General features: G+C 44.1%; 1 protein-coding gene across 5 annotated transcripts; it reads right to left on the bottom strand.

Annotated features, from left to right (window-relative positions):
- Positions 1–29953: 29953 nt before the first annotated feature.
- Positions 29954–142509, bottom strand: dpp9 (dipeptidyl-peptidase 9). Of its 5 annotated transcripts, XM_070859958.1 has the most exons (22): positions 142352–142509; positions 112875–112987; positions 109660–109749; positions 96534–96778; positions 94003–94115; positions 86336–86509; positions 79702–79870; positions 77386–77496; positions 74303–74431; positions 73071–73132; positions 70900–71000; positions 66495–66672; positions 62270–62429; positions 57460–57539; positions 55510–55662; positions 53189–53324; positions 47896–48041; positions 39516–39662; positions 37084–37236; positions 36036–36178; positions 32582–32693; positions 29954–30793 (listed from the first exon to the last, which is right to left on the bottom strand). In XM_070859958.1, the coding sequence occupies exons 3-22, from the start codon at positions 109713–109715 to the stop codon at positions 30701–30703; spliced, it is 2661 nt and encodes an 886-aa protein (XP_070716059.1). In that variant the 5' UTR covers positions 109716–109749; positions 112875–112987; positions 142352–142509; the 3' UTR covers positions 29954–30700. The 5 variants fall into 5 exon arrangements, with proteins under 5 accessions (XP_070716059.1, XP_070716060.1, XP_070716061.1 ...); XM_070859959.1 differs by lacking the exon at positions 112875–112987; XM_070859960.1 differs by lacking the exons at positions 112875–112987; positions 142352–142509 and adding an exon at positions 108645–108871 and having other exon boundaries at positions 109660–109743.
- Positions 142510–144179: the final 1670 nt, after the last annotated feature.

The following is a 144179-nucleotide window of genomic DNA, read 5'->3' as shown; positions in this document are numbered from 1 at the left end:
TTAATTTTTTTCTTTTTCTTTTTCTTTCCTTAGCACTAAGAAACCTTGTCATTGTTGCCAAATTAAATTAATTTAAGGCTTAAGTCATGGCAGGAGAGCCCAGACCCGTGTCATGCTCCTGCTGTGCTTTGTGGGAAATCAGGGACGCTTCCAGTGTCCCTGACTACTATGTGTGCAGGAAGTGTGTCCAGCTGCAGCTCCTGGCAGACCGCATTGCAGCACTGGAGCTGTGCATGGACTCAATCTGGAGCATCCACGATGCTGAGGATATCGTGAATAGCAAGTTTAGTGAGTTGGTCACACCGCAGGTAACCGTTACTTAGGCAGATAGGGAATGGGTGACCATCAGGCAGAGCAGTGGAAGGCAGGTAGTGCAGGGGTTCCCTGCGGTCATCTCCCTCCAAAACAGATACACCGTTTTGGGTACTGTTGGGGAGATGACTCATCAGGGGAGGGCAGCAGCAGCCAAGTTCATGGCACCATGGGTGGCTCTGCTGCACAGGAGGGCAGGAAAAAGAGTGGGAGAGCTATAGTGGTAAGGGATTCTATTGTAAGGGGAATAGATAAGTGTTTCTACGGCCGCAATTGAGACTCCAGAATGGTATGTTGCCTCCCTGGTGCAAGGGTCAAGGATATCTCGGAGCGGGGCATTTTGGAGGGGGAGGGTGAACAGCCAGTTGTCGTGGTGCATATAGGTACCAACAATATAGATAAAAATCAGGACAAGATCCTACAAGCTGAATTTAAGGAGATAAGAGTTAAATTAGAAAGTAGGACCTCAAAGGTAGTAATCTCAGCATTGCTACCAGTGCCACGTGCTAGTCAGAGTAGAAATAGCAGGAGAGTTAAGATGAATACGTGGCTTGAGGAATGGTGCAAGAGGGAGGGATTCAAATTCCTGCGACCGGTTCTGGGGGAGGTAGGACCAGTACAAACCGGACGGTCTGCACCAGGGGAGGACCGGAACCAATGTCCTCCGGGAGTGTTTGCTAGTGCTATTGGGGAGGGGTTAAACTAATATGACAGGGAGATGGGAATCTATGCAGGGAGACAGATGGAAGTAAAATGGGGGCAGAAGCAAAAGGTAGAAAGGAGATAAGGAAAGGTGGAGGGGAGGGAAACCAAAGGCAAAAATCAAAGAGGGCCACATTACGACATAATTCTAAAAGGAACAAAGATTGTTAAAAAGAACAAGCCTGAAGGCTGTGTCTCAATGCGAGGAGCATTCGTAATAAGGTGGATGAATTAGAAACATAGAAACATAGAAAATAGGTGCAGGAGTAGGCCATTCGGCCCTTCGAGCCTGCACCGCATTCAATGAGTTCATGGCTAATCAAGCAACTTCAGTACCCCATTCCTGCTTTCTCGCAGAATTAACTGCGCAGATAGCTGTTAACGGATATGATGTCATTGGGATTACGGAGACATGGCTCCAGGGTAACCAAGGCTGGTAACTCAACATCCAGGGGTATTCAATATTCAGGAAGGATAGACAGAAAGGAAAGGGAGGTGGGGTAGCGTTGCTGGTTAAAGAGGAGATTAATGCAATAGTAAGGAAGGACATTAGCTCGGATAATGTTGAATCTGTATGGGTAGAGCTGCGGAATACCAAAGGGCAGAAAACGCTAGTGGGAGTTGTGTACAGACCACCAAACAGTAGTAGTGAGTTTGGGGATGGCACCAAACAGGAAATTAGGGATGCGTGCAATAAAGGTACAGCAGTTATCATGGGTGACTTTAATCTACATATAGATTGGGCTAGCCAAACTGGTAGCAACATGTTGGAGGAGGATTTCCTGGAGTGTATAAGGGATGGTTTTCGAGACCAATATGTCGAGGAACCAACTAGAGAGCAGGCCATCCTAGACTGGGTCTTGTGTAATGAGAGAGGATTAATTAGCAATCTTGTGGTGCAAGACCCCTTGGGGAAGAGTGACCATAATATGGGAGAATTCTTCAGTAAGATGGAGAGTGACACAGTTAATACAGAGACTAGGGTCCTGAACTAAAAGAAAGATAACTTCGATAGTATGCGACGTGAATTGGCTAGGATAGACTGGCGAATGATACATAAAGGGTTTTCGGTGAATAGGCAATGGCAGACATTTAAAGATCACATGGATGAACTTCAACAATTGTACACCTCTGACTGGCGTAAAAATAAAACGGGGAAGGTGGCTCAACCGTGGCTAAAAAGGGAAATTAGGGATAGTGTTAAATCCAAGGAAGAGGCATATAAATTGGCCAGAAAAAGCAGCAAACCTGAGGACTTTGAGAAATTTAGAATTCAGCAGAGGAAGACAAAGGGTCTAATTGGAGGGGGAAAATAGAGTATGAGAGTAAAGCTTGCAGGGAACATAAAAACCGACTGCAAAAGCTTCTATAGATATGTGAAGAGAAAATGATTAATGAAGACAAATGGCGGTCCCTTGCAGTCAGAATCAGGTGAATTTATAATGGGGAACAAAGAAATGGCAGACCAATTGAACAAATACTTTGGTTCGGTCTTCATTAAGGTAGACACAAATAACCTTCCAGAAAAGCTAGGGGACCGAGGATCTAGCGAGAAGGAGGAACTGAAGAAAATCCTTATTAGTCAGGAAATTGTGTTAGGGAAATTGATGGGATTAAAGGACGATAAATCCCCAGGGCCTGATAGTCTGCATCCCAGAGTACTTAAGGAAGTGGCCCTAGAAATAGTGGATGCGTTGGTAGTCATTTTTCAACATTCTATAGACTCTGGATCAGTTCCTATGGAGTGGAGGGTAGCCAATGTAACCCCACTTTTTAAAAAAGGAGAGAGAAAACTGGGAATTATAGACCGGTTAGCCTGACATTAGTGGGAAAAATGTTGGAATCAATTATTAAAGACATAATAGCAGCGCATTTGGAAAGCAGTGACAGGATCGGTCCAAGTCAGCATGGATTTGTGAAAGGGAAATCATGCTTGACAAATCTTCTAGAATTTTTTGAGGATGTAACTCGTAGAGTGGATAAGGGAGAACCAGTGGATGTGGTGTATTTGGACTTTCAAATGGTTTTTGACAAGGTCCCACAGAAGAGATTGGTGTGCAAAATTAAAGCATATGGTATTGGGGGTAATGTATTGATGTGGATAGAGAACTGGTTGGCAAACAGGAAGCAAAGAGTAGGAATAAACAGGTCCTTTTCAGAATGGCAGGCAGTGACTAGTGGGGTACCGCAAGGTCCTGTGCTGGGCCCCCAGCTATTTACAATATACATTAATGATTTGGACGAAGGAATTGAATGTAATAGCTCCAAGTTTGCAGATGACACAAAGCTGGGTGGTAGTGTGAGCTGTGAGGAGGATGCTAAGAGGCTGCAGGGTGACTTGGACAGGTTAGGTGAGTGGGAAAATGCATGACAGATGCAGTATACTATAGATCAATGTGAGGTTATCGACTTTGGTGGCAAAAGCAGGGAGATAGAATATAATCTGAATGGTGACAGATTAGAAAAGGGGAGGTGCAACGAGACCTGGGTGTCATGGTACATCAGTCATTGAAAGTTGGCATGCAGGTACAGCAGGCAGTGAAGAAGGCAAATGGTATGTTGGCCTTCATAGGAGAAGGTTTGATTATAGGAGCAGGGAGGTCATACTGCATTGAATTATTGTGTACAATCTTGATCTCCTAATCTGAGGAAGGACATTCTCGCTATTGAGGGAGTGCAGCGAATGTTCACCAGACTGATTCCCGGAATGGCAGGACTGACATATGAAGAAAGACTGGATCCACTAGGCTTATATTCACTGGAATTTAGATGAATGAGAGGGGATCTCAAACAAACATAAAATTCTGACGGGATTGGACAGGTTTGATGCAGGAAGAATGTTCCCGATGTTGGGGTCACAGTCTAAGGGTAAGGGATAAGCCATTTAGGACCAAGACGAGGAGAAACTTCTTCACTCAGAGAATTGTGAACCTGTGGCATTCTATACCACAGAAAGTTGTTGAGGCCAATTCATTAGATATATTCAAAAGGAAGTTAGATGTGGCCCTTACGGCTAAAGGGATCAAGGGGTATGGAGAGAAAGCAGGGATGGGATACTGAAGTTGCATGATCAGTCATGATCATGTTGAATGGTGGTGCAGGCTTGAAGGGCCGATTGGCCTACTCCTGCATCTATTTTCTATACTTATGTGAGCGTACATGGTCTTAACCACAAGATAAATTATGCACATTGTAATAAAACCACTGAAAGTACTAAAAATATTTTTGACAGATTATTTTGAAGACAAGCACTAAGCAATGGCTACCACCAACAAACCACCACCCTTTGTTCACATGTACAGAGTGCAGATACTTTGTCCAAGCAGCAAAGAGGCAGCTGTAAAACTGTGATAAACCATGGCTCTTTTATTCCCCATCATCTTCAATTGTAAGGCATCCTTTGGATCAAAACTGCAATCATTTGGATTTAACCAATTCATCCCAGCTTATACCCTCACTGAGGAAAGGATAGTCATGGCCTGGGAACATAGAACCATAGATGCATTCAGCACAGAAAGAGGCCGTTCGCCCATCATATCTGTGCTAGCTTTATGCGAGAGAAATCCAAAAACTAATCCCACAACGTAGTGCTCCCCCTGTATCTTCCTCTGCTTCCAATATTTACTTATTAAACAATGCAATGGGCTGTTTCAACTACTTCTTGAGGCAAAACATTCATATTGTAACAACTCCCTGCATAAAAATATTTCCACTAATCAGTCTCGTCTTCTCAGTCACAATTTATAACTGATGAATCTGGTACTGACTCCCTAACTAGAGGAAGTAGTCATTCTCTACTCTCCCGAGCAAAACACCTTAGAGTTATAAAAACCATGACCAAATCTCCTCTTAGCCTTCTTTGCTCCAGTGGAAATAATCCCAATATCTCAAATCCGTCCTCAAAACTGTAGTTTTGCATTTAAGGCTATTAATTTGGTCAATCTAGAAAGTACACTTTATGACTTTAATCTCCTTTCTGCAATGCACAGTACTCTAACTTCGACCTAACCATCTCCTCCTACAAATTCATGAGCACCACTTTACTCTCGTACTCGATGAACCAATTTATAAAACCAGAGCTGCTCCTGCTCTTTGTTATACATTCATTTAGCTGTATTTGTGCTTTCAGGGAATTATATATTTTAAATCCCTAGGCCCCACTGTTCATCCACACATTTCAATGTCTTTTTATTGGATTTATAGGAACAGGAGCAGGCCATTCAACCCCTCAAGCCTGAGCTGCCAGGTACTTATCCAATAAGTTTACAATTCTCCAGTCCTCCGGCACCACTCATGTATGTAAGGAGGATTGGAAGATTATGGACGTACCTCCACAATTTCCACCTTTACTTCCCTCAGCATCCTATCCGATCCTGGTGACTTATCTAATTTAAGTACAGCCAGCCTTTCTACTACCTCCTCTTTATCAATTTTTATCCCATCCTGCATCTCAACTACCTCCTCTTTCACTATGACTTTGACAGCATCTTCTTCCTTGATAAAGACAGATGCAAAGTATTCATTTAGCACCTTCACCATGCCCTCTGCCGCCATGTCTCCCTTTTGGTCTCTAGTCAGCTCCACCGCTCCTCTTACTACTCGTTTACTATTTATACGCTTGAGAAGATTTTTGGATTCTCTTTTATGTTTGCTTCCAATCTATTCTCATACTCTCTCTTTGCCCCTCTTATTTCCTTTTTCATTTCCCCTCTGAACTTTCTATATTTAACCTGGTTCTCGCTTGTATTCTCAACCTGACATCTGTCATACGCCCCCTTTTTCTGCTTCAACTCGCTCTCATCCAGAGAGTTCTGACTTTGGTTGCCCTACCTTTCCCCGACGTGGGAATATATTTCAACTGTACCCAAACCATCTCCTCTTTAAAGGCAGCCCACTGTTTGATTACAGTTTTGCTTGCCAATCTTTGATTTCAATTTACCCAGGCCAGATCGATGGTCAACCCATTGAAATTTGCTTTCCTCCTATTAAGTATTTTTACCCTAGATTACTCGCTGTCTTTTTCCATAGCTAATCTAAACCATATGGTACTATGATCACTGTTCCCTAAATGTTCCCCTACTGACACTCTGCTCCACTTGACCCTGGAACCAGATCCAGCAATGCCTCCTGCCTCATTGGGTTGGAAACATACTATTCAAGAAAGTTCTCCGGAGCACACTTCAGAAATTCTTCCCCCTCTCTGTCCTTTACACTATTACGATCCCAGTCTATATTAGAATAGTTGAAGTCCTCCATCATCACTATTCTATAGTTCTTTTATCTCTCTGTACTTTCCCTGCAAATTTGCTCCTCTATATCCGTCCCATGAGTTAGTGGCCTAAAGAATACACCTAGTAGTGTAATGGCACTTCTATTGTTTCCTAACTCTTATCACATAGATTCTGTCCTTGAGCCCTCCAGGACATCTGCTCTCTCCAACACTGTAATATTCTCCTTAATCAATACTCCCACCCCACCTCCTTTCTTTCCTTCCCTATCTTTATTGAACACCTTACATCTAGGAATATTTAGTATTCATTATCGCCATAACATCACATTCCAATGTGGCTATTTATGCCTGCAGCTCACCAACCATATTTACCACGTTTCTTGCGTTTACACACATGGGCCGCAATTTCGCCACATGCGCGGGATCAATGCAGCCGGGGTTTGTGGCGTGTGATAAGCGAGCTCCCGGCTCTCGGTCACGAATCTTCCGATGATGGGATCAATTAAGAGAAAGCTGATCTGATGACATCATTTGATGACGTGACATCAACTGGTTCCCTTAAAAGGACTATGCCCACATAGTGCAGCAACAGGTGATTGCGGAGAAGGTTGGTGTTGTTGGTGGTGATGCTGGTGTTGTGGCTGATCGTGGTGGGACGCTAAGGACCGAGGTGAGATTTTTTTCAAGGGCATTGATGCTGCTGGAATAAATGGCAGGTGAGTTTGAGATGACAGAAGCGCCCTGTCAATGGTGAGAGAGATTGCTCCAAGGAGGTGACAGTGAATAGAGAGTTCACTGTAAACACTTCCAAAGTGCATACATCTCAAAAGTCTCTTCCAAACCCTGAAAGTTTCAGCTTCTGACATTGGAAAGTGAACAGCTGTGAAATGGTAGCTTTATACCATTTCTGCAGCTGTCAAATAGCCAAAGCAATAGAGAGTCACTGAGAACCCGACTCCACTTACCTGCTGTGTTTTCTGAGGCATGGCAAACCCATCAAAAAGTTGGTAAAATTGTAAGTGAATGCTTTTAAGCCTCTTAATTTGCATTTAAGTGCCTTTTTATGATGTTAATTACCTGTCCCGCTGCTTGCTGTTGGGTCTGCTATCCAAACGCAGATCTGACAGGTCAGAAACTCACACGGAGGTGGGTTCAGAGCGGGATCCGGACCCGCTGTCAGTCTGGGCCATTTTGACAATGGGCCCGCCTCCAAACCCGCACTCGCAGGGCTGGTAATATTCCGGCCGCACACTGTAAACCAACTTAGACCTTGCATTCTTTCTTAGTCTGATCCCACCTAATACCGTACTATTTACTACTCTAATGTTATGTCTCTCCCAATCCTTTGTGCACCTTGTTTCTCCTTTCGAATGTACATCCAGATAACAATCACCCTGCCAAATTAGTTTAAAACCTTGCCAACAGCACTAGCAAACCCCCGCACGAGGATATTGAATCCAGCTCTGTTGAGGTGCAAGCCATCCAGCCTGTACAGGTCCCACCTCCCCCAGAAACGGTCCAACATCTCAGGAATCTAAAGCCCTCCCTCCCGAGCCACACATTCATCTGCTCTATCCTCCTATTTCTATATTCACTAGCTCGTGGCACTGCGAGTAATCTGGGATTACTACCTTTGAGGTCCTGCTTTTTAATTTCTTTCCTAGCTCCCTAAAATCTTCCTGCAGGACCTCATCCCTCTTTCTACCTCTGTTGTTGATACATATGGACCACCCTCCCACTTCAGCATGATCTGCAGCCGCTCAGTGACATCCTTGACCCAGGCACCTGGGAGACAACATACCATCCTGGAAACACGTCTGCGGCGCAGAAACGCCTGTCTGTTCCACGAACTATTGAATCCCCTATCACTATTACTTTGCTGATCTTCCTCCTCTCCCTCCCATAGCCCCCTATAAAGCTGAGCCACCCGTGGTGCTGTGGATGTATAACCCACAGGAACCATCGCTCTCACCATCGGTTAGAGAGTAAGATACACTCGGGCGACTCCTGCACGACCTGTCTTGTCCTCCTTGTCTGTGTGGTGGTCACCCATTCCCTCTCTGCCTGTACACTGTTGGACCACCTCATTAAACGTGCTATAAATATAGCTCTCAGCCACATGGATGCTCCTCAGTGACGCCAGCTGCTGCTCAAGCTCAGAAACCCGGAACTTGAACTCCTCCAGCTGACGACACTACCTGCACACGTGGTTCTCCAGGACACGGGAAGCATCCTGGAGTTTCCACATGGCACAAAATGTGAATTCCACAGGACTGACGTGCTCTGCCATGCCTCTATTTAATAGACGATTAATTCACTTAACAGAAACAAGTTCAAGACTTTAAAAAAAAAAATCACCAGTTGCTCATCAATCAGTTCCAACTCTTGTGCTGATGTCACTTTAGCTCCCTGATGCTCCGCTCGCTCCACACTCTCGGGCCTAACTTTATCTCCGGCTGATCCTCTCACGCTCCCGTAGGTCCCCTCTCGGGCCTATTAACTTAGAGTCCTTGGGTTCTGTGGCTCCACTCCTCCTTTTCAGTTAGACGTCTCAACTGCCTTCCTCCTCTCCACCAAATTCCTGCTCTCACTAAATTCTTCCACTCTGCTTGTGATCCAATTTCCGATTAGTGTTCACCCAGCTCTGTCTCTGAACTCTGTGTTCAAGCCCCAGATGTCCTGATAACCTTACCATCAAAAATCTATCCATCACGGTCCAATTGACCCAGCATCCTTCGTGTGAAAAATGCTAACTGATTTCCCTCCTAAATGGCCAAGCTCTGATTTTGACCCCTCATTCTTGATTTCCCCACCAGAGGAAAGAGTTTCTCTGTATCTGCCCTATTGAATCCTTTTAACATTTTAAACACCTCAATCAGATCATCCATCAATCTTCTATACTCCAAATAATAACAGCCCAGTTTATGCAATCTGTCCTCATAATTTAACAGTCAGCCCCGGTATCATTCTGGTGAATCTGCACTGTACCCACATCAAGGCCAATAGATGCGGTTCCCAAGATTGAACACAGTATCCCAGATGTGTTCTAACCAAATCTCGAGGGGTCCGATTTTCAGCAAGGCCTCCGCGTGTTCAAGTGCCGCCGATGTACCGGACGGCACTTTGGGCGGGATATTCATGAAGAAGGCCCCTCGAAGATCGGTGGGCAGCAAATGGACGATGTACGCCGCCAATTTGGGCTGCAGCGGGCGGGAGGTTTGCATTCTCGGCGGCAGAGGCGCTTGTCGTCCAAGTGCCGCCGAGGATGGAGTCAGGCCCAAGGAGGATCGAAGACCTGAAAAGAAAACAGCAGCAAAAAATGTTTTAAGTATCCGAAGGCCTTCAGGGACCACATCCAGCTGTTGAAAAAACGTATTAAAATGTTCACTTACCTTTTTTTCAGGGTCTTCATACTCACCGTCGGGGACAGACCAGCCTCCAGCCAACAGTCCATCCCCGTTCTGCCGCCGACTCCCGCCCACAGGAATCTTTGAGCTCGGCGGACGGGAGCTCAGTTGCATTACTCGGCCACCCTCTGATGTGAGGTGCTGAAAATCGGCCCCTAAGGATTAAAGAGGTAGTTGGTAGTAGAGAAAAGGGGCCTGGCATTATCCTTGCCTTCCAGGATGTGTGGTAGAGGCAGAAAAGTGTAAACCGAGACAGAGCTCGTGTCCATTCTGGCAGTAATGCGCCAGGTATGCTTAGTTTGCACTCCTTGGACTTGAGGCAGTGAAGATGGGGCCATTCCAGGGGGAATGACAGGCATGGGAGGCAGTGAAGGTTTTGCTGAGGATGAGGACATCAATGGTGGAGGTGAGGGAATAGTTTTTGCAAATCAACAACTGTAAATGTATCATGGCGAATAGCGGAGCAAAGGCTACAAAGTTGGTAAGGTAGACTGCAATTAGGGGAGAATGTTTTTCGAGGGTCGAATACAGATGGAAGTGGTCAGACACGGCCTTATCAGTGATCAAGACCAGAGGCCTAGAGAAGCCATGTAAGCCAGTAAGATAAAGGTAGTAGTTGTGAATCGTGGTATTGAAGTTAGCGTGGATAAGAAGGCAGAATATCTTGAGAAACTCAAAGTGGGGCTGGGGTTGGTGGTAGACAAGAAGATTTTAAAAGACAGGCAGAGGGTTGAAACACGATGAACTGCTTGAAGAAAGAATAGGTGTCAGAAAAATGATTTGATGAAAATTTATAAAAATAATGAAGTAATTAGACTGTGTTTATGTGGATTACTATTTTCAATTGTATATATTATGGAGGAACAGTGGTCACGCTTACAAGGACAGAACTAGTTTGGATGTTAGGAAGTGGTTCTTTTCCCATGGAATAGTGGACCAGAACAGGTTGCCAGCTCCTTCAGTAAATGCTGATGCTCTGTATTCCTTTGGGAGAGAGCTGGACTTGTTTCTGGCTGGGGTGGGGGTGTAGGGTTGCAAAATTCGTGGGAAAACCCCCCAGTGTTTGGACTCATTGGAAAGGAAATTTAATTTGGAACTATCAACCAGAAAGTTTGAGATCCTGAAGTGCACATGGAAGAAACTACGAGTTTTAATCGAATTTGGGATTTTACAAGGCAGATTGGGTCTGTGTGGGAAAGGCTAAGAACTAAAGGATAACTATCCTTCAAAAGAAACCAGTTTTGAGTATTGAAACTGTCTGGGGTGTTGAAGCTAAAACAAATTGTCTGGGGAATTGTGTAAACTCAAAAACCCTTCTCCCCAGGAGATATTAACATAGCATCAATCAACCCAGAGGTAGCCAGCCATCACCCTGAGTAAGAAACCAATTCAGCATATACATAATGACAATGGCACATCCAGCCCGCATGGAAAACCCAGGCCAAGGCAGACATTGCAAATACCAAAGCTAATTTTCCCGATCAAGAAACAAATTTAAAAGATCGACACAGCCGAGACAGGCTAACATTAATGGACCCGCCAAAATATGACAGAGATATCAAGCCCGCCAAAAATTAAACAAAGAATCAGGGCTGATTTGGCACGAAGATTAGAACAGCTCTCTAAGTATAACATGGCCCTGTTCTAACGAATGTCTGGCAATGCATCAGAGGGAGAAAGGAGAGAGACAACCGCAGCCGTTTTAACAAGCCTCGCCAGCCTCGATGACACTCCTGAGGACAGGCTGCCCTGCTATCAAAGGAGGAAGATCGATCACCACGGCAGAGAAAGCAGCCCCAGTGACTCCGGACATCGCCATCGCGGCAGCAACCGACCACAGCCAACGTGGTACCATCGAAACCACCGCGATCGACCAACTTCGAAATAAAACTCCTCAAAGAAGAAACCAAAGATTCGAAAGTTTCCACTCTACAATCTGGTCCTGACTACCAACAGGTGAAGCATTAACTAGAGACTTTTGAAACCTATTTCTAACAAAAGAAAGTGGGTACTCACCCCATAAGTCCAATACACGCCCTACTGCATCAGCGGACACCACCCAACTGAAGACTATGCAGTGAGAAGTCCTCTACGACGTTCAGGGTACGGCAAGCAGAACCTGGAGTCCGAAATCGCGAACCACCGCCAACTGACAATAAAGGATTGGTGAGCATAGTCTCTATTTGCCCTGGAGTTTAACCTAGTCAGAGTTAGGCATTGGGAGGTGGGAGGTGTATTATTTCTGTAACCCCTTTGAATGTGTGATAGTGTTCTTTATTTGAATGATTACAAGTTTGACATTGATTTTATTAAGGACAAGCAAATACAAAGTTCTTTGCACCAAACCAGTTGTCTCTTGCACTTTATCACATCCCCCAAATAAATCCAAAGTCTAGAACCCAGGGAGTGGGAGCGATTCAAACTGCTCAGAAGGTCAGAGGTGAACCTCACCCCACACACCATCCCCTACAGAATGGCGACCGTGGCAGGACTTTGGTATAAAGGATGTGATGCAGAGAGTGCTGTGTTGAAGGAAAGAACTAAGATGGGAGAGAGGAACGTGAATATCACTAAAGAATGGGTGCTTGGTCTGTTGCGCGCTGAATGTCTGGGAGACACTGCGGCCCAGTGGACAGCAAGCAAGGACCAGAAAGAATCGGTAGAAAAGGCAATTTGGTTGGTCTGTCTACAGCGACAGGTACAACTCCTAGATAAAACCATCGAGTCACTGCAGGCAGAACTATGGGAATGTGCAGAGACTTCACATGAAAGGGCTATGGCAGGAGAAAGGTTAAGGGGAGAACTCCGCAAGCTGAAGCATGGAACGGCATAGCTAATGGAGAGGTTCAAGAACAGCCAGGACTATTTTCAGTGTCAGGTTACCGAGGTTAGGAATATACCTGCGAGAGGAAAATACTCGCCTTACCCTTCAAGTAAAAGAGCTGGAGGAGAAGTTAAGAGACATACAGGCAGCTTATAAAGTAGCCAGCACTAATGGGTTTGAGTCGGGAGACCACAGTCTCTGCCAGCAACAAATCAAGAGTTTAACCCTTGGTAAACCTGGAAGAGAAGGAAGAAACTATTCGACCACCACCTGTGGCGCTGGGAACTATACCGGTTTGGCAGCAGGAAGAGTGAACGGGTTGCGGGGCGGACAGGGATAGCGGACCACCACCACCTGTGGCGCCGAGGTTCAGCTCGGTTTGGCAACAGGGAGAGGTGGGCGAGCCAGAGCAGGAAGAGCCAGAGCCGGGGCCGATGTGCCTGGTCCGGCAACAGAAGTTTGGCCCACCCAACGGCACTGGAAAGTCAATTTGTGGTTCCCCACACTAGCCAACAGCTTATGGCTATGATAAGTCACCTGGGAAAGCTCACTCCAAAGGGAGACCCCTCGGTCCACTTTATGGAAGTGGAAGAGGCAGGGAATATCAACGGGTGCGATGATGCAGAGATAGCAAAGATGCTCCTCCTCTCACTGGACGACAAGCTGTACCAGTCCCTCTCTGCCAAGAGCAAAAGGGGGCAGAGCACCTGTGCCGCCGTCCAGGAAGACATTCTAGAAGCCGTGGGCTGTAATGACGGGTGTCCCTTCTCCCGAGTGGAGAAGACAGTGCAGCTCACAGGGGAAAACCCGCAGGCTTTCGCAGACAGACTGACCTGTGTACCAGAGCGCCTGTGGTGGGGATCTTGACCGGGGTCACCTAACCGAGGACAAGAGAGCCCGCTGGCTCCGAAGCCTGGTGGCAAACAGTTCACCACGGATCAGAACAAAGGCTGAGGCCTGGTTTGACCCGAGAGATCCCCAGGCCACCGAGCAGGGAGTGGTCAGGCAACTGACCCTAGCCTACCGGAACGGCAGGGGGGCGGAAGAGCACCCACCGAAGGGAAGGGTCCACGAGATCAGACCTAGTCAGGATCAGAGGGAATGGCGCCAGGAGCGGGGTAACCCCCCCGATACAAACGTACCTGTTTTGGGTGCGGAAAGAGTGGGCACTGGAGAAAGGATTGTAGGAATCCATGGAAGAGTAGCGCAGGGAAGAATTCTCCAGCCCCTGCCCAAAAGACCGAGACCGAGACACCAGTCTCTCCCCACACGTTTGATACATTTATGACTGCGCTCCGAACAATGCTAGATGGCCCTGGGAGGGTAGCTGCCGCCACCGGTACCGAAATCCCACCTGCCCCATCCCAGCCAAAACAGTGAACAGGACAAGCACGGCCTGTTCATCTGTGTTCCCTCGAGTACGATGCGTGGGGGAGACCGACTGTTCAGATGGAAGTGGAAAAGGTGAAAGGGACTTATCTGCTGGATACCAGTGCATCAAGCACCCTCGTCTACGCAGCTAACCCCGCTGCCTCACTTCTGTCTAGCGGGGTCCCCTACAGCTTGGTGGGTTTCACAGGTGCCAAGCAGGCTGGCTCATTCTCTGTTCCACTCTCTATTCGTTTGTGAACATTCCACACCAAGTGGACTTGTATCCTGATGAAGTGGGAACAGGAAGGGAGGGGCATCCTGGGGGCTGACTTCATTCTAGGCCACAGGATCCTAGTGGATTAAAGAAACCACTGTCTTTGGGGAGCAGTATGTGCGGGACAGGAGAGTGAGATGGTGGTTATCCCAGAAAAACGGGGAAAAGGATCGGTGTGCAGCATGAAGCCAAAGGAGGGTAACGACCTTAAATCACTGGTCAGTAACACTCCGATGGAGTACCAAGAGTATGTGAGGGCACAACCTTGCAGCTTTTGCCACTCACAAATACGACTGTGGAAGGATAAACAGGGTCGAGGTTCGCATAGATGGGGACCCCATGACCCGACTGCACAAGCAGTATAACTTTCCCAGGGAGGCGGAGGCGGACATGGAAACAGCCTTGGGTTCCTTGGTTAAACAAGGGGTATTGACATCAATAGCTACCCATGTGAACTATCCCTTGTGGCCGGTGAAGAAACCGGACAACTCCTAGAGAGCCACGGTGGACAATCGAGTACTCAACCGTAACCTGTGCACCCACGGTTGCCGCCGTCGCCGACCTCACTGGAAGTATTCCAGCCTCCGCAACCACCTTCACGGTGCCGGATATTTCCAACGGGTTTTGGTTTATCCCTTTACAAAAAGAAGACCAGTACAAGTTTGCTTTTACCTTTTAAGGCCAGAAATACACTTGGAACTGTCTCCCTCAGGGCTTCCACAACAGCCCCAGTATTTTCCATCAATGTATGGCCAACTGTTTAAAGAGCTTCAGCAGATCCCATCAGCTGGTACAGTATGTGAACGACCTGCTCCTATTCACTACTCCAGCCAGGAAGGGTTTACCTATGGGGAAGCGTCCGTTCCATGCCCCAGGATACGGGTCGTTGCTGCGGAGGGAAGCGTGTGTGTTTGACTTGTAAAGGACAGATTCCCCTGGGTAGATGGTGGTGGCTCAGGAAGCTGAGCAAGGATGCAGGGGACCAGGAATCTGACTGGGAAAGACTCGGTAATGACACGTACCGTACCATCACGGGGACAAGGTGTGTTGGAACAAGTGGTGGGAGTCTGAACAGGGAATTTACGTCTGCATGTGGGGGTCAGAGGAGATCTGTCCCGCAGGCATATCAATCGCCTTCGCCAGGCAATGGCAAGATGACGGGGAAGGGATGGGGTGGGATTCCACACTCCCCACTCCTTATTAACGCCACCGAACTTATAGTACGCATTAAGAAACCCCTACCCATGACCCCGCCAATGCAAACAATAACAGAGAGGTGTCCTACCACCACCACCAAGCGACTAGGGAACAGATTAGTATTGGTACTGACCGAAAAGGTGTTATACCAGGGGGTATAATATGCAGTAGCTTCAATTATTTTAAACCTTACCGAGGTGCACTTACCTGCATGGTGCCTGAAGGAAACAGAACAGCTATACCAGGCCTTACTCATAGAAATGTCCAAGAAATTTTATGAGTTAGACTTTAGTCATGTAGACGAAGCAGATCCAAACACCCTATACGCTAGGGACACCATGGGCACGGGGAGACCTAGAAGGGGAACCTTGAATGACATTTTTACTGCATATAATACAGGATCCTCTGTGATAAATAGCCGAGACGATATAGAACTGCAAACTCTAGGGAAATCAGGGATAGTATTAAAGCCAAGGAAGTGGCATACAAATTGGCCAGAAATAGCAGCGAACCCGGGGACTGGGAGAAATTTAGAACTCAGCAGAGGAGGACAAAGGGTTTGATTAGGGCAGGGAAAATGGAGTATGAGAAGAAGCTTGCAGGGAACATTAAGGCGGATTGCAAAAGTTTCTATAGGTATGTAAAGAGAAAAAGGTTAGTAAAGACAAACGTAGGTCCCCTGCAGTCAGAATCAGGGGAAGTCATAACGGGGAACAAAGAAATGGCAGACCAATTGAACAAGTACTTTGGTTCGGTATTCACTAAGGAGGATACAAACAACCTTCCGGATATAAAAGGGGTCAGAGGGTCTAGTAAGGAGGGGGAACTGAGGGAAATCTTTATTAGTCGGGAAATTGTGTTGGGGAAATTGATGGGATTGAAGGCCGATAAATCCCTAGGGCCTGATGGACTGCATCCCAGAGTACTTAAGGAGGTGGCCTTGGAAATAGCGGATGCATTGACAGTCATTTTCCAACATTCCATTGACTCTGGATCAGTTCCTATCGAGTGGAGGGTAGCCAATGTAACCCCACTTTTTAAAAAAGGAGGGAAGAGAGAAAACAGGGAATTATAGACCGGTCAGCCTGACCTCAGTAGTGGGTAAAATGATGGAATCAATTATTAAGGATGTCATAGCAGCGCATTTGGAAAATGGTGACATGATAGGTCCAAGTCAGCATGGATTTGTGAAAGGGAAATCATGCTTGACAAATCTTCTGGAATTTTTTGAGGATGTTTCCAGTAAAGTGGACAAAGGAGAACCAGTTGATGTGGTATATTTGGACTTTCAGAAGGCTTTCGACAAGGTCCCACACAAGAGATTAATGTGCAAAGTTAAAGCACATGGGATTGGGGGTAGTGTGCTGACGTGGATTGAGAACTGGTTGTCAGACAGGAAGCAAAGAGTAGGAGTAAACGGGTACTTTTCAGAATGGCAGGCAGTGACTAGTGGGGTGCCGCAAGGTTCTGTGCTGGGGCCCCAGCTGTTTACATTGTACATTAATGATTTAGACGAGGGGATTAAATGCAGTATCTCCAAATTTGCGGATGACACTAAGTTGGGTGGCAGTGTGAGCTGCGAGGAGGATGCTATTAGGCTGCAGAATGACTTGGATAGGTTAGGTGAGTGGGCAAATGCATGGCAGATGAAGTATAATGTGGATAAATGTGAGGTTATCCACTTTGGTGGTAAAAACAGAGACAGACTATTATCTGAATGGTGACAGATTAGGAAAAGGGAAGGTGCAACGAGACCTGGGTGTCATGGTACATCAGTCATTGAAGGTTGGCATGCAGGTACAGCAGGCGGTTAAGAAAGCAAATGGCATGTTGGCCTTCATAGCGAGGGGATTTGAGTATAGGGGCAGGGAGGTGTTGCTACAGTTGTAGAGGGCCTTGGTGAGGCCACACCTGGAGTATTGTGTACAGTTTTGGTCTCCTAACTTGAGGAAGGACATTCTTGCTATTGAGGGAGTGCAGCGAAGATTCACCAGACTGATTCCCGGGATGGTGGGACTGACCTATCAAGAAAGACTGGATCAACTGGGCTTGTATTCACTGGAGTTCAGAAGAATGAGAGGGGACCTCATAGAAACGTTTAAAATTCTGACGGGTTTAGACATGTTAGATGCAGGAAGAATGTTCCCAATGTTGGGGAAGTCCAGAACCAGGGGTCACAGTCTGAGGATAAGGGGTAAGCCATTTAGGACCGAGATGAGGAGAAACTTCTTCACCCAGAGTGGTGAACCTGTGGAATTCTCTACCACAGAAAGTAGTTGAGGCCAATTCACTAAATATATTCAAAAGGGAGTTAGATGAAGTCCTTACTACTCGGGGGATCAAGGGTTATGGCGAGAAAGCAGGAAGTGGGTACTGAAGTTTCATGTTCAGCCATGAACTCATTGAATGGCGGTGCAGGCTAGAAGGGCTGAATGGCCTGCTCCTGCACCTATTTTCTATGTTTCTATGTTTCTAAACTCAGATAAATGGTCTAAAGAACCAACTGAGAAAGATCCCAAAAGAGGAAAAAACAGTCGTGGGCTCAGAGCTACATGAGGGGCGCACTGGTGGTGACACCATATGTCCCACCCCCTATGTAGGCTACCTGTGGGGGAACATTGTCTTGTGCCATTACCTCCATGGTACAGTTGATCAATTGATAGGCTGTGCGCCAGCAGCTTTAAACCTGCACTGTGGTTTAGAATAGGCGTTCAAGTGCTGGGGACACAGTATTATGTGCGCACCCCAGCTCTGCCACCTTGAGAGGTCAGTACCCGTCATAGCACGCTTCTACTTTGACATATGGTGGGACCACTGTGAAACGAACGTGTGCACCTCCTTGAATGACTCCAATGTTTTCCACCCGGTATACCGGTGCGGGTCGGACTGTCCCACCCATGACCGGCATCCTTAGTACTATCCCCATGATGGTGTGATTTGACCACCATCACGGGGACAGGGTAGGCTTCAGAAGCTAGACGGAGCTGGCACGGGCTTAGTGAATTACTATACCAGTCGAGGGCTGCGAGGTGCTTGTTGCTGATCCAGGAGGGGACAAAACCTTGTTTTAAATCCTCCAGGTTGTTGCGGTCCTCGCCCAAAACCATGCCCCATACAGCACACACACCTCATTCTGTGCAGCCTGGTCTGAAGCATTCCTCTCCTCCCGTATGAGTGCATTCACTATCTGTGCATGTTTTTCCAGCTCAACCATGATTTCTTTTAAATGGACCACACTTCTGGTGTCCGGTCAGTGACAGCAGTTTTTGCTTTAAACCCGAGGCAGTAGTTCAAGTGGCCCAAGAACGGATTGTCCCCATTCCCGAACCCTCCACTGTTCACCTCACTGTGAGAGAAAACATCACAAACCTGCAAGATTATGTTGCACATTTTAGCTATGAAATTCCCCCTCTACCCAAACATCTTACTGCTCTGCTGGAAGCTGTGGTAATCTCACAAAAACATTTCTATACTCTAGAACAGAAAACAATTGAGAAAGGGAGAAAAAATCTAGAGATCACAATTCCACCTTGGTGGGACATTTTCAGGAATATAAAAGTTCCTGCTGGGATCAGAATAGCTTCCGACGTTTTGGTTGTCTGTCAACTCGCGATTATTCTTTACTTATGGTGTCTCAATTGTCGAGTGAAACACAGAGGCCGTCAGGACAGGCACCAAAGGGTGCTGTACACTCCCTGGCCAAACTTGGGGATTGCACAGGGAGGGGTAACACCATATTACCATGTTTGATTTGTTTTAATTTTCACCTGCTGTAAAAATGCAGAGGTCGAGTATTGTAAGAATGTTACTTAAAAATGTGTTTGACTATGTACCTTTATTTTCTGTAAAACGGGTAATGGACCCCCTCTATGCTGTAACATAATTGAAATGACTGTATCCGCCTGTAAACTGCATCACATTTCAAAGGGGGATGCACATTTAAGTTTTAGCTAGGTAAATACAGGGAAGGTTGACTCTCGGGAAATCAAGAATTTTACTCACCTAGCATGACACTTTAGCATGTAAAGTATCACAGAGGGAACTGTAGGGTTGCAAAATTCGTGGGAAAACCCCCCAGTGTTTGGACGCATTGGAAAGGAAATTTAATTTGGAACTATCAAATAGAAAGTTTGAGATCCTGAAGTGCACATGGAAGAAACTACGAGTTTTAATTGAATTTGGGATTTTACCAGGCAGATTGGGTCTGTGTGGGAGGGGCTAAGAACAAAAGGATAACTACCCTTCAAAAGAAACCAGCTTTGAGTATTGAAACTGTCTGGGGTATTGAAGCTAAAACAAATTGTCTGGGGAATTGTGTAAACTCGAAAACCCTTCTCCCCAGGAGATATTAACATAGCAACAATCAACCCAGAGGTAGCCAGCCATTACCCTGAGCAAGAAACCAATTCAGCATATACATAATGACAATGGCACATCCAGCCCGCATGGAAAACCCAGGTCTAGGCAGACATTGCAAATACCAAAGCTAATTTTCTCGATCAAGAAACAAATTTAAAAGATTGACACAGCCGAGACAGGCTAACATTAATGGACCCGCCAAAATAAGAAAGATATCAAGCACGCCAAAAATTAAAGAATTCGGGCTGATTTGGCGTGAAGATTAGAACAGCTCCCAAAGTATAATTGGGGCCCTGTTCTAACGAATGTCTGGCAATGCATCAGAGGGAGAAAGGAGAGAGACCACCGCAGCAGTTTTAACAAGCCTCTCCAGCCTCAACGAAACTTCCGAGGCCAGGCTGCCCTGCTATCGAAGGAGGAAGATCGATCACCATGGCAGAGAAAGCAGCCCCAGTGACTCCGGACATCGCCATCGCGGCATCAACTGACCACAGCCAACATGGTACCATCGAAAATACTGCGATCGACCAACTCCGAAACAAAACTCCTCAAAGAAGAAACCGAAGATTCGAAAGTTTCCACTCTACAATCTGGTCCTGACTACCAACAGGTGAAGCATTAACTAAAGAGACTTTTGAAACCTATTTCTAACAAAAGAAAGTGGGTACTCACCCCATAAGTCCAATACACGCCCTACCGCATCAGCGGACACCACCCAACTGAAGACGATGCAGTGAGAAGTCCTCTACGACGTTCAGGGTACGACAAGCAGAACCTAGAGTCCAGCGAACACCGAAATCGCGAACCACCGCCAACTGACAATAAAGGATTGGTGAGCATAGTCCCTGTTTGCCCTGGAGTTTAACCTAGTCAGAGTTAGGCATTGGGAGGTGGGGAGGTGTATTATTTCTGTAACCCCTTTGAATGCGTGATATAATGTTCTTTATTTGAATGATTACAAGTTTGACATCGATTTTATTAAGGACAAGAAAATCCAAAGTTCTTTGTACCAAACCAGTTGTCTCTTGCACTTTGTCACATCCCCCAAATAAATCCAAAGTCTAGAACCCAGGGAGTGGGAGCGATTTGAACTGCTCAGAAGGTCAGAGATGAACCTGACCCCACACACTATCCCCTGCAGGGGTGGGAATGGAGAGGGCGGCAGGGAGGTAGGAGAGATCACCTTGTACAAGAGGTAGGCACGCTATAACATAAATCAGGAACAATGTGGTCTCCTGGATAAGTTTTAATGGCCTAAAAGGGGAGGAAATCTCAGATTTTGTTCCGCAATTGTCCTCAGTTTTTACTTGGTTTTTCGCCTCTCCCGGGAGATTACAAGGCACCGAGTGGGTAGGGAGTGTCTGTATTATGATGCACAAAGCCTTACAACTATATGAGACAGGCTGGATGGACCTAATGGTCTTTTCCTGTCCACCAATTTGTATGTTCATATGAATAAAAGGAGTATAACTTAGTGATAAAGGCCATGTTGCCACTGTGGCACTTTGGGTGATGCAGCTGGTAGAAGGTATAACCAAGCAGGGAGGCTTCATTAAGAGTCAAGGTGTCACCACTCTTAAGCCAAGTTTCAATGAAAGTAATCATCCACAAAGAGGACATGGATGCAAGGATTTTGTTTGCGAGTTAATGGACGCTGTTGCGGAGAGGAGTGATGATTGCTGATTCGCTGGCAAAGTTTATGGACTACAAGCCATCAACACTTGACAACTTAACCATCATCAGTTCTTCTAATATTTTCAAAATTGATTCCTTTTCTATAGTTTTCTCCAAAAATTGTTATGTCACTCACTAGCAAACCTAAACATCATTGGTAAAAACTAATGCAAAAAAATGTAATACCTTCATCTTCCACGACTAGATTCCATCTTTAACCCTGAGCAGTCGTACCCTCTTAATATGCTTATAAAAGCTCATACTATCTACTTTATTATCTCATAGCCTTTTTTCATATTCCCTTTTAATCTCCCTTTTCACCTCCGGACTACTCTTTCTATATTCATGACTTTCCTCAGTATTTTTTAAAAATTCATTCTTGGTACATGGGCGTTGCTAGTTTTGTGGAGTATTAAAAATATAACACTTGACACAAAGGTCCTTATATAGAGAAGAGAATTGTTTATTAAAACCTGATTAATCAAGGGAATACCGGTTGCATCAGTACCCCTATTGGATGCTCTAATCTCGTGGGACAGCTTGTGCTGTTACAATTTATACATTCAGAATACACTCAAAAATAATGAACCTACACGGGGAAGTGTACCACTGGTTATTTGCCACCAGTCCCCAGCCAGCTACTACTAATACATTGGTTAATACAGTTTACAGCAATTTCATTGGTTACTACAGTGACAGTAATTTCTAATGATTTCATTGGTACATTCAGTTATGGCCACTGTTGCTGGGGAAAAGCCCCTTATTGGTTACGTGTTCATTTCCTGTCTATATCAAATCCCCTATGGTCACTGCATTTCTACACTTTGCTGTGTCCCCCATGCACTCATTTGTCCATGGTGCCATTGATGTGCTCTAGACTGCCCTCCCCGAGGTGTCATCACATTCACGGTCGGTATTCAGCGCTGAAAACCGGCTTGAGAGTGCCACATTCCTGGAGGATTCCTGCACTGCCCATCTCTTCCTACCCTGCCAGATGGCCACCCACTTACTATTCTCCTAAACTCTGATTGCAGTTGTAGGAACATGCGCTCCAGCAAATTCTCAGTTTTCTGTATACCCTACAGTGACTCCAGCTGTTCAAGCTCAGAAACCCCGAGCATGTGCTCAAGCAACTGGCAGGAATTCCTGCACACGCTGTTATAAAGGACACACGAAGCATCCAGGAGTTCCGACTTGGCACAGGAATTGGGTCTCAGCTGTCCCATTTTTTCCAGGGCCTATGACGGTGTACACACAGTGTACACGGTTGCAAGTTCTGGGTTTCCGCATGTGCTGATACTTAGCACCTCCTTCGCCTCTGCACCGAATTCCCAATCACACCAAATTCTCGTCGTCTCTGTTTATCAGATTCTCCCAATTCTGTGCACGCAGCTCTGTGCGGTAACAGATATCTATCTAATATATACATACCATTTTCTTCCCTCACTTTGCCATACCTCCTAATTTGGTATCAGCAAGCTTCATTCCAAAGAACCGCAGAACTGGACAGCACGGAAGGAGGGCATTCAGCCCAAGTACTTGTGCAGATATCCAAGTTATTTACATAAATGGAAAACAAGAAGTCTCATTACTGATCCCAGCGGCATTCCACTTCTCACAAATTCAGATAGATCCATTTACCCCTTCTTTGCTTTCTGTCCCCTAGCCACCACTCCAGGGGGCTATTCGCCCTTTAATACTATGTGTCTTAATTTTGACAAGCCACTTCTTTGACACTTTATCAAATGCCTTGAAAGTCCATGTATAAACATCCACCATATTCTCTTTAGCTACACACAGTGATTTCCTCAAAAAATCTAATTAGTCAAGCATTACCTACCCTATACAGATTCATGCTGGCTGTCTTCAATAAGACTATGCCTTTCTAATCGTTCCGCAATTTCATCCCATATTATGAACTGTAAAAGTCTACTCACAATCGATGCCAGACTAACTGGCCTCTAACCCTTTTCCTGAACAGAAATGTAACATTTTCAAACAGTTTGATACCAAAGATTCTTGGAAAATGGAGAGGAAATAGAGGTAGTACTAACAATAATATTTCTTCACTACTTTGGGATGCATACCATCTGAACCGGATAACTCATCACTTTTAGTCCCTATTAACCGTTTTGATATCCTCTCAGCTATCAATCTCCAGTATGGACTTCAACATATTCTTCTCACTCAGTCTCACTATCACCATTTCTAGTAAACACAGAGGTCAAATACTCATTAAGCATCGAGACCATTCCTTAATTCCCAGTACAAGTGGTTTCACTCCTCCTTTGACTATCCTTTTATTTATTTATTTATTTATTAAAAAAGTCCCTATTTCTCAAGTTTTCTGGCTACCTTCTTCCATACTCCGTTTTATCCCCCTTTGCTTCTCTGCTGCATGTTTTTCATATCCCTCATTTTAAACTTCATTTTTGCTCTCATCGCTATCCATGGAACCCCAGCCATTGATATTTGTAATCACAATATGATTTAACCTGTACTTTATCCATCTCACATTTAAATGACTCTCATTGCAAGTCTGCTGTTTGACCCACTTTTTCCAACCAATGTGTTATGTCCCCTACCAGATCACTGAAATTAGCTAACTTCCTATTCTAGACTTAACTTTGAACACCAATTTGAATTAAAAACCACCTTTTCTATGGCTGTAATAATGTCCTTTAGCGATAAGCGACCCCTATCTATATCTTTTTTTTTTGATCTGTATATTTCCTGAAGTTGCTAGCTAAGTATATTTAGTTGTCCTTCTTACCCTGGCTGAGGGTAAGATTCCATTAAGGCTGCAACATCATGACCTCCCATGTTCATTAGCGCCTCTAGTTTCCCAACTTCATTTTTAATTCTCACATTGGCATATAAAAACTAGAATCCTGAACTACTTATACTTCTCGGTACATTTTTTAAAAATTACTTCCTTCTCTAACTTTCGTCTTAACCTTCTTCCCATCTGCCCTAAAGATTGTCTTCACCTCCCTACTTGAGCTTACTATTTTAGATAGTTTTTCAGAATCACTATTTATTCATAACCCCTGACTAATTTAGATCCTCAACTTCTCCCGAGGAGAACATTGATACAATCTAGTTTTCCCTATGCACCATAAATTGCCACAATGTCAGAGGAATCTGACACTCCCTTTCACATCTGATCTGTTTCTCCAACAGATGGCACCAAGAGGAATAGCAAGATTACTTGTTTTGCACTTTAATGCAAAACCAAGCGACTCAACCTCTGCAAGAACACCATCCTACTCTTTCCCATGTCATCATGAATCACCACTTGATGGATTGCCTTTTTCAGATCTTTGCACATGATCAGTTTCTCCCTTACCCTGCCACCTGGAAGGCAAAACACCATTTGGGTTCACGACTAAGAAACAGGCTGCTGCTGCTCCCCATAATTATGGTATCCCATCACAACTATCACTCTCCTGTTATGGAGTGTTGTTCTTTCCCTCATAGGCAATCCATTGCTCCATGGAGTGGCACTTGATTACATCCCCTTCTGCCTCCACTATTGTTCTTAGATGTAAAATGTATATATATTTATAGGACAAGTTCAGACCCACGGAGGTTTTCTTGTAATTATTCTTCCCATCTGCTCATCTACCCAAATCCACAGGATATCACCCACTTCCCTTCATCTGCTTCAGTATTCTTATCTGTCGGGTGACCAACCGCCACAACGTGTCTGGGAAATCTTTCCTCCCCCTGTAATGAACAGAAGAGAGTAGGGATAAATGGTTCATTCTCGGGTTGGCAATCAGCAACTAGTGGGGTGTCGCAGGGATCAGTGCTGGGACCTCAACTATTTACAATCTATATTAGCAACTTGGAGGAAGGGAATGAGTGCAACGTAGCCAAGTTTGTTGACGATACAAAGATGGGAGGAAAAGCAATGTGTGAGGACAAAAATTTGGCAGATGGAGTATAATGTTGGAAAGTGTGAGGTCATGCACTTTGGCAGAAAAGAATCAAATTAAATGTAGAAAGATTGCGAAGTGCTGCAGTACAGCAGGACCTGGGGGTACTTGTGCATGAAACAAAAGGTTAGTATGCAGGTACAGCAAGTGATTAAGGCAGCCAATTAAATCTTGGCTTTTATTGCAAAGGGGATGGAGTATAAAAGCAGGGAAGTCTTGCTACAGTTGTACAGGGTATTGGTGAGGCCACATCTGGAATGTTGCATGCAGTTTTGGTTTCCATATTTACGAAAGGATATACTTGTTTTGGAGGCAATTCCGAGAAGGTTCACAAGGTTGATTCTGGAGATGAGGGGGTTGACTTACGAAGAAAGGTTGAGTAGGTTGGGCCTCTACTCATTGGAATTCAGAAGAAGAGGTGATTTTATTTTAATGTATAAGATTATGAGGGGGCTTGACAAGGTGGATGCAGAGAGGATGTTTTCACTGATAGGGGAGACTAGAACTAGAGGGCATAATCTTAGAATAAGGGGCCACCCATTTAAAACTGAGATGAGAAATTTCTTCTGAAGGTTGTGGATCTGTGGAATTCATTGGCTCAGAGCTGTGGAAGCTGAGACATTGAATAAATTTAAGACAGTGATAGACAGTTTCTTAAACGATAAAGGAATAAGGGATTATGGAGAGTGGACAGGGAAGTGGACCAGAGTCCATGATTGGATCAGCCATGATCGTATTAAATAATGGAACAGGCTCGAGGGACCGTATGACCTACTCCAACTCCTAGTTCTTATGTTGCAGAATGCATGCAGCTGGTCCTTGTGTAACACACCTCAACACTCCATGTATATACATTCCTGGATACTTTGCAGAGTTAGAATATGACATTATTCTACACACGTGACTAGTGTGATTCCTAATCAGCATTGTACTCTTATGGTAATTAATTCATTTGAGGTTATTCTCAGTTACCTGCCTGATCTTGCAGTTCAGGTCTATTCTGCATGTGTCGAACTCCACTTTAGGCCAAACTCGCTTCCGTACCTTCGTTCTGGAAAAATATACTTAGAAAGTTGGCCTCTTGTAATTTAAGAACTTCCAGTTTTACTTCACACTTGTTAGGTTTAAACCTATGCTCATAACCGAAATAACCTGTTTACATCTTGGCATTTCAAAAATCTGGATCACTTCCGTCCCTTTCCATCTTCTTTCTCCTGTTATAGCTAAATATTCTTGAGATGCATAAGGCAAACCAAATTATTCTAACCTCAAATCTCCAATGAGTCTACATGTGGAAATACTGTGCAAAATTTTGGGCATCCTTCTTTAAAAAGGAAGTAGATACATTCGAGTGGGTTCAGAGATGATGTACAAAACAGGATTTGGAACCAAGGCTCAAGTTTTAAGAGGAGAATCAGAACAGAAAAAGATTGAAGGGGTGGGTGGGGGGAAGGAGATATGAATTTCAACAGCTCCCCAAAAGGTAATAACAGGGTCGAAGCCATTACACTGCTCTGTCCCTCTTGAAAGTGATTCTTTAAAAAAAATTATGAGCAAACTGCTGCAAAACTAGAAGCTTTCAGACTGAATTATATGCATCACTGCCAAACCAAAACACTGGAAAATAAGACAGACTAACCAGAAAGGAATCGACTGTGGCAGGAAACCAAAGCTGACATGTGACCAAGTAATTATCAGATTGGACAATTTGTATTATGGCTCAAAACAAGTAGATTTAATAAGCAACCCTCAGCTATTAGTGAACATTTGCTTTTTAAAAAATTTAAGACTCCATCCCAAATAATTAATATAAATAATTTATATCCGGACAAAATGTAACAGCGGGACTTCAAAAATACCACAAAAGATGTTGTTGAAATATGGGTTATTTCATGCCTTTACTTAACTATCCGCACGTCCTTTTGATCTTTTAATGTCCTTCCATTGCCTCGCGAAGGATCTAAGAGTTTACTACTAAGTAATTTGTAAGTTATTCAAGCCATCAACACTCACTCTGTAACTGAAGTTTCTGTTGACTATCTGTAGCATTGTGTTCTCATTAAACTCAAGTATTTCAGAGAAAAATAGTGCAATACCTGGTGAAGAAAGATAGATTTACATTTATGCATCATCTTTCACAGCCTTGGGAGAGCCCAAAGCATTTCACATCCAATTAATTATTTTTTGGAATGTAGTCTCAGTTGCTTGTAGGTAAACACAGTGGGGGTGGGGGGAGGGTTCAGGGGAGAAAGAGTGTGGTTGCACTGCCACCAATAGTGGGATAAAGAGGGAAATATAGACACCAGTAGTGGGTTAATGACATGTGTGTGTGTGTGTGGGGGGGGGGGGGGGGGGGGGGGGAGGAGGAAGGAGGTGTTATCAAATGGGAGTGGAGGTTCACTGATACCAATAATGGGACAAGGGAAGGAGGGGGTAGAATTTACTGCCAGCAATGGCAGAGTGAAGGCAGGTCACAGAAGGTTAGAATTGGAAGACCAACAGGTGGGGGAAGAGTTGTAATGCTCCAACCAGTAGCGTGGAAAGGTAATGGAGCAGTTTGATGAATTTAAACTTAACGCATTAGAGGGTACAGGGAGCCAGTGTAGGTCAGTCATGGGGGCTGACGGATGAGGAGGTAGTGAAAGATACAAAACAGGTGACAGAGGTTTGAACGAGTTAAGAGTTTTGGAGGGAGCAGGATGAGAGGACAGGAAGGATGATATTGGAGAAATTAATTCCGGAGGTGACGGAAGTGTGGATCATGGGTTTTGGCAGCAATGGGCTGAAGTCGGTGCGAAGGTTAACGATGCGACAGGAGTGAAATTTAGCAGTTGAAGAAATGTGGAGTTTGAAACAACTCTGGATCGAACAGGACACAATGGTTTTTATGTCCTTATTCAGCCCAAAGCAAATACCAGGAATGGAAACATTGGCAAGGTAGCAAAGTTCATGTCAGGAGCCAAAAATGGTGGTTCCAGACTTTCTAATTGGAGAGAATTTTGGCACATCCATGACATGTCAGGTGGCAGACTAACAGCACTGAGGTGGGTGTATGGGTGAGGGAAGTGCTGATGAGGTGGAGCTGAGTTTCAACAGCAGACATATGGAGCGCCATGCCTGCAGATTCCATCACTAAAGGGGCAGTATGCAGATGAGGAAGAGAAAGGAATAAATCCTATGGGCTTGGGGGAATTCTAGTGGTGACAAGTGTGTGAGCAGGAAGAGAAGTTATTGCTGGAGTTATGCTGGCTGCATTGGGATAGGAGTGAAATCTAGTCGTTTATCTTACTCTTTAATCTTGCTGGTGTGTTACACATGATCAGTTTGGTTATTTTCCCCATAAAACGATACCAACTAAATGTTCAATATACAAAAATGCTCAAATCCCATTGCAGCATAAGTGACCATCAATTGGTTAAAGTACTTGCCAGTCATAGTTGTTTTATCAGCAGCTTGTCACCTATTCCAGTACTCTTCTCATAACATACTCAAGTCAACCAAGCAGGCAGCTCTCCCTGAAGGCATTCCATTGGAGTGCGCGCATGCACATAGAAAGGGAGCCAACTTGCACTGCCGTCCACTAAATTATCATATAGATCTATCACAATTTCAAATTAGTAAATCTTGACTTAACACCCAACTCCAGAATGACATTCAGCACATACCTGAAGCACAGGAAGAGCAACAATCAATCCAATTGGGGGAAAATGTCACAAGTTTCATGTCAAATTAAAGTTTAATGTCCACTCATACTCTTATAGTCTGTGCTCATATTGAGCCTTTAGTTTCCTGCTCTACTTTATCCTTTCCCATGATCTCAAATCTGTAGCACTCCTTCCTCCTTCAGTCTCCTTCCTCCTGTAAAGCAAGCCAGTTTTATGACTGAAGTTAAGATTTTAGGGTCTAGTTATCAAATGAACCTGCCCGTTCTACCACATTGAAAATATGAACAATTATGTCAAAGCACTAAAATTAGTCAACGGTTGTTTAGTTGCAAGACTTTCAATAGGGCTGCTGTGTAAGAGATCGTACTATACAAAATGCATTGATATTCAATGCATCCATTTTAACAGAAACATATAACGTAGATTTACTGGTGAAAGGCTTTGCTTACTGAGGTACTAAGCCACTCAGATCTCACAGTCCCAGCTCCCAGACTTGGTCTCTGCTGAGTTAGCCGCTTTCAGTTGCGGTATTACAACTGAATGCAGTGATGTTGGACTTCTGTGTAGAAAGAAAACTCGCTCAGTCACTATCCATTGACTCCTCGTTCCCTTGTACCTCCGCAATGCCATTAGATATCGTAATATGTAAAGGCACTATAAAAATGCAAGTAAAGAAATATAGCGCCTTTCACGACTACCAGATGTCTCAAAGGGCTTTACAGCCAATGAAGTACTTTTGGAGTGTAGTCGCTGTTGTAATGTGGGGAAACGCGACAGTAATGTGATAACGACCAGATAATCTGGTTTTATTATTATTGCTATTGGACAAGGACAGGACTGCACTCGTGTGTGATTCCCTCCACAGAAGAACAGCCACTTGGGCGAGGTACCAGAGGACAACCAGCATCTGTGCAACTGCAGCCCAGCAGGGTTGACGTCTTCAGGAGAGAAAGGCAGAAAACTGGCAAAGATAGTTTGAGAAATAACACACACTGAATTAAGCGTTACAATTATTTTAATGAGTTACAATGCCATACACTCATTATAAAAGAATAAGAATCCATAAAAATATTTTCTTTTAATAATACGCACTTTGAATACTCAGCAAAGTTGTAGTTGGCTCCTGCCCTGAAACACACTCCTTGGGTGGTGCAGCTTGCAGAGATTAAAACTCAAGTCTTTTACTGAATGATGATGAGAAACCAAGTTCCTATGGGGATGCATTTCAGAAACACGGCTGCTAACCGAAACAACTGAAGCGTTTTTTTTGCAACGTGGTACGTCAAATTCACAGCAGCACGTTTGGACACGTCTTTTGAAGCAGAGATCATTTGGCTTTAATCTGCTCTTTTTCTCCCTACCATCGTGCAATTTTCAAGGCATGTACAAAAGCTGAAATCAATGCCAGTGTACAGTGTAGGTGAATTAACTTCGATTCCACACTGTACCGTTAACATTTATGTAAATTAAACCAAAGTATGAGAATGTTAGGTTTGAGTCTTTTCAAATCACAGTTTAAAACCAAATTTAGTGGGATCAGTGTAGTACCCCCTCTTTGCTCAGGTAAAGTTGCAAAGAAAATGCTAAACTGGTGTAGTTAGGACCAAGTATTTATTGGGGGAAGGGGTTGGGCATGGGGGGAGGTGAAATACGTTGTTTGACAAAAAGCAAGTCACCAGGGACCGAATATCAGCACCGTTTTAAAAACATTTCTTTCGTTTCTTAATTGTCGCTCATTCTTTTCTCAGAGGTATTCCTGAAGGAAGTGTAGCAGCATTATCTCATAGTGCTCTCCAGACTCAGGGCAGCGAATACTGTGTCTTTCATTGGGATAAATCTGCAGCAACAGACAACATTCGGTTATTTGCAAAGCATGGTAACATTGGAACACTACTTGCAGCTGGCGAGATCAGAATTAAGTTCACAGGTATAGGACCCCTCAAAGGCAGCTTTGAAATTCCCAATCCTTGGAGGGAAGTCAAAATTCCAAGCTCAGCCAAGATTAAAATCATTTTCCTAGCTTCCCTGATGGCTTAGTGGATGAAGACAGGGCCCGATGTAGCAACAAGCCAGAAGGTCCCAGGTTTGATTAGCAGTTCCAGTACAGCAGCCAGGGCACCAAAGTTTTCCTCCTGGATTCGGGAGGTAAAAATCTGTCAAGGATCCCATTCAAGTACTAGAAAGGAACTCTGGTTAGAAGGTGCAAGTAGACATCAGACAAAAGCTGGGATCAGGCTTGGCTGTGATGCATACCATGGCCAAAAAGTCTGTGAATATGGTTCACACAGGAAGGTAGCAAATGCCAGTATCTATAGACCAATCCGCCACTAAAAGTAGTCACTTTCAATCCCAAACTGTCACTTGCCTTTATTGGGTGTCTTTTGCTAACAATTAGTTGGGATGGTACATTTGGCGGGGGTGTGGGGGAGAAAATGCTAAAATAATGAGGTATACAGATACAATTCAAGCACTTCCTTTGGTTTCCTAACAGGCTTTCAAACATTTATACAGAGGAAAAGAATGCAAAGGCAATCCAATAATAATCTTCCACAGATCTGCACTACTGACAGAAAAGCAAATGGAGTTGGTGTCGCCAGTCAAACTGGGAACAAAGCCACACCTGGACTTCTGCCAATACACCAGCTGGCTCGAGTAACAAGTCACACAGAACACCAAGATCCCAGATTTGATCCCCAGTTTATGTTACGTTAGCTGATCTCAGCCAAGGGACATTATATTTGGTTTCTGCACCGCTAGGTATGGGGAAAATCATAGAAATATAGAAAATAGGAGCAGTAGGCGGCCATTCGGCCCTTCGAGTCTGCACTGCCATTCAATATGATCATGGCTGATCCTCTATCTCAACACCATATTCCCGCTTTTTCCCCATAACTCTTGATGTCTTGTTTCTAGAAATCTATCTCCCTCTTAAATATATTCAGTGACTCGGCCTCCACAACCTTCTGTGGTAGAGAATTCCACAGGTTCACCACCCTCGGAGTGAAAAAGTTTCTCTCATCTTGGTCCTAAATTTCCTACCCGGTATCCTGAGACTGTGACCCGATTACTATCCAGCAACCACTACTGGAAACTCGTGTGTGTGTATAAACATCATAGACTGGGCACAGCTGGGATAGCCATCCAAGATCGAACGGCTCACACTTGAAGAGTAGCCACTTGGGCGAGTAACTGAAAGGTGACCAGCACCTGGGGAACGTCAACATCTTCAGGACAGATTCAGGGGCAATAGCATGTTCTGGAGCAGCTATTTTCACACTTGTTTGGATTCAAATTCTGCCTGTGTTTACACTCCAGAATGAATGCTTTCATTGGACTGGAACTAACAAGATTACAGGGGCAAGGGCTTCTATCTCATGCCGGTTATTAGATAGCTTCAATGCGCATTGTGGCATGCACATTTCTAGGGTGCTGGGCTGGTTTGCTGCTTTGAAAAATCTTACTGGACACTCGGATCTCAACTGTTTGATTTGAAATAATTAGTCATATTTTAGAGATCTAGAAATTGGATCTGCAAAAAACAAACTGCTGGTATTATATAATCATTGAATGAAGTGATATTCATGTTAAAGTAACCAAGTTAGTTGGTCACAAAATGTTAGCTTACCTGAAGCTGATATGGCTTTCCGGCTCTGATTAGTTGCGATACTAAGAAATTTGTGTGGAAAAAGTGCACATTTTCATCTAAAAATCCATGCAGAATCAGCAAACGGTTGGGCCTGGATGGATGAAGAAAGCAAGCAAGCATCACAACGATGAACAAAAGGCAAAATGAACCCAAAACGACTGTTCTTTGCCTTCTAAATTTGGCTCCTTGTTGGGCGCTGTTCATCAGCAAACATCCTCCTGTGGCCAGGGTGGCCCAGGCTACAAGGTTTTTCCACAACCAACTATTAATGCTATTCTGTAGACAATCAGCAGGAGGCAGTGCAAGTACAGTATCATCTTTTCAATCTCTCCATGGAGACAAAGTACTGCGTGGAGCCATGTTGAGCAACCCAGCTAACGGTGGTTAAGACTCATTCAGCCAGAGGTTAGCTGGGTCACCAGGTAATACCAGGGCCCAAAGCAAAGGTTGAGTTTGGGTAATTACTCTGCTGTCAAATCGATCTTCTCTTGCTATTATACATTGATTTGTTGTCTGGTATCCACAGACAATTCAAAGTACTCATTTACAATATAGTCACATTAGCTTTGTCTAATCAGAACAAATCCATATTGTACCTCTGCCTCCCTCAAAAACTCATTTACTCTTAAAAGCTCTTATGTGAATTTGCTCTATGAATGTGACCAAATATACAGATGTACAGAATGAGACAGTCTCAATCAATCTAAAAGACTGAGCTTGGGGATTGCAGTGATTATTAACAAATCTTCAGCAGTAAAGATTTAATTCCATGAATCCTTTATAAATTGTAAACACAACTCCGATCAAGTTCCATTAAATATCACCCCTAACACACTAAAGGTCCAGATATCAGGTAGCTTGTGATCTGAATGATTGATATCAAATTCCAATTACTTTAGACTTGAAATAAAAACCTTATTTCACTAAGTTAGAAAAATGGCTCAAACTTGGAACTAAGATCCTCACTCTTCTGTATTTCAGATGGTACTTGCTCTCCACAAATGAGTCAAGGACGACAGGTAGTGCAGAGCCTGGTACCCTGTTGGGCATCATGACACCATGGAAAGCCGAGTGTGCTGTAACATTCGTGTATTCCATCCCCTCTCCTACATACCATGCACGATAACACTTTTCTCAGTTCGAGGAATTGCTAACCAACTAATTGATAAGGCAACTCAGATGATGTATGGATTTATTGTGGCCATAATCCAATTAACATTGGGCTTTATATTGCCATAAGGGATATGAAAAGCAATGACAGGATCGGTTCAAGTCAGCATGGATTTATGAAAGGGAAATCATGCTTGACAAATCTTCTAGAATTTTGAGGATGTAACTAGCAGAGTGGATAAGGGAGAACCAGTGAATGTGATGTATTTAGACTTTCAAAAGGCTTTTCACAAAGTCCTACACAAGAGATTAGTGTGCAAAATTAAGGCAGACAGGAAGAGTAGGAATAAACGGGTCCTTTTCAGAATGGCAGGCAGTGACTAGTGGGATACCGCAAGGTTCAGTGCTGCCCCCAGCTATTTACAATATTCATTAATGATTTCGACGAAGGAATTGAAAATAATATCTCCAAGTTTGCAGATGACACTAAGCTGGGTGGCAGTGAGAGCTGTGAGGAGGATGCTAAGAGACTGCAGGGTGACTTGGACAGGTTAGGTGAGTGGGCAAATGCATGGCAGATGCAGTATAATGTGGTTAAGTGTGAGGGTATCCACTTTGGTGGCAAAAACAGGGAGGCAGATTATCTGAATGGTGACAGATTAGGAAAAGGGGAGGTGCAACGAGACCTGGGTGTCGGTGCATGCAGGTACAGCAGGCGGTGAAGGCAGCAAATAGCATGTTGGCCTTCATAGCGAGAGGAGTTGAGTATAGGAGCAGGGAGGTCTTACTGCAATTGTACAGGGCCTTGGTGAGGCCACACCTTGAATATTGTGTACAGTTTTGGTCTCCTAATCTGAGGAAGGACATTCTTGCTAGTGAGTGCAGCGAAGGTTCACCAGACTGATTCCCAGGAGGGCAGGACTGACATATGAAGAAAGACTGGATCGACTAGGCTTATATTCACTGGAATTTAGAAGAATGAAGGGGGATCTCATAGAAACATAAAATTCTGACGGGATTGGATAGGTCAGATGCAGGAAGAATGTTCCCTATGTTGGGGAAGTCCAGAACCAGGGGTCGCAGTCTAAGGATAAGGGGTAAGCCATATAGGACCGAGATGAGGAGAAACTTCTTCACTCAGAGTTGTGAACCTGTGGAATTCTCTACCGCAGAAAGTTATTGAGGCCAGTTCATTAGATATATTCAAAAGGGAGTTAGATGTGGCCCTTATGGCTAAAGGGATCAAGGGGGATGGAGAGAAAGCAGGAATGGGGTACTGAAGTTGCATGATCAGTCATGATCATATTGAATGGTGGTGCAGGCTCGAAGGCCCGAATGGCCTACTCCTGCACTATTTTCTATGTTTCTATGAAAAGGTGGAAGCTAAATACCTTAGAATTACCTTAAGCTTATTGGAGTCACAGCTGCTGTGGGCATTGGGAGAATGTGGGCTGTACCACTAACATTCAACCTACATTGTCTGAATGAGGACAGGGTGAGGCTGGATGTTACTCAACAGTCAATAAAAACTCCTAATCTAATAATTTTATTCAATTCCACTCATATTCCTTCCACTTTGGGGTCATTTTTAATTCATCTTTAAATGCACTCAGTCTAAGTGAGACATCCTCTATGCATCATCAGCACTTTTCACCTCTAACTTAAACAATGTTCACTGTATTAAACCTTTTAGTTATAGTGCTTGTATATTTGCTTCACCAGTTGGTCTCCCCCCACCCCCCCTTTTTATTTTTAAAGCCAGTCTGTCTGCTTTTCTTTCACCTCCCCCCCACTTTGAATGAAAGGTTGTTTAATGGACACCAATCTTTTTAGATGCCGACAGGCTTCCGACATTTTGTCTTTGTCGGATTTCTTGTATTTGTGGGTATTTTTTAAAATCTAAACAAATACTTCCTGTAGGGGAGCAGAGATAATGTGTCTGAAATCGGAATCGAAGTCACTTCTTGCAATCTACAATTCAAAGTTACCACAAGTGCGTCAACATGATGGAATGAATCATCCCACAGCATTAGAAACAGTACTAGTCATAAATATTAAACTGAACACACTCCTACCAATTGTTAGCATTTACATGCCCCATGTAATGGGGAACAACTTGTGATGCATTTAAGGGGAGGCTTGATAAACACATGACAGAGAAAAGAATACAAAGTTATGCTGATAGAGTTAGATGTTGAGGGGTAGGAGGAGGCTTGTATGGGGTGTAAACACCTGCATAGGCCTGTTGGGCGAATGGCCTGTTTCTGTGCTGTAATTCTATGTAACGTAGCTTGCTGCTTTGAGAAACAACTATATTACTCACTCATTTGGTAGTTTATCAACATGTAGCGCCACTGAACCGGCTTCATAACCCTGTTGATTACTCTCTGGGACGTCCATATAACGCTCAGTGTAACCAGTGTCGTAGGCCATCCAGACTGTGACTGGTGCACCAGCTACAGCAACCTGCAAGATATCAAGATATCCTTTTATATATTTGGGTACTATCAGCAGCATATAGATAGAAGTTACCTTTGTGACTATGGATGTAATCACCAAATGGCAGTATGCAGTTGAGGCTCCATGAATATCCCCACCCCCAATGATGGCGTAGCCCAGCAGGCGAGTGCAAAAGACAAGACTGAAGTGTTTGCAACCATCTTCAGCCAGAAGTGCCAAGTGGGTGATCCATATCGGCCTCCTCCCCACCATCACAGAAGCCAGTCTTCAGCCAATTCGATTCACTCCATGTGATATCAAGAAACGGCTGAGCGCAGTGGATACAGCAAACGCTATGGGCCCCAACTGTCATGCTGAAGACTTGTGGTCCAGAACTAGCCAAGCTGTTCCAGTACAGTGCTGTTCCTTCATCGTCGCTGGGTCAAAATCCTGGAACTCCCTCCATAACATCACTGGGACAACCTTCACCACATGGATGGCAGCGGTTCAAGAAGGTGGCTCACCACTACCTTCTCAGGACAATTAGGGATGGGCAATAAATGCTAGCCTTGCCAGCAACACCCACATCCCATGAACGAATATTTAAAAAAATGTATTCTCTTTCCTTATTAATGGACACAATAAGGTTTCAACTTTCTAAACAGTAAAATTACACTAAAATAGGAGGTTGAAATCAATGCTGACAAAAGGGATCCATCACCATGTGATAATCTATGCATGCAAATTTGGAAGAGTGATGAAAAGGAATTTCATCTAGGATTCCATGGCCAAGTTTAGTTGCACCAATCCATGAACATGAGCAATCTACTCCGCAACTGGTCCCAGATGTCATTTTATCCTGCTTTTAAATAAAAAGGTTGAAAGTTTTTAAACATCATTCATCCAATCAATTTCACTGATGCTTTCATTACCTTGAAGATTTTGGGCTTGTGGATCAAACCCATGAGGGAGAGGAAACCTCCATATGACCAGCCATGGATGGCAACTCGGTTTAGATCAACAAAGCCATATTTCTCCGCGACCCACTGCAGCCCCTCCACCTGATCTTCAATCTCTACCTGGCCCTGTGGAGGAGGGGAGAAAATGGAGATGAAAGGATTGCGTAATTACAGAGTTCCACACCTAGGAGAAGACGACCTTAGAGTAAAAACGTAACACGGTCACTTCTATATGACTTAATGAGCATTAGCACCGAGATGGGAGCAGATGACCTGCTTGTCCTCTTAGGTGGAAAATGGTATCAGGGCTTAGGTAGGGACACTGAGGAGCAGGGATTCATTTTATGTTCTAAGAATAATGGGGACACTGAAGAGGAGTTTTGTTTGGTTTAATTGAACAAGATTTATCTCCCCAAAATATTTATTTAGCAGGATTAGTGTATTTACAATGCAATAGTAGCAGTCACAGGGAAATTGAAAATACAAGATTAGCGAATGTTAATTTATAGTGAGTCAGCCATGTGGAACTAGAGCCATAAACCTAAATAAGTGAAAAGTTAATTCAAAGCAAACTTCGGGAGGGTGATGAATGCTTAGAATTACCTACCCGGTGAGGTTAGGATTTAGAATTCTATGAAAGGTTGCACTAGATGGGCCGAATGGCCTCGCTCATCTCTATTTATCTTTGTGATTAGGCGAGTTCAAAATGTTCATTGGATGCCAGGCTAGGTGAGTTTGATTACTAGAGGTACAAGCTTGGTGGGGCAAATATTACTCTTCCTTGACCCTTTCAGCCCCAAGCTGATGTCATGGTTTCTGATTTGGGCAAACTAAAAGAACAGCATCTTGGATTACCCATTGCAAAATCCAGCAAAACAAGGCTAGCACATACATTGCTGGGAACTTGATACTTATTTATGTGATAAGCTGTCCCAATCATGCCTTCATGCAATAATGCTTGCCAGCAAGCAGTGGATAGACACCCCAAGTCCACTCTCACACATCCCTTGATGGTGGTAGTTATAATGCTGCCGAGACCTCAGAGCAGACCATATCCTTGCCTTATTAGGTGCTGGGAGACACAAATCGATGAAGTAGAAAAATTAGGACAAGAGTTGAAATCCACCCTAGTCAGATCAGATGAAAGTCATCTGTGTCCTGGCTTTAAGTCGCAAGTATAAAGTTACGGCAATGTCGGCCTAGTTCCTAATGACATGGCCCACACTATAAAAATTGCCGCTAATTTAGCCATAGGATTATTAGTTGGGAAATGAAAAACAGTCACATTGGTGCAATGCTTAGAAGCTGGAGCGACGGCACGTTGTTGGGTTGAGTAGACACAGAGCTTTATTTTGCATCTAGGCATCCTGTACTGACCTGGGTGTGCTTGGGACAGACATGAGCTGGCTGTTCTGGAAACATTTCTAATCCCCAGATCTGGTATAGTCACCTTGAGCAGCACAACATATCCACAGAAACAATGTGGGCGGGAGGGAGGGGGCAATTAAAAATCTCCACCTCCTTTCTTTGTGCAGCAGAGAACACATTTACTCCAGTTACAAAGCAATTAACTGGCTATCACTGCACATCAAAATGAAATATGCATCAACAACAGTACGTTTGAAGTTATGGGTGAAGAATCTGATATAAAGCACTTAACTTGGCCAAATTCCAGCTGAAATATCAGGTTGGGAGAGAAATTCACCTCTTGATAAACAGAAACATCGATACAAAGCAGTATATAATGGTCAATTTTGACAGTCAACTGGGTGCTCGAGTTATTTGTCTGTCACACTCCTGAAATAATCTTGTTTTATGGGGAAATAAGCTTTCAGTCAGACTGTGACTGCTATCTAATACTCTTATTTGCCTACCTTTGCACAGTTTGTGAAAAAAATTAGATATGATATCCTAATGGCAACTAATCAATGTATTATACCCAGCAGTTCAGCACTTAAGGTACCACAGAGAAAACTCTGGACCAGAAACTTACAGATCACATCTCAGGAGGTGGCTTAGAGTCAGAGCTATTGGCACCAGGAAAATTACAGGAATAATAGTTACGATTACAATGAGTTAGACAGATTACAAACCCATTTGAACATTGAGCACTTTTTTTTTTTATAAAGTGTGAGATATGTCAGAACATGTCACATCTTTGAAGTAAAATGTGAGCTGACTTCCAGGATTAAATAGACGAGCAGCACTCAACATTAAGGATCGCACACAAACAACTAGTGTCTGTGGTACCTGCACCCCAGTGCCTACCCAAGAGGAGGGAAAGAAGTTGAGAGCTTTTTTTCCCCCAATATATCAAGTTCTTCAGACTAGAAGAAGAACATGGTGGGTATAGGCATGTTTAATTAGATGCCACTTTAAAACTGCTATGGTAAAAGGGATAATACCATTTTGTTTTTGAGGGCACCTTCGAACAAAAGACCTCGCTGGCAGGAACCCCTGCCATCGATCACCACCACTGCATAGCCAAGAGACGCCAGCGTATTCAGCCTCAGGTACTTTATTCCCTTGAACGAGTTGTTCACCAGCTGCACCTACATGAACAAGGAAACAAATTCCAGTCAATATCTTCAGTAACCAGGTGAGTGAAGATGTTAAAAGAAACTGGAGGAGCTCTGCTAATGGCTCTATTGATAAGTGCGCCATCCAATCTCAAACCGAGACATTGGCCCCAGATTCCTCACTTGGCTGCTTTACAGTAACCCGCTTAAAGGCATCCATGTGGATGTCGAACAATGACAGGATTAAGGTTGAGGTTGGCTGTGATGATTGAAAAGCTTACTGACACTCCCTGAAGAGCAGCCACAATATACTGCACTTGCACCCCAACAGCCTGTTTGTTTCTTTTTATTCATTCCTGGGATGTGGCGTCGCTGGCAAGGCCGGCATTTATTACCCATTCCTAATTGCCCTCGAGAAGGTGGTGATGAACCGCCTTCTTGAACCGCTGCAGTCCGTTTGAAGGTAGTCCTGCAGTGCTGACTTTGTCACAGCGGTTTGCTACAACTGAGTGGCTTGCTAGGCCATATCAGAGGGCAGTGGGTCTGGAGTCGCATATAGGCCAGACCAGGTAAGGGCACCAGGTTTCCTTTCCTAAAGGACATAAGTGAACCAGATGGGTTTTTACGACAATCACCATTACTGATGCTAGCTTTTTAATGCCAGATTTTATTTAATTAACTGAATTTAAATCTCCCAGTTGCCGTGGTGGGATTTGAACTCGCATCTCCAGACTTCTGGACTAATAATCTGTTGCTAGTCCAGTAACATAAACCACCATTCTACCGTTCCCACAGAACGAACAGGAACTCTAAATGGCCAACGTGCAAAAGGTGCAACTTAGCACTTTCTGAAATGAAGTGTTTCACAGGCTGAGATCACACATTTTTAATCAATTTAACAAACTAAATGCAAACATTTTGTTGTTGCAGCTGTACAGGACCTGAACTCCCACTGAACTTAACCGAGAAATCTTTAAAAAGTGAACTGTAAACCTTTCCAAAACCTCAACATTAAAATAAATGTGTTTGTGGGGGAGGAGTGCGTGGTGAGAGAAAAGGAAAGGGAATGACCACATTCTCTAAGCTGTTACAATGGTGTCTCATACAGTCTTGGAGCAGGCCAAGTGGAGTTTCATTCAATCTGCAGACTGGTTAATGTGTTTGTGTTAAATTCCTACCTGCAATATTTTATCAGTAGCCCATTTAATACAAATGGCACAGAGAGGAAATTAAATCCTTTTGTGCTTTCACCAATAACATCCAGAAGGACAAGTGAGCTGGAGACTAGGTTCGTGGCATCACAGATTTCAGAACCACCTCCTCACAGGCAGCCTTTAACATTAGATCTAAAACTTAAGCTTCAACATTGGGGAGGGCCAATGAACAAACATCCCATTTAAACAATTTCAAATGAAATGCCAACTCATTAGAATTGCTTTCCCTTTACTTAGAATTTTTTTTGTGCGTGCACTTGGAGGTAAAAGTTCCACTGCTCCAGATACTGACGTGAGCCAGGATCGCATTCTGCAAAAGAGCAGATTTCCAGCCGGTGATTTCCTTTTATTTAACTTTAATGGACACAAGATTGCCAACTGGGAATGTGCGATTTCATAATGTGTGCGCCAGGAGCAGCAGAGTGTTTTACCCTTTTTTGCCTGTACAAAGTGTGCATGTATTTGTTGGTACATTACTACGTTTACAGTATAGCCCATCATAAAGCTGGTGAGGTACATCGGCTAAGACACAAAGTGGCAAAATTCATGTTCACACCATCCAATCTTAACCTCAGCTGGGTAGTATGTGGGAGGGGTGGGAAGAGACAGCCAGAAAGCTCTACACATCTTAAGAGGGAGGATGGAGATTGGTCAGGCTCTTCTTGGGCAACACTTCCTGAGCAGATCACCTGTTTGGCAGGTGGGACAGCTCCACTCTGGGATTCCTAAAATCCTGTCATGAAAACAAGCGAGTTTCAGCACAACCAGGCAAATTTTATAGGGAGGTAAAACTCAAAGCGACTGCTACCCTAGAGTTTTATGATGTACAGCACAGACAAAACCAAACTTAGAATCACAGAATGACATAGCACAGAAGGCAGCCATTCAGCCCATCGTGTCAGCTCTTTGAAAGAGTTACCTAATTAGTCCTACTCCCCTGCTCTTGCCCCATAGCCCTGGCAAATTCTTTCCTTTTTAAGTATTTATCAAATTCCCTTTTGAAAGTTATTATTGAATCTGCTTCTACCACCCTTTCAGGCAGTGCATTCCAGATCATAACTTGCTGCGTAAAAAAACATTTCTTCCGCCGATTACCGTAAATTTGTATCCTTCGGTTAACCACCCTTCTGCCGCTGGAAACAGTTTCTGCTTATTTACTCCATCAAACCCTTCAAGATTTTGAATGCCTCTATCAAATCTCCCCTTAAACTTCATTGCTCAAAGGAGAACAACCCCATGATAAGAACATAATAGAAGGAACAGTAGGCCATACAGCCCATTGAGCCTGTTCTGCTGTTCAATAAGATCATGGCTGATGATCTATATCAACATTTTCCTATCCTATCCCGATTCCCTTAGTGCCCATAAATCTATTGATCTTGAATATAATCAACGATGCAGCATCCACAACTCTCTGGAGAGTAAAGAATTCCAAAGATTCAACGTTTTCAGTAAGAAATTGCTCATCTCAGTCCTAAATGGCCGACCCTTTACCTTGAGACGATGCCCCTTAGTTCTAGACTCTCCAGCCAGGGGAAACAGCCCTTCAGCATCTACCCTGTCAAGCCCTCCAAGAATTCTATACATTTCGATGAAATCACCACTCATTCTTCGAAACGCCTATTCTACCCTGTCAATCCCCTTTAGATTCTTGCATGATTCAATGAGGTTACCTCTCATTCTTCGAAATTCCAGAGTCTAGGTCCATTCTACACAATCTCTGCTCATAGGACAGCCCCCTCATCCCAGGAATCAATCTAGTGAGCCTTTGTTGCACCCTCTCTAAGGTAAGTATACCCTTCGCGAGCCGATTCAGGAGGGCAACTTGGATTGAGCGAGGTCGCGGCGCAGGAGCGATGTGATCGGGGCCCAGGAGAGGCGTGAGTTACAGCGCAGAAGAGGCGAGGGCTTAGGGGCAGCACGGGCCAGCTCACACTGCAATGTGTGCGCACTAGGTCCATGCAGCAGAGCTGGTCTCCAGTCGTCTTGGTTAATCTTTGTCACTGGACCAAGACCTAGCTCTGTCAAACCCGTGTGGTGGTTGGTGTGCAACAGCCACCACACGTTAAAAAAATCCACGCACAGGCATCTTCCAACCTTCAGGATGTAATTCGGGGCCTGGAATATTAGGTTCTGTATTGCAACGCCTGTGAACTCATCCCATCCCTTTTTGGAGTGGAAGCAAGTAAGCCTCGATACGAGGGACCGCCTATGATGATGATGATGATGATGGATACCCTTCCTCGGACAAGACCACCAAAACTGTATACAGTACTCCAGGTGTGGTCTCACCAAAGCAATGTTCCCCCTAGGTGCGCGGCCGCTTGTCTGCGCAATAATCTCAAAGGTGCCATGTAGGCCACTGATCTGGATTATTGCGGCCAATTCTGGGCACCACACTTGACATAGAAAATAGGTGCAGGAACAGGCCATTCGGCCCTTCGAGCCTGCACCACCATTCAATATGATCATGGTTGATCATGCAACTTCAGTCCCCACTCCTGCCTTCTCTCCATACCCCCTTATCCCTTTAGCCGTAAGGGCCACATCTAACTCCCCTTTGAATACATCCAACGAACTGGCGAACTGGCCTCAACAACTTTCTGTGGTAGAAAATTCCATAGGTTCACAATTCTCGGTGAAAAAGTTTCTCCTCATCTCGGTCCTAAATGGCTTACCCCTTATCCTTAGACTGTGACCCCTGGTTCTGGACTTCCCCAACATCGGGAACATTCTTCCTGCATCTAGCCTGTCCAATCCCGACAGAATTTTATATGTTTCTATGAGATCCCCTCTCATTCTTCTGAATTCCAATGAATATAAGCCTAGTAGATACAGTCTCTCTTCATATGACAGTCCAGCCATCCCAGGAATCAGTCTGGTGAACCTTCGCTGCACTCCTTCAATAGCAAGAATGTCCTTCCTCAGATTAGGAGACCAAAACTGCACACAATACTCACTGTGTGGTCTCACCAAGGCCCTGTACAATTGCAGCAAGACCTCCCTGCTCCTATACTCAAATCCTCTTGCTATGAAGGCCAACATGCCATTTGCTTTCTTAACTGCTTGCTGTACCTGCATGTCTACTTTCAATGACTGATGTACCATGACACCCAGGTCTCGTTGCATCTCCCCTTTTACTAATCTGTCACCATTCAGATAATAATCTGCCTTTCTGTTTTTGCCACCAAAGTGGATACCCTCACACTTAACCATATTATATTGCATCTGCCATGCATTTGCCCACTCACTTAACCTGTCCACGTTTAGGAAGGATGTCAAGACCTACAAATACCCTGCACGCACAGAAATTTAAAGGGGCCGCACATTAAAAGAAACAAGCCACGCAGAACAAAGAGCAGCTAACAGGGAACATTACACGAAAGTTCTATATAATTGCAGCAAGACTTCCTTACTCTTAAACTCCAACTCCCTTGCAATAAAGGCCAACGTTCCATTTGCCTTCCTAATTGCATGCGAGTGATTCATATATGAGGACACCCAAATCCCTCTGAATACCAATATTAATTAGTCTCTCACCTTTTAAAAATATTCTGCTTTTCTGTTCTTCTTACCAAAGGCGAGATGTTGACACTTCCCCACATTATACTCCATCTGCCACCTTCTTGCCCAACCACTTAACCAGTCTATATCCACTTGCATCCTCCTGACAGCTTACTTTCCAACTAGCTTTGTATCATCAGTAAACTTGGATATATTACACTCGGTCCCCTCATCCAAGTGATTGATATAGGTTGTAAATAGCCGAGGCCCAAGCACTGATCCTTGCTGCACCCAGCCATCTGGAAAATGACCGTAGTATCTCCAGTCTCACCGTGTAGAAGTATTTTATCTCTGGTATCATGCTAGTAAATCTGTACCCTCTCTATGGCCTTGACATCCTTCCTAAAGTGTGGTGCGCAGAATTGGCCACAATAATCCGCTAGGGCATAATCAGTGTTTTATAAAGGTTTAGCATAACTGCCTTCCTTTTATACTCGATGCCTATTTATAAAATCGATGCATTTTAGGCTTCCTAACTTGTCATGCCATCTTCAAAGACTTGTGTACGCAAGTCTCCCTGTTCCTGCATTTCCTTTAAAATTGTACCATTTATTTTATATTTCCTCTCCTCATTCTTCCTGCCAGAATGAATCAATTTACACTTGTTAAATTTCAACTGTCATGTGTCTGCCCATTTCACTAGTCTGTATGTCCTCCTCATGGTTTACTACATTTCTGAGTTTTGCGTCATCTGCAAACATTGAAATTATATCCTGTATACCCAAGTCCAGATCATTATCTATCAAAGAAAGCAGTGACCTCAACACCAATCCCGGGGGTCACCATTGCATACTTCCCTCCAGACTGAAACACAACCGTTCATCACTACTCTCTCCTTTCGGTCCCTTAGCCAATTTCATATCCACTGCCCCTTTAATCCCATGGACTTCGATTTTGCTAACAAGTCTATTAGGTGGTACTTTAACACCTTTTGGAAAGTCCATATATACATTAAGTGCACTATGCTCATCCATCCTCTGTTACATCAAAGAACTCAACAACTTATGGATGGATCAATTACGGTCGAAGGTGAAGAAGGAACACTGAATTGAAAGAAGAACAACTGTGATAATCAGACGTTTAGGAGAACCACCCAAGTGCAAAGGGAACAAAAAAGGGAAGCAAAATCACGAAGGAGGTACCAGAGAGATGGTTACGGGTTTTGAAGGAGTCAACTTTTCAAGGATTTAAGCAAAGGGAGTTGGAGTTGGGCAGTAGTTTGCAAAGTCAGAGGTTGAAGGTTGTTTTTTTTGGGGGGGAGGAAGGTGTGTTTGGGGTGGGGGGGGGGGAATGGCACTTTTGAAGAGAGGCAGTATGCAAGGAGGGAGAACCATTTACTAGCACGGGGCCGGGAAGTGAATTTGGATGGTCAACAATTTAGCAGGAATGGGATCAAAGGAGCAGGAGGTGGGTTTCATGGAAAAGATGAACTCGGAGGCGGCGCAAGAGGATGTCAAAAGCAGAGAAAGACTCCGGCTCAGAGCTATGGCTGGGTGGGAGAAAGCGGTTGGGACGAAACAAAGACAGCTTAATGGATGGTCCCGGTCTTGTTGAGAAAAATGTGTGTGTGGAGGGACAGCAGAGGGGTTTAGAGAGATTGTTGATTACGGAAAAAAGCTGGGGTTATCTTGGCTCTCCAAGATGATTGTGGAGTAGTGAGCTGTTTTGACAGAGGAGAGGGGGGCCCAATAATGCTTGATGTAGTCCAACCAGATCTAGTTATGATGGTTAAACCAGTTGGGCGATAGATACAAGTCTGTGCATCTTGGACTTAATGGAGCTATGATTGAGGCCTTACCAGGAAGAACAACTGGGGTGGTTTTCCTGGGAACAAGGGCTCATAACATAAAGGTAAGGGAGTGGTTGAATAAACTAATGATTACAGAAGTATGGTGCAGATGAATGGCAGGCCATAGGCTAGGTGGATGGGAGGTTGAGAGTGCAATTGTGGATAACTGCACCTGTAATATACATCAACGGGCTTACAAAAAAATCCAGACGCGATTAAAAATTGCATCAGAATTTGCATGCATTGGGAAGGCCGGTCAACGATCTGGACTCCCTTCCGCAAAGACTCTAGTGCTATTTACTGTCCAGCGATACATTTCCTCATCTGAAGTATTCGCAATATATATTTAATGCAACACCAGTGCAGAATAATTCCAGGAAGAGGAAAGCTTGCTAATAATTTGGTGTAAACAGATACACCATTGAGTATTTCTTGAGTGATAAATAGCTGAAGCAGATTGCCAGCGAGGGTGACTGAAGCTGGGACACTGGACCCCGAAGAGCTCAGAGGAGGGCGGGTGGGGATAAAGGCAGCAAGAGACTCGTAAAGATGACATTAAATGGAGTTAAAGGGCTTTCATCCAAACCTCGTGGGAGAACTCCAACACTCACTGCCTACACTACTGTTCGAGCACACATTAAAAAGGCTGCTGCTTTGGGGAGGTACTCAAAGCGATCAAAGCCCACACAGATATATGCCAGCATAAATCATCAGCCGTAGAGTGCGAGATGGAAGAGGAGAAACCAGAGGGTGAAGTGCAGAACAGAAGATGGATGAACTTTTTTGTTCATTTAGTGTTGACTGGCAAAGAAACCCACTACGATTAAGAGCCACCAAACCAAGCTACTGTCCGATATGGACTGCACACAGTCTCCATAAGGATATACTCCTAACCCCTTACACAAGTTCAAACAGCAGAGATGCAGATTAGCAGTGCGCAGAGGTACTGCTGCAGTTTAATGAGCTAAAATCACACGCCTAACAGTAGAAAATAAGCTACTTGTTCTGTAGAGACTACCCTGTCCATTCGGGCACTAGCTTGTAAGCTTAGCTGGTGCAACGTAGGAAGTCCCCAGAGACCTATTCCAACTCGGTTCCCTTAATGAGCCAGACTCTGAACAGTCTAGTGCCATGGAGTACTGTGTACCTCCCTTGCTCAGACTAACAGATCAGTCAGTGCATCAGAGACTTGGCTTGGTTATGAACTTCTACTGCCAGGTATGTCATCTTGGAACTCTTGACTCCAAAGAGACCCACTTGCCTTCATCCCAAAGGAGGACGACAGTTACTAGTCACTAATACGTAATAGATGCAAGAAACCATCCCTGTAAAGGTATAATTTAGATGACAAAATTAATTCACACACCAACCCAACTTGGACATATAATTGCCATTCTTTCATTGCTGCTGGGTCGAAATCGCGGAACTCCCTAACCGAACAGCACTGTGGGAGTACATTCACTACACGGCCTGCAGCTCACCATTTTCTCGACGGCAACTAGGGATGGGCAATAAATGCCAGTTGTGGCAGCAATGCATAGAATGATTTTTTTTTAATAAATAATGTTCCTGAAATTTATTTCATTAATATAAAATTCTTCTTGCACTTACACAAACGCACGCATTTTTGCTATTTAATTAAAAGAAAACAACTACTGCAATTACAACTAGGAAAAAATCTCTCTCCTTGTAGCCTTACCTGTGGCCCTCCATAAACAAAGAGGATGGTGGGGTGTTTGCGGGCGGGCTGCAGGTTGTGAGGTTTATACAACATTCCGTACAGCTTGAAACCAGATTTACTGGGGAAGTTGAAAATTTCAGGTGGCACGTAATCAGGGGGGCAACCTATGCAAGATAAGGGAAAAAAGTTCAAACTTACTCTACCAAGTAGCAGGATTACAGGTCAGTTTATCGAAGTTTTGTCCCATTTTTGGTACCAGTGGCATTAGCACTGTTCAAGCTCAGCTGAAGCCCCCCCAGTGACCACAGTGTAGCAGAGAGAGAGAGACCATAAGATCCTCGGTCTCTGCTGAATTAGCTGATATCAGCCATTGGGATAGTTAGGGCTCTAAAACTGACCTCAATACCCTTCTGCTGGGCCCTGACCTGCGTGAGAACACCAGCGGCAGGTCGGGGCCATAAAAGAAGCGGAGGTGCAGCAGCCCCTGGACAGCGTGGAGGCCACTTAAGGGAGCAGTGCGAGCTGGTGCAGGAGGGCGAAGGCAGCGAAGAGTGACGTCATCAAGGTCCAAGTCGGTGATTGGAGCATGGGCAGGTACAACGAGAGACTGTGGAGGAATGTGATCGGGGCCCAGGAGAGGCGAGAGTTCAGGACCGGGGACAGCACGCCAGCCCACACTGCGATGTGTGCGCGCACTAGGCCCATGCAGCAGAGCAGGTCTCCAGACGTCTTGGGTAATCCTTGCCACTGGATCAAGACCTCGCTCGGTCAAGCCCGTGTGGTGGCTGGTGTGCAACAGCCACCACACGTTAAAAAAATCTACGCACAGGCATCTTCCACCCTTCAGGATGTAGTTCGGGACCTGGAATATTGGGTCCTTCATTGCAACATCTGTGAACTCATCCCTTTTTGGCATGGAAGCAAGTCATCCTCGCTTCGAGGGACTGCCTATGATGATAATGCTGGGCAAGATAAATATTAGCTAGGGTTCCCGCTCTGAATCATTAGCCAATGACGTGTTCTGGCAGTGCATGTGTGTGGATGTCACTCAAAATAAATATTGGGCTCAGCTGTATAACCTGCCGACACTCATCGCAGTTTTACACAGAATGAATCTCGAGTTGGATGAGATATGTAGAGCAGCTGGCACTGCGTGTGGGACTGCACCCGAGCAACAGGCATTGCATTCAGGGTTGAGGGAGAAAGGAGCTCAACCAGATTCATTCTAATTTTATTTTAAGTTGGTCCCTCTTCTCATTTAGACTGCTTGAAACTGTCCTCCAGAATGCGAGTTTTAGGTCTTCACTGACCACTTATGTAACGTTTAAATTAATATTTCCATTAATCTGTATGTATTTTAAGTTATGGATATGAACATGATTTTGATATTTGGATTTAGAATTTATCCACCAATGAGAGAATAATGTTAAAACAGCCCTCTCCAAGATTCTAGGCCCATAAAATTCACGCAGAACACACCAGTAAGAAGTAAACAGAAATAGGACAGAGTTGCTTGAGCTTTGAGGACTAGAAGGCAAGGGCTTGCAAGCCTTAGTTTGGGCATCATTGCTCTGGATGCAAGTGTTTTCGATCGAAGCCATCCTCTGAAGGGCGGCAGGATGCAGGACTCCTTACTCTGGGGTGCAGCTCCACCTAGTGGCTGACCAAGGAATGCCAGCATTATCAGTTTATTTCTTTTCCTCCCAGTTACAGGACACAAAACACGTGAACTCTGCAACATCTGTATGCACTTCTCATTAGTTAGTAAGGCGTTGACTCTTACTGGGATACGGTTTGCACACTGGTACATTACCAGGGAGGCCCAGAAGAACCCAGGGCCCAGGGGCAGCACGGGCCAGCCCACACTGCAATATGTCTGCGCACTAGGTCCATGCAGCAGAGCAGGTCTCCAGTCGTCCTGGTTAACCCTTACCACTGGATAAAACTCTAGCTCTGTCGAGCCCTTGTGGTGGCTAATGTACAACAGTCACCTCACGTTAAAAAAATCCACGCACAGGCATCTTCCACCCCTGGAGTTCAGGACTGGAATATCGGGTCCTTCATTGAAATATTTGCGAACTCATACATTTTGGTGTGGAAGCAAGTCATCCTCGTTCAAGGGACCGCCTATGACGATATCCTCCAACAGTAAATACCAGTTGGGGCCATCATCGCCAATCCCAATACTGTCCTCAAATGACTCTCACAAATATGCTATTCAAAGAGGAGTTTGCTGGACTGCAATCAAGAGCAGGATACCTAGATGACTTTTCCCTCTCTAACCAGGATCGCTGAGGTCAATCGAAGTGTCCCTATTAGTGCTTGGGTAATTCAGCATAAACCTGGGATTACACCTAACCTCACCTTCCTGAATTTCCTCAATTATTCACTGAATTAACCGGCTGCAGAATCCCAGTCATAGCTTCAAAGATCAGTTACTGCAGCAGCTGTGTGGGAGGTCAACACCTGATAGGTAGGCAATAAAAGTGCCTGTACCAACAGTGGAAGTTAGTCCAACACTTCAGCAATTAATCCACTGATTTTAAAACTCAGTGGTGTGCACCTAATTATGGGGCCAACCTACCTAATTTATACATTTGTTGGGAGATATATTTTTAATATATTCTCTTCAGTGGCGCACAGCCATCCAACCAAGAGAGGCCCTTTATATAGAAGAGACATCAAGTGCTCATATAATGAAATAAAGAGCAGATTTTACATTCATATACAGGTTGAAACTCTCTTATCCAGCACCCTCAGGACCTGGCCTGTGCTGGATAAGGGATTTTGCTAGACAAGAGGTGGTCACGTTAAATTGGAGGCATGTTTTCAATTTTCAGAATGTGTTGGTTATCTGTAAAGTGAGCAGTTTATACCAGGTGCTAATGCTTACTGCTGTGCTTATAGTAAAGGCACAGCAAAACGGTGTATAAATTCATTGCATCTCCCTCCAGTGGTAGAAAATTAATACTGCAGCTGTTTTTTCTAAACATACTAAAACATTGGAACAAGGGGATATCGGGGGGCTGGCTGGCTTGGGAGTGCGGCAGAGAGATCGTTTTACTTGGGGGGAGGGTGGTGGATCGCTGGGTCAGGCCAGCGATTGCAGGAGTCTGCAGCGAGGAAGGACTTCAATTTGTTCATGACGGAGCAGCTGGGAATGGTGCCAGACGAGGGGTGGTTCCGGATAAGGGAGTCCCGGATAAGGGAGGTTCAACCTGTACTTGAGAACTGTTTATATTCATCATAAATATTTTTGCAGAGCATACGGATTTGCAAAATTTGTGAATAATGTTGATTTCTATGCAGCGCACAGGGGTGAAGTGCTCAGCCTATTTTAAGTTTCTGCCAGTAGGCACATGCTCCACACCCATGAACCTTTCTTTGGGCAATTAGAAACTGTTGTACAAGTCCGGCATGGAGTCAATGGGACAAATGGCCTCCTTCAGTGCCGCAATGACTATAACAATGTATAAGTATGTTTAGAAAAAACAGCTGCAGTATTAATTTTCTACCACTGGAGGGAGATGCAATGAATTTGTACACAAGAGATTAATGCGCAAAGTTAAAGCACATGGGATTGGGAGTAGTGTGCTGACATGGATTGAGAACTGGTGGTCAGACAGGAAGCAGAGAGTAGGAGTAAATGGGTACTTTTCAGAATGGCAGGCGGTGACTAGTGGGGTACCGCAAGGTTCTGTGCTGGGGCCCCAGCTGTTTACACTGTACATTAATGATTTAGACGAGGGGATTAAATGTAGTATCTCCAAATTTGCAGATGACACTAAATTAGGTGGCAGTGTGAGCTGCGAGGAGGATGCTATGAGGCTGTAGAGCGACTTGGATAGGTTAGGTGAGTGGGCAAATGCATGGCAGATGAAGTATAATGTGGATAAATGTGAGGTTATCCACTTTGGTGGTAAAAACAGAGAGACAGACTATTATCTACATTTACAACAGATTAGGAAAAGGGGAGGTGCAACGAGACCTGGGTGTCATGGTACATCAGTCATTGAAGGTTGGCATGCAGGTACAGCAGGCGGTTAAGAAAGCAAATGGCATGTTGATCTTCATAGCGAGGGGATTTGAGTACAGGGGCAGGGAGGTGTTGCTACAGTTGTACAGGGCCTTGGTGAGGCCACACCTGGAGTATTGTGTACAGTTTTGGTCTCCTAACCTGAGAAAGGACATTCTTGCTATTGAGGGAGTGCAGCGTAGATTCACCAGACTGATTCCTGGGATGGCGGGACTGACCTATCAAGACTGGATCAACTGGGCTTGTATTCACTGGAGTTCAGAAGAATGAGAGGGGACCTCATAGAAACGTTTAAAATTTTGATGGGTTTAGACAGGTTAGATGCAGGAAGAATGTTCCCAATGTTGGGGAAGTCCAGAACCAGGGGTCACAGTCCAAGGATAAGGGGTAAGCCATTTAGGACTGAGATGAGGAGAAACTTCTTCACCCAGAGAGTGATGAACCTGTGGAATTCTCTACCACAGAAAGTTGTTGAGACCAATTCACTAAATATATTCAAAAAGGATTTAGATGTAGTCCTTACTACTAGGGGGATCAAGGGGTATGGCGAGAAGGCAGGAATGGGGTACTGAAGTTGCATGTTCAGCCATGAACTCATTGAATGGCGGTGCAGGCTAAAAGGGCCGAATGGCCTACTCCTGCACCTATTTTCTATGTTCCTATGTTTTGCTGTGCCTTTACTATTAGCACAGCAGTAAGCATTAGCATCTGGTATAAACTGCCCACTTTACTGATAACCAACACATTCTGAAGACTGAAAACATGCCTACAAATAAGTTCACCATTGTACTAGATTCCTAAAGCAACAAAATGTGATACAACTGTATTTAATTGTAGCCAATTTTCTCTCCACATTGATTTACTGCTGGGGTGAAGATCCACAAACAGCTGACCCTCTCCAGCACCTCCTTGAAGTGGCAATTTATTACACGCGAGCTTGATGACAGCGGGCTGAAAGCCATCACAGCCAGCCCAATCCTGTTCCTACCAGAAATCCACCCATATATGCTGGAGGCACTGGACAGCAGGAAACCTGACTGCTTCCCCTCGGTCCCCACTTTACTTAGCCCAAGGACAATGAAGCAAATTGTTGTGCTCCAGCTGTCTCCTTGGCCGAGATTATGGCTGCACAGACTAGGCCATGAGCCTGGAACCACCTAGTCTCTGCCTTTGTCAACTGAGCCATCGGAGAGCTAGTTGCATATTGATCCATCATATAGAAAGCCAGCAGTATTTACTCTTCAATGCGACGGCACATTCCATTGGGACACTCACCCGCTGCTTCCATCATGCTGGCACAGAATTCCGGCTCTTTGTGCAAGTGGTCTTCTTCGGGACCCGTCAGTTTGTATACATGGACGCAGGGGGGGGTGCTGGCATTACTGTAATGGCTGATGAACATGTCAAAGTTCTGAGGAAAATGTGAGAAACTTTTTCAAGACCAGTGCATTACTGTTTTATAACATCACCAAATTTCTACACCGTGAATTGGTTCAGGCTCCTGCACACAAACATATTAAATCTTGATTTTACACAGTGATTAAGTGAGGCCTTTGCAGATCCAAGAATCAAAGTTAACTACTGGAGATGCTCCAATTTGGGTGGACAGTTGAGCTGCCAAACAGCAGCTTTTACAGTCGAGTGTTGGTCTCTACTCATCTCCCCACTAACTAGCCGAGGAGGCTAGCTCCCACGTTACTCGAGCCCACTGCTATTCCCCATCTCGACAGTCACCAGGAAGCATACCAAGCACTGATGATCATTATCATTTCGTACTGTCAGTTTATGGCCCCCTTAGAATAAATCCAAACTGTATAGCCTTAGTTCCTTCTTCTGTCAAAGAATCTGTTCCAAAGATATGCCTGGAACATATCTGCGACCAGTATAGCACATCCCAATATGGTGTGGTCATGGCAAAAGAAAAATCAATCAAGGGGAGGAACTAACTAAATTCAATACAGGTTTAAAAAATGGTGATGGAGAAACTAATGAGAATAAGGATGGAGAAATTTCCAGTACCTGATAGTTTCCACCTCAGCACTATTAAAAGGTGAGGAAATTGGTGATGCTTGTGTCATAATCTTCCAAAACTCTCTCGATTCAGGAATTGACTCCTTAGATTGGAAAACTGCCAATGTCACTCCATTATTTAAGAGATAAACTTGGAAATTATAGGCCTATTAGTCCAACGTCAGTTGTGGGGAAGTTAATAGAATCTATTAGGGACAGAGTGACTGAGCCTCTCGACAATGAGCTAATCAGAAAGAGGATTTGTAAAGGCCAATCCAACAAACTCAGTTGAATTTTCTGAGGAGATAACTAACCTGGATAAGGAAGTGTCTATGAACATTATTTATACCGACTTGCAGAAGATATTTAATTTGTTCAGGGGTGATGTCAGAAAGCCCACCTTCACAAAGGGTAGTGGAAATCTGGAACGGTGTTCTCCAGAAAGCTGTTGAGGCTGGGGTCAATCGAAAATTTCAAAACTGAGATTGATATATTTTTGAGAAGGAAGGGTATTAAGGGTTACGGAACCAAGGCGGGTAAATGGAAATAAGATACAGATCAGCGATGATTTAACTGAATGGTGGAGCAGGCTCGAGGGGCTGAATGCCCTACTCATGTTCTTATAAAAATCAGGCCTGGAGTTACACAAGAATGCAATGGAAAATTTCAGATGGTGTGATTGGAAGGGTTAAAACCAAATTAACATCTGGACAATTGTTTTAAAGAGACAGAAATCAGTAAAACTTGATCCTGCGCCAGATAATACTACCAATCTGATCTAAAATGTCTGTCTCCCTGAAGCCGTTCAGCTGATCTAAGGAACACAACAGTTTCACGGAAATTGAACCTACAAGAACATAAGAAATAGGAGCAGGATTAGGCCATTTGGCCCCTCGAGCCTGCTCCGCCATTCAATAAGATCATGGTTGATCTTTGACATCAACTCCACCTTCCTGCACTATCCCCATATCCCTTAAATCTACTGATCCAAAATGTTGCACTGACCAGGAAGTAGCGAATAAAAAAAAATTTGACACGTGAATGTTAAATATAAAATGGATTCATAAGGTCTCTACCAAATACTTTTTCCGAATTGAGAAACCTAGGTCAAGACCTATAGCACAGGACATCACTTAAAGTAAAAAGAGTAGGCAGATCTGGAAGTGGTGACCAGGCGATGTCAAGTTTGGGTTTAAAAGCCTGTAAACTGCAGGGGAAAAGGCAGGCAGGATTGTAGGAGTTCAATAGTTGAGCTCTTGGAAAACAGTTACAGTAAAACACTCGGGCTTGAAATTATGTCATGTAATATTAGCATTTAATGTGTTTATATTAAATTCCATTGCTATTTTAACCAAGGTGTTAACTTTGTTAATGGGTTAATAAGCATTTGGACCCCATTAGTACACAGCATTATTTCACACCCTAGTGTATGGTGTGGATCAGGGAGGTTCCAGGTTCAATCCCTGGTCTATTCTGCGTTAGCTGATAACTGGTCACCACCTCTTATTGCTATTCGTTGAATAAGCTCTGAATTACTTTTAATTTTCTTCACTACTTTCCTGAATTCCAAGAGTGAAAATACTCACCTGGCTCACTGAGCAGCTGTGTGAGAAGCCAGCTTTTGTTAGCTGAACGACTTCTCCAGGAAATTCGTAATTTACCACATAGAGGTGATGTTCTAATGGAGTGTCTTTAGTGGCTTGGAAATAGACCAACTTTGTTGCTTCATTCACCCAGATCTGAAAAACGTTAGACGCAAATGGTTTTAAGTCCAAAAGCATCCAGAGAGAGAACGCACCACCATTTGAAACCAGCATAGTGTACATACATAGTTAGCTTAACATAACAGGAAGAAAATCACACTTGGTGCACTTTAATGTTGTATTGTTCTTGTGTGACATCCTTAATTCAAAACCTCATTGTTCCCATCGCTGTCATCACCAACAATAGATCTGTAACGTCCAATACTTCACCCCAGTGCTGTACAGCTCAAGACACAATCTCCAGGCACAACCCGAGTTTGGAAGGACAAAGTCCACAACTACGAGTGTTCTGCACAACTCAACAAAACACTCTACAAAAATGTCCTATGCCCACCACTGCACCCCGCTTAAAATGCTGTCCAGGTATTGCTAACCGAGGAGAACGTCGGGTGAAGGAGGGAACCAAGCTTTGCTGTGCTGCCCTCTGAGTAAATTGCTCACCATCACTCACTGTCTGGGCTCACACATGAATAATGTCCAAGTCAGCAAGGGTGATAAAGTGGCCAGGGTTTCAGCTCGTTTGAAGCGATGATGTGTGAGGTTCAAGATCACTCGGGGAGAAGGTTAGGGTCTTGTGGCAAAACAGCCCACCAACAAGGTTCGCGTATCAATCGTGTGGCCTCGAGAGGGTGACCGACGCCTGTTGAACGGTTTCTGAGCAAGCAGTCAACCCGTTCGAGAGAAGAAAAAAAATGGCCACGAAAATAAAAGTTTGTTTGAATGAACAAATAATCATGCACGTGCAAGTATTATGGATACCTGTATGTACACAGGCAGTTATTTAAAGCCCTTGTTTTGGCTGGTCAAGGAAATTGCTCAATCAATTGGAAATTATTTTCGAACAAACCTGCAAGGAGAGGACACTGACGATTCTGGTGTTAAAAGCAGTTTGCAACAGTCAGAGGGGTCCCAGTTTGATTTGCCGACATACAAGTCTGAAACATGATCCATTGTGAAAAGCACTTGGGAGACATTTGGATTACCTGATCAGGCTCTATATAATTTGCAGTACGTGCAGTTAGCTGACCTCAGTTGGGATAGCAATAAAGCCATAGCAAATGCCTGTATTGTATTTCTCCTCCGAAGTAGTTTCCCATCCTGGCAACATGTTGGTGAATCTATGTTGCGCTTAATATCCTTTCTCTAATGGGGTGCTCAAAACTGCACAGTTCTAATTGCAGCCTAACCAACCATTTGTACAAATTCATCACTGATTATTTACTCTTGTACTCTGTGGCCCTAATTATAAAACCCTAAAATGCTGTTGTGGTTTTTATGGTATTATCTACCTGCAATTTGCAGTTTCAGGGAATTATCCATTTGAAGCCCTAGCTCTCTCCACCTATAACCTTCAGTGGGTGCCTTTTCAGTACAATTATACTCCATTCCTTGTTTTTCCTCCAAAAAGGCACTTATTCACAATCTCAAGCACCACACGTACACATGTCGATGTGTGCGTGTGTGGGGATTTGATGAGGGGGGCGAAATTGGTGACTGACAATTAATGTCCTTTGGCTAAATCGCTAATCATCATCAAGGCTCTTAAATAAATGAGCACTTGAAATAGTTAGCAGAAGGAAACTTGCGCTCATGGAACGGTATGTGAGCAAGCTGCCAACACCTTCAGGACAGAAGAATATTTCAGGCTATAGTCTAAAAGTGAGCACCGTTCACTTGGTCTATAACCATAATTAATTCACAGCCATGCTATCACTCCCATTTAGCTGACAGGCAAAGCCACCGATCTTCACAACCCATCTACTGCAAGCTTACCCTCGAGCCATGTCTTGCCAGCACCTCCCACTCACCACTAGTTAGCGCAACCTCCTCTTTGATTGGGCATTTAAAATCATCTGAAAGCAAAGAGCCAATAATTAGTCCAACACAATGGTACAATAAACATAAGGTTACACGGGACAAATAGCTTGTGGAGAGAAAAACAGAAAAATTCAGTTGAGACACATTGCAGTTGTTATGACCACTGATATGCAATTTTTTTCTCTCCCCAGAAAAAAAGGGAATATTAGCTACAAAACACAACAAAAATCCCATAATCGCGCATAATAAAATCAGATTTTGACTTATTCTCTTGCCATAAAGCCATGGGCCCAATTATAACATGGACAATCGCAAAGATAATCCTTGAATACATCTAAAAATCCCAGAATTCCATACAATAATGGAATCTGACCCATTGCTGTAAACCTGTGGCCCTGACTACAGGATTTTCAGGCAGATGTGGGACGACTTTTTGCCTAAATTAGGAATTCACTCGGGTCTTGGGACTCCCTAGCAACACAACATTTTTTAACAACTTGTATTTATCATCAAATCATAGGCAGTTCTTTGGAGTCGAGGATGTCTTGCTTCCACACTAGAAATGAGTTCTCAGATGACTGAAAAGTCCAATGCGGGACCTAGTCGGTCACAGGTGGGGCAAACGATGGTTGAAGGAATGGGTGGGGTGCCGCGCGCTCCTTCCGCTGTCGATGCTTGGTTTCAGCTTGCTCTCGGCAGAGAGACTCAAGGTATTCAGCGCCTTCCCGGAGGCTCTTCCTCTACGTTAGGCGGTCTTGGGCCAGTGGGGATGTTATATTTTTTCAAGGAAGCTTCGAGGGCAACTTGAAGCATTTCCTCTGCCCACTTGGGGCTTGCTTGCCGTGTCGGAGCTCAGAGTAGAGCGCTTGTTTTGGGAGTTTTGTGTCGGGCATGCAGACGACGTGGCCTGTCCAGCGGAGCTAATCGAGCGTGATCAATGCTTCGATGCTGGGAATATTGGCCTGAGCGAGGACATAGACGTTGGTGCATTTATCCAACCAATGGATTTGCAGGATCTTGCGGAGGCAGCATTGGTTGTACTTCGTGTTTTGAGGTGCCTACTGTACATAGACCATGCATCAGTCATATAGGGCGGGTATCATCACTGCTCTGTAGACCATGAGCTTGTATTTATATAGAGCCTTTAACGTAGTGAAACGTCCCAAGGCACTTCACAGGAGTATTTGCGAGCCACAGAGAAATTAGAGCAGGTGACTAAAACCAACCTCTGACCAAGCTTTTGAAGGAGCGTTTAAGGAGGAAAGAAGTAGCGAGGCGGTGAGGTTTACGCAGGGAATTCCAATTGGGGTTTAGGCAACAGAAGGCACGGCCACCAATGGTTGAGCAATTATAATCAGTGATGCTCAAGAGTGCAGAATTAGAGGAGCGCAGATATCTCTGGGCTGGGGGTTCTGGGGCTGAAGGAGACAACAGAAATAGAGAGGAGCGAGCCCAAAGAGGGATTTGAAAACAAGGTTGAAAATGTTGAAATTGAGGCATTGCTTAATTGGAAACCAATGTAGGTCAGCGAGCGGGACTTGGTGCAAATTAGGACACGGGCAGCCGAGTTTTGAATCACCTCTAGTTTATGTAGGGTAGAATGTGAGGCCAACCAGGAGTGCGTTGGAATAGTCAAGTCTAGAGGTTACAAAGGCATGGATGAGGGTTTCAGGAGCGGATGAGCTGAGGCAAGGGAGGAGACGGGCGATGATACGGAGGTGGAAATAGGCAGTCTTACTTATGCTGCGGTCGAAAGCCCATTTCAGGGTAAAATATGACACCAAGGTTGCAAACAGTGTGATTCAGCCTCATACAGAAGTTGGGGAGGGATGGAGTCAGTGGCTAGGGAACAGAGTTTGTTGCAGGGACCTAAGACAATGGCTTCGGTCTTCCCAATATTTAATTGGAGAAAATGTCTGCTCATCCAGAATAGATGACAGCCAAGCAGTCTAACAATTTAGAGACCGTGGAGGGGTCGAGAGAAGTGATATTGAGGCAGAGCTGGGTGTCATCAGCGTACATGTGGAAACTGACGCTGTGTTTTCGGATGATGTCGCCAAGGGGCAACATGTAGATGAGAAATAGGAGGGGGCCAAGGATAGATCCTTGGGGGACACCAGGGGTAACGATGAGGGGCAGGAAGAGAAGTCGCTGCAGGTGATTCTCTGGCTACGATTAGATGGATAAGAATGGAACCAAGTGAGTGCAGGCCCACCCAGTTGGACAAGGGTGGAGAGGCGTTGGAGAAAGATAGAGTGGTCAACCGTGTCAAAGGCTGCAGACAAGCCAAGAAAGACTAGGAGGGTAAGTTTGCCTTTTTCAGTCACAAATGATGTAATTTGTGACTTTGAGGAGAGCTGTTTCATTACTGTGGCCGGCGTGGAAAAACAGATTGGAGGGATTCAAACATAAGAGTTGCGAGAAAGATGGGCACGGGTTTGGGAGGAGACAACACGTTCAAGGACTTGGGAGGAAAGGGAGGTTGGAGATGGGGTGGTAGTTTGCAAGGACAGAGGGGTTGAGGGTTTTTTTTTTTTTTTTTTTTTTTTTTTTTAAAAAAAAGGTGAGGGGGGGGATGACGGCAGATTTGAGGAAAAAGGGGACAGTACCCGAGAGAGAACCGTTAAGTGTCAGCTAACATGGGAGCCAGAAAATGAAGTTGGGTAGTCAGCAGTTTGGTAGAAATAGGATCAAGGGAGCTATTTCCACCAAAGGAAGCAGGAAGTGGGTCTCATGAACAAGATGAGCTCGAAATAAAAAATTCTGAGCACTGTTCTGACTTGTGGACCTCGCCCGTTTAATCAATCAATTTTACATTTCTGTTACTACAGCTTAGCTTAAACCCAAGAGAAAGCACTGTAAAATGTGACAAAAGCCAGTGTTTGATCTTTGACGAGAGTCCTCCACTGTATAATTCGTGGGTCAAATTTTTAAACTAAATGTGATTATAAATCCCACCCCATCCGTACAAATAAAGACACAAGGTGATGTTACAATTCCACGGGTCACGGGCACTCCACTCCAGTTAAGTGCGGGTCTAATCAGCAAGCTTTCAAAGAGCCAGCTCAGGAACAATTGGCTGAATGGCCTCCTTCTGTGCTGTAAGATTCTAGAAGTGTGAGCAAGATATTAACAGCAGTGGGCATCACAGCTAAGCCCAATCGTGTTCTCACCCAATGACCCATATGCAAATTTTCCATCAGGAATCACAGCAGAGTTACATAGAATTTACAGCACAGAAATGGGCCATTCAGGCTCAACAGTAATCCTACCATTCATACTACTTTCACCTTAGTCCTGTCGACCTCAGATGCTGCCTGACCCACTGAGATTTCCAGTATTTTCTGTTTTTATCTCATTAAACCTGCATTCATCTGGAGCTCTGGAATATTGCAGAGATGCCAGGAACCACGGTTCCGGAGGATGGCTTTGATTTCCCACAGTCATCCTGGCAGTTGTTTTCTCGGCCAAGTTTTGGTGGATCCATGGATTGTATCAAAAGGAAGGAATGGTGACAGCTGCTGAGGAGCCAAACTTTGACTGACATAATCCAGTGCTAATGGTTGCAAGTGAGCTGAGCGTCGAGAGTGAAATCCTTTAGGATTGTGATTTTGAGCCCAATTTGTGCCCGGATTGTCGATGGCGCCCGAAGCAGAAACTCTACCCGAGAAGCCCAAGTGCCTTTGCTCTCAACATCGCTGGAATTAGAGGGGAAGAGTCAGTCAGCGGTGCTGCTCTTGATCACCGGGCCGGGACGACCGCACGTTGCTCCCTCTAATGGCCAATGCTGACACGGGCACAGCAGGAGCGGCGCGAGCGCAGGCACAAGGAGGGGCTAGGGCCCAGGGGCAGCACGGGCCAGCCCACACTGCGATATGTGCGCGCACTAGGTCTGTGCAGCAGAGCTGGGCTCCAGTCGTCTTGGTTAATCCTTGCCGCTGGACCACGACCTAGCTCTGTCAAGCCCGTGTGGTGGCTGGTGTGCAACGGCCACCACACATTAAAAAAAATCCAATTACAGGCATCTTCCACCCTTCAAGATGTAGTTCGGGACCTGGAATATTAGGTCCTTCATTGAAACACCTGTGAACTCATCCCTTTTTGGCGAGGAAGCAAGACATCCTCATTTCGAGGGACTGCCTATGATGATGACCTTAGTCAGCTGCAATCAAATTGCTGAGAGTTTATTACAATAGGCAACAGACTATATACAGGAAAAATGGTTAATGTCACCACAGCGAGCAAGGCTTGTTCCCTTGTGTCAGCATCCTAAATACACCCAAAGGAGCGATTTTATTTATCTGTTAACTGCAGACACCTCTGGCACCATGATTGCAGCATTAAAATAATGGACAATTTAAGAACATTTATTTATTACAGTAATGGTTAGACATGACATGATCACAACAGGTTGAACATTTTCCCTCCACCTCTGTGACCTGCATGGGTTTGAATCAAATCCGTATGAGCTGAAAGCCTCCATCAGTTGTTGAGGTTACATGTGAAACAGTTCTGACCATTTTTAATTAAGTTCCTATTGGCCACAGGTCAACAGCACTAAACCGCCCATAAATTGACACTTCCGATCAAAGGCGTCGGAGGTTTGATGGGCAAAATGGAAAAACATACTAATACATACCGGGATATGGTATGGATTAAACTGAAAAGCTTTACTCTACATCTGGCTATGCCATTTTAACCTACAAATACCTGATGCAGTGCAGATAATGAGGAAGGTAGGTAATAGAAAAGAACAGTAGCTCACCTGCACTTGGACTGAAATGCTTTGCCCATTGGTAGCAGCCTGGTTTTAAAATTGAAGTAATTCTATGTAAATGGCAAAACCCTGTCTGTGATTCATTAGCCCAGATAAAAGATACTTCATCATCTCTAGTTTGTACAAAGGGATAAAATATGTCATGTACCTGAGAAAGAAAAGGACATTAATTAGCATGGTTCTAGAGTAAACAATCATGGTGCAACCATCCGTTAACATGAGAAAACATGGAATCAGAGAAGTTAATCAACCCCCACCACCCCCTAATTCCTAGACTGTGTACAAATCTCTCACTGCCGATTCTACTCACCTGAAAGTTCTGTATAACCACTCAGTGATGCTCAAATTTTCAGAATATTCATCCAACCATCCTCACATCTCCCATCTATTCGACCCAAGCCTGCTGCTCTCAAAAGTGCAACACCCTACTAACCCAGCTGCTCTTTGACAACTTTCGCCAAGAGTCCCTTTACATACCCAAAGCGAGCAAGCGCGCACATGTGAGTATATTTATTATGGCTAAGTGATTTTTAAACCTGAAGCCTCCAGTTTGGGTTAAATAACCTCTTACTGTTAGTTATCTATGCCTCTTATTTAACAGACCTGGATCATAATCACTCAATCTTTTATTCAATGAGTGCAAAGTATTTGTTTCATGAGTTCTTTGCTCAACAATTAATAGCTACACATTGTTAATAAACCAACTAGTTCTTAATAACAAAGGTTCAACAATCACACTACACATCATCACTGGGCTCACAACTGCATATCTCATCGCGGATGACCTAGACCCAACTGATTGAGTCTTGTGAACATAACTTGACAGGCTAAGCCACTCACAATGCAACAGCTCTATAAACCTGTGAGCATACATTACACAATGGAAATAAGTTCAGCTCCTTGAATCCCTCCTACAACTGATTGGTGCTCTTCTGAACCTTGGCTAATATACTGACCCTTTGAGATACAATCCCCAAAATGTACACAATATTCCAAATGTAGCATCAATAACATGGACTGTAGAAAAACTAGATTTAAGTGAATCAAATTACCTTGTGTTGACAGCTAGTATTTAATGGCGTTGTTGCTAACAGTTTAACAGTGACTGAAAACTTCAGGTGAATGGTCAACATAGAAAATAGGTGCAGGAAGGCCATTCGGCCCTTCGAGCCTGCACCACCATTCAATAAGATCATGGCTGATCATTCCCTCTGTACCCCTTTCCTGCTTTCTCTCCATACCCCTTGATCCCCTTAGCCGTAAGGGCCATATCTAACTCCCTCTTGAATATATCCAATGAACTGGCATCAACAACTCTCTGTGGCAGGTTAACAACTCAGTGAAGAAGTTTCTCCTCATCTCAGTCCTAAATGGCCTACCCCTTATCCCAAGACTATGTCACCTGGTTCTGGACTTCCCCAACATCGGGAACATTCTTCCCACATCTAACCTGTCCAGTCCCATTAGAATCTTATACGTTTCTATGAGATCCCCTCATCCTTTTAAACTCCAGTGAATAAAGGCCAAGTTGATCCAGTCTCTCCTCATATGACATTCCAGGGATGGCTGGAATCAGTCTGGTGAACCTTTGCTGCACTCCCTCAATAGCAAGAACATCCTTCCTCAGATTAGACGACCAAAACTGAACACAATATTCCAGGTGAGGCCTCACCAAGGCTCTGTACAACTGCAGTAAGACCTCCCTGATCTTATATTCAAATCCCCTAGCTATGAAGGCCAACATACCATTTGCCTTCTTCACCGCCTGCTGTACTTGCATGCCCACTTTCAGTGACTGATGAAACATGACACCCAGGTCTCGTTGCACCTCCCGTTTTCCTAATCTGCCACCATTCAGATAATATTCTGCCTTCGTGTTTTGTCCCCAAAATGGATAACCTCACATTTATCCACATTATACTGCATCTGCCATGCATTTGCCCACTCACCTAACCTGTCCAAGTCACCCTGCACCCTCCTAGCGTCCTCCTCACAGCTCACACCACCACCCAGTTTAATGTCATCCGCAAACTTGGATATTACACTCAATTCCTTCATCTAAATCGTTAATGTATATTGTAAAGAGCTGGGGTCCCAGCACTGAGCCCTGCGGTACTCCACTAGTCACTGCCTGCCATTCTGAAAAGGACCCGTTTATCCCGACTCTCTGCTTCCTGTCTGCCAACCAGTTCTCTATCCACGTCAGTACATTACCCCCAATACCATGTGCTTTGATTTTGCACACCAATCTCTTGTGTGGGACTTTGTCAAAAGCCTTTTGAAAGTCCAAATACATCACATCCACTGGTTCCCCCTTGCCCACTCTGCTAGTTACATCCTCAAAAAATTCATCAAGCATGATTTCCCTTTCATAAATCCATGCTGACTTGGTCCAATCCTGTCACTGCTTTTTCATCCTTAATGATTGAGTCCAACATTTTCCCCGCTATTGATGTCAGCTAACCGGTCTATAATTATCCGTTTTCTCTCTCCCTCCTTTTTTAAAAAGTGGTGTTACATTAGCTACACTCCAGTCATAGGAATTGATCCAGAGTAGATAGACTGTTGGAAAATGATCACCAATGCATCCACTATTTCTAGGCCCACTTCCTTAAGTACTCTGGGATGCAGATTATCAGGCCCCGGGGATTTATCGGCCTTCAATCCAATCAATTTCCCCAACACAATTTCCTGACTAATAAGGATTTCTTTCAGTTCCTCCTTCGCGCTAGACCCTCGGACCTCTAGTATTTCCGGAAGGTTATTTGTGTCTTCCCTCGTGAAGACAGAACCAAAGTATTTGTTCAATTGGTCTGCCATTTCTTTGTTCCTAATTATAAATTCACTTGATTCTGACTGCAAGGGACCTACATTTGTCTTCACTACTCTTTGTCTCTTCACATATCTATAGAAGCTTTTGCATTCAGTTTTTATGTTCCCCCCAAGCTCATTCTCATACTCTATTTTCCTCCTCCTAATTAAACCCTTTGTCCTCCTCTGCTGAATTCTAAATTTCTCCCAGTCCTCAGGTTTGCTGCTTTTTCTGGCCAATTTATATGTCCCTTCCTTGGATTTAACACTATCCCTAATTTTGCTTGTTAGCCACGGTTGAGCCACCTTCCCAGTTTTATTTTTACACCAGACAGGAATGTACAATTGTTGAAGTTCATCCATGTGAACATTAAATGTCTGCCATTGCCTATCCACCGTCAACCCTTTAAGTATCATTCGCCAGTCTACCCTAAGCCAGAGATTCAAAAATTGTCTGTTCCTTAAATCATCCATTTAATTGGTTCAGATCTCTCTCTATGCTACTTAGACATCTCATCTTTCACCTGGCCACACACATTCATTGACAAATTTTACATCAAGAATTATTCTTCAAATTAAAGAGCGTGAACAGCCCAGGATCGAAAACAGATCACTAAGGAACCTGACTACTCATTAACCCAAACTCGTCTCTCTCTTCCCAAACCTCCTATATTAGCCTCTACCTCCTGTTACTTTACAATCCAGTTAACCAGTTCCCATTGATTTAGAATACAATAGGCACAATGTGCACTAAAACCACCCCAACATTTTTACTTGGCCTTCTCCTACCCTATTTACCAAGACATTCAACAACCCTCTATAGAGAGTGGCCCAACAAAGAACTGAAGAATCTAGCTGAGAAGCTGCACTCAGTGAACTCGAGGCGCAATTTGGGAATTAAGACCTGCAACCATTTGGCAGCCAGTCTATTGGCTGCGCAACCACATCATTCCAAAGTGCTGGCCAAATTTTGTTTAAACATTTATACCAGTGGGTTAGACGTGGGCCTTTTACTTTGGTGACCAGAGTTCAAATCCAATACAAACTAATGGAACGAAAGTCCCTAGTGTTCATTAACTGTTGGGTACCACATAAAATTAAACTTAATGATATTTCACCGCAATTATGCAGGTTAAAAGCATAACACACAATTTGGCGTAGCTAGTGATTGCAAAGATAATGCTGATGCATTCAAACACTAGAGTGCTTAATTAACATGTTCAATTTTATGTAAACAGCAAAAAAAATTCAACATTTTCACATTATCCCTTTATGACACTAAACAACAGGATGTCACGAGTTGGCATGGACCAGGAGTAAAGTTACGGATACTAATTGAAAGAAAATCAAAATTTCTCAAAGAAGAAAACAAAGTGTTCCTCAGTGACTGTTCTGTACTTACATTTATCCATATATCAGTTACTTCTTCATAAATAATGTGTGGATGAACATTTTCTGGCACAGCCTCTACAAACTTAATCCGTTCATTTTCATCCTTAGTTACAGGAATAAATAGCGATGTTGGGATCAAAACTAAATGGAGTCTCTGTTGTGGTCGATCTAGTAACACTGCCCAGGCACTAACAAAAAGAGAGAAATGGAAGTTATTCACTACTGTAATGTGGGTTATCCAATGTTGGGGTCTCTGGAACAAGTATCGGTTGCCAGGTTAGAGGCAACAGACAAGTCTAATGGCACTTTCACTCTTCCAGTCGAGAATGTGATTTACATATTCTGTTCTCTCCGGACGCTAGTCTTTGCGGGCTCCAATGGAGACCCCACTGCTTAAAAATTCAAACATTGGGCTGTGTGGGACTAAGGCCCGTGTTTATTTGCCTTCGTGACTGCTGACTCACAGAGCCACACGTGTCAACGATGGGGTCAGTTTCTGCGGGTTGGCTCCTTTTTATTTAGTGCAGGGGAAGTGTACAGCTGTGCTGGCTGCACTCCTCGTGTATAAAAGCTCCTTCGAACTCCTCCCTTGAAAAGTTGCTAATGGAGTACTGGACTCAAAAGCTATTCGGGGAACTAAGTAATGAATCAACTAGTCTTCTTATAGTCAACCTCGAGGTTTGTACTGTTTGTTATCCTGATGAATCTAGATTATAAATAGAATACAATCCCGTGATAGAATTTCTCTGAACTTCTGTACTCACTGATCCAGCGTTCGGCATCAATATAAAATTTGCACATATTGTTTTCGACCAATTTCTATACAACAGTTGTACTTGTATGTTTAGATATACAAAGTACTGCACACAAATATTTCTAGAATAGAAAATATCACGGCTGGAAGAGACCATAGGTCCATTGTCCCATTGTCCTAGTGGTTACATCTGATAATGTGTTGCTCTCCAAAATGCTTCACCGATTTTACCATGGAGACTGAAGCTTTCACCTATACCTTCTCGGTACGCTGTTCCAAAATGAACCAATTTAAAAAGTAACTTTTCTTCAAAAAATACCTGATTCTATCGCTTCTTGTCTAATGTTCTCTTGTCTATGATGAAGGATTGGGTTTAAAAAAAAAATAGTCCCAAACCTGTATATTGACATGAGGCCAGAGAGACAGTGGAGGTGTATAGTTCATACAGATTCAAGAGGAATGTGACCAATACTGGTGGCAGGGGTTGGGAAGAAGTTGAGGGGTAGACAAGATATGTGGTATTTATGAACTTTGACAGTTTGTCGATGTATCACAATGGTCCCCTCCTGTCCTACAAGTTCGGCATCAATATAAAATTTGCACATATTGTTTTCTACCAATTTTTCCAATTTCTATACAACAGTTGTACTTGTACGTTTAGATATATAAAGTACTGTTCACAAATATTTCTAGAATAGATTAAAGATAGTAAGGGGAAAAAGTCACTGGTGAACGTAGTTTATAGGCCCCCAAATAATAGGCCCCCTCTTACCGCCCTTCTTTTTCACTGGAATATATTTTTGTTGACCACTATGAAAGAGCTCCTTAAAAGTCCTCCACTGTTCCTCAATTGTGCCACCGTTTAGTCTGTGTTTTCAGTCTACTTTAGCTAACTCTGCCCTCATCCCACTGTCGTCCCCTTTGTTTAAGCATAGTATGCTCGTTTGAGACACTACTTCCTCACCCTCAAACTGTATTATAAATTCAACCATTCTGTGATCACTCATTCACGGTGGGGCAGACAATAATCAAGGGAATAATGGAGGCATGTGAAAAAGGAACGGCAGTAATAATGGGGGATTTTAACCTACATATCGATTGGTCAAATCAAATCGCACGGGGTAGCCTGGAGGAGGAATTCATAGAATGCATACGGGATTGTTTCTTAGAACAGTATGTTACAGAACCTACAAGGGAGCAAGCTATCTTAGATCTGGTCCTGTGTAATGAGACCGGAATAATAAACGATCTCCTAGTAAAAGATCCTTTCGGAATGAGTGATCACAGAATGGTTGAATTTATAATACAGTTTGAGGGTGAGGAAGTAGTGTCTCAAATGAGCATACTATGCTTAAACAAAGGGGACTAGAGTGGGATGAGGGCAGAGTTAGCTAAAGTAGACTGAAAACACAGACTAAACGGTGGCACAATTGAGGAACAGTGGAGGACTTTTAAGGAGCTCTTTCATAGTGCTCAACAAAAATATATTCCAGTGAAAAAGGACGGTAAGAAAGGGATAACCAGCCGTGGATAACCAAGGAAATAAAGGAGTATCAAATTAAAAACCAATGCGTATAAGATGGCCAAGGTTAGTGGGAAACTAGAAGATTGGGAAAATTTTAAACGACAGCAAAGAATGACTAAGAAAGGAAAGATAGATTACGAAAGTAAACTTGCGCAAAACACAAAAACATATAGTAAAAGCTTTTACAGATATATAAAACGGAAAAGAGTGACTAAAGTAAATGTTGGTCCCTTAGAAGATGAGGAGGAGGATTTAATAATGGGAAATGTGGAAATGGCTGAGACCTTAAACAATTATTTTGCTTCGGTCTTCACAGTGGAAGACACAAAAACCATGGCAAAAATTGCTGGTCACGGGAATGTGGGAAGGGAGGACCTTGAGATAATCACTATCACTAGGGGGGTAGTGCTGGACAGGCTAATGGGACTCAAGGTAGACAAGTCCCCTGGTCCTGATGAAATGCATCCCAGGGTATTAAAAGAGATGGCAGAAATTATAACAGATGCATTCATTATAATCTACCAAAATTCTCTGGACTCTGGGGAGGTACCAGCGGATTGGAAAGCAGCTAATGTAACGCCTCTGTTTAAAAAAGGGGGCAGACAAAAGGCAGGTAACTATAGGCCGGTTAGTTTAACATCTGTAGTGGGGAAAATGCTTGAAGCTATCATTAAGGAAGAAATAGCGGGACATCTAGATAGGAATAGTGCAATCAAGCAGACGCAACATGGATTCATGAAGGGGAAATCATGTTTAATGAATTTACTGGAATTCTTTGATATAACGAGCATGGTGGATAGAGGTGTACCAATGGATGTGGTGTATTTAGATTTCCAAAAGGCATTCGATAAGGTGCCACACAAAAGGTTACTGCAGAAGATAAAGGTACGCGGAGTCAGAGGAAATGTATTAGCATGGATAGAGAATTGGCTGGTTAACAGAAAGCAGAGTCGGGATAAATGGGTCTTTTTCGGGTTGGAAATCAGTGGTTAGTGGTGTGCCACAGGGATTGGTGCTGGGACCACAACTGTTTACAATATGCATAGATGACCTGGAAGAGGGGACGGAGTGTAGTGTAACAAAATTTGCAGATGACACAAAGATTAATGGGAAAGCGGGTTGTGTAGAGGACACAGAGAAGCTGCAAAGAGATTTAGATAGGTTAAGCGAATGGGCTAAGGTTTGGCAGATGGAATACAATGTCGGAAAATGTGAGGTCATCCACCTTGGAAAAAAGCACAGTAAAAGGGAATATTATTTGAATGGGGAGAAATTACAACATGCTGCGGTGCAGAGGGACCTGGAGGTCCTTGTGCATAAATCCCAAAAAGTTAGTTTGCAGATGCAGCAGGTAATCAGGAAGGCGAATGGAACGTTGGCCTTCATTGCGAGAGGGATGGAGTACAAAAGCAGGGAGGTCTTGCTGCAACTGTACAGGGTATTGGTGAGGCCGCACCTGAAGTACTGCGTGCAGTTTTGGTCACCTTACTTAACGAAGGGTATATTAGCCTTGGAGGGGGTACAGAGACGATTCACTAGGCTGATTCCGGAGATGAGGGGGTTACCTTATGATGATAGATTGAGTAGACTGGGTCTTTACTCGTTGGAGTTCAGAAGGATGAGAGGTGATCTTATAGCAACATTTAAAATAATGAAAGGGATAGACAAGATAGAGGCAGAGAGGTTGTTTCCACTGGTCGGAGAAACTAGAACTAGGGGGCACAGCCTCAAAATACGGGGGAGCCAATTCAAAACCGAGTTGAGAAGAAATTTCTTCTCCCAGAGGGTTGTGAATCTGTGGAATTCTCTGCCCAAGGAAGCAGTTGAGGCTAGCTCATTGAATGTATTCAAATCACAGATAGTTAGATTTTTAACCAATAAGTGAATTAAGGGTTATGGGGAGCGGGCCGGTAAGTGGAGCTGAGTCCACGGCCAGATCAGCCATGATCTTGTTGAATGGCGGAGCAGGCACAAGGGGCGAGATGGCCTACTCCTGTTCCTAATTCTTATGTTCTTATAAGTGCACAGACAAACTTAGCAAACATTCAATTTTATTACTTAATGGCTTTTTTTTTAAAAAAAAGCAAAATATGTTCAGTGTCAACTACATCGTAACCCACAAGGAAGGAAACGTACAAATTTCCATCTTTCGTCCATCCAGCACGTGCTATGTACTCAATGCCGGGGAAAAGAATCTCAAATGGCTGAACCAGCTCTTTGTCTTGTGCACTCAGGATCTACCAAAGGAAAAAAAATATTCGAGTTAGGATTAGCACTTTACCATGCTATATAAACATAATGCGGTGAATACAACATGCTAGAAGTACACCATCGCCGATTTCTTCCATCACATAGTCGAGTCGGGGAAAATCAGTTTGTTCTACAAATTTTAATGGTAGTGGCATCATGATCAACCATTATTAAAGAATGCAATTTTAGAGCTTAAAAGGACAATTAGTTCCATTATTCTGCATTCTCTCCATAAAAGACAAGTGGAAAAATATTTTTAAAAGGTACTGTGCTCTGCTTCCACCACTGTTTCTGGTAAGACATTAGAGTTTTGAAAATTATTTTGATAATGTTAAATTCATATCCTCTACTGACTGACTTTGCACAATGGAATTAGTTTCCCCCTCCCATTTGCCTTATCAAAACTCCTCAGTTTTTGAGCATCCCTCACAGATTTCCTCTTAAGCTTTTATGTTCTAGTGCGAACAACCTCAGTTTCTTAAGTCCCTTTTTAAAAATCTCATTTCAACTCAGTAAATCTCTTCTGTACCCTCTCCTCAGCCTTGGTATCTTTCCTAAACTAGGATATCCAATACTGGACAATATTCTAACTGTGACCGAACCAATGTTCTAAATCGGTTTAGTATTACTTTTGTTTTCACGCACTATAACATTATTCGTTAACATCTAGGATATGCTTTTCTTTTTCAAAAAAAGTTTTAGCAACTTGCCTCTCACTAAGGTTTATACATCGCAATCGCAAGTCTTTCTGCTCTTCCATTCTTTTTAAAGTTTTACCATTTAGTGCATGTTTCTTATCCACATTTTTCCTCCAAAAATCTATCCGAGGAATACCAAAGTCTCATCATCATAGGCAGTCCCTCGAAATCGAGGAAAACTTGCTTCCACTCTGTTCTCAGGGTATCCAATGAGGGAATTACAGTCTCTCACAGGTGGGACAGACAGCAGTTGAAGGAAATGGTGGGTGGGGAGTCTGGTTTACCCACAAGCTCTTTCCGCTGTCCGTGCTTGGTTTCTGCATGCTCTCGGAGACAAGACTCGAGGTGCTCAGCGCCCTCCCGGATGCTCTTCCTTCACTTAGAGCAGTCTTGGGCCAGGGATTCCCAGGTGCCAGTAGGGATGTTGCACTTTATCAAGGAGGGTTTGAGGGTGTCCTTAAAACGTTTCCTCTGCCCACCTGTGACTCACTTGCCATGTAGGAGTTCAGAGTAGAGCGCTTGCTTTGGGACTCTCGTGTCGGGTACGCGGACGATCATTGAACTACAGTACGTGGACGACGCTTGCGTCTGCGCACATTCAGAAGCCGAACTCAAAGCCATCGTTAACATCTTCACTGAGGTCTACGAAAGCATAGGCCTTACTCTAAACATCCGTAAGACAAAGGTTCTCCACCAACCTGACCCCGCCTCACCGCACTGACCCCTGGTCATCAAAATCCATGGCGTGGTCTTGGACAACGTGAACCATTTTCCATACCTCGGGAGCCTACTATCAGATAGGGCAGACATCGACGACAAGGTCAAATACCACCTCCAGTGTGCCAGCGCAGCCTTCGGTCACCTGAGGAAGAGTGTGTTTGAAGACTAGGCCCTCAAATCTGGCACCAAGCTCTTGGTCTACAGGATAGGAGTGATACCCGCCCTCCTATACGGCTCAGAGACGTGGACCATATACAGTAGACACCTCAAAGCGCTGAAGTACCACCAGCGCAAGATCCTGCAAATCCACTGGAAGGATAGACGTACCAACGTCAGTGCTCTCAATCAGGCCAACATCCCCAGCATCGAAGCACTGACCACACTTGACCAGCTCTGTTGGGCAGGCCACATCATCCGCATGCCCGACACGAGACTCCTAAAGTCAGCGCTCTACCAAGGTCTGCGGCGGTATGGACAGTGTGACATTTTGTTTCAAGTCAAAAAAAACAAGATTCGCTGCCTTTAGGAGAAAATGGGGGGAAAAAAAGTTCCACGACTGACAATAATGTGAACCTCTATGAATAAATGTTTCTCATCACTCTTAGGCATACAATACTTCATACTTAAAGGAATACTCACCGTCCCATGACTGTCTGCTCTGAACTCAGATAATTTAAGTGTTATCTTGGGATTCTTACTCCCTGTAAGTGAGATAACAAAAAGTCACAATGTTAGGACTTTTCTGATGCGGAGCTAATAGAATTAAAAACCCTCCTGTGGCTGTGTAATTTTAACCATTTAAACAGGTTACCAATGCTTTCAAGAGACTTATTCAACTCCATTCCCCAGCATCGCTTACAAAATTCCCCAAATGTATTGAAAGAGTCACTTTTTGTAAATGACATGTCTCAAAAACAGCAGCTCATTTTCAACAGGGACAGTTAGAAATTGCAGATAGAAGCTATTCTACGCAAATTAGCAATAAAGTACCAGCTGTAGCTTCTGCTACTAATTAGTGTCATACACCATACAAATGAGACAACAGATAGCATCTTAACTGATAAACTAAAATGAATGTAATTAATGGCACTCTTCAAAGATGAATTCCAGAATACAACATTCAATTACATTTTGAACACTTTACAGAACCAAACATTTGAGCAAAGATGAGTTTTAACATTTTGTAGACAATTAAAAGCAATTCTCTTCCCTGATAAAACTACACAAAATTATGATCTTTATGGAAGCATAACAAAAATTAGATCTAAACTCCAGTGCTAAAATACTGCATATGGAATATGAACTACGACACATTTTAAATTAAATATATCTAAATTGGTGTAACATGCGTGAATATAACCCATGGAATATAACCCACTTGAATATATCATGGCTCTTATCACATGATGTAATATCGCTGAGCAGCATCATCACTTATAGCCCAGTAGAAAAACTTGCACCGTCTTCACAGAATCCATTACCCAGGGCAACAATGAATGACTCCATTAGCCTCACCAATCACTCAAGTCATCCTGCAGATATACTTGTTGCAGGTTGCAGCACAATGTCAAGAGTGTCACTAAACTGACAGCATCACTATCAGCACTCTGTTATAGCCGTGTCATTCTATGAAGAGCACAGCAGGTTCAAAATGTTCGGATATATAGCTTCGAATTTCAGAGACTACGACTCTAAACCTACAATTCAAGTTGATTAGGATGGAAATGAATAAAAATTCTAGAGTTTCAAGCAATTCCCAAATCAAAGAAGCAGCTGCTTTAAAAAAGCATAGCCATGCAGTGTATAAATAGTAAAGCTTCCACACTGATAGTTATTACAGAATATTACAGATCAAGGGCTCGATTTCTAACCTGTCCTTGGGTATCTGTAGGCGTCAGCTTTTCTCTCTTCCAGTGCTGGGGAGGGTACATGAATGATCTCCACTTCTGACTCATCCACTTCCTCGTACAAGAGATAGTAAGTCTTCGCACAATCCGGACCTGCAAGCAAGACAAAAATGCTTAAGAGGTGGTGATGCTGAATGTTGGACCTGGCTTTGGTGAGCTGGAGTACTGAGTTTAGACCTAAAGAAATAAAGAAAGAACTTGCGTTTCTACAGCGTCTTTCAAGACCTCATGACATCACAAAGCACCTTACATCCAATTAAGTACTTTTGAAGTGCGGTCACTGTTGTAATGCAAGAAATGCGGCAGCCAATTTGCACACAGCAAGGTCCCACAAACAGCAATGAGATAATAACCAGGTAATCTGTTTGTGATTTGGTTGAGGGATAAATATTGACCAAGGGAGAACTCCCCTGCTCTTCTTCCAAAGGGCCATGTGATCTTTTACGTCCACCTGCGGGGGCAGATGGATCTCGGTTTAACATCTCATCTCAGTGTTACAGGGAAAAAAGGCAGAATTATTAAAAGTCTAGAATGGGGCTGCAAGGCTGAACCATGATGTTTGAGTTGTGAGGAAAAAATGTATACCCTGGGAGGTTAATCTCAAGAAAGCAGGATGATGGAGCACTTGATAGAAGTCTTTAAGGTTTTCATATATGGGGAAGTTGGATCTGAGACAGTTTTTGTCAGATGCATGATTCAAGGTAGAGGAGACAGAGCTTGAAGGAAAATAAATTTAGGCGACAGGGTGATTTAACTGCGGAACATATTACCACTGGGGTGGAGGGCTGACGAGAGAGTGCAGGGGTGGTAGAACGGAAAGGGATATAAAGTGTGCAAGGGACCAGATGAGTTTTTATTCGTAAAGGGATTACAGGACTATTAATTACAGAATCAGGGGAGGAACCAGACAGGATGTTTTGAAAGGTAAACTTGATAGAACAATGGTTATCGGCCCAAGGCCTATGTAAAGCTTCAGTTATATCCCCAGCTCCTCAGGACCTGTTTGGACATTGCACATTTGTACATATTCACATGCTGCCTACAGACAAGAACTCCAGACTACACACAGAAATCTGAGTTTTGAGATGGCGCTGTACTGCAATCTCTAACAGTCTCAATGTAGAATAGGAGGCCTCAACTAGTCAATGCTCTGTTCCATCTCACAGCCTTCTAAATAGTATACTACTCCAGAAGCTGTTTATCCGCAATGTGGCCATCAGATATGCTAATCATTTAATGACAGCTTATAATCTGCTCTAGAAGTGACTGCAACTGTGTCTGATACTCGCAGGGCTTCAGATCAAGCTTGCAAATGGCTCATTGACATTTTTATAGTTTGGAAATCATTTTAAAACAAAACCACCTTGTTGAGAACTTCGGAAAAATTCTACTTCCAAACTCTCGTTACCTTAAAACCCACACGGGCAACTAATGAACCACTCAAATGACCAATCCAAGCATGGTTACTGTAGCCCTAATTACTTTGATGGGATCTTCGTAGAAAATCTCAAAAAATGTTCAATATATGCTCTGAAACAATGTTTTAGGTGATAGTCATTCAAACTTGTATCCCTATATTAGTATTTACAGCACATGGGAAGAAAAAATAAATTCCTGCAATCATTTTGTCATTCAAAACAGGGCTGGTTGTCTACCCCGCAGACTGGAAACTCTCGAGGAAGATCGTTGTGATTGTTAGAGGCCAAATAGCCCCACGAAATCGCTGCAGCTGTCCCTCAGGGCAGTGTCCAAGGCACAACCATCTTCAGCATCGCCATCGATGACCTTCCCTTCATCATTAGGTCAGAAGTGGGGATGCTCGCTGATGATTGAGTGTTCCATTCCATTCACAACTCCTCAGATAATGAAGCAGTCCATGCCTGCAAGCAGCAAGACTTGGACAACATCCAGGCTTGGGTTGATAAATGTCAAGTAACATTCGCGTCACATCGGTGCCAGGCAATAACCATCTCCAACAGGAGAGTCTAACCACCTCCCCTTGACATTCAATGTCATTACCATTGTCGAATCCCCACCACCAACATCCTGGGAATCACCATTGACAAGAAACTTATCTGGACCGGCCACAAATACTGCAGTTACAAGCAAGAGCAGGTCAGAGGCTGGGTATTCTGTGGCAAGTCACTCACTTTCTGACTCCCCAAAGCCACTTACAAGGCACAAGTCAGGAGAGGGATAGAATACTCTCCTGTTGCCTGGATGAGTGCAGCTCCAAGAAAACCGAAGAAAGCTCCACACCATCCAGGACAAAGCAGCCCACTTAAATCAGCATCCTATCCACGACCTTAAACATTCATTCCCTCCAGCACTGGTGCAACGTGTCTGCAGTGTGTATCATCTACAAGATGCACTGCAGCAACTTGCCAAGGCTTCTTCAACAACACCTCTCCAAGCCCACAACCTCTACCACCTAGAAGAACAAGGGCAGCACGTGCATGGGAACACCTTCAAAAATCACACACCAGACTTAGAAATACATCATCGTTCTTTCATTGTCGCTGGGTCAAAATCTTGGAACTCCTTACCCAACAGCACTTGGGAGTACCTTCACCACACAGATTGCAGCGGTTCAAAAAGTTGGCTCACCACCACCTTCTCAAGGGCAAATGGGATGGGTAATAAATGATGGCCTTGCCAGCGATGCGCACATCTCGTGAATGAATGATTCTTTTTTATAAACTGTATTTCTTGTAGCTTGTAGTGAACGAGGAAGGAAGTAGTGCTGGATATAGGTCTCGGGAATGAAGTAGGGCAAGTTGAAGTGGGAGAACATCACATTAGTTTAGTCTGAATTCAAAGTCAGGTGAATCAACAATGCGCTAATCTGCTGAAGGCAGTGCGACTTTGAATTGGTACACAGACTGGGGCTAGATGGGCAGTTTGATTGAAACACTACACTTTTCAACAGCAACAGTCACTTCTTCTACTTATAAATTTGAAGCCAAGAAACCAGAGAAAAAATTTAGTGCATGTTGAGCTTCATCTTTCGAGTGCGAGAACGTAGAGTACTGCTGTCAAGGTCATACCTTCAGTTCCTGTCGGGCACCACCAGTAACCCGTAAACCTGTCAAATTCTTCCTGTATTACAAAAGTTGCTACTCCTGCAGATTTGGGATCTTCTATTACATTAGGCAAACCTGGAAAAGAGAACATCTTGGTCACACTACATTCTCCTGTGGACTTTAGAATAAAGAAACATTTAAGACAAATGTTTCGCAGTCGCAGTTCTGTATCAATGTGTCTTAACCATGGAGAGCTAAACTGGACCAAAGCCAGACCGAGTCACCCTCCACTAGCCATTGCAATTCAAAAAAAATTCATTACTTGAAGCACTTTGAGCAGACTCATAAGGCGCTATATGCAAGTTTAAGTATTATATCGATCAGTCTAAAGCTTCTATAATATGGCTATAAATTCAGTTTTTACAATAGATTTAATTTGACTCGAGGCTCTCCAGGCAGCTCAGTCAGTAAATGCGTTTTAATTGTTAGCAATCCAACAGATCAGACTTAATCCATGGTCGATGCGGATTCAGCTTGGCTTAGTTCGTGACATATTTGCTTCTTTTTAGTTAGAAGTTAGTGGGTTTGAGTCCCATACTACGACTTTAACAGGTCTAGACTGACATACTATTGAGGGACGGCATGCAGCATTATCCGAGGGGTTATCCTTTGCCTGCCTTTTGAGGTGGGAATTAAAGGTTCCATGGCTATTTTCTCTATTTTGGCTAAAATGTCTCTTAAATGATATACCAACAGATTAACTGGCTATTCATTTGAGTGGGATGCTGCTGGTGCAGATTGGCTACATAGCAGCAGTCACTGCCTTCAGAGTAATTCACTGTGCAACGAGCTTTGATAGCTTAAGGGCCATGTACATGCAACATTGGGAATTCAGGAGAAACTTCTTTACCCAGAATGGTTAGAATGCGGAACTCACTACCACCTCAGTTAAGGTGACTAGCAGATACATTTAAGGGGAAACTAGATAAATGCGAGGGAGAAAGGAATAGAAGGATGTGTTGATGGGGTTAGACGAAGTAGGGTGGGAAGAGGCTCGGACATTTTTTTGGGCTATAAATACTATGGCTCAGAAATTGCAGTCCGAGGCTTCCAACCTGAAAACCTGGTGGTCTGGGAGTTCGGAGACTTGGGGTCCTGGGCCTCTACTGTAGTGGCCCACTTATCCCAGGGACTCGGGCGCTTCGCACGCATCCCTAGGATCACGTGGGCCGGCCTAACCAAAGGGGTATTCCCATTCATACTTGTGGTGATATGTACGGAATCATCATAAGTAGGAGTGGGAATACCACCAAAAAATCAAACACAATAAAAACATTTTAAATCACATTTAAAATCAAAATGGAATTTAATTATTTAAAACAAAAATGTAATTTTTTGAAAAATATACATATTTTAAAGGGTCTAAAAATAAACTAACAGGATTTTAAATGATTAAATTATTGAAAAAAATTATTTTTCTGTCCTTTAAAAGTCTTACATTGATAAAAGCAGGCATTATGCCTGCTTTATTCAGTCGTAAGAATTGCAAGGGCATTCACTGGCAGGAGTTGGGCAAGTAGCCCGACTCTATGCCCATGGAGGCCCTTTACTTCCGGATGCGTGCAATCTGTCAGGAGGATTCTCGACAGACCATAAGTTCCGGTTTTTGGTGCATACCTAAGCCTGGAACCTGCGGGGCCCCCTACGGGCACGTGCGCACCTTGTACACGCCCATAGAGGCCGCGAATTCAGGGCCTATGTAATATCTTAGTTACAATAGCAGTGGTGATCTTATAGTTGACCTCCATATCCATTAAATAGGTAGGGTTCCAGCTCTTGACCATCTAGTTTGTTAATGAGGAAACAATCAGCAAACTGATAGCATCCTACCCCTCCCCCACAGTTTTGAAGCTTGCCAACATGGATTAGGGTCACGTATGAAGAATGTCCAACTTAATGTACCTTAAAGTTAGCTTCCATGCATAGAACAATACTCCAACCTCGAGCAGTGGAGAGAACATTATTTGGGGCAAAAAAAAGTGCATTTTCCCCCCCCAATTCCACCTAGCCACTGCCCTCAAAGCTGGTTTGAAATTGGCTCCAACATAAATAGAATTACAGTTGTGAGAAACAGCTCAACTGGAATCTCAATTTAATCTTCTGTCTAGCACTTAATTTAAACTAAAACCAGCTGCAACAGAAAACTGCCTTGCAATGTAACGGGGCGAATTGTACAGCTCCTGGGACCAAAGCTGGTCTTGCAAAACCATTCCCCGAACTAGATCGACAACACTAAATGTACTATAGCAGACTTTTACCACCAATGGTAAATTGCTGTACCTTTATGGCAAAATGTTAATCGCTTCTCCTCTCCGGATCCAATGTTTGATATCCACAAGTCATTGTTATTTATAAATGAGATGAAGGAGGGGTCTCCAGGACATATCTTGGGATCCATCCGAGGACCTGAACAATTTGTCTTAATCTCTACTGGCTTCATTGGCGATATCTGTAAAAGAGGAGACACCTAGCTGGTAAAGAAAAAGGAACCAGGTAGTATTTGTGGTGGCAAAGCACCATGTTGCTGCCACAGACTGGGTGTAGGTAATACAAACCTAACTGTAATTTTAATTAGCAATACACACACAATATCAAATACTTTAGGGCCCCATATAGGTCCATTCCACTTTGTCAGAGAAGCTACCTACGTTGAAATTTAATTGTGCATGATCTTTGTTCCTCCCTAACTTTCTTCCCTTCTCTCTCAAAAGGTATGATCAAATGTTATTCATGTTTGAACCTAAACTGCAAGTGCTGGCAGCATATTCAGTCCCATCCCACACTGTTCATTCAGCAGGGGTTACAAGGATAGCAAAGGGGAGCTGTTTCTTCCTCCTCTAAACCTAGGCACTTCAAGACCTATTGTGGCACCACTACTGCTACACTGGCTAAGGTCAGTTAAGATCTGCTTCCTTGGCTGTAAGTTTCAATATCAAAATTAAACACTATTTTTCCCATACAAGACAGCAGAGAAGGTGATCTTAGTTTTTAAATAATTGTTGCATTGACAGGCCGAGATATAGCGATTCTCAATCGTTTCCACTTCGAAGAAGCACAGAGGGTAGCAAGGGCACAGAATGTACTCTGGGTGGGGGACTTCAATGTCCATCCCCAAGAGTAGCTCGGTAGCATCACTGCTGACCGAGCCCTGAAGGACATAGCTGCCAGATTGGGCCTGCGGCAAGTGGGGAGAGAACCGAGAGGAAAACCTACTTAACCTCATCCTCACCAATGTACCTGTCGCAGATGCATCTGTCCATGACAGTATTGGTAGCAGTGATCACCAGTGTCATTGTGGAGATGAAATCCCATCTTTACACGGCACTACCACCATGCTAAATGGGACAGATTCAGAACCGATCTAGCAGCTCAAAAATGGGCATACATGAGGCACTGTGGGCCATCAACAACAGAATTGTATTCCACCACAATCTGTAACCTCAGGGCCGAGCATATCCCGCACTCTACCATTATCAAGCCAGGGGACCAACCCTGATTCAATGAGGAGTGCAGAAGGCCATGGCAGGAGCAGCACCAGGCCTACCTAGAAATGAGGTGCCAACCTGGGGAAGCTGCAACACAGCATTACATGCACACTAAAGAGAAGCAGCATGCTGTAGATAGAGCTAAGCCATCCCTCAAACAACAGATCAGATCAAAGCTCTGTAGTCCAGCCACATCCAGTCGTGAATGGTGGTGGATAATTAAACAACTAACGGGAGGAGGAGGCTCCATGAATATCCCCATCCTCACTGATGACAGAGCCCAGCATGTGAGTGCAAAAGACAAGGCTTTGCAACCATCTTCAACCAGAAATGCCAAGTGGACGCTCCATGGCCTTCTCCTGAGGTCCTCACCATCACAGAAGCCAGCCAATTCAATTTACTCCACGTGATATCAAGAAATTGCTGAGCGTACTGCATACAGCAAAGGCTATGGGGCCCTGATAATATCCCGGCTGTCGTGCTGAAGACTTGTGCTCTAGAACTAGCCGTGCCTCTTGTTGCAGTACAGCTACAACATCGGCATTTATCTGAATGTGGAAAACTGCCGAGATATGTCCTGTCCACAAAAAGCAGAAAAAATCCAATCCGGACAATTATCGCCCCATCAATCTACTCTCAATCATCAGCAAAGTGATGGAAGGTGTCCTCGACAGTGCTATCAAGCAGCACTTACTCACCAATAATCTGCTAACCAATGCTCAGTTTGGGTTCCGTCAGGACCACGTGGCTCCAGGCCTCATTACAGCTGTCGTCCAAGCATGAACAAAAGAGCTGAATTCCATAGGTGAGGTGAGGTGAGTGTGACTGCCCTTGGCATCAAGGCAGCATTTGACCAAGTGTGGCATCAAGGAGCCCTAATAAAATTGAATTCAATGGGAATTAGGGAGAAAACCCACCACTGGCTGAAGTTATACCTAGCACAAAGGGAGATGATTGTAGTTGTTGGAGGACAATCATCTCAGCCCCAGGACAGCGCTGCAGGAGTTCCTCAGGAGTGTGTCCGAGGCCCAACCATCTTCAGCTGCTTGATTAATGACCTTCCATCCATCATAAGGTCAGAAGTGGTGATTTTCGCTGATGAACGCAGTGTTCAGTTCCATCCACAACTCCTCAGAAAATGAAGTAATCCATGCCCGAATGCAGCAAGACATGGATGGCATTCAGCCATGGGCTGATAAGTGGCCAGTAACACTCGCGCCACACAAGTGCCAGGCAATAACCAACAAACGAGAGTCTAACGACTGGCCCTGGACATCGATGGCATTACCATCGCCGAATTCCTCACCATCAACATCCTGGGGGGGGCGGGGTCACCATTTACCAGAAACTTAACTGCATAAGCCACATAAAAACTGTGGCTCTAAGAGTGGGTCAAAGGTTGGGTATCCTGTAAAGTGTGTCTCACCTCCTGACTCCCCAAAGCCATTCCACCATCCACAAGGCACACATCAGGAGTGTGATGGAATACTCTCCACATGCCGAGATGTGCAGCTCCAACACTAAGTTTGACACCATCCAGGACAAAGCAGCCCGCTTAATTGGCACTCCATCCACTCGCTGCCCCATGGTTGCAGTGTGCACCTTCTATAAGATGCACTGCAGTAATTCGTCAAGGCTTCTTCGATAGCACCTCCCAAACCTGCAACCTCTACCACCTAGAAGGACAAGGGCAGTAGGCACATGGGAACACCATCACCTCCACGTTCCCCTCCAAGTTAGACACCTTCCTAACTTGGAAACATCTCATCGTTCCTACGTCACTACTCGATTAAAATCCTGGAACTCCCTCCTGAGGCTCACCACCACCTTCTCAAGAACAATTATGGATGGGCAATAAATGCTGGCCTTGCCAGCGACACCCCCACCCAAAGAATGAATTTTTAAAAAATTGCGCTCCCCACTATCCTTGAGAACTCTACTTTTAACAGACAGGATCAGAGTGGTGTTAACTGGAAGTAAAGCCCAACTTCTGGGAGCACAGTTTCAGCCAGAGTGGAACCTGTCAAATGACACAAACCTAATACTTGGATGCATTATTGGTAGTCTGTCGTATCCAACAATGACGGTGATGTGCTAATCATCAATGGCATGTGTCTTCATGTGGCTGTATAGGCCAATTCTGGATGCACAAGTCTCTTGCACGTCGGACAAGGGAAGTTCGATGTGCCTGATGCTGACAGTACTGCCACCTGATGTCGTCTATCTCTAGTGTCCCGCAGGCGTTGACCTCGGTTTTCTTCGAAGGTCTGGCAGGCAGTTCTCGTGAGGGTTCGCCACTGGATTTTACTAGTTGCTGTATTCTCAAGGTCCTTTGGTCGGATGCCACAGTACTAGAGGTTAGTCTTGATGCAATCTTTGTAGCGCTTGCGGGGGCGCCTCTGGTGTCTTCGACCTTCACAGAGCTCGCCATGAAGAAACTGACGAGGGATCCCTGACACATCCATGCGGATGACATGTCCAGCCCACCGGAACTGGGCTCGCATGATCATCACCTCGATGCTAGTTGATTGTGCTCGCTCCAGAACCTCAAAGTTTGACACCCAGTCTTGCCAGCATATGAGGAGTATAGATCCGAGACTGTGCATATGGAAAGCTTCCAACTTTTTGATGTGACGCCTGTAGTGTGTCCAGGTCTCACATCCATAAAGGAGAGATGAGAGAACGACTGCTCTATACAACAACAGTTTAGTTGACAGTCGGATGCGGTGGTGACTCAGCACCTTAGTGCGCAAGCGACCAAGTGCCTGGCTGGCTTTAGAGCCTTGCATCAATCTCCTTGTCCAAGGACCCATCACTTGATATGGTGCTGCCAAGGTACTTGAAGCTGTCCACTGATTTTAGTTGTATACTGCCGATGAAGACTGTGGGAGCAGGTGCTGTGGTGCCAGGGGCAGGCTGATAGAGAACCTTGGTTTTACTAAGGCTGATGGTTAGGCCTAACAATTCTGTTGCCTCAGCAAATTTGCTGAGTACGAATTGTGGGTCACTCTCCTTGTGTGCCATAAGGGCACAGTAGTCAGCAAAGAGTGCCTCTAGGATGAATCGTTTCCATACTTTGGTCTTTGCAACAAGGCGGCGGAGGTCGAACAGTGAACCATCTAATCGATATTTCAAGTAGACCCCAAACTCCAAGACTTTTATGGCATAGTTCAAGACGCAGATAAAGAATAGATTGAACAGAACTGGACGAGTACACAACCTTGTTTCACTCCATTTGAGATGGCAAATGGGGCCGTGGTTGTGCCGTCTGAGAGCACTTCACCTGTCATGTTGTCATGAAACAGCTCGATGATGTGGACAAACTTCCTTGAGCACCCAAGTTTTGTCAAGATTGACCACAGCGCTGCTCTGTTGACAGTATCAAAGGCCTTGGTGAGGTCAATAAATACAGCGTACAGGTCCATGTTCTGCTCAATGCACTTCTCCTGCACTTGTGTTTGTGTGAGTGCAAAGATCATGTATGCTGTGCTCCGACCAGGTCAAAAGCCACATTGTGTTTCTGGAAGATTTACTTGAGACACTAGCTATGAGTCGGTTCAATACTATGCGGGCGATGATCTTCCCAGCAATGGACAGAAGCGATATTCCCCTGTAGTCTGCTTTGTTGCCCTTGTTCTTGTAGAGGGAAACTATCATAGCGTCACAGAAGTCCTGTGGCATGTCTTCATCTTCCCAGATGCTAGTTATTATGTCATGAAAGGCCTCGAGTGTTGCTGGGCCGACTGCCTTGTAGATTTCAGCAGGGATTCCATTCTTTCCTGAAGCCTTTCCAGTACTCATCTGGTTGATGGTTTTCCTTACTTCGTCCATGCTGGGAGAAAGATCAAGATCTTCTTTGATAGGTTGCTGGGGTTTGGAGTCAAGTGCTTCTTCATTCACCTGTCAAATGACTAAAACCTAATACTTGGATGCATTATGGGGCTATCAAATAACAACCTTTTAAGACTAATCTTAATACTCAATCTCCCCTTTTATATACACAGTTAAGGAGAAGTGTTCAGTGCTCCCTCCCCCATCAACAGCTTGACTCGAATGTTTTCAAAATTGTGATACATCAACCCGATGATGATGGTGGTACTAAAGTGTTCAAAAAAAAAATGTCCAACTTTTAAAACCTATTCCCCGCCCAGGCTAGCACTCTTCTCAAGGTAGCGACTCCTGTTTCAGTACTACTCTCCACAGAACTCGGGCACACTCCAGTATCTCATCCAAATTCTTCAGGACTCACCCCAGACACCAGGGGCTAGAAATTGGCCAGCCTTGCGCCCGTTTTTGTGCTGACATTTCGCTTCTTTTTTTTTAAAAACAGAAAAGGGTGTTCGTCTAAATTGGCCAAAGTTGTGCGCCGGCGGTTTTGTAATACCGCTGAAAAGCGGACAAGACGAAAAAAAACGACATTGCTTTAAATTGGCCGTTCGGCGCACCTGTATTCTGCACGAAAAAAAATTCCCGAGAAAAGCCTGCATTGCAGACCCAGAAACAGTGGTAAGTATGAAGACCTGCAAAAAAAGTTAAGTTCGTTTTTATTTTTTTAATTCTTTTTCAACAATTCGCTAGATAAATATCTTGTAAATGTTATGCGATTTTAAATTTTTTTGCAATTTGTGTGTGTGTATTCCCCCCCTTCCAGGGCCTGTTTTTTTAGCGGTAATCAGCCTCGGACTAAAGTTGGCGAGGACCGCAGTTTCCACCGCGAATCCTCGTGCAACACCAATTTTAGGCCTTTAAAAAAAATAGCAGTATTTTTGACCAAAAATGCCAAAAAATATACCACTGCATTTACCAATTCTACCAAAGACCAATTTCGAGCCCGAAGTGTTAGTGGTCCATTCAACCATGGAGGGCATCTCAACTCTGCCCAATCCGGTCCTAAATTCATGTCAGCCTGAGCCTGGCCTCACTTGATTGCATCCAGAGAGGAAGCCCTAATTATTCTCCCCTTCACTAACTCAGGGGCATGGGGGCCAACTGTAGCAATCCTATCACGGGCCCAACAGAGACCAGTCAATTCAAAGATCTGGGACCTCTGGTCTGAGAGATTCAGTTCCATATTATGCGATACGCAGGGGAACTGCCATGCATGTCATTTTTTGTTCTCGATTAGTAGTACCTAGCACACACAACAGCATTTACAGGCTCAGTACGTGTCCTTCACTGTACCAAGAATCATATGGGAGCAACAAAATACAGCTTTGTCAACTCTTTACTATGAAACAACATACTGAACACTACATTTAATACAAGGCAAACATTAGTCTTATTTAACCAGCAATGAATCACTCCAAGGCGCCAAGTAATGTAAACAGTGTGCACAGTCATAACAGAAGATAGCTGAAAACACAACAGGAAATCTGCTCAGACATGCAAAGACCCCCTACTAGTGGCTACAGCACCAAGCTTGTACTTACATTAAATCCATTTTTCCCTCCATCTTTGCAATAGAAAAGACTATTGCTTGCTTGGAAGAGGAAAAGTCCACTGTCCATGTGATAGTCGTATGAGGTAATTCCAAATGTCCCAAGGCGCTTCCTCTCACGCAGGAGTTCCTCTTCCCGCGAGTACATCCCATGGTGTGGAGTCGCCTAGAACATAAGAACAAAACTAATCTGCAACAATTCTTTGAATAACGATGTGCAAAATATTAACAGAACTATCAAGCATTAATTGGCTCTACTCAAAATAACCTCAAAACCTGCCTGGCTCTCACCTGGGGCTACTGTAATCTTTTACATCAGTCTCCACATATGCAAAACTATAAGAAATAGGAGCAGGAATAGGCCACAAGGCCCCTCGAGCCTGCTCCACAATTCAATAAGATCATGGCTGATCTGATCATGGACGAAGCTCCACTTCCCCATAACCCCTTATCCACTTATCAATTAAGAAACTGTCTATTTCTGTCTAAAATTTATTCAATGTCCCAGCTTCCACAGCTCTGAGGCAGCGAATTCCACAGATTCACAACCCTCAGAAGAAATTTCTCCTCATCTCAGTTCTAAATGGGCGGCCCCTTATTCTAAGGTCAAGCCCTCTAGTTCGAGTCTCCCCCATCAGTGGAAACATCCTCTCTGCATCCACCCTGTCAAACCCCCTCATAATCTGATGCGTCTCGATAAGATCACACCTCATTCTTCTGAATTCCAATGAGTAGAGGCCCAACCTACTCGACCTTTCCTCATAAGTCAACCCCCTCATCCCAAGAATCAACCTAGTGAACCTTCTCTGAACTGCCTCCACAGCAAGTATATCCTTTCATAAATATGGAAACCAAAACTGCATGCAGTATTCTAGGTGTGGCCTTATATAGCTGTAGTAAGACTTCTCTGCTTTTATACTCCATCCCCTTTGCAATAAAGGCCAAGAAAATATTGGCCTTTCTGGTCACTTGCTGTACCTGCATACTCTCCTTTTGTGTTTTGCGCACAAGTACCCCCAGGTCCCACTTGCAATCGTTCTCCATTTAAATAATAACTTGCTCTTTGATTTTTTTCTGCCAAAGTGCATGACCTCACACGTTCCAACATTATACTCCATCTGCCAAATTTTTGCCCACTTACTTAGCCTTTCTATGTCCTTTTGCAGATTTTTGCGTCCTCCTCACTTATTGCTTTTCCTCCCATCTTTTTATCGTCAGCAAACTTGGCTACATTACATTCAGTTCCTTCTTCCAAGTCGTTAATATAGATTGTAAATAGTTGGGGTCCCAGCACTGATCCCTGCTGCATCCCACTAGTTACTGGTTGCCAACCAGAGAATGAACCATTTATCCCGACTCTCTGTTCTCCATTAGTTAGCCAATCCTCTGTCCATGCTAATATATTACCCACAACCCCGTGAACTTTTATCTTGTGCAGTAACCTTTTGTATGAATTAAAACCCTGAATAGGATGCCAAATACTCAGGCCTAGAAGGGAATGGCTTCAGTGATTTTGAGACGGTCTACATTTTAATGCTCGGAACTAGAGTAAGGTAGCATAGTGATTATGTTACTGGATGAGCAACCTAGAGAGCATGAGTTCAAATCCCACCACCTTGTGAAACTGAATTCAATAAATCTGGTGGACTGATATCAATGAGCATCAAAGCTGCCTGACTGTCATTAAAATCCAACTGGTTCACTAATGGCCTTTTGGGAATGGAACCTGCTTACCTGTAACTCCAGTACCACATTACTCGATTGACTTTTAATTCCTTCTGAAGTAGCCTAGTACAATTGGTAGGTGAACCAGCACCCTCCTTGCCAAAGAACAAAAAAAACCTGTCCCAGGCAAGAAACTTATCTAGAGATCATGTTTATGTGCCAGGTTTTGTGTTAAATCAGGAAACACACTGATAACCAAAAATCCAGTTTGAGCAAATATTGGATCAACCTTCTTGTCTAGCTGCTGGTAGAAAACAGGCTATGAGCCAGCCAAGTGTTGCCTTTAATAACCCATTCAAGAGCTGCATTGGCAGAGCACCTGCAGCATGTTTCCTATACCCTCAACCACAAAATGGTGCACAACACAGGGAACCCTGGAGATAACCCTCCTGGAAAACAAATGGCAAAAAGTATCTTGTGATTAGAGTGCATTGGAAAGGCGAAAACCACAAAAACTTGGAAAGGCGAAAACCACAAAAAGATGGCCTGAACGAATACTGGAAATATCAACGAAGCTGTTCCTTTGTACACAGCAACCTGAACCTCCCAGTGGAATTGAAAGAAAAATGAAATTAGCAATTTATAATTAACATTTATAAATGCCAAAAGCCAACATTCTCTGCTAGTTAATTGCATTGGTTTTTACCACCCTACTCAAATGGCCTCCTGGTCAGATACAACAGGGTTTCAGATACACTTCATTTGCAGAAAATACCTAAGTCATAAAGCATCTCATTCAACAATGCATTAATCCAACAGCTTTTCTTCACTTGGATTGCTATTGAAATTCTTTTCAACCAATAGTAATTACAGAGAGATAATGTTTCCTTACAATAAAAAGATTTTTAATATGTAGGGGGAAAAACAATTTTACCACACCTGTCTAACAGTATTGCAAATCAAATCATTACTCAGAATTGTAACTTGCTATCAGGGTCACTGCTGTTCTAAATTATATAATTAACTTTTAGGTCAATTTAAAAGAAAGCAACATTTTAATATAGTTTGAACATCAACACTTCGGTAATTTATGCAGTAACATTGCAGCTTTGGAGAATTACAGAACCGAGTGTATTTTGCTGACTGAACAAAGATCTAAAATGAGATTTTTCATGACAAAACAAGTGATATTTACCAGACAAAAGCAAAATACTGCAGATGCTGGAATCTGAAATAAAAACAGAAAATGCTGGAAGTCTGAACGGGTCAGTCAGCATCTGTGGAGCGAGAAACAGAGTTAACGTTTCAGGTCGTTCTGACCATTGAAGGGTCATCGACCTGAAACATTAACTCTGTTTCTCTCTCCACAGATGCTGCCCGACCCGCTGAAATTTCCAGCATTTTCAGTTGATATTTACCAGATTTAGATTTTAAAGATACAATATTTGTGGGATGTAGAAGAATATGTAACATTGATCACATCTGGTAGTGAAATTCTAAAATTGTCCTTCGCTATTTTTGATCCTGATCATTTTTAATATATGAACTTTATTGGCAAGCATCTCTCATTTGGCTGCAAATGCAAAAATTGCTCTTTGCATATTTATATTTGCGGATTTGGCACAGCCAATCCTCATATTAATGCAAAAATTAAAAACGTTTGAAACAACAGAGTTAAACAGAAAATCCCCACAAATGTGGGCAATGCACCACACGTCTATTGGCAACCGGGAAAGAAAAAGTAGGCCAGTGGTTTGAGTGGAGACCCTTGGCCAGCACTCTCTTCAGATGCTGGTGGGCCTGCTGTATTTCTCAAACGCTCAGTGTTCATGGGTATTTCTGTGTTACTGCAAACTCTTCCAATCAAGACAATACTTTTAAAAAGTACCAACCTCAAATCGAAAACATGGTTTCACTCTGTGGCTGGAGTACTTTAAAAGCTGAAGTGACGTTAGGTCAAGCCATGAATCATACTGCACATGTGATGTCCCAACAGCACAAAGCACTAGACGGTGCTCACAGGCTTTCAGTTATATAAAATGAAGATGGGTGCAGGTTTTTCTTCTGTCTTTAGGTGCCATCTGATCATATACTGCATCATGCTCCACAGACCAGAGCAACAAGGGGTGTTTTTCCAAGGTAGGGATTAATGGTGTGTATTGGAGGAGGAGCGGTTTTAATTACAGACTGTAATTTAAATTAAAAGCTAAGACGACTGAAAATATGTTAAACTAGATGATTAACAGGTAGCTTGGGGCTGAGAGTCATGCTTTAACTGCTAACCTGGCATGTCCCTTTAAAGCCACTGTTCAAGTACTTTGTGTGAAGTTTCTACATTGTTGGATGCACAAGTACGTGTTGGAACCGTAGTCTGGTAGCTAACAGCGATGGTCTCAGAATATGAACTCAAGATTCAAGCTTCTCACACAGGCATACAAAAAAAAACATTTTTACATGCGCTACACTCAAAAATTTTGTATAAGCACTTTTTTCGTAAATTGCAATCTTCAATGTTTTTATTATACAAAGCATTACTTCCAGTAGTAATTTGCTTAACTTGCTGGAGATCATACGATGCAGTCAAAGGATTTTCAAAAACTGCGCAGGGCTATTTGTTTATTTTGCCTTTCTCATAGAAATTTGCAGCACAGAAGGAGGCCATTCGGCCCATCACGTCCATGCTGGCCGACAAAGAGCTATCCAGCCTAATCCCTCTTTCCAGCTCTTAGTCTGTAGCTTTGTAGGTTATGGCACTACAAGTACCCATCCAAGTACAGGTTGAACCTCTCTTACCCGGGACACTCATCAAGCACCACCCCTCGTCTGGCCAGCACCATTCCTGGCCGCCGGGTGTCACATGCACAGATACATTTTTTTCGTATTCACCAATATTCTCTGCTCTCCAGAAGACAGACACGTTGCTCGGTCTGATTCTGAAGCACTGATTGCCTAATGGCCTTGAGGGTGTGTATTGGGGGAGGGGGGGGAAGAGAGCGGGGAGAAAGAGTGAAAGAGGTTCAAGCGGTACTACTAATAATTATATTTTGAATTAAATTATAAAAGATTTTTAAAATACCTTTTTCATTACTTTCAATGTGTTTTGGAGATCGTGGGGGAGAGGTGGGAGGTGGATAGCAGGGCCGGGGATATCTGTATCGGAGCTGCCTGGCTGGTGCAGGGGGCTGGCAGTTGTAAAAGACAATAGAACACGTGACCTCCCCTCGTCCGGCAAGATCCCTTATCCTCACGGGCCAGGTTCCGAGGGTGCCGGATAAGGGAGGTTCAAGCTGTACTTTTAAAAATTCAACGGGTTTCTGCCTCTACCACCCTTTCAGGTAGTGATTTCCAGATCCCCACCACCCTCTGGGTGAAAATATTTCTCCTCAAATGCCCTCTAAACCACGTACCAATTATTTTATATCTATGCCGCCTCGTGATTGACCCCTGTGCTCGGGAAAATAGGTCCTTCCTATCCACTCTATCTAGGCCCCTCATAATTTTATACACCTCAATTAGGTTTCACCTCATCCTCCTCTGTTCCAAAGAAAACCACCCCAGCCTATCCAGTTTTTCCTCAGCTAAAATTCTCCAGTCCAGGCAACATCCTTGTAAGTCTCCTCTGTACCCTCTCTAGTGCAGTCACATTTTTCCTGTAATGTGGTGACCAGAACTGCATGCAGTATTCTAGCTGTGGCCTAACTAGTGTTTTATACAGTTTAAGCATAACCTGCCTGCTCTTGTATTCTATGCCTTGGCTATTAAAGGCAAGTATCTCGTATGCCTTCTTAACCACCGTATCTACCTGTCCTGCTACCTTCAGGGATCTGTGGACAGGCTCCATTGTTCAAGGTTCCTTTGGCCATGGTGCGACTGACTTTCGCTTTAAAATTTCTATACGACTAGAAGCTGTAAGAACCTTCAACTCGATGCTTGATTTACTCAGTGAAGGGAAGTTAAAATTTCACTTGCCCGTGGAAGCACGTAGTCTAACGAGGTTCCTTTGTTCCTCTACACTTCTCAGTGTCCTACCATTTATTGTGTATTCCCTTGCCTTATTAGCCCTCACCAAATACATTACCTCACACTTCTCCGGATTGAATTCCATTTGCCACTATCTGCCCACTTCATTGATATCTATCTTCCTGCAGTCTACAGCTTTCTTCTTCATCATCAACCACACAGCCAATTCTTGTATTATCTGCAAACTTCTTAATCATACCCTCTACATTCAAGTCTAAATCAATGATATACTGCGGAACTCCGCTGGAAACAGCCTTCCAGTCACAAAAACACCCATCAACCATTACACTTTGCTTCCTGCCTCAGCCAATTTTGGATCCAACTTCAATACAAAAGTAAAATACTGCATATGCTAGAATCTGAAATAAAAACAGAAAATGCTGGACAGTACCTGTGGAGAGAAACAGAGTTAACGTTTCAGGTTAGAACTGGCAAATGTTTGGAATGAACAGATTCTTAAGGAGCGCTGAAAAGAGGAGAGAAGGAAAGAACAAAAGGGAAGGTTTGTGATAGGGTGGAAGGTAGGAGATATTTGAGACACAAAAAGGATAATGTGCCGACTTGAGATGGTAATGACAGTAGTTAGAAAAAGATTAGTCTAGACAGAGTGTGAATGGAGGAATAAGTACCAGCTGGCGTGTGAGAGAAAAAATACGCAAGATCGTGGGGCGGGGGGTGAGAGGAAAATAGAGAGAGGGTTAAAAAAAAAAAAAGAGGGGAAGGGGAGCACCCCCTCCCCGTGCAAGCGCAGATGCAGCAACACCTGCCCTTTTACCTCCTCCCATCCAACTGTCCATGGCCCCAAATACTTCTCCGAGGTGAAACAGCAAGTTACTTGTACTACTTTCAATTTAGTATACTGCATTCGCTGCTCACAGTGTGGTCTCCTCTACATTGGGGAGACCAAGCGTAGATTGGGTGACCGCCTTGCGGAACACCTCCGTTCAGTCCGTAAATGTGACCCTGAGCTTCCGGTCACCTGTCACTTTAATTACTAGACTGATACCCGGGGTGAAAGACTTCAGTTACAGGGAGACACTAGAGAATCTAGGATTGCCTCCTTAGAACAAAGATGGTGAAGAGGAGATATGATAGAGGTGTTCAAAATCAGGAATGGGTTTGATAAGCAAGGAGAAACCGTTTCCAGTGGCAGAAGGGCCGATAACCAGGGGACAGATTTAAGGTGATTGGCAAAAGAACCAGAGGCAAAATATAAGGAAAAAAATTACAAAGTGAGTTATGGTCTGGAATGCACCGTCTAAAAGGGTGGTGGAAACATATTCTGTAACTGCCCATCAACAGGATTTCACCGAACAAAAATACAGGCAAGGTGGTTATAAACCACGACCCATACATCCACAGCAATGCAGACCAGTGAACTGCGTATGATGCTCGAACCTTGAATTTATAAATACAGGCACTATATATTTTGATCGAAGATGGAAAGTAGATAAGCAAGGTTAAAATAATGGTATGATTGTACAGGTCAGACGATATTTAAGTGCCCAATGGTACACCTTTACTCAGTTGATACAGGGAAAGAGTTGAGCACAGGCTGAAGGAGAGAGAGAAAAAAACACCAGCTTCTCACCTTGGGCTATATGTGCACATTGCTTAGTTACCAAGCGACATGCATACCACGGAGAAAGGTGCCTGTCCACCTCATGTCCTCAGTTTGGGCAAGAGGTATGGTGCAAGAGGAACTACAAAAACTTCATTTTAAATTTTGCTTCCTAAAAAAAAAAATCTGTTCATGGCCAACATCACACCCTGGCCGAGAAGGCACGGGATTTCAACTCCAAACTGCTACTCTATTTGGTAAAAAGTAGTGAGAGCAAGCAAGGTTGTCAGGCGGCTAATATTCCCTTCCTTTAGGAGATACTGGCCTCCCGATGACGCAGCAAAGATTGGCGCTTTAAAACACTGCAATATCATGCCACACAAGGCTAAAACAATCCCCCAAATAAAACTCACCTGGAAGTGATCAAGCATTTGTTTCCACGACAGCAGCAAAAGAGTATCTTTCCGGACCTTTTTTGGGATCTCAGAGTACAACAGAGAATTCTCTCTACTTCCGTAAGGCATCCCTACAGAAAAGACAGTGCCCAGTGTTAATCAGCAGCAATGTTAGAATCCAGTTGATTTAAATCACACAACTTTGACCAAGTTGTGTCAACTAGTGACGAAAACAGATGTTTATACTGAAAATTTCAGCAGGGTCTGCCTGCTCTCGTGTCAGTTAAATAACCAGTTCTAGGCTGTTTTGTAAACACACTGGGAACAGTACCAAAGACAATACTTAAAAAATCAAATAAATGTTTCTAATTTTTTGATAAGTAGCAACCATATATCCAGTCTACCCTTGATATGAAGCGAGATTTTTTGCACTGAAACAATGAGTTATCCAATAGATTAAATAAAAAACGTAAACAAAGCAAAGTAGAAATTTAATGCTTAAAAAATTCAAATGAACAATACCTTCAAATTAAGAGTAGACTGTAAAATAGTATGCCAGTTTTAAAGAAGGAAATTTAGACATACATTTTATGTAAGGGAACTGGAATTATGATTCCCACCAAATGCATTAAATAATTAAGTTCCTCATCTTCGAGAGCAAGAGATCGGCTACAGAATCATGCCAGATATGTTCACACTGCTCGGTATATGTGCTGAGCTGCTCCAGATTAGTGTCATCTACTAGACAGTGACTGCCTCAGTCAGCTTTCAGATGAACTGGCACTGAAGTGGATAAATGGACTTTGCAGCAAGTGAGTCACTCCATTTACGTGGGATATCTGTAATAGGAGAGAGGCTCTATTACATACTCGTAGGGCAGGAGCCGGGTCGATTCATAGGTGGGCAACAAGCCACGGAAAATTCTTGGACTCTTGCAATACTCCTGACTCAGCCAGCCAGACAAGGGTTACAAAATTGACATTCTGAATTCATAGAATCAGCACAGGAGGTGGCCATTCGGCCCATCGTGCCAGCTCTTTGAAAGAACTATCCAATTGGCCCCACTCCCCTGCTCTTTCCCCAGAGCCCTGAAAATACTTTCCCCTTCAAGTATTTATCCAATTCCCTTTTGAAAATTATTATTGAATCTACTTCCCCCACCCCTTCACAATCTGCATTCCAGTTCACAACAACCTGTTGTGTTTTCCTCATGACACTCGTTCTGTTACCTTAAATCTGTGTCCTCTGGCTACTGACCCTCCTGCCCGTGGAATCAGCTTATTTACTCCATCAAAACCCTTCACAATATTTAACACCTCAATTAAATCTCCCCCTAACCTTCTCTGCTCCAAGGAGAACAAGCCCAGCTTCTCTAGTCTCTGCACATACAAGTACCTTATCTTTGGATTCTAAACAAAAAACAAACTTTCCATTTGTGCTGCCTTCCAGCTCCAAGTTATCACAGACACTGGGCGACTTTACTTCACCTGCAGTGTATTTATCCATGCATTTCCTTTATCAACACGTCGTTACTGCACGAGAAGCTATCGACTCAACTTAGTTGGCGCTTGGGAAAGAATTTGTTCCACATGGTGAATAGATTGTAACATTATTGCAGCAATATGGTGTTCCTCTGATAATTTCAATATGCAATGAGCACAACTTCTTCCATATGTTCACATGCAAATCAGAGGGGACAGTTCCGCCAGCCAGGTATCTGCACTGACCTCAACTGACTCCAAATAACTACCGATTTGTCTCAAATAGGCACTTCCCTCATTTCCTCCAGGAGAATCACAGGCCACTAGAAACTAGAATGAAACCACTTCAAAGCTCATTTCACGAGTAAAAATTCTCATCCTTGTTTTCAAATCCCTCCATGGCCTCACCCCTCCCTATCTCTAATCTCCTCCAGCCCCACAATCCTCCAAGTTATCCGCGCTCCTCTAATTGTGGTCTCGAGTATCCCCGATTTCCATCTCTCCACCACTGGTGTCCAAGTCTTCAGTTGCCAAGGCCCTATGCTCTGAAATTCCCACCCTAAACTTTCCGCCTCTCTTTCCTCATTTAAGACACTCCTTAAAACCTACCTCTTCGACCAAGATTTTTTTTCATTTGCCCCAATATCGCCTTATATGGCTCGGTGTCGAATTTTGTTTGATAATGCTCCTGTGAAGCGCCTTGGGACGTTTTACTACATTGAAGGCACTATATAAACACTTGTTGTTGTTGATTCTAAGAATCATAATGAGACTTGCATCCCATCATTCTACCCCTATAAAGGTCAATACCACAATCACCTCCTTCAAAAGGATGAAAAGTCCATGTTTCTCCAGCCTTTCCTCATAACTAAATCTGATGCTAGGGATCAGCCTCATGGTTCCTCTCTAAATTGCCTCCAGTTATTGGATGTCTCCTTTGTGTCTTGGTGACCAGAACTGGATACAGTACTCAAGATGTCATCTGACTACAGTTTGAGCCTGCCACCCCCGTGGCTTGAACTCTTGTTTGTTGTGTAGTTCGGCATTCTATTAAGATCGAACACTTACCCAAGTAATAGACACGGTGGGAATGGTGCCCAGACTCATCGTTTTTTGGAATGAATTGGAAATCATGAGGTGCTTTGTTTATGATAATGCCAGGGTACTTCCTGCTGCTGTGGATAATCTCTCTCAGTCCATCCCACGAGTGCTTCTCAACATAGAATGGGGAGGGTGCATCCTCCATATCCACCACCTCTGTGCTTTCAGACAGTGCTTCCACCATGGCCATTTCCTCGGCCCTTGCTACACAGCTGCAGCAAAAATAAAAACACATTCTTTTCAATGTCACATGTAAAGAAATCGACAAATGTAAAGCCAGAAACAGAAATACATACAGCTGCTCTATAAGCTCCTCCACTCTTTGCAAAGTCAGCAGCAAAAAAAGTTATACCTTTATTTTTGCACATGCGAACAGTGCAAATAAAAATCTGGTATCAAAGCTGAACTGATTTTCTTGGGCTGCAAAAATACTCCATCCCAATTGAAAATCTACAAGTGTTAAAAAAGCAGAACATCCTGGTCAGCAATGTGTTGGGATAACTGGTAAGCCTCATGCTCAGAGATGACTATATCCCAAAGCATAGTCTTGATGCAACACAGATCAATAAGCTCTGGGCAGCAGGGGATTCAGATTGTTCTTCAGGAGCTGGGGACATTTATGATTCAAGATATAAAAATAGCCGTCACAAGTTTATAAAGATTGTAGTAAAACTAATAATGAACACACGAGTCTGACACTTGCCAAACTGTGACAAGCTAGAGACTTAATAGACATCAATGAAGAAAAAAAAGAGAAGAACTAGCAAATGGTTTTCACAGCCTCAGGACATCCCAAAGCACTTTACAGCCAATGAAGTACTTTTGAAGTGTAGTCACTGGTATAATGTAGGAAACGAGATCCCACAAACAGCAACGAGTCAATGACTAAGGTAATGTTTATTTTTTAAATTATGTTGGTGGAGAGATAAATATTGGCCAGGACACCGGGAGAACTCTTCTAATACTGCCATGGGATCTTTTACATTCATCTGAAAGAGCTCAGCTTTGTGTGGCGTCCAAAAAACTGAGCAATCTCTCAGTACTGCACTTAAGTATCAGCTTAGCTCAAGTCTCTGGAGTGGGACTTGAATGCACAACCTTCTGACTCAGACAGACACCTTGAAGGTGGAATCGAATCACGCAGCCTAGCCCCAAAAGACAGAAAAGCACACACGCATACTCAGTTTATGCCTAGACTATACTCCATCACATATTCCTGGACATAAACATTTCAGTTGCATATTTCAAGGCAGCCAATAAGATCTTTAAGAAAAATCAACATTATTGAAATTGGAAATGAAAAAACGGACCTGTTCACATGAATTTACAGAGCACCATGAGCAAAGTTAGGAACTGGGGTCGTTAACAAATTACAGGGAAGGGAAGGTCTAAGAAACAAGCAATTTCTCATATCCCCTTATCGTTAGTCTTACAGCCTTTAATAAGAAACATTCACTGCATAAAATTATTGTTTTCAGTGCCGGGACCAAGTGCCTTACTGTATTGCCAGCTATCAAATGAAATGTGTGCGCAACTTTCTTCTGATCGACTGAAACCACGTTGACAATCAGCTGTGAGAGGTTTCTTTCAGTGCCTCAGCAGATGATTGCCGGGGAGATTTTAGTACAGGAAATCTTCACACACGCACTTCCCTATAAAGTCAGCAACTTAAATAGTCACACCCAGCAGAACTTCCACCCCTCAACATTAAAAACAGGAATGTTTGCAATTAAAGGCAGCAATTTGAATTGTAACGAAAAAATGTTGGACTGTGCTCATTCCTTACATTTTATTTTAAACACATGACTGCAAAACAAAAACAAAACACTACATAGAAACCACCGCATGCTTCCCACTGGTCCTGCAGCCCAATCACAGTCAGTCCTCATTGGAAATGTGGAATATCTCCTCCCTTCCCATTTCTGAAGATGCTGACTCTTGCTGCTATAATATTTCCATAGGTACTAGCAGCCCTCTGATACCTCACTCAAATAGCCATTCATCTCGAGAGCTGGAACAGGGAATACTAGCTCCTCTCCCATGGTGTTGCGCGCAGGTAGTCTGGTATCTGGATGTTTTAGTTGCTAACCTGGTCTGTCCGTTTAAGAACAATGCTTAACCTAACCTGCCCTTATAAGGGCACTGCTTAAGTACTCCCTGCAGGAATCCAAGTCAAGCGATTTGCTTGTAAATTTCAGGAGTATGATTGATGCCTCCTAGATGCAAAATAATTCCGAATATAAATAAATGTCAGCAATTTCCTGTAGCTCCGTTTACAAGACAGATGGGCTTTTAAAAAAAAAAGATAGGAACACTGGCCCTGAAATTAGGGTGCCTTTGTCTGCATAATCCTTCTGAAAGGCTCTCCAACTTCCGGGTTAAGCACACGCGCGAAAATGTGGAACGCCCAGGAGGGCGTACGCCCTGACAGATCTACCGAACCGAAAGTAAAATCAATATTGCTGGCGCAGGGTTGGGCTACTTGCCCAACAACTGCGCTCATAAAAGCTAGCATAGTACCTGCTTTCATCAGCGAAAGGTTATTAGAAATCTTATTAAACATTTAAAACTTTAAAAAACGATGCACAAACACTTTAGTTTATGCAAATATTGGCCCAGATTAACATGTTTGAAATTATTTTTCAAAAAATTAAATGTTGATTGTATTTGGTATAATAAAGGGAGTTATGAATAAAATTGAAATTAAGAACATTTATATGTATTACAATTGTCTAACTTGTTTAATTATTTGGGGATTCCATTGCATGCGTTATGGGGATTCTGTTTCTAAATGACTAAAATGGAATCCTCCTTTCTCATTTAAGGAGCTGACCCACCTGACCCAGGGACGCAAGCGGTTTGGAAGTGTCCCTAGGATCAGTGGGCCTTTCCGCTGCCGTACGCATGGAAGCCCGAGCAGGGAACACTCTGCAGCCTGGACAACAATCGATTAGTGCGAAATGTTTTGTGGGTCGGAGGTACACCTCCGACTGCAACTTTAGGGCCAATCATCATAATAGACAGTCCCTTGAAATGAGGATGACTTGCTTCCACGTCAAAAAAGGGATGAGTTCACAGGTGTTTCAACGAAGGACCTAATATTCCAGGTCCTGAACTACATGTTGAAGGGTGGAAGATGCCTGTTTGTGGATTTTTTTTTTTTTTACGTGGTGGCCGTTGCACACCAGCCATCACACGGACTTGTCAGAGCTAGGTCTTGGTCCATTGGCAAGGGTGAACTAAGACGACTGGAGACCAGCTCTGCTGCACGGACCAAGTGCGCACACATATCGCAGTGTGGGCTGGCCCATGCTGCCCCTGGATCCTCGCTCTTCTGGGCCCTGTAGCTTACGCCTCTCCTGGGCACCGATCATGTCGCTCTGCAATCTCGCGCCGCTCCTGCTGTACCTGCACACGCTCCAATCAGGGACCTCGACCTTGGTGACATCCAATCCAGTCGCCCTCTTCAACCAGCTCGCGTTGCACCTTGAAGTGGTATGCTCCACGCTGCTCCTTTGAAGGCTCCGACTTGCTGATGGTCTTCGCAGCATGGAGCCCGACCCAGTATACGGTGCGGCGGCCCCAACCTGCAAGGACCATCAGTAGGTCGGGGCCTTCAAAAAAGAGCAGTGTGGAGCCCAAACCAGCATTCGACACGGCAGCCCCAACCTGCAAGGACCATCAAGGCCATTATACCATATATAAACAACATAATTTTTCTAAAGTAGCGAACTAAACACTGGGTGCGTTCATAGAGATCGAGAGAGCAGCTGCAGACATACCAGCTCACTGAATATATTTAAGAGGAAGATAGATAGATTTCTAGAAACAAAAAGGCATCAAGGGGTATGGGGAAAAAGCAGGAATATGGTGTTGAGATAGAGGATCAGCCATGATCATATTGAATGGCGGTGCAGACTCGAAGGGCCGAATGGCCTACTACTGCTCCTATTTTCTATGTTTCTAATGTCTTATGTCCCTGTTTTTATACATTTTTAAAGTACAACACGCAAATTTGAATAGGAAATATATGCTCGATATATACCATTTTTACATTTTACTCAAGCAATAGGGGAAGGGCAAATGTATCATGGCTAAACTGTTCCTGCTCTGGTCCACGCACATTTCAGCAAGAATCACTGGACAGCAAACAGGAGCGGCAATCTAATTGATGTCCCCCCCTCCCCCCCCAAACCCTGGGGTGTTGGGGCCAATAGTTGCACTCCAATTGCTAACCTGCTGAGCTCAACTAACTCAGCGCAGACCAGGGATCAATCCGAAGACATTCTCTGCCAGGCTCCAAACCACCGCAGGCGATGCATTTACCACTGATGTTTTAAACACTGGTCCCACTCTGCAGCAATCTTTCTTGGGTGAAAAAAAGTTATGCCCAGAGAGAGACGTCACATCCTAGGAATGCTAGGAGTGATGTGTGAGCAGGAGTGTAAATTTCCCTTGGTAGAGGGAACAACAACCAGGGTACATAGATTTAAAGTAATTGGTAGAAGGTTTAGAGGGGATTTGAGGGGAAATTTCTTCACCCAGGGGGTAGTGGGGGTCTGGAGCTCACTGCCTGAAAGGATGGTAGAGGCAGAAACCCTCACCACATTTAAAAAAGTACTTGAAGTGCCATAACCTACAGGGCTACGGACCAAGAGCTGGAAAGTGGGATTAGGCTGGATAGCTCTTTGTTGGTCAGCGCGGACACGATGGGCCGAAATAGCCTCCTTCCATGCTGTAGATTTCTGTGATTCTATGAAATTGATTTCCAAGCATGAAGCAATGTTTATTTTTACAGTTGTGCTTCACACCGAAGCTTCACTACTCTCCAGTGTCAGGCCCCGATACTGGAGTCGGGCTGCATTTACGCTGTAACTGTAGCCTTAGTGCGGTGAAATCACATCCTAATCACTCATTCTAAATGTGAATCCACCTCGCATATAAAAGTAAGTCAAATTGTTAGCCACATCCACTTACAACAATGGTGCAAAGAACATTAGCAATAACTAAAGCACAAAAAGAATAGGAGTTTACTCTTCAACTTGGTGTTGGCTCACATGATCCGTGTCATTTGCGCAATGGTGCAATCAAAAGAGCACAAACCTCAGTGTAGAAACCCTGGTTACTGTCAAATACTACCCCATACATTACAACCTTGACTACACCTCAAAAGAACTTAATTGGCTGTAAAGCACTTTGGGAAATCCAGAGGTCGTGAAAGACGCTATATAAATGCAAGTCTGTTGCGTGCTCCCCCCCTCTCTCTTTCTTCCCCCCCCCCCCCACCCCACCCACTTTGACAGTACAGTCTAACAATTTTTGAATTGTCATAATTTGAAAGAGAACTTAATGCTAAAAATGTTTGAATCAAATAAGTTTGAATTAAGAGGAGTAAACTGCATACTTCTCAAAGTCATGTCATTAATGTAACCAAACTACTCTAGACAGCAAGCTGCCCAATTTCAGGGGAAATGGCTCTCTACAGAGCCCTTAACCCACAGAGAAGGCGAGCAATAAGGAATGATCAAAGAGCCTGGGCTGATTATATGGCAAACAAGGCAGAGTCATACTGAAACAACAGAAGCAGAGATACATTTGCAGCATATAAAAGACCCAAGATATCCAGGCCTCCGTATTTCTGCTTCAATCAAAGCCTCAAATGGATTACTGCTGGCGCATCAGAATGTACAGCTGGAGCGATGGAGAGAATAGTTCAGCGGCCTACTGAAATATCCACCCACACCTCCTTCTGAAGGGCTGTCCCATGCGGCTTCCATGGCAGTACCTGACCCAACCATTTTGGCGTCTACTCCACTAAGTCGCTAAGGCAAATACACGCATGAGGCCGGGCAGGGCTGCAGTGATGTTGCAGTAGAATTTCTTAGAGCTGGTGGTGATGAAATGATTGGCATCCTACACCATCAATGCAATGTGGCACATTGCATTGGTGTGAATAGGAGCAAGTTTTCTTTCACGATCAATTAACAAGTTGTCCAGTGAAACTAGGATGGAACAGAGATGGTGCCACATTAAAACAGCTGTCCAATTTACTCCCACACCCTAGCTTTCTCCCCCCCCCCCCCCATAACCCTGAAATTTCTTCAAGTACATGTCCAATTATCTTTTGAAAGTTACTACGGAATTTGATTCCATCATACTTTCAGGTAGTGCATTCCAGATCTTAGCAACCCTCTGTGTGAAGAAACTTCTCATTTCCTTGGCTGTTGTTTTGCCGATTATTTCAATCTATGACCTCTGGTTACCGACCCACTTGCCAGAGGAAACAGTTTCTCTTTACTTGCTCTATTGAAACCCTTCATAATTTTGATTATCTCAATTAGGTCTCCCCTTAACTTTCTCTGCTCCAAGGAGCACAATCCAACCTCACCACATAACTGAACTCCCTCATCCCTGGTAAACCTCTCCAGGGGCTTGACATCCTTCCTAAAGTGTGGTGCCCAGAAATGTACACAACACAATTGTACCTCCGGCTGAGTTCCTAACCAGTGATATGAAACTGTATAGCATGACTTCCTTGCTTTGGAATTGAATGACCCATTTATAAAACCAAGTATCCCATACTCTTAACTGCCTGATCAACTTGCCCTGCCACCTTCAAGGAGTTGTGAATGTGCACCCCCAGGTTCCTCTACTCTTGCAACCAACTCAAAATACAGGTTGAGCCTCCCTTATCCGGAACCCTCGGGACCTGGCCTGTCCTGGATAAGGGATTTTTCCGGACAAGGGGTGGTCACGTGAAACTGGATGGTACAAGTACTGAGTAAGGGGATATTGGAGCTGGCTGGCTTGGGGCTGGGACTGCGGCAGAGAGATCATGGGGTGGGGGGGGTAGATCGCGGGGTCAGGCCAGCGATTGCGTGAGTCGGCAGCGAGGAAGGTCTTCAATTTGTTCATGTCGGAGTTCTGCGCATGTGCCACCCGGGAATAGTTCTGGATGAAGGGTGGTTCTGGATAAGGGAGATTCAAACTGTAGTACCATTTAGATTATACTGCCTCTGTCATTTCTCCCAAATTGCATTACTTCACACTTATCCGTATTAAATTGCATCTGACATGCATCTGCCCATTTCACCAGTCTGTCCATGTCCTCCTGAATGAAGTCTGCTACTATCCTGCTCACTATTTACTCTGTTGCCAAGTTTTGTATCATTCCCAAACTTCAAAATTGTACACCCTATACCAAAGTCCGGGTAATTTATATACAAGCAAAGCAATGGCTCCAATACCAAACGATGGGGGACCCCACTGCATACTTTCCTCCAGTCAGAAAAACATCCTTTCACTGTTACTCTCTGCCTCCTATCTCTCCTTAGCCAATTTTATACTCAAGTTACCACCGTGTCTTTAATACCATGTGATATTTTCCAAATAAAGTCTGTTGTGCGGTACAGGGTACTTTGAAAGTCGATATACAGATCGACTGCACTACCTTCATCAACCCTGTTACATCAAAGAACTCAATCAGCTTAGTCAGACATGATTTGCCTTTAACAAATCCATGCTAGCTGTCCCTTATTAACCCACGCTTCTCCAAGTGAGAATTCATTTTGTCCTCGACAATGGTCTCTAGTAATTTTACCACTATTGGTGTTGGACGGATTGGCCTGTTAACAGGTTTATCCCTCGCCCCTTTTTATTTGAACAGGGTGCAACATTTTCAATCCTCTGGCACCACTCCCATATCCAAGGAGGATTGAAAGATTGTGGTCAGAGCCTCTTCTATCTCCACCTTAGCTTCCCTCATCAACCTAGGATGCATCCCATCTGGACCGGGTGACTTGTTAACTTTGAATGATGCCATCCTCCTTTAGCGTCTCCTTTCTATTTTTATCGTCTCCAATATCTCTACTCCCCCCTCCACTTCTGCAACATAAACGTCATCCTCTTTTACAAGACAGATGCAAAGTATTCATTCAGTGCCTCAGTCATGCCCTCTGCCCACAAGATTTCCTTTATTGTCCCTAATCAGCGCCACCATTCCTTTAACTATTCTTTTACTTTTTATTGGTTGATAAAATTATTTTTGGGTTCCTTTTGTTACTTGCTAATCAATTCTCATTCTCTTTTTGCCCTTCTTGCATCCCTTTTTCAATTTCCCTCTGCAATCTGTATTCGGCCTGGTTTTCTACTGAATTCTGTACCCGATGTGACATAAACCTCCTTTTTCTGTTTTATTTTAACCTCTATTTCCTGTGTCATCCAGGGAGCTCGAGCTTTGGATGCCCCGCCTTTCCTCCTTATGGGAACATGTTTGGTTTGTACCTGAAGTGTCTCTGCATTGCTCACAAACTGTTTTCCTGGCCTATCTTGGTTTCCAGTCCTCCTGTGCTGGATCCCTTCTCAAATTTGCTCTCTTCCAGTTGGGTATTTTCACTTTTGAATGTTCTTTGTCCCTTTCCATAACTGCTTTAAACTTAATTATATTAAGATCACTATTACCCAGATGTTCTCCCACTGCCAAACACTCCCTACTTCATTCCACTGAACTAAATCCATCATAGCTTCCTCCCTCAATGGACTGGAAATTATTAGAAACGCAGTTATAGGGGATTCAATAGTCAGGGTGATAGACAGTCCTTTCTGCAACCGCAGACATGATGTCAAAATGGTATGTTGCCTCCCTGATACTAGGGTAAAGGATATCACAGAACGTGCTGTGAGGGGAAAGGAAACAGCCAGAAGTCATGGTCCATGTTGGAACCAATAACATAGGTAAGAAAAAGGTTGAGATACTACAGGCAGAATTTCAGGCACCAGGAAAAGAATTGACAGGACCTCAAATCTCTGGATTACTCTGTGTGCTAGTGAGTACAGAAACAGTGCAGGTGAATGCATGGCTGGAGAAGTGGTGCAGGAGGGAGGGGTACTGGAACCAATTCTGGGGCAGGAGGGACCTGTACAAGCCAGATGGGTTGTACCAGAACATGGTTGGGACCAATGTGCTGTGGGGCAGGGTTTAAATGAATTTGGCAAGGGAGAGGGGCACCAAGATATAGCAGAGAGGGATATGGTGCACAGAAAACTAGGAGGGACAAACAGCAACAGAATAAAGAGAAGAGCAGGAATTAGATGGAGGAAAAATGCACAGCGACTAGCATGGTGTTGGAATGCAGGTGTTAATGCAAGGAGTGCTACACACAAGCATGACAAGCTACAGGCACCACATGGGATTATAATATAGCAGCTATAACGGTGACCTGGCTTAAGCATGGGTAGGGTAGGAGTGGGAACGAAACATTTCTGGCTACAATGTATTCAGGAGGGATGGAGAAGGAAACAAAGACGAGGGGGGGGGGGGGGGGGAGGTGGTTGGCAGTATTGATCAAGGATAATGGCCCAAAAATTGCAGCCTCTCCAGCTGCGTACAATATGCGCACGCACCCGAAGAGGCCTCGCAAATACCGGTTCTCATTTTTAAACACTATTAAAACATTTTTTTTTCATTTCAAAAATATATTTTTTTCTAAAACATTTAATTTAATGCAATTTCTATTCACTTTTTAAAAAGTGAATTTTTTAAAATTTATGTTGGTGCTTTATTTGATTTTAAGGGTATTCTCATTGATAGTATGGAAGCTCTGAGCTATAAATGAGAATACTACATTGTGATTGGTGGTCCAGGCCCACGTGCTCCCAAGATATGCATACGCTCCTGGAAGACATGGGCCCGTGTGCTGGACAGCGCAACTAGGCCTTGGAGCGCAAGTCTACATCGCTCCGGGACCAGTAGCTATTTTCGTTTTTAAAAATTTGCAATTTTCGAACCAATGTTACAGTTTTACAGAGGGACGAAATACTGGAGGGTTCAAAGACTATTTGGTTGGAGTTAAGGAAGAGAAGGAGTTGTTATATTGTTGGGTGTTTGCTATAGACCCCCAAATAGTGAGGAGGAGATAGAGGAGCACAACTATAGGCACATTTCAGAGAATTGTAAGAACTGATAGAACAGTAATAGTTGGGGACTTCAATTATCTCAATATAAACCAGGGTTTTGGGGCGGGGGGAAAAGAGTAATGGACAAGGAGGGTGAAGAATTCCTAGAAAGTGTAATTTACCATGAAGTCTCACTGTTCCCTTCCCCTCACAGAATGCCCTGCACCCAGAGATTTCCTTTTTACCCCAATTTCTAGCATCTCCTCTTATTCCAGGTTTCCAGCATTCAAATGTTGTTTTACATCTAACTCCAGAACACCCGCTATACACCAGGATAACCAAATGGCAATAAAGCAGCAGCCTAAATTAACCAAATGTACTTGGACTGTATTTTTAGAAGCTACTCTTCCCCCACCCCTCCCCACCTTTCCAACAATGGAGAGAATACTTTTTGTTAAACATGGTTATATTATTCTGAAACAAATGTGGAAGAACATCTTCATTTTGACATATATTGCTAAAACACCGTTGTACCATTTTGTCTCAGACAACAGATGCTGCTAATGGAGGATGGCTGCACCAGAGCCACCGGGATTGGAGGAAGGGTGGGCTGGTGCTTGAGGTGGGAATTCCCGACCAGTACATGGCAGCCGAGGTGGTCCGCACCCCTGGGTTCCAACAGCCTTGCTTCCGCCACATTCCCAGGCCAGGAGGTGGTAGCCTTCTCCTCTGCCATATTTTCCATACTTCACTCCTCCTCTGCTTTTCTGTTGCAACCATGTACACCTCCCCTAGAGCCATCTTTTGCTTCTGTACTTGTCTCAGCGTCACTTCATTTTGCCTTGCACCATCGTGTTTGTAATTTAATCAGTCCTTGCCCTATCACTGATCGCGCCCTTTTGTTCTATTCCTGCCCCACCTTTTCCCTGGCCCGCTACTTGCTTAAAAGCTGTTGATCTCTTAACATCTTCCAGTTTTGATGAAGGGTCATCGACCTGACATGTTAACTGTTTCTCTCTCCACAGATGTGACCTGACCGAGTGTTTTCCTGCAGTTTGTTTTTGTTTTCCAGCATCAGCAGTATTTTACTTTTGCTGTTCTGTTGTAATAAGACTTTCCAAAAGGAGACGCTCCCCAAGTATTGGAGACCCAAACACTGAGTAGCTTGTTGCAGACTCATTTTTTCAGCATGAAATAGGAGCCACATCCTTTACAGAATGCTACATTGCTGTCTCCGAGAATTGGAATTAGACTCCAAAAGGCCTCTCTTTAAAAAAAAAACTTCTCAACGACCATGGAACAAATTGCACTGAAAAAATTTAGCTCAACTTTGGGAAATGGGGGTGAAAGGTGAAGAAATACATTTTTTTTTTAAATAAAATTTTGAATAAAGGAATTTAAAAAAAATTAATCTGTGCGCCCCATCAACTCAGCTTGAATACCCAGTGTGTTCACCCGACTCCTTCAGCATTCCAGGGCCAATATTCCCCAAGAAAGGAAAACAACTCTCATTTAAAGCCAATATACTTTACTATTGTGCCAAAACACATTGTTTGACGCTTAGTGCATTACTTCCAATTTGTCCCACCCAGTGACAGACCCGTGACCACCAGCATGGTATTCAAAATGGACTCTGCAGAAACAATCTGAATTGAGTAAAAATCTGTTATAGCACTCCTTTTTACAATTCAAGTAGACATAACAAAATTTACCACAGGCCAGCCATTTCACTTCACTGATATCCTCGTGACGAAACTGGACCTGTCCCCAGGACTCTGCCAGAAGTGTGGTAGCCCAGTGACAGAGCCTAGTCCCTGGACTCTCAACAGTTGGGATTTTATTTTTCCTGCCTCAAGACCCTTCCGCATCTAGATTTCACCCCTCCCCACACAAAAGAATAATTGGATAATTAGAGGGAATAATTCAATGCCAACTACTTAAGTTAAAGAATGCTAGTGCACCACTGTATTGCACCAAGCAATCCGGAAATAATACAAAATACTGCCGGGGTTTAGCCCAGTTTTGTCACTGTGTGTATTTGTTTCACAAAAGGAATAAAGGTGTGTGCATGAAATTCTTACTCTACATTTCAGCAAAATGATTAAATGATGCAAGCTGCAAAGAAACCATTGTTTACACAACAGCATTGACTATTTTCACAGTTTTAAAGTTGTGGCACTTAACTATATGATCCTTGCGCACCTCCTGCACCTTTGCCTGTGTCTCCTGAATACATTTGATAGCCTAATTTCTGACGTTGCTGAAGGGTCTGCCTATCATTTTCGGACACATGGCTAGCCAGCTCCAACCCTCCGACTTTTTGCCCTCGCTTATCAGGCCATGCCAATTGGATCCACGCGTGCATTCATCACATGCACGTTATATGCAACTTCGTGCTTTACAGCTCCGCTCTGGAAGAGAATGCAAGAACTAGGTTCTTAAATTACTACTCTCTCCATGTTCTTTTCCTTAAAAAAAACAAATAATAAAGTTGTCTTCTTCACCTGCCATGGCAGTGACTATTCTTGCCTCCAAAAATAGACAAATACATTAAACTGACTAATCTATACCGGGAAAGAAGTCAGCAATTAACTGTAGTTTATCAAAGTTCCAGGGATTATCTTAAAGCTTAGGTATGGACATCATGCATCAACTATGCAGAATGTTTTGTTGGCAAAGGTCATGACTCCCACAACAAAAGTAAACTCTACAGTATTTAAAAAAAATGCATGGGACTGATTCAATCTTTCTTCAGGTTCCGATGATGGTTGTAAACCCCCTTAGTTTTGCTGTTATGGTTTCTTGCATCATCGGACCCCTCAGATCAGATTACCTTGTATCAGGCATCCATTATATACAACCTTACCCCAAGTCAGCAGGTGAAAACACTGGTTCGTGCCTCTGTAGTGCTTACAGTACGAGTCAGTTCGAAACACAGTAGGGTTTAAAAATTCAGTTTGCTGACTTTAAAGAAAACCTCCTCCATTATAGAACACCGTGAAATTTCCTTTATAATATATAGGCGATGAGTCACCAAATATCAGCAGCAATCTCACACATACATAAACTCAGGATAGGCACTGCAATACAGTCCAACACCTCAATAAAAACTGCAATTCTGGTTGAATCCCATCAACTTCAAAAGTCAAGAGATCAATGTTTAAGCATTCAGGGGTAGGCAACCTTGAAAATCACTTACCTTTTCCAACTTTCTGTGGTATCGTCTTCAAGTTTAACTTTCTTTACTCTATGCATTAACAGGCTAACAAGCCTCCACCAAGTCAGCAATCTAAAAAAAAAGCAGAACTTCAATACTGGCAAGATCAAAGCCATCCTATTCAGCTCATCACTATATCCTCATTCCTGATTCCAGCCTTTTTCCCAACTATTTATTCAGGCTGAATCTCAGTGCTTAACCTGGCGTGACCCTGAAAGAGTCAAACCCCACATCTTATTCCTCACCAAAATTACTTCGTTCAACTGCCTATTTTTAATTGGTCTTGGCGATGAATATGATGGGTCAGGGTGGCTCAGCTGGCAACACTCACCACTGAGTCACAAGGCTTCAGCTTCAAGACCCAAGCCAGGACTTGAACACAAACTGGACTGTCATTTCAGTGCGTTAATGAGGGAATAGCACATTGTCGGAGGTGCCATCTTTCACATGAGATGATAAAGCAAGACCTCCTTTGTTTATTCAGTTAAATGTACAAGACCCCATGGCATTATGTCCAAAGCGCCGGGAGTTCCCCTACAAATCAACAAAAAGTTTAACTGGTCATTCATCCCATTGGTGTTTTTGCGACCTCGCTGTGCATAAATGGTTGTCATATTTCCCAACACGTTTTTGAAATATAAAACACAGATGTCTTGAGGATAAGATGCTATTTAAATGCTAATACAGTACTTTGCTTCTTTCTCCTAAATATCACCAGTCTCCAAACCCCTACCCAATCCCCCGTTCAGCATGCAAATCTTCATGTGTCTTTATAACCTATTGGCTTGATTTCTGCAACGCTCCCCTCACTAGTCTCCTGAGCTCCATGCCTACATCAAATTCTGCTGCTCACATTTGTCACACCTGGTGCGTGCAAACCTCCATTGGCACTGAATCCAAATGGCTTGCCTATGAATCCCTCCATAGCCTCGCTCGTCCATACCATTGCAACTTCCTCCAGCCCTACACCCAAGACGTGCCGTCTAGTCTTCAGACTCTGGCCTCCTTTGCATCCCTTATCCCACTTTCCCTTCTGCACCTTCTCCTAGAGCACTTCCTGGCCCTACACAAACTCTATCCCTAAATCCATCCACCTTCCTACTTCTTCCCCCACCTTCAAACGCCGCTGTCAAACATACTTTGTTCATAGACTTTGATAATTTCCCCTATTGCTGGGCATCCATTTTTGTGTCTCCCTCACTCGAGCATTGAGGCCAATTGCATCACAACACCCTAAACAGAGACTCGCCATCCCCTGGCGTGCATAGTGCTTTTTATCAGATATGGGGTGAAACCGGTGCCTTGTTTCCTTGTCTGGGTGAACACTGATACTTTTGGATGAACAGGGAATTATCACAATATTCTAGTCAATATTCCTCTGCCATCCATCAAAAAACAGATTAGTTTGTCAATTATGTAGTTATTGCTTGTGGGACTTACTCTGCACAAAATAGCTACCATGTTTACCCATTATAATTGCACAATATAAAGCACTTTGGGATGTTTGAGAAATGTGATAAAACAGTGAACGCACAGTGCCACGTATAAAATTTAAATCCATATTACCATTAATTTGTGTATAACTCAAGCTCCTGATGCTTGCAAATCTTAGGGATTTATCCACCTTTTAGGCAATAGTGCCAAGAGCAACCCTTTATAGACCTCAAAGACCCATAAGCTCAACTAAGACTAAGTTGGCTGGACTAGGGAGCCACAGGTTGGACACCCTGTTGTACTTCAAAGCAGCATTGATCTTCAAGATCTTTGGGGAGCCCTGAAAATAATTAGGCAGCAGTTACTATGGTTACAGCTGCACTGACTGCCACCATATAATTGCTTGAAACTGATTGCTCAATTTCCAATGAGCCCTGAGAAAATATCTCTGATGACACGAGTCCTGGTTCCTCACTTTGGTAGAAAGAACAGAATTTTTTTAAATCGCAAGAAACTATTAAATGTTGGTGTTCAGAGATTTAGGTGTCCTAGTACAAGAAACAGAGTTAGCATGCAGGTACAGCAAGCAATTAGGAAGACAAATGGCAAGTTGGCTTTTATTGCTAAAACGTTGGGAGTTCAAGAGTAAGGACGTCTTGCTACAATTGGACAGGACCTTGGTGAGACCACACCTGGAGTATTGTTCACGGTTTTTGTCTCCTTAACTAAGGACTAACTTGCCTGAGACTGTGCAACGAAGGTTCACTTGAGCACCAAACAATCTAGGCTAACACTCCAGTGCCGTGCTGAGGGAGTCTGCACTGTCGGAGATGCCAGCTTTCAGACGAGACGTTAAACCGAAGCCCCATCTGTTCTCTCAAGTGAATGTAAAAGATTCCATGGCACTATTTCTAAGAGCAGGGGAGTTATCCCCAGTGTCCTGGTCAATATTTAACCCGCAATCAACATAACAGATTATCTGGTCATTATCACATTGCTTTTTGTGGGAGCTTGCTTGTGCGCAAATTGGCTGCCGCTTTTTTCACATTACAACAGTGACTACACTCCAAAAGTATACTTCATTCGCTGTAAAGCGCTTTGAGACATTTGGTGGTTGTGAAAGGCGCTATATAAATCCAAATCTTTCTTTATTTCTTTGATTGATTCCTGGGATGAGAGGGCTGTCCTAGGAGAAGAGATTGAGTTGATTGAGCCTATACTCTCTGGAGTTTCGAAAAATGAGAGGTGATCTCATTGAAACTGAGGGAGATTGTCAGGAGAGATGGTGAGATTATTTCCTCTGGCTGGAGAGTCTAGAACTAAGGGTCATGAGTCTTAGGATAAGGGGTTGGCCTTTTAAGACTGAGATGAGGAAGAATTTCTTCAGAGAATCTTTGGAATTCTCAGCCCCAAAGAGCTGCAGATGCTCAGTCAAGTATATTCAAGGCGGAGAGCGATAGATTTTTGGACTAAGAATCAAGGGATATGGGGATAGGGCAGGAAATTGCAGTGGAGGTCGAAGATCAACCACAATCTTATTGCACTGAGGAGCAGGCTTGAAGGGCTGTACAGCCTACTCCTAATTCTTTATGTTGAGATATTATGAAGATTAAATGCCTTATCCCACACACATGGTGACAAGTCATCCAACATGCCATTGACCACATACTGTGTGCTCTTGGAAACCACGAGTCTCCTACTTCAACCAAGGGCTAGGAACAGCAAACATGTTAACAGTAAAATAAAACACGCAGTAGACTTACCAGCGACTACGTTCAAGCATGAAATGACTGAGCTGAGATGATGTCTTTTACGTCATAGTCAAAAACAACTGGACAGCGCAGCCCATGGTATAATTAGATTTCTCAGACAGAATCTGCATCAACAGAAACGAGAGATAATAAAGAGCCTATCCCAAAAAACTGCACATACCCTGCTTACATTAATAAGACTATGGGAGATGGTAGTGGGACCCAGCCCACCGTTTCTTTGGGCTGAAGGAGGAGGCGGTGCAGAGAAGCTGCACTTTATTCAGCAGTCCCAATAAGTAGTCATTCAGGAAGAATGTGCTGCCTTTAGGAACTTCTGAAAGCTGCACAGCCTGCAGTGTTTTTAAATGTTAGAGGGTGTTGCTAAGCACACCAAGAAATAACAGAAACATGTTTCCTCTAGGATGGCCAGCAGAACCTTCTTTTCTCTGACTACAGTGACTATTCCAATATACAGGGAACGGAACAGAAGCTGGAACTGGTGAATACCTAGTATTCTGCCTGTACTATCCGACAGTAAATGGAAACAGGAAAGAGAACATGTGCTTCCTAGCAATCACGATAACTCATTCCTTTCTTATTTTTGTACTTAATTTAGTTCTCTTCCCTCCTCCAGAAATTTCGGATACAACTAAAGAAGCTGGGTAAAGACGAACGCTGGTGTGATATGGTAGTATAGTAGTTATGTTAGTTAGTGGTTGGTTGTTCAGATGCCTGGAGTAATAATCCAGAGCATACGAGTGCTCGAGAATGGCTGTTCGAGAATTTGAATTCATTTTTTTTTTAAATTTGGAAATAAAAAGCTGATATCAATAAAAGTGACTAGGAAGCATTTGGAATCTCAAAAAATCCAACCAGTTCACTGATGTCTTTTAGGGAAGAGAACCTGTCGTCCTTATCCAGTCTCATCATCATAGGCAGTCCCCCAAAACGAGGATGTCTTGCTTCCAAGCAAAAAAAGGATGAGTTCACAGGTGTTTCAATGAAGGACCTAATATTCCAGATCCTGAACTATATCTTGAAGGGTGGAAGATGCCTGTGCGTGGATTTTTTTTTAATAAAAGTGTGGCGGTGGTTGCACACCAGCCACCACACGGACTTGACAGAGCTAGGTCTTGGTCCAGTGACAAGGGTCAACCAAGACTTACCCGGTCTGGCCTGTGTGTGAATCCTGCCCCACACTAATGTGCTTGACTCTTAACTGCCCTCTGAAGCCACTCAGTTGCATCAAACCGCCTTCTCAGGGCAACTAGAAATGGGCAACATATGCCAACCTTGCCAGCGACGCCCATATCCTGGGGATGAATTTTTTAAAAAAGAACTCTCAATCACATAGATCAGGATGGCCCCAGATTCAATGCATAATCTTGTTAGCTGACATCACCCGGTTTGTTGGCAGGGGGGGGGGCGCGAGAATAAAGTCAGACAGGGTTACTGTCCCAGGGCAGCTGGGACCATGAGTCTGCTCCTTCAGAAGAGAAAATTGGGAAGGGTTGGGTAGATATTAGTAAAACCTAAAGTGTGCTGCCAGCACCTTCTATTTTTTAATGAGATTTCCAGCATTTGCAATGTTTTAATATCTTTAGCTTGCATGAGCAGCTATACAGCTGCAGCTTAGAAGAAACTAAAAAGAGTCCTGTTGCCAAGGACAACCTGCTACAGGAAGTCTCCATCTTAGATTTTATTTGGCATATCATGGCCAAGCAGGGATATGCAGAATTTATATCTGATAAACCAAGCACTTCCTGGGGAAATGCCAGTCAGAATTGTTGGTATAGTAAGACAGGATAGGGGGCGAAGGAATGTTCCGAGCAGCTACACTTGTGGGCTCGAGAGCACCCAACACCAACTGAACACCAATATTGCAGATCTTCTGCGAGGCCGTCATTGAAGTTAAACAAAATCCCTTATTAAAAAAAAATTGCACATTTGTTCTCCCACCCAAAAAAATACTTGAGACGAAGGCAGTGTAACAGCAGCAGCACTTTTACACAGATGGCGAGGCCATTTGACCACAACGGGACAGTAAGCTGCAAGAGTCGTTCTCAAATGTCACCGTTGAAAGGTTAGCATACAATCAACCAAAGGGAAGCAAAATAAGGCGTTTTAAAACGAAATGCTGCACAGTTCCATTTCAAAGGCCTGAACAATTTAAAAAAAAATCAAAATCTAGTGTTGAAGGAACTACTTATTTTGAAGAGTTCTGCTTTCAGTACAAATCCTGGTGTGTAATTTGATGCACCAAATAGCTCGGTTACTTCCGTAAATGTGTAGAGCACCAGACCTTTCACCGGTGCACTTTGGCTCATCACCAGCAGCAAAATAAGGCCTCCCCAAATGTTGACATGAAAATCAGTAAACAGACCCGCAGAAAATAAAAACACTGATTAAGTGCATCTTCATATCTAACCCATTACATGCTGGGTGCAGTCAGTGCATATTTTAGCGCAAATCAACCTTAAGATGGCGGGGGGGGGTTGGGGATGATTAGTAAATTACGAGGCTCACGTAATCTCATAAATTAACACTTATTTTTTTTAAATAGTTGGGGTCCCAGCACAGATCCGTCCACTCCCAGCCACACGACAGCAATCTTATAGGCACAAGATGTACATACTGGTTCTGAACTGAATCCCGTGTTACAAATAGCTAAACGCTAAGCAGCGCTGCACAGACAGCAGCAGGGATGCTAACAGGAAAAAGCAGGAAACTATAGACCAGTTAGCCTAACATCTGTGGTTGGGAAGATGTTGGAGTCCATTATTAAAGAAGCAGTAACAGGACATTTGGAAAAGCAAAATTCAATCAGGCAGAGTCAGCATGGATTTATGAAGGGGAAGTCATTTTTGACAAATTTGCTGGAACTCTGAGGATGTAACGAACAGGGTGGATAAAGGGGAACCAATGGATGTGGTGTATTTGGACATCCAGAAGACATTTGACAAGGTGCCACAGAAAAGGTTACTGCACAAGATAAAAGAGCACGGGGTTGGAGGTAATATATTAGCTTGGATAGAGGATTGGCTAATGAACAGAAAACAGAGAGTAAGGATAAATGGTTCATTCTCTGGTTGGCAATCAGTGGGGTGCCGCAGGGATCAGTGCTGGGACCCCAACTATTTACAAACCTATATTACCGACTTGGTGGAAGGGACTGAGTGTAACGTAGCCAAGTTTGCCGGCGATACAAAGATGGGAGGAAAAACAATGTGTGAGGACGACACAAAAAATCTGCAAAAGGACATAGACAGGCTAAGTAAGTGGGCAAAAATTTGGCAGATGGAGTACAATGTTAGAAAGTGTGAGGTCATGCACTTTGACAGAAAAAAAATCAAAGAAGTTGTTTAAATAAAGAAATATTGCAAAGTGCTGCAGTACAGTGGGACCTGGGGGTACTTGTGCATGAGACAAAAGGTTAGTATGCAGGTACAGCAAGTGATTAAGCCAGCCAATTAAATCTTGGCTTTTATTGCAAAGGGGATGGAGTATAAAAGCAGGGAAGTGTTGCTACAGTTGTACAGGGTATTGGTGAGGCCACACCTGGAATACTGCATACAGTTTTGGTTTCCATATTTACGAAAGGATATATTTGCTTTGGAGGCAGTTCAGAGAAGGTTCACAAGGTTGATTCCGGAGAAGAGGGGGTCGACTTATGAGGAAAGGTTGAGCCTCTACTCACTGGAATTCAGAAGAATGAGAGGTGATCTTATCAAAATGTATAAGATTATGAGGGGGCTTGACAAGGTGGATGCAGAGAAGATGTTTCCGCTGATAGAGGAGACTAGAACAAGCGGGCATAATATTAGAATAAGGGGCCGCCCATTTAAAACTGAGATGAGGAGAAATTTCTTCTGAGGGTTGTGGATCTGTGGTATTCGCTGCTTCAGAGAGCTGTGGAAGCTGGGACATTGAATAAATTTAAGACAGAAATCAACAGTTTCTTGAACGATAAGGGAAGGGGTTATGGAGAGCGGGCAGGGAAGTGGACCCGAGTCCATGATCAGATCAGTCATGATCGTATTACATAAGAACATAAGAATTAGGAACAGGAGTAGGCCATCTAGCCCCTCGAGCCTGCTCCGCCATTCAATAAGATCATGGCTGATCTGGCCGTGGACTCAGCTCCACTTACCCGCCCTCTCCCCGTAACCCTTAATTCCCTTATTGGTTAAAAATCTATCTATCTGTGACTTGAATACATTCAATGAGCTAGCCTCAACTGCTTCCTTGGGCAGAAATTCCACAGATTCACAACCCTCTGGGAGAACAAATTCCTTCTCAACTCGGTTTTAAATTGGCTCCCCGGTATTTTGCCCCCTAGTTCTAGCCTCCCCTACCAGTGGAAACAACCTCTCTGCCTCTATCTTGTCTATCCCTTTCATGATTTTAAATGTTTCTATAAGATCACTCCTCATCCTTCTAAACTCCAACAAGTGAAGACCCAGTCTACTCAATCTATCATAAGGTAACCCCCTCATCTCCGGAATCAGCCGAGTGAATCGTCTCTGCACCCCCTCCAAAGCCAGTATATCCTTCCTTAAGTAAGGTGACCAAAACTGCACACAGTACTCCAGGTGCGGCCTTACCAATACCCTATACAGTTGCAGCAGGACCTCCCTGCTTTTGTACTCCATCCCTCTCGCAATGAAGGCCAACATTCCATTTGCCTTCCTGATTACCTGCTGCACCTGCAAACTATCTTTTTGGGATTAAAAGAGTTTCATGCACAAGGACCCCCAGGTCCCTCTGCATCTCAGCATGGTTGTAATTTCTCCCCATTCAAATAATATTCCCTTTTACTGTTTCCCTCCCTCCCTCCTCCCCCCCCCCCCCCCCCAAGGTGGATGACCTTACACTTTCCGACATTGTATTCCATCTGCCAAACCTTCGCCCATTCGCTTAACCTATCCAAATCTCTTTGCAGCCTCTCTGTGTTCTCTACACAACCCGCTTTCCCACTAATCTTTGTGCCATCTGCAAATTTAATGGCAGAGCAGGCTCGAGGAGCTGTATGGCCTTCTCCTGCTCCTATTTCTTCTGTTCTTATGACATCGACTCGGCTTTCTAGCACACCTATATACCAATCATATTCGGAATACCTTCATTTTAATGTCAGATTCAAATGTTGCTATCAATTGCACCACTGGAGTTTACAGCATTCCAGCTTTCAACCTTACTGCATTCCGACTTTGCAAACACTCCCATGGTACTAATACCCCCATTACAGCCCATGCAAGCAGCAGCCATTAAAAAAAAATGCAAATGTAGGGAATACACAAGTCAGTCAGTATCTGGGCAAACAGTGTCTGATGATAGGTTCCATCCACATTATCCTATCTTTCTCCGTCTGATGCTAACTGACCTGCTGTGCATTTCCTGGTCACAAGTAAAAAAGCTTGCTAATCATATATGGAAATACTCACAGGTCTGACAGCATCTGAGAGAGGAAGGCAGGGTTAACCTTTCAGGTCAGTGACTGTCAGAATTTCTTGTTAATTTAGTATTTTGCTTCTTGCTTAATCGTATTGGTTCGTTGTCCTTTGCCTTGATAATTATATTCCACTCTTAGTTGCTTAATTCAAATTATCTATGAATTCAAATTAAAATTGTACAAAAAAAGCCTCCTCTACTTTTTTACTGAAATTACTTAATTCATACTACTGGATAATACATTTTACCCAGAAAAATGAAACTTTGAATTGACAAAGAATGGACTGTAAATCACGATGAACCAGCGATTAATGGTTTTTCACAAAAACAGTATAAGGATTGGTTAGATTTATACGGAGTTTCCCCCCGAAATATCTAAATAGGACCAGATGCATTGCTCCTGCACATTTAGACGCTGCATTTCCCTGAACATAAACTTATCCAGTGACCCATTGGCCACCACACTGGAACATTGGGGAATGATGGGTTATAGTAGGGATGTGCAAACCACAGCTTGTGAGCTACATGCAGCCCGCACACCCTGCCAATCCAAGTCCACGAAAGCCAGCCAACCTCAGATTGGCTCTTGTACTCTTTATTGCTGAATTCTGTGGGACTGGAGGTTTGGAGGGGATTATTTTTGGTAGCTGTTGTCTCCTGGATGGAGCAACCTTTAAATCCTTGGCCAAGCTCAGTTAGAATCCATCAACTGAGATAAATGCAAATCATGCATTTAAACTTTGTAATGTGACCCACAAGGCTCCATGGTAAGTGAGCCTAAAATGCTGCTGCACTTCCATGCTACAGGGCTCTCTGCAATTTATTAACCTGGGCTGAGATGCTAAAGAGTGGAGCATTTCCTCAGGAGGAGGAATGGACATTCCACATGAACACTTCCTGGCTGCTCAATCCCCTGCAGCAGCCAGTTCACAAGCATAACTTCAACCAGTGAAATCACAGCTTCATTAGTCCAGTTTTTTTTTAATTGCTCAATTGAAATGCAAAAAAAAAGACAAGTTAAGTAAAGTCCAGACTGGCTTCATCCCCCACCTCCTTTTAACTCCCAAGGTTTCACTTGACTTCTGACAGTTGAAAGCAGAGCAAGCACTCTACTCGGAACTCCTTCACGGCAAATGAGCCAAAGGTGACCAGCGGAAATGTTGCAAGAACACCTCAAAGCCTCCCTGATAAAGTGCAACATCCCCACTGACACCTGGGAGTCCCTGGCCAAAGACCGCCCTAAGTGGAGGAAGTGCATCCGGGAGGGCGCCGAGTTCCTCGAGTCTCGTCGCCGAGAGCATGCAGAAATCAAGCGCAGGCAGCAGAAAGAGCGTGCGGCAAACCAGTCCCACCCACCCCTTCCCTCAACGACTATCTGTCCCACCTGTGACAGGGATTGTAGTTCTCGTATTGGACTGTTCAGCCACCCAAGGACTCATTTTAAGAGTGGAAGCAAGTCTTCCTCGATTTCGAGGGACTGCCTCTGATGATGACGACAACACTGGCAAAGATTACAGCTGATGTGTTCTTTTAATGGAGCTCATGATGTGTAGACTCATAATCTTGCTTGCATTTGGCCCAAAGAGCTAGAGGCAATGAAACAGAATTAGAGTACACACTGGTCCTTTACTACTTCATTCTCAAAATGAATGTACTGCTTTCCAAAGTTCTCTAGAAAAAAAAAAACTGGAAGTTCCGGTGAGCATGGAGAGAAGTGGATATTTACAAATTCATAGGCAAGGTACTAAAGTTTAACCATCGAATGGAGGCAATAAAGCCTCATCAAAAAAAATGGTGACTCCCTGTTGCCTTCCCATTTCAAAGCACAATGGTATCTGGCCTGAAACAGCTCTCAGCTTATCACCGTGCACGTACAATGGAAACGGTTAACTCAGTGGTTGTCCTCAGCAGAACTTCCAGTTTTTTTTTTTCTAGAGAACTTTGGAAAGCAGTACATTTTTTTTTTTAAGAATGTAGTAGTAAAGGACCAATGTGGACTCTAATTCTGCTTCATCACCTCTAGCTCTTTGGGCCAAATGCAAGCAAGACTATGAGTCTGCACATCATGAGCCTCATTCAAAGAACACATCAGCTGTAATACTGCTCTCATCAGGGAGTCCTTGAAATAATAGATAATAGGGCATACAAGATACAGATTCCTTGGGTATTAGAAGCACTGCAGCCCTTAGACTGCTCCTGCATTCATCTATCTGGAAACAATGCAGAATGGATCAATTAAAAAAAGAGAGGGAGAGGGAATTACAAACCAGTTAGCCTAATATCTGTTGGCAGGAAATTACTAGAGTCTATAATTAAGGATAGAGTGACTGAACACCTTGAACATTTTCAGCTGTACAGAGAGCCAGCATGGATTTGCAAAGGGTCATCATCATAGGCAGTCCCTTGGAGTCGAGGATGACTTCCTTCAACATTAAAAATGAGCTCTCAGATCATTCAAGTCCATTGAGGGAGTTCCAGTCTGTCGCAGGTTGGACAGACGGTGGTCGAAAGTACGTTGGTTGAAATGCCTGTTTGTTGAAGTGCTTGGGTTGTCACGCGCTCCTTCCGTCGTATGCGCTTGATCTCCGCTTGCTCCCGGCGAAGAGACTCAAGTGTTAGACGCCCTCACAGATTTCTCTCTCCCATTTTGAGCGATCTTGAGCCAGAATTGCGCCAAAAATTACAGTTTTCGCTTCGCTACCGTTTTCAGGCCCGCTGTTCGGCCTTTAATTTGCACAGCGGTAAAAATTGGCGTTGCACGAGGATTTGCGGCACAAACCGTGAATTTTGGCAACTTTAGTCCGGGGCCGATAGTGCTGCAAGAGGCCTTGGGAGGGGAAAAACCAAAAAAAAAAAAATTCACAAAGCCCTTACTTACTAAATTGCTGAAAAAGAATTTAAAAATAAAAACTTTAACTTACCTTCTTTGCAGGTCTTCATACAGCGCTGCTGGCAGGGCTGCAATGCAGGTTTTCTCCTGTTAGTATTCTGGGCTCAGAATACGGGTCTCCGAGAGAGCCAAATATCAATCGCAAACGCTGTTTCAGCTGTTGCACGTCGGTGCTCCTCTCTCTGGTGGAAGCGCCACCGCAAAAAGGTCACCGAAGATCCCGCCGACCAGTTTTCGCCGCTGAGAGTAAAATAGCGGCAAAAATCCGGTCGCAAAGTCGGCGAATTTCTAGCCCCTGGAGTACTGTGAGCAGTTCTGGGCACCACACCGTAGGAAGGATATATTGGCCTTGGAAGGAGTGCAGCACGGATTTACCAGAATGATAACCTTCCGGACTCACCAGAATGATAACCTTCCGGACTCTAAAGGTTAAATTACAAGGAGAGATTACACAAACTACTGCTGTAGTCCCTAGAATTTAGAGGGTTAAGGGGTGATTTGATCGAAGAAAGGACACAAGTGCATAGGAACCAGCAGATACGGAGGCAAAAGTCACAAATAGGATTTCCCAGAGCCTTCCTGGATTATTTAATAACTTGCAGATTTTGTTGCATTTAGCACAGAGCATCCTTCAATAGAGTTCCTCCCTGCTTCAGCCCATTTCCCCATTTGAATTGTATATAAAACTACAGCAAGAGCACAGCAAAATGGTCAAACTGAAACGCTTCTGGGAATGTGGGAGCATTAGTGCCAGTGATGGTGTTACCACACACTTGTGGAATATTTTACAGGTCACGTGTGCGCTAGCAGGAACGATCATACAAATAGAAACGTCATCCTGGAATAGCTAAAGCTGCTATGCCATGGTTGGCTTTTGGGTACACTGCATTAAATGCCAGATTACTTAATGCGGAACAAGGCTCCCACCAGTTCCCCGTTACCCCGACCCAGTCACAGCAGCATTCCAGCACAGCACTTTCATCAAGCTGCTGAGAATCTAAGCAGCATTACAGTGCCAACACAAAAACTTATAACATAATATATCCAGGAGTAGGCCATACCACCTCTCGAGCCTGCTCCGCCATTTAATATGATCATGGACTCAGCTCCATTTCCCTGCCCACTCCCCATAACCCCTTATCGCTTAAGAAACTGTCTATCTCTGTCTTAAATTTATTCAATGTCCCAGCTTCCACAGCTCTCTGAGGGAGCGAATTCCACAGATTTACAACCTTCAGAAGAAATTTCTCCTCATCTCAGTTTTAAATGGGCGGCCCCTTATTCTAAGATTATGCCCCCTAATTCTAGTCTCCCCCATCAGTGGAAACATCCTCTCTGCATCCACCTTGTCAAGCCCCCTCAATCTTATACGTTTCGATTAGATCACCTCTCATTCTTCTGAATTCCAATGAGTAGAGGCCCAACCTACTCAACCTTCCCTCATAAGTCAACCCTCGCATCTCCGGAATCAACCCAGTGAACCTTCTCTGAACTGCCTCCAAAATCCTTTCGTAAATATGGAAGCCAAAACTGCACGCAGTATTCCAGGTGTGGCCTCACCAATACCCTGTATAACTGTAGCAAGACTCCCCTGCTTTTATACTCCATCCCCTTTGCAATAAAGGCCAAGATTCCACTTGCCTTCCTGATCACTTGCTGTACCTGTGTACTATCCTTTTGTGTTTCATGCACAAGTACCCCCAGGTCCCACTGTATTGCGACACTTTGCAATCTTTCTCCATTTAAATAATAACTTGCTCTTTGATTTTTTTTTTCTGCCCAAGTGCATGACCTCACACTTTCCAACATTATACTCCATCTGCCAAATTTTTGCCCACTCACTTAGCCTGTCTATGTCCTTTTACAGATTGCGTGTCGTCCTCACACATTGCTTTTCCTCCCATCTTTGTATCGTCAGCAAACTTGGCTATGTTATACTCAGTCTCTTCCAAAACGTTAATATAGATGCAAGTATGCATGTGTGGGAATAAGGTTATACATGTGAACAGCAGGCCATTTCGCCCCTCGAGCCTGTATTTAGTTCTGCTCTTTCCCCATTAGAGCGGTTATTCTTTGTACAGAATTTCTTAATAGAAACATAGAAAATAGGTGCAGGAGTAGGCCATTTGGCCCTTCGAGCTTGCACCACCATTCAATAAGATCATGGCTGATCATTCCCTCAGTACCCCTTTCCTGTTTTCTCTCCATACCCCTTGATCCCCTTAGCCGTAAGGGCTATATCTAACTCTGCCTTGAATATATCCAATGAACTGGCATCAACAACTCTCTGCGGCAGGGAATTCCACAGGTTAACAACTCTCTGAGTGAAGAAGTTTCTCCTCATCTCAGTCCTAAATAGCTGCTCTCATCTCAAGGGAGCCCAAATCTGATTTAATCACCTTCATTCCCATGTCAAACAAGGAAACCCTTGCCAATGACCTCTGCTCCCTCCCATCTGCAGTAGTGAACCCCAACTCTGAACCCTCTTGTCTTGAACAAGGACGTACAGGTCTCCATTCACCAGCATCTCCTTCCCCAGCACTATTTCAAACTCATCACATCTACAGACGGGGGTCAAAAATGATGATCCATAAGAACATAAGAAATAGGAACAGGAGACGACCATACGGCCCCTCGAGCCTGCTCCGCCATTCAATACGATTATGGCTGATCTGATCATGGACTCAGCTTCACTTTCACGCCCACTCACCTTAACCCCTTATCATTTAAGAAACTGTCTATTTCTGCCTTAAACGTATTCAATGTCCCAGCTTCCACAGCTCTCTGAGGCAGTTAATTCCACAGATTTACAATCCTCATTTCTGTTTTAAATGGGCAGCCCCTTATTCTAAGATCATGCCCTCTAGTTCTAGTCTCCCCCATCAGTGGAAACATCCTCTCTGCATCCACCTTGTCAAGCCCCCTCAATCTTATACGTTTCGATAAGATCACCTCTCATTCTTCTGAATTCCAATGAGTAGAGGCCCAACCTACTCAACCTTTCCTCATAAGTCAACCCCGTCATCCCCGGAATCAACCTAGGACCAATACATTTTTAAAAACATACTACTAGTCCAGATACTGCAATCAAAACAAAGTGATCTAGCGACCTGGATTACTGTTGTAAGTATTTTCGAACTGTTCTTTTCAGTCGCTTTTTAGTTTCTTTTCAACTTATTCTAACTGATATTTTATCGTGGTCAGAACATTGAGATTACAACGGGTCACCCAGTCTAAGTACTCGTGGGCTCATCCTAAAGTCCAGGACTTCGAAGGAACATTGCCTGCTGATCCACATCTAAAAATAGCAGTTTCTGACCCTCCAATCCATGGAATTTGAGCCTTTCCAGGAATACATAGCTCTGTATACACAAAATGTGCTGCGTGATCCTGGCCACCAGCTGTGCATGTCTGGCTTCACAGCCGAAACCCTCACAGAAATCTGTAATCTTCAACCTAAACATAATCAGTACTGCAGCAAGTTTCTAAAAATAGGGTATTGCTTTTCTGATGCGAAATTAATAAATGTTTCACAGTGAGTAGAACTGAGCCACATTCATTTAGGAAGGTCTCCGTTTGGCTCAGTCTGTGCTGTTTTAGCTCACTTCAGCCAGTGTGGTCATTTTGGTAGTTAATTCTCAATGCCCCGGGCCTGGGTGGGGGGGTTTAGAAGAGAGGTAGGTGGGAGAAATCATCGAATAGTAAAGCCATTCGGCCCCATCAAGTCTGCACCAACTCTTTCGAAGAGCAATCCAATTAGTCCCACTCCCCGCTCTTACGTGGAGATTAGAGAAGCTGGGGCTGTTCTTCTTGGAGCAGAGAAGGCCAAGAGGAGATTGGAGATGGATGTTTAAAATTATGTAGGGTTTAGCTACAATCAATAAAGAGAAACTTTATCCAATGGATGAAGGGTCAGTAACGAGGGGGTACAGATTTAAGGCGATTGGGCAAAGAACCAGAGGTGACAAAGTGAGAGAAAAAGAAAGATCACACTCAATTGCTTCCCATGCAGAGAAGTGAACTTGTGTGGAAATCAGGTGAGGATTGAGCTCGGCTGTGGAAACCATCCATGGTCTACACGCCTATCTGGGCTCACAAATGAAGAATGGTCACTTGGGCAAGATATTGGGGTGTGGCCTGCACCTACAGGATTGAACAGGTTGACCAGGAGAACAAACTGCTACAGAACTCCACAAAATCCCACAATAAGGAGCAGGATGAGCCTGGACATGAACACGAGGAAGCGCTCAGCACTTATAAATGTGCAGTAATATTAACTAGGGATTATATTATCCTGTGGTAGCTGGGAATGAAGTGAAACATCTGTGTATTTAAAAACTACAAATTATTTTAGCGAGTATTCTGAATACCAGTGTATAACACATTGTGCGGGGCAATGCAGCTTAATCGAATCAATTTATTTGCACACTCCCAGATTCCTGTCCTGGGCAGGAAACACTACAGGAGCTAGATCATCTTCATGGCATATTACATACCTCAGTGCAACACAACACTACAATCCTTACCTGGCACTTCATATTATGGAAACGTTCAGTCCCCTTGCAGTAATGCAGGGCCCAAACACCCTGTTTAAGCTGGTGTATGGAGGGAGATTGCATCCAAAAGCCAAACTGACATTAAATATAGAAGCTGTCAATTAAAAGGTAGCAAATTTGTTAATTTTTAAAGGAAACCTACCCGGATTAGCAGGCAAGAACTGGTTCAGACTTGTCAGCATAAGCTATAGGCAGACTCGCCCACTCGATTACAACGACACACTGCCAGCACATTTACAAAAATGCTATTCAAATGTAAGGAAGTAGTACAAGCAGCGGGCATTTTCTGAATCTGCCTATTCACAATTTTAGTATAAACAGGATAGTATTTTGTGCCAACAGTGTAAAGGAGGGACTGTCCAATACCTTAGTGGCCAAAATGCAATTTTTTTTTCTTTATTTGTTCCTGGGATGTGGGCGTCGCTGACAAGTCCAGCATTTATTGCCCATCCCTAATTGCCCTCAAGGTGGTGGTGAGCTGCCTTCTTGAGCCCCCGCCATCCCTATGGTAAGGTACTCCCAGTGCTGTTAGGCGGGGGGGGGGTTTCAGGGTTTTGACCCAGCGACTATGAAGGAGCAGCGATATATTTCCAAGTCAGGAAGGTGTGTAACTTGGAGGGGAACTTGCAGATGATGGTGTTCCCATGCGCCTGCTGTCCATGTCCTCCTAGGTGATAGAGGTCGCGGGTTTGTGAGGTGCTGTCGAAGAAGCCTTGGCGAGTTGCTGCAGTGCATCTGGAGTGTTGTTGGAGCTGTACTCATCTAGGCAGAGAGAAAATATGCCATCACACTCCTGCTTGTGCCTTGTAGATGGTGGGAAGGCTTCAAGGAGTCAAGAGGTGAGACACACGCCGCAGAATACCCAGCCTCTGACCTACTCTTGTAGCCACAGTATTTATGTGATTGGTCCAGTTGAGTTTCTGGTCAATCGTGAACCCCAAGATGTTGATGGTGGGGGATTCGACGATGGTAATTCCGTTGAATGTCATGGGGCAATAGTTAGAATCTCGCTTGTTGGAGAAAGTCATTGCCTGTACTTGTGTGGCACAAATGTTACTTGCCACTTGTCAGCCCAAGCCTGAATATTGTCCAGGTCTTCCTGCATGCGGGCATGGACTGCTTCATTATCTGAGGAGTTGCGAATGGAACTGAACACTGTGCAATCATCAGCGAACATCCCCACTTCTGACCTTATGATGGAAAGGTCACGATGAAGCAGATAAAGATGGTTGTGGGCCTAGGACGCTGCCCTGAGGAACTCCTGCAGAGATGTCCTTGGGCTAAGATGATTTGATCGACAATCACCTTTCTCTGTGCTAGGTATGACTCCAGCCAGTGAAGAAATCCCCCCCCCCCCCGCCAATGCCCTCCGATTTCCATTGACTTCAATTTTACTATGACTCCTTGATGCCACAGTGAAATGCTGCCTTGATGTCAAGGGTAGTCACTTCACCTCACCTCTGGAATTCAGCTCTTTTGTCCATGTCTGAACCAAAGCTGTATTGAGGTGTGGTGGAGAGGTCCTGGCAGAACCCAAATTGAGCATTGGTGAGCATGTTATTGATGAGCAAGTGCCGCTTGATAGCACTGTCGACGACACCTTCCATCACTTTGCTGAAGATTGAGTAGACTGATGGGGCAGTAATTGGCCGGATTGGATTTGTCCTGCTTTTTGTGGACAGGAAATACCTGGGCAGTTTTCCACATTGCCAAGTAGATGGCAGCGTTGTAGCTGTACTGGAACAGCTTGCCTAGAGGCGCAGCTTGTTCTAGTGCACAAGTCTTCAGCAAGACAGCCGGGATGTTGTCGAGGCCCATAGCCTTTGCTGCATCCAATGCACTCAGTCGCTTCTTGACATCACATGGAGTGAATCAAATTGACTGAAGACTGGCTTCTGTGACGGTGGGAACTTCAGGAGGAAGCAGATATGGATCAACCACTCGGCACTTCTGATTGAAGATGATTGCAAATGCTTCAGCCGTGTCTTTTGTACACGCGTGCTGAGCTCTGCCATTATTGAGAATGGGGATATTCATGGAGCTTCCTCCTCCCGTAAGTTGCTTAATGGTCCATCACCATTCACAACTGGATGTGGCTGGACTACAGAGCTTTGATCTGATCCGATCCGTTGATTGAGCAATCACTTAGCTGTCCATAGTATGCTGCTTCCGCTGTTTAGCATGCATGTAATTCTGTGCTAACCGCATTGGTGTTCTCACGCAGCTCGGGGCCATAAAAGGAGCGGCGGCCTGGGAGCAGCGTGGAGGCCTCGACCTGCATGAGAACACTAGCAGCAGATCGGGGCCATAAAAGGAGCTGCGGTGCGGCGGCCCCTAATGGAGGCCACTTCAGGGAGCAGTGCGAGCTGGTGGAAGAGGGAGATGGCAGCGAAGAGTGACGTCATCAAGGTCCAGGTCGGTGATTGGAGCGTGGGCAGATACAGTGAGAGACTGTGGAGGGATGTGATCGGGGCACAGGAGAGGTGCGAGTTCAGGGCCAAGGGCAGCACGGGTCAGCGCATACTGCGATATGTGTGCGCACTAGATCCGTGCAGCAGAGCAGGCTTGCCACTGGACCAAGACCTAGCTCTGTCAAGCCCGTGTGGTGGCTGATGTGCAACAGTCACTACACGTTTTTTTTTTAAATCCACGCACAAGCATCTTCCACCCTTCAGGATGTAGTACAAGAACCTGGAATATTAGATCCTTCATTGAAACACCCGTGAACTCTACTTTTTTTGGCGTGGAAGCAAGTCATCCTCGTTTTGAGGGACTGCCCATGACGAATTCTGTGTTGCAGCTTCCCCAGGTTGGCACCTCATTTTTCGGTATGCCTAGTGCTGCTCCTGGCATGCTCTTCTGCACATCTCATTGAACCAGGGTTACATAAGAACATAAGAAAAAGGAGCAGGAGTAGGCCATACGGCCCCTCGAGCCTGCTCCACCATTTAATACGATCATGACTGATCCGATCATGGACTCCGGTCCACTTCCCTGCCCGCTCCCCATAACCCCTTATTTCCTTATCAGTTAAGAAACTGTCTATTTCTGTCTTAAATTTATTCAATGACCCAGCTTCCACAGCTCTCTGAGGCAGCAAATTCCACAGATTTACAACCCTCAGAAGAAATTCCTCATCTGTTTTAAATGGGTGGCCCCTTTTTCCAAGATCATGTCCTCTAGTTCTAGTCTCCCCTATTAGTGGAAACATCCTCTCTGCATCCACCTTGTCAAGCCCCCTCAATCTTATACATTCCGATAAGATCACCTCTCATTCTTCTGAATTCCAATGGGTAGAGGCCCAATCTACTCAACCTTTCCTCATAAGTCAACCCCCTCATCTCCAGGATCAACCCTGTGAACCTTCTCTGAACTGCCTCCAAAGCAAGTATATCCTTTCTTAAATATGGAAACCAAAACTGTACGCAGTATTCCAGGTGTGGCCTCACCACTACCCTATATAACTGGAGCAAGATTTCCCTGCTTTTATATTCCATTCCCTTTGCAATAAAGGCCAAAATTCCATTGGCCTTCCTGATCACTTGCTGTACCTGCATGCTAATCTTTTGTGTTTCATGCACAAGTACCCCCAGATCCTGCTGTACTGCAACACTTTGCAATTTTTCTCCATTTAAATAACTTGCTCTTTGATTTTTTTTCTGCCAAAGCGCATAACCTCACTTTCCAACATTATACTCCATCTGCCAAATTTTTGCCCACTCACTTAGCCTGTATGTCCTTTTGCAGTTTTTGTGTGTCCTCCTCGCACATTGCTTTTCCTCCCATCTTTGTATCATCAGCAAACTTGGCTACATTACACTCAGTCCCTTCATCCAAGTCGTTAATATAGATTGTAAATAGTTGGGGTCACAGCACTGATCCCTGCTCGTTACTGAATGTCAACCCGAGAATGAACCATTTATCCCGACTCTCTGTTAGCTAGTCAATCCTCTATCTAAGCTAATATATTACCCCCAACCCTGCAAACTTTTATCTTGTGCAGTAACCTTTTATGTGGCATCTTGTCAAATGCCTTCTGGAAATCCAAATACACCACTGGTTCCCCTTTATCCACCCTGTTTGTTACATCCTCAAAGAATCCCAGCAAATTTGTCAAATGTGGCTTCCCCTTCATAAATCCATATCGACTCTGCCTGACTGAATTACACTTTTCCAAATGTCCTGCTACTGCTTCTTTAATAATGGACTCCAACATTTTCCCAACCACAGATGTTAGGCTAACTGGTCTATAGTTTCCTGCTTTTTGTCTGCCTCCTTTTTTAAATAGGGGTGTTACATTTGTAGTTTTCCAATCTGCTGAGACCTCCCCAGAATCCAAGGAATTTTGGTAAATTACAACCAATGTATCCACTGCTTCTCTTAAGACCCTAGGATGCAAGCCATCAGGTCCAGGGGATTTATCTATCTTTAGTGCCATTATCTTACTGACTCCTTAGTGATTGTGTGAAGTTCCTCCCCACCCCTTCCCCCCCATAGCCCCTTGACTATTCACTGTTGGTATATTTTGTGTCCTCTACCATAAAGACGGATACAAAATATTCACTCAGAGTTTCTGCCATCTCCCTGACCCCCTGGCCTCATCTCTAAGAGACCAACATTTACTTTAGCCACTCTTCCTTTTTATATACCTGTAGAAACTCTTGCTATTTGTTTTTATATTTCATGCTAGTTTATTTTCATAGTCTATCTTCCCTTTCTTAAATCATTTTTTTAGTCATTCTTTGCTGGCTTTTAAAAGCTTCCCAATCTTCTGTCCTCCCAATAGTTTTGGCCACTTTGTAGACCCTTGTTTTTAATTGGATACCACCCTTTATTTCTTTAGTTAGCCATGGATGGTTATCTTCCCCTGGTCCCCTGGAGATGGTAATGGTAAAGCGAGAGATATGCCAGGCCATGAGATTACAGATTGTGGTGAATACAATTATGCTGCTGCTGATGGCCCACAGTGCCTCATGGATGCCCAGTTTTGAGCTGCTAGATCTGTTCTGAATCTACCCCATTTAGCAGTGATAGTGCCACACAACACGATGGAGCGTGTCCTCGGTGTTATACGGGACTTCATCTCCACAAGAACTGTGTGGTGGTCACTGCTATCAATGCCGTCATGGACAGATGCATCTGCGACAGGTAAATTGGTGAGGACGAGGTCAAGTTGGTTTTCCCCTCGTGTTGATTCTCTCACCACCTGTCGCAGGACCAGTCTGGCTGGCAGCTATGTTTCAGGACTCTGCCAGCTCGGTCAGTTGTGGTGCTACCAAGCCACTCTTGGTGATGGATATTGAATTTCCCCATCCAGAGTACGTTCTGTGCCCTTGCTACGCTCACTGCTTCTAAGTGGTGTTCAACATGGCAGAGTACTGATTAATCTGGCGAGGGAGGTGGTAATCAGCAGGAGATTTGGCCTGAAGCCTGGATAGGGTTGAGTGATATGTTAATGAGCCATAAAATCCCATACACCCTTCTCCGTCCCTGTATCAAGACTCACTGCACAAAATTAGGGCTTACTACTATTTATTCTTTCCCACGATCACAAAACCCTTATCTCAGTCAGGCTTTTAAAACCCAAGATTAAGCATCACCTATTCAGTACTTCCCGACTTATCTAGCCATCTCTTTCACTATTTTCAATCTTAATGCTGTCCTGGATTCTGGGCATCAGCCCTTCATCTAGGTTTCTCAAGAAAAGAAAATATAGAGCAAGGCCTCAGCTTCAACCCGATTGGTTGACCGGAACAGCAGTGGGAGAACGCCAATCGGCAGTGCCCCCAGACAGGGAAGGAAGTGCGAGCATCAGTCAACTGCCCAGATTCACAATGTACCGCCTCCTGTGGGAATGTGTGGGACGGCGGGAGGTGTGCCATCCGAGATGCCCACATGGCAAAATAGCCTTCCAAAACTCACTAGCTGGGCTCACATATGAATAACCAAGCAACTAGATTAAGTACTGCGGGGCTACCAGCACCGGAGGATGTGTACCTGAGCAAGAATCAACACCTTCAGGAGAGGCGGCAAGAAAAACAGGCTGGAAAAGAAAAGAAGAGTTGAAACAAGGAGTTAACTCCTTGGCTTTCTGGCCAGAGCAGTCCATAAATAGCATCCCTATACAGCCCAGAAGATATGATCCGTTTCCTCCCCTTCCTGTTTGTTCTCTCCTGTGAATCAGGAGGGCAGGAAGTCTGACCCAATAAACTTTGCCATAGTTTCCATCAATGCAATTCCCCCCCCCCACCTCCCCCATAATGGGTCAGCAGAAAGCAATTTGAACAGGGCATTTCAAAGAGGATCAAGTCTTTCCTGTCTCGACACATGAGCAGAACAAAACACCTCTTCAACTATCGCATTCCATCTGATTAACAAAATCTCATTCACTGTGACAAATGATTGAGGAACAGGCATCCCTGAAATACTCCCACCACTTCTTGTTCCAGACCCTTCAACTTTGCTTATTCCCTGCACATGGCACTGGTTACAAACGGTATTGGGTGTGACTGTAGTTCTCGCTCAGGCCAACATCCTCAGCACCGAGGCATCGATCACGCTCAACCAGCTCCGATGGGCGGGCCACATTGTCCACATGCCTGATACAAGACTCCCAAAGCAAGCATTCTACTTGGAGCTCAGACAAGGCAAGCAGGAGGGAAGAGAAAATGCTTCAAAGACGCCCTCAAAGCTTCCTTGACAAAATGCAACATCCCCACCAACTCTTGGAATTCCCTGGCCCAAGATCGCTCAAAGTGGAGGAGAAGCATCCGAGAAGACACCGAACACCTCTTCACTAGGAGTATGCGGAGGCCAAGTACAAACGGAAGAAGTGTACGACAAATCAAGCACCCCACCCACCCGTCCCTCCAACCACCACCTGTGACAGAGACTGTAGATCCCGCATTGGGCTAATCAGTCACCTTAGAACTCATTACTGTGGAAGCAAGTCATCCTCAACTCCGGGGGACTGCCTAAGAAAGCTTTGTCTCTCCTCTGACACCATTGACCACTCTATCCATCTCTGCCATCCGTGGCCCGACAAGTCGGGTTCAAAATTCTCCATACTTTCTAACCTTATACTCTCTCTCTCTCTCTCTCTTTCCTGCAACAGCTCCACTGTTCTCCTTTGATCTCCAGCACTTTGAAATGTGAGGGGCGCTATAAAAATACAGGTGGCGGAAACATTCCGGTTAGCAGTCAAACAGTTCTGGTACCAAAAGGATCCTAATGCTGCGTGCAATTCACTGTCACTTACACCCTTCTGTAATTTTTTTCTGTAATTATTGTGCAGCGCATTCTAGTTTCATTCGCTGGCTGCTTCCAGAATACCCGAAGTCCCTTTTGAGAAAAACTAAAGAAGGTACAAAGAATTGGTTACAGAAAGCTCAAAGAAATCCTTGCTTGGCCATGAAGAAAACATACTTTAAATACAGTACTTAAGTGTGAATAATTTAGACGATGAACTGCTAGTTCCACATCAATACATCCCACATATATTAAGGGAAAAGTAGTAACTGTTGTTCCAATTAACACCAAACAGTAATAAATCAAATCGAAATGTCCTCCCTTGCTCCTTTGGTCTCCCATGCTAAACAATCAGAACAAAGATGATACGCATGCAATCTGTTCAGGAGGTTCTGCCAATGTTGCTCTCAATCCAGTACTCCTGAGGTATGTGATAACAGCCCCGGGTGATGCACTTACCAACTAAATCCTCATCCATAAACTGCCTGTACCTGTTATAACAGCATGACCTTAATTAGATATCTATGGATACAGGCACTAATTGAGCAGAAATTAGCCGAGCTGTATACAATCTGCCCTGGCATTAATGCTGGAACATAAATATTATATGTGCTAGCCTATAACTATCAAAGTCGCTTAACAACAGGGTCTGGGAGTCCACTCCCAAAAACCACAGCACTGCAAATTTAATTAGAGGACAGCACAGCACTGGAGACCCAAGCTGGAATTCCAGCCCTGACCTCCCATAGGAACTAGGTTATCTGGAGGAAATGAAAACTGACCAGCTACTGATTCCTTCATAACTTTACTCAAGGACACATCCTGACAAGTCTTTAAGCAGCAACACTGATGCTGCCTGATCATTCTACCCTCCGACTATAAGCAAATACAATAGGCAGAGGAACGTTTCAGTGACTGGTTAGACAGCTCCGCATTTGGTATTTAATACATTCAGACCCCCAGCCGAGATTCAGCAATGTTTTATGTTTTTTTAAATTTGTTCTCAGATTATGGGCAACACAGACAAGGCATCATTTATTGCCCATCCGCTGTTGATGGTGATGGTCCTTCTTCTCCAGTGATTATTTTTATAACTGAATGACTTGGTAGGGCACTCTAGAGAGCATTTGGAATCAAACATGTAGTGGGGGACTGGAGTCACATGTAGGCCAGGTCCAGTAGGAGCCCAACTGTTGCCTGAAGTGCATCAGTGAACTAGTTAGGTTATTCCAGTAGCTTTCATGATACCAGCCTACAAATTCCCAGATTTACTGAATTTAATTAGCCACCATTTGATTTGAACTCTAGTCCAGTACAAGGGTACTACCGGACCCTGGCATTGGAGTTGTCGCTTTCTGCAGAATAGCCCAATAATATTCAACCGCAATTCAATTGGTAGCGCCCTCACCTCAGTCAAAAGGTCGTAGGTTCAAGACCCACCCCAATGACTTGAACACAAAATCTAGGCTCACTCCTAGTACTGAGGCTGTATTGGCGAAGGTGCCAGTCTTTCAGAAGAGATGTTAAATCGAGTGCTAATGTTTCTGTTAAGCCGCTCGGCGATCTGGAGGTCTCACACAGGCCAGCCGCCAGATTTTAAATGGAAAAAAAACTGCACGCGTAATAATTTGAAGGGGCCATACACCCAAAAGGAAAATTGGCGGGAACATTGCTGAGGACCAGTCTGCCCTCTCGGATGGAGGCAAAAGATATCATGGCACTATTTGCAGAACAGCTGGGGAATTCCCCCAGGTGTCCTCGCCATTATTTATCCCTGAACCATCTTCACTAAAAACAGATTACCTGGTCATTTTCATTTGTTTGTGGGATCTTGCTGTGTGCAAATTGGCTGTCATGTTCTCTGCAGATTACACTTCAAAAGTACCTCACTGGCTGTAAAGTGTATTGGGAAATCCAGAGATTGTGAAAGGTGCAATATAATTGCAAATTCTTTCTTGTACTTCTGACTGGGACACCAGAGGTTGAATACATCCTCATTGCAGGCCAGCTTGTCAGTCTTGCTGAGGTTCTCTTGGGGAGGCAGAGGGGGAAGGAAGAGAGAGATTATTCTCCTCCTCCACTCATGCCAACCCAACTTTATGATCTAGACATTTTGATGCAGGCCAACTTATTTTTTCACCTAATAACTGATGCCAAAATGTTTTTTGGGTGGGGTGGGGGAGAAGAGAAGAAATCTCTGAAGTCAGAAATACAAATGACTAAAGCACTATCCTGAACTGCAAGTTATGCCAATTAAAACAAACTCAAAAAGGCATTTATCTTCAAAATCAGAAGTGAAGATTTAGTCCCTGAATTGTACATGTCTCCTGTAATTGGCTACAAAACCTCCCAAAACACTTCACATTCTTAAAATAATTCCATATGACAATTCCAAGTGCCAGTTTAGCTCCGTGGTAGCTCTCTCAATCAGGTGTTGTGTACAAGCCCCACTCTAGAAGTGGAAGACGTAATCTAGGCTGACACTCCAGGACAGTACAGAGTGTACAGCAATGTCAGAGGAGCTGAGCTGTCTTTTGGACGAGATGTTAAACTGAGGGCCTGTCTGCTTGTTCGGGTAAAGGATCTAGTGCACTATTCGAAGAGGAGCAGGCCTATATTCCTCCTCAACCACAACCATCAAAAAGACATTAACTAGCATTTATAAAACGCCTTTTAGTAAAACATCCCAAAGCGCTTTACAGGAGCGTTATCAAACAACATTTGACACCAAGCACCGTAAGGAGATATTAGGACGGGTGACCAAAAGCTTGGTTAAAAAGCAGAGAGAAGTAGAGAGGCTTGGAGAGGGGCCTCAGCAACTGAAAGCACAGCCACCATTGGAGGTCATTCATCTCATTTTCTATTTGCAGGGCTCTGCCTTGTGCAAACTGTCCACCACATTTACGTACAAGCAACAGTGACTACACGTCAAAAGGAATTTACTGGCTGTGAGCACAGACAATATAAATGCAAGTTCCTGATAACGGAAGACAGTTTCTTTTTTAAAACTATATCTGTAGCTTTCTCCCTCTTGAAGATGCTGTCTCCTGTTGTGACAGGGTTCCATAGGCCCATGCAGCCTCAGCTACCTCACACACATGACTGTTCTTCATATGTGAGCCCAGTGGGGTCAAATGGCATGTTTCTGTGCTGTACACCCGAAGTAGAAAGTGAATGCGAGCAGGATAGAAACATAGAAACATAGAAAATAGGTGCAGGAGCAGGCCATTCAGCCCTTCTAGCCTGCACCGCCATTCAACGAGTTCATGGCTGAACATGAAACTTCAGTACCCCCTTCCTGCTTTCACGCCATACCCCTTGATCCCCCGAGTAGTAAGGACTTCATCTAACTCCCTTTTGAATATATTTAGTGAATTGGCCTCAACTACTTTCTGTGGTAGAGAATTCCACAGGTTCACCACTCTCTGGGTGAAGAAGTTTCTCCTCATCTCGGTCCTAAATGGCTTACCCCTTATCCTTAGACTGTGACCCCTGGTTCTGGACTTCCCCAACATTGGGAACATTCTTCCTGCATCCAACCTGTCCAAACCCGTCAGAATTTTAAACGTTTCTATGAGGTCCCCTCTCACTCTTCTGAACTTCAGTGAATACAAGCCCAGTTGATCCAGTCTTTCTTGATAGGTCAGTCCCACCATCCCGGGAATCAGTCTGGTGAATCTTCGCTGCACTCCCTCAATAGCAAGAATGTCCTTCCTCAAGTTAGGAGACCAAAACTGTACACAATACTCCAGGTGTGGCCTCACCAAGGCCCTGTACAACTGTAGCAACATCTCCCTGCCCCTGTACTCAAATCCCCTCGCTATGAAGGCCAACATGCCATTTGCTTTCTTAACCGCCTGCTGTACCTGCATGCCAACCTTCAATGACTGATGTACCATGACACCCAGGTCTCGTTGCACCTTCCCTTTTCCTAATCTGTCACCATTCAGATAATAGTCTGTCTCTCTGTTTTTACCACCAAAGTGGATAACCTCACATTTATCCACATTATACTTCATCTGCCACGCATTTGCCCACTCACCTAACCTATCCAAGTCACTCTGCAGCCTCATAGCATCCTCCTCACAGCTCACACTGCCACCCAACTTAGTGTCATCCGCAAATTTGGAGATACTACATTTAATCCCCTCGTCTAAATCATTAATGTACAATGTAAACAGCTGGGGCCCCAGCACAGAACCCTGCGGTACCCCACTAGTCACTGCCTGCCATTCCGAAAAGTACCCATTTACTCCTACTCTTTACTTCCTGTCTGACAACCAGTTCTCAATCCACGTCAGCACACTACCCCCAATCCCATGTGCTTTAACTTTGCACGTTAATCTCCTGTGTGGGACCTTGTCGAAAGCCTTCTGAAAGTCCAAATATACCACATAACTGGTACTCCTTTCTCCACTTTATTGGAAACATCCTCAACTATAGGCAGGACATCACAAGAGCCCGATGCAGGCCGAGGCCCAGCCCTAACCCACATGGACCTCCCAACAGAGGGGCACCGGATAGTGTTCAGGAGTGGGAATCACAGGCGAACGGTCCCCTCCCTAGCCCGATATGCGCAGGTTAACTGCAGGGCCCCCCACTTCACAATCAACGGAGACAGAGAATTGAAGCCGGATATAAATTCCACTTTAAGCACGGTATAAAGTGTCTGGTACAGGAAGAAATTGCGATATCCTTGCAGCAAATGCACACAAAAAGGAGTGCTACAATAGTACAGATATGAAAGGCGGTCATACTACAACAATGACTGCACTTCAAATGTAGTTCAGGTCGATGTAAAGTGCTTTGAGATGTCCTGAAGATGTGATAAGATCTTGTACAAAATTTGTTCTTTCTTTCAAACTCAGTGCATGACAGCTATTGTGATACTACAGGCCAGGTGTTCTCTGCATGCTGTTTCTCATTATTTTAATGAATGATTTAGACATAGGAACAAGAGGAATGATACCAAACTGGCAGGGGGCATTGCAAACTGAGGAAGAATGCAGAAGATTGCAGGCATAAACAGGTTACTAGTGTGGGCAGACAGCTGGAAGACACAGTTTAATTTCAGGATATAACTGTAAATGGAAGTTTACCCAAACTGTAAGATTCTTATTAGAGTGAAGGGACAGAGAAACCCAATGACGCAGATACATATATCTTTAAATGTTAAGAGGGCATGAAGAAGAGGCCATAAAAAGGCAAATGGGATTCGGGGATTATTATACAGGGGCATTGAATAGAAAAACAAGCTAGAATGTGTATTTGTAAAAGACGACAATTAGGCAACAGCTGGAGTAGTGCGTGTAGTTCTATCGTAAGAAGGATATTACAGCCATGGAATGAAGACAGTAAAGAAAAGATTGACCCAAAAATTATTAAAAACCCAAATAAAAAAGGTTAAGGGAGAATCTAATGGCAGTTTTGAAATTATGGAAGGTTTTGAGTATAAATAGTAAAAGACTGTTCCCACTGGTTGGTTGCTTTCATAGCTTCTCACGCTTTTGTGTGAAGCAGTGGGAGGATTCATAGGCTGATTAACAGTCTGGCATGGCAGCCCACAACATGATCGCTCCTTCCATGGGTATAGCGATGCTTTATACCAGTAGCTAGTGCTATATGGCAGAAGGGTTTTATGGGCTCCCACAAGCCATATTTGAGGGGGGGGGGGGGGGGGGGAAAGTGGCCACCCACCCCCACCGAACACAAGTATCCAGCTGGATGTCAACCCAGAATTCAGAGCCGGAGCTCCAGTCTCCACTCACCGGGAATGTCTGGAGCGGGGTTCGAACCCTGTACCTTCTGACTCAGTGGTGGGAATGCCACCACGAAGGCAAAGGCTGGCTCTCTCTGGTTGGTGAAGCTGAAAGAAGTTTTGTCAGAGACTTACTGAACTGTGGAACACTTGCATCCATAGAACACCTTTAATGGAGAAAAAACATCGCAAGGCGCTTCACAGAGGCATAATCAGACTAGAAATGGACGCCAAGCCAAAGATGGGAGATATTGGGAGGGGTGATCTAAAGCTTGGCCAAACAGGTGGCGAGTTTTCATGTGTTTAGCTTTGTAAAGACTTGTATTTATATAGCACCTTTCTCAACCGCAAGACATCCCAAAGCGCATTAGTCAATTAAGTACTTTTTGAAGTATAGTCACTGTTGTAATGTAGTAAATGTGTCAGCCAATATGCACAGCAAGCTCCCACAAACAGTAACATGATAATGATCAAATGATCTGTTTTGTTTTTAAAAGTGATGTTGATTGAAGGTTAAATATCGCCCAGGACATCGTGGAGAACTCTCCTGCTGTTCTTCAAAATAGTGGCATGAAATCTTTTATGTCCACCCCAGGGGGCAGACAGGGTCTGTTTAACCCCGTCCAAAGGACGGCACCTCCGACAGTGCAATGCTCCCTCTGCATTAGAGTGCCAGTCTGGATTATGTGCTCAAGTCTCTGGAGTGGGACTTGAACCCACGAGCTTCTGACTAAGAGATGAGCGCGGTACCACTGAGCCACGGCTGACAATTTTAAAAATTCTTATCCCACAGATTTGTGACCTTGGGCTTTTCACTGAAGGTGACGCTGCTACTGGAGAGCAGCAGCCAGAAGGCCATGATGCTGGGGGCCAGGAGTGCAGCTGCAGATATCTCAGTGCTGTAGCTATAGTCCAGTCTCCTGCAGTGCTTTCTGGTGCTAGGCCCCCAAGGAGTGGGTATTCATCAGGCATTGTAGCAAGCTGCATGCAGCTGTCAATCATACAAACATTCCTAGGTCCGATTAAACAACTTGTATTTATACAGCACCTTTTACTTCACGGGAGGGTAATTAGACAAAAATGGATGCTGTGCCAAAGGAGGAGATATTAGGATGGGTGGCCCAAAGATTGGTTTTAAGAGTCTCAATAAGGAGAGGGAGGTGAAGGGGTTTAGGAAGGAAATTCCTTATCACTATATAAGCAGAAACTATGTAATTTAAGAGGGAATTACACATGTATTTGGAAAATATAAAAGATGACGGAAAAGATGGAATTAGAGTAGGGAGCTCATTAAAGAGCTAGCACCAGCACAATAGGCCAAATGGCCTCGTGTCTAAATGGTCCAGCTCTAATTACTACGATTTAATAAATCACAGGGGCTGAGGATTGCTGACACGCAAGTCAATCTCTTGCCTATATATCCATGAATGAAATTGAAACAGCGGTGCGCTAATGAGCCCCATGAACAAATGTAATCAAGCAATTCAATGCCGTGTGCGACCATGACAACATGCACCGAGCAGATAGGAGCATCAAACTGTTGCAAAATAAACTCTTTCCATCCTCCTCGATACAAATTCCCTGCAACACAAATCCAGTGTGGAAGAATTGACTACTTTTTTTCTTAAAGTGTAAGTTTTCACAGAGAGAGAGTCAGGGCTTCCATCAGACACAATCTTATTCAACAGACTAAAACATGCAGTAAATGTAACTAGCACTCATGGCCGATTTACCCAATGAACTAACAAGTCAGGTTTGTTCACTAGATCGCTATAACTGACTGGACACCAACCCACATTCTCGACACAAGAGGCTCCAATCCAAGAACAGAGGTACAGACCTTGCAAAAGAAAACATCTTAAATCCTCCTTTAAAGCTGACTAGCGTGCTATTTACTGAAACCATCAAATTCAGTGGTAACACAAGGATAATTACTGACTGTACTAAATAAGGGACGGACAAGGTAAATAACCCCAAAAGCTACAACAGGACAATCTGTACCACTGCTGGCAAAAAGGCAGGAATCACTGCAAGTCTGCTGATCATTTGAATAATTGCCATATGGCACAACTTACTTCAGCTGCCTTCCTTCACAATGGCTGGAAGGTCGTCAATGCACACTGACTGCACAGATAAGACATCTGCACAACTTCCACACAATTTAACATTTTTCAAGGATGTCCGAACTCCTGCGAATAGCAAGCAGAACTAGTGTCCATGCAAATATTGCGAATAGAAAGATCTTGTATTTGTTATTTCAGATCTCGGGTAGAAGTAAAGTTTTTGTTTAACGCTGAGCCCACCGACTCACACCACCACCCCTCTCAACCCCTCCCCACCCCCAGTTCAATCCCCAATGAACAAAATTTTAACAGCAAAGAGGGTTAACTTAGGGCTAGAAACATCACCCGTGCGACACCAAGGGCCTGCAGGTAATCATGAACAATGGGCACGTGGGATCACAAGACCTCCTGACATAGGAAGTCCCCACTAATTGCCTCGCTCATAAGTGAGATTAGACAGTGAGTCTATTCATCTGTAGAGCCATCACAGCTAAATACAATCATCCCTCACAATTGCACTGCCCAACACGTGTCCCCAAACAGCAATCAAGAGTGCTAATGTTCTCTTTCCCCAACCCATGGGCACTGAGGCCAAAAGTAGTGATTCTACAGTTAACTAACTACAGATAATCCCAACACAAGGGCTCACATTGGGACCTTCCTAATCCATATAGTGCCACAGCGTTTATCATTAAACTCATCAAGGGATGGCTCAAAACCCATCCTTAATTTACAAACGAGATGGTATGAAGGCAGCAAGCATCCCACAACTGGAGTTGTAATGCAAGATGTATAAACTATACAGATTTGTTTATATAAAAAGGAAAAATCGAGTCTTGGGAGTTAACACAGATCTTCCAAAACAAGGAAAATTCCTCGAGTGAAAATCTCCCAAATGTCCATAGGTTGGAGGTGCAGCCAAATATACATTGGACACTCGGGGATTTCCAATGTGCCCCCATCCCCCCAAACTGACCCTTCATATATTCTGTGGAGCTTTACAAAAGGGGGTCGGATCACTGCAAATGCTGAAGATCTGAAAGGAAATTCGTGCTGCAAATATACAGCAGTTGCAACACCACTGGGAGAAGGAAATAAACAGGTGAGTTTTGCGAGTGGAGAGCCTGAAGCGTTCGGGACCTGAAACCGCCTCTCCTGCTGGGAGCGGCCGGGCCCCATACACCGCTCACTGAGACCGGGCACCAGTGCCTGGGGACTGAGAGGCTGCAAGGCCCGGACCCGCCACCCCTACTCACCCTGCAATCGGCGGCTGAAGCCGGAGCCCCCGCCTCCGGTCTGCCGCAAAGGCCGAGCCATTCCCCGCTTCAATGTAACCGCGGCTCCGGAGTCCGGGTCAGGCCGGCAATGGGGCTGCGGCAGGGCCCGGGTGCAGAGACCCCGGCACTCGAGGCCCCCCGGAGAATGACCCGCGGCTCCCGGCCCCAGGGACTGGCTGGCTCCCGGGCTCGGCCTGACTCATTGTCTCACACCCGCGCCGGCTGTGAGAGTGGGCCCAAGCTCCTCACCTCCTGCAGGCTCCTGCAATACCGCGGGCTCCTCCTCCGGCTTCATTCAAGCCGACAGCGGCACTCGGCGCCACCAACCCGCGCACTGCCGCAACCTCGGCCTTTCATCCCGCGACAAGGCGGCCGCAGGAGCGTCCTTACCCCGCGCGGAGGCGGCGCCTGCCGCAACTCGGAGGGCAGACAGCGCCCCCCGTGGCTCGGAGGGCAAAAAGCGCCCCCCGTGGCTCGGAGGGCAGATAGCGCCCCCCCCCCCCCGCAGCTCGGAGGACCGACAGCGCCTCCCCCAGCGGCTCGGAGGGCAGACAGCGCCCCCCGCGGCTCGGAGGACACACAGCGACCCCCCGCGGCTGGGAGGGCACGCTCGCCACATTTAGTAGGGAGCCTTGGGCTGGATTCTTTCTGCTTTTTACTTTTCCATTTCATTTCAGGGAGTGGGGTTAGGAATAACACTGATGATACCAAGGCTTCTTCGGTAGTGTATCCCAAACCCGTGACCTCTACTACCTAGAAGGACAAGGGCTGCAGGCTCATGGGAACATCATCACCTCCACCTTCCCCTCCAAGTCACACGCCATCCTGACTTGGAAATATATCGCTGTTCTTCATCGTCGCTGGGTCAAAATTCTGGAACTCCCTCCCTAACAGCACTATGGAAGCACCTTCACCACACGGACTGCAGCGGTTCAAGAAGGCGGCTCAACACCACCTTCTCCGCGGCAATTAGGGATGGGTAATAAATGCCGGCCTTGCCAGCGACACCCACAGTCTAGGAACAAATGAAAGTCAAATCTCCCTGGCCCTACTTGTAATTTGCAATTTGCCACTGAAATAATGGTTGGACTGTATATTAGTGTAGAATAAATGAATTATGAAAGCCTCCAGGGGACCTACAATTTGCTCACTGATTGAATGGAACTCCCTTCCTGTTGATATAGTGCGATTGCACATTTGGGAAATGGGATACTCCTGTAAAAGTGAAGTATCTTCTCTTGTTGCTTCCCATCATGTTTAGGAAAAGGATAGGGTCCATGGCCCTGGCAAACAATGAATCATTGATCTGACGCAGCCTAAAAGTGACAAAGAGGTTGAAGAGCAGAGCTGTCCCAGTTGCAGAGGGGGTTTTGGCTGCTGTAGACGGCAATGCTTTTTTCTATCGGTGCACTAACTTTTAATGATTTATATACATGGACACCTAAATCCCTTTGCTCCTCAGCTCCTCGTCTCTCACCATTAAGCTAATATTCTGATTTGTCTTTCTTTGATCCAAAGTGAATGGCCTCAAACTTCCCCACCGTGAACTCCATTAAACAGCCACAGTTTTGTGCATTCACTTCGTCTATGTCCTTTCATAAATTCCTCCTTCCATCCACACAACTTGCTGTGGCTTCTAACATAGCGTGATATGTAAACATGGATAAACATCTCTCTGTTCTTTTAAAATAAATAATTATTGGGATGCGGTGTTGTTGGCCAGGCCAGCCTTTATTGCCCATCCCTAGTTGCCCTGAGAAGGTGGCGCTCCAGTCCGAATTCTTTGTAGTGGCTTTTGATACAAATACGATTGTTAGGCCACTTCCAAGGGCAGTTGAGAGTTAACCATGTTGGTATGGGACTGCAGTGCCAGAGGGCAGGTCTTCTCTTAGATGTGCAAGATGGACAGTCAGTGCCAGTAATTGCAGCATCCTGAGGAAGAGATAGGTGTTTGTAAGGCTTTGGAGGGAAGTAAGACAACTAGGAAACCAAATTGATTTATGTTATATTTGTAAACTTGTATATACTCTATACAGCCACCAGAGGGCTCATCCCCTGGACTCCCAAGGGATCCCAT

This window comes from Pristiophorus japonicus, chromosome 18, assembly GCF_044704955.1.
Source record: "Pristiophorus japonicus isolate sPriJap1 chromosome 18, sPriJap1.hap1, whole genome shotgun sequence".
NCBI lineage: Eukaryota > Metazoa > Chordata > Chondrichthyes > Pristiophoridae > Pristiophorus > Pristiophorus japonicus.
This window is presented reverse-complemented; position numbering and strand designations above follow the sequence as displayed.

Excerpts from the sequence above, each read along its gene's own strand:
- dpp9 (XM_070859958.1), bottom strand. The coding sequence starts at position 109,715 with ATGCATAGAGTAAAGAAAGTTAAACTTGAAGACGATACCACAGAAAGT. Across the intron at positions 73,133-74,302 it reads CTACAGATACCCAAGGACAG|GGAGTAAGAATCCCAAGATA; the intron begins GTTAGAAATCGA and ends TCTCACTTACAG. Across the intron at positions 53,325-55,509 it reads ACAGCTGCTCAGTGAGCCAG|AACTTTGACATGTTCATCAG; the intron begins GTGAGTATTTTC and ends CATTTTCCTCAG.